The following is a 103,891-nucleotide window of genomic DNA, read 5'->3' on the forward strand; positions in this document are numbered from 1 at the left end:
TTATCTTCTTTTATGTGCATTCATGCTTCATATAAATAGATCATCAATCCTCAAAATATGAACTCAAATTCTTCTCTTGAATCAAGTTCCTTTAGGATTGCCTCTTCCTATGGCTCGAACTATACTTTGATACTACTTGTTAGGCTAAATGGCTCAAATCTAATCATACCAGCGAAAGCGAAATCAAATAATTAATCAATCACACACAAGACAACAATTGAACATGATTCAATCCAATTGATCTACGTCCATGAATGAGAAACAAGATCCACTAGTTATAAAGAATTACAAACATATATCAAATCAATCTCACTAAAAAATCAATACTTATAGGCTTTCTCAATCTTTTTTAGTCCTATAGATTATTTTCAACCTAAACAAACATATACTCATGTGTACCTTTTTAACACAAATAAACACATACTTATATATACTTATTCATCATACTTGCGTGGATCCTCTAATCTACTCTCATGCATCGTGTCTATGTAGACTCTTTCAGTCTCTTCTAGTCCATTCAAATATATACACCCATAAGGATATTAAATCCTCAATAGTCTTATGGGTGTCTATCCCATAAAACTCTACAACTCTTTTACATCTTTTGCTCATACCTAATCCTATAAAAACTTTAGCTATTTATAAGCATACAAACTTATCTATTAAGAATCAATTTTTCCTTATAATTCTTTTTTTACAAGTCAAATTTATCTATTAAAAATTTATTTTTCTCTTAAAATTCTTCTTATTAAGTTTTCTTATCCATCAAGTAATATTTAACAAATCTCAAATAAATCAATTAGAATTTGAGTCATTATTTTTAACATTTTAAACTATAATACGAAAAGGCAAAAAATGTAACATGATAAAACCACATTACATATAAGCTATTCTGAGCAGAAACAAAGATAAAATGAAAACCACCTAAGTTTAAATACTCAAAAGTCAAAATCAATGAATTGTTTCCAACAACTGTGCTTTAGATGAAGCCTCAAAGTGCCAAAAAAGAACCAGCCATAGACATATTTGAAACTGGCCAAGATGAAAATAATAATATTGAAAACTAAAGAGAATCATGAAGTGATTTTACAGCTTTGGATCATAAACTAGTTCATTTCTTTGGCTTCTTGTAATTTCACAACTAAAATCCCAATGCGCCCAATACTTGCTATGAATCCAAAACGCCCCAATCAATAACAAGCATAGGGGCTATCAGCAGTCCAAGCAACATGAAAATAAGAAACGAAAAGGAAAAAAAAGGGGGGGGGGGGTTTAGGGCGACCTATGCTTCTGGAAATATATGCCATTAATAGCTGATGGCAGCCCAATTGATGGGATATGCTTTAAACAAAACATCCTTCACCAGTGGAGGGCATGAAGAGAAAGCAAAAAACTACTCAGTATCTCTAGTTCATCTTGGCAAGATATTACCTTTTGCACCAGATAAAATTAAATATTTAGGATCAATGCAACTTGATCATGATTTGTCAAAAATCTTGGCAAAGCAAGAACGAATTGGAGTGAACAGCACACCAATAAAACCACATTTATATGCTAAGAAAAAAATAATGACAATTCAAGAGCGAAGCCATTATGTCAAAACAGAAATCACACAGCATGCTAAAATGACTTATTCAAACCTTGTTAAGCCTTTTGGCAAAACCCCCTGCCAACTTGTATGCCTCGGGCAACTTCCACCATCTCGTCATGGCTACAAAAAAAAAAAAAAAAACCCTTCCCAGTGAACTCTTTATAAAAGATGGATAATCATCACAACAAATAAATAAATATATAAAAATGGATAGCGGCAAATCAACACCTCAATACAGTTATAACCTTCTTTACTGAAAACAAGCTCAGCACTTGATTAACATGGCTTAGTTTCTCATTCGAGTGGGTCACCCTTCCTCATTCAATAGGTCCGGTTAATTTACATGAGACTAAATACCCAGTTTAACATCTCTGATCATCTGCTGTTTCAAACTACAGACAATATACAACAATATACTTCAGATAAAACCAAATCGATAAAAATACTCCAAAAGACACATCTTAAAATATGCAAGTGATGTGTATTAAAAAAATAATAAACAAACATGGAATGAGATCATACATCTTGGACCATCTGCTGCTTCAATACTTCAGATAAAACCAAATGGACAAACATACAACTGAAGACACATAAAAATATAACCAAAGTGATGTGTATTAAAAAATAATTAAACAAGGAGTGAGATCATAGTTTCTACTTTCTACTTCTTCTTTGAACTACAATAGCAAAAGCGATAAGTACAATTTCACAAGACCATAGTAGTCTGGTGTCTGCAATCATCTAGCTCTTTGAACTGACGCAAATGACACAATGTAAACAATCAACTTTTCAGTAATCAAACATCATTGCTTATTAAAAAGCTTTAGACAAAGCCTAAAGGAAGAAAAGGGGGAAAAATTCAACAACATACTCTAGATCATAATGCGGGTGTAAATAAATCCCTTTAAACCATGATAGTAAAAACTGAAAAATACAACTTGATACAAACACATCATATGCTAATCTAAATAGCGACAAGGATGCAATGGAAACCACCAAAGTTAAAATACTCAAAACCAATGAACTTTTAAGTATTTAACAATTGATAGATGAAGCCTCGAGTGCAAAAAAGAACCCAATAGACATAGGTGAAACTGCCTAAGATGAAGTAAACAACAAAATAAAATCTACAGTAAAAAGGAAAAAAAATTTAGCAAACTGAAATTGTAAACTTTATATTGTCTCGAATCATGATTGTTACATGTACCATGTCTTCAAAGAAAAAGGAAAAAAGAACACCCCCCCCCCCCCCAAGAAAATAAACAGAATTTATTTTTGTTGTTTCTGTGGTCTAAGCTATTCCTTGCCTATCCTAGTTGTGAGGCAACAATTACATTTGTTTTCTTTTTTTTTTTTCTTTTCAATGGGATAAGCAAATGAAATCAGTAACAGTTCAACACTTCCAAATCATCCAGAAGCATTAATTTCCTCAATAGCACATTTCAGAGCCTTTTCCCCAGCAACCAGTTGTAACCTCCTTGAAAAATCTTTTTTGGTCATCATTCCAGCCTGTGGCAACAATTGGAAATATAAAATTTGTTTATAGTTTAAAGGTAACTTTCATTATAAGCAGCAAGAAACATGTTCATCTAATAGACATGCAGCCTCCTTACCTTGTATGCGTTAAATGAAATCGATATTTCCTGGAGTTTGGCAGGTGGAAGAGAGCGATTAAGTTTTGAAAGCAATGCTCCCACAGCTATTAGTTGCCCTGGTTGACCTACAAGAAAACGTCTAAATTATTAACTTCCAAAATATATAAAAGAAAAAATGGATACCAAGAAGGGTAGAAAAGTTTACCTTGCATGTTACCAGAAGGACTGAAACTCACAACAAACTCAGGAAGAACACGCATGGTAGCGTTAGTTGACCATACCACATACCACTTTGGGTTCTTAGGATCATCAGAACCAGTGTCGAAATCAACACTAGATGGATGACACTGTTTAGATCCAGCTTCCACTTTCTCAACATTCCCCAATATAACCCGGCACAGAATAAGATGTTTTACACCATTATCATCAGAATCTGCCAGCCTTGCACTGCAACAATTAATTCGACATAAAACACAGATCAAAAGAACAGTATAAAAGTTAAATTTACCGAAAAAAGAAAAACTACGTATTAAAGAGTAATTAAACTTATGAAGGCGAATTGATCAAGACTAGGCTGTTTGTTCATCCTGTTGTAAATATGACATAAACATATGATACTAAATTACTACTAGACTGAGCTCCAGAACTGCACAAACCAAAAATTAGCATTGTAAGAACTTGACTTGAATTAATTCTAAAGCTAACTTGATCAAATCTCGAACTTACAGGTAACTGAGCCAATACAGCCTTATCCACTGTGGGAAAAACCCTTAGTATTATTGTGTGTTTTATGTTTTATATTTTATGTTTTTAAAAATTTTGTTTTCTTTTATTTTTAATTTATTGAATTTAAAAACATGTTTGGATAAAATGTCTTTATTTTAAAAAATGTGAAAACAAAACATGCAAGAGAAAGTGGTTAAAAATTTTAAGCTTCATTTGTTATTAATAATATTTATTAATATAATATTACTTATTTATTAATATATTATTATTTATTTATTATATATTATATTATTTATTACTATATTATATTAATATTATGTTATTAATCTAAAATATTATTTGTTAATATATTATTAATATAATATTTATTAATAAAAATATTATTTTATTAATATAATAATTGTAACTCACTATAGTGGTTAATTGTATTTTCTGTAAATAGTTTGTGTGTAATAGTGCCAAAATTTTTTAAAAAAGCTAAACCTATCAAATATGTTTTTGTTTTCAATTTATAAAAAAAAAGAGGAAAACAAAAATCGGAGACATTACCATAAGTAACAAACTGGACAATAAACAAAAGGAGTAAAGAATTACCTCAAGTGTGGCAGCCCAAACGGAGACAAATAAACGCCAATCCCATAAAGATCAGTCAAGGGAACCCTACTAAGGAATCCAAACCCATGAACCAAAATACTATCCACAACCTTGGCAGACACTCCATACCATGCAAAAACCATATTTGTAGTGCCTCTTGCAGCCCTAGTAATCTCAATCTGCTTCTGAAAAACCTCGAGCCGAGCCTTAGCAAAATGCCCTTCCCCCTTATACTGATGAATTGAAGTAAGCCTAACCCCAGCATCAACTTTCCTTATTCCGTTCAAGAAATGATCCTTAACAAGCAAATAATCTCTCATTACTTCACTCAACAGCTTCGTATTAGGCCATTTAGGAGCTCCTCCCTCCAAAAGAGGATGTTTAGGAGCTCCTCCCGCGGCTTTGTTAGTGCAACTCACTTCAGCCTCCTCCTCTCGCTTTCTCTTCGATGAACTTGGATCAATCTTAATTTCAATCTCAATCTTAGGATAGCGATTATTATTCTTAGTTTTGTAATTGCAGATAATATTATCATCCTTTTCGTTTTCATATTCGGATTCCATAAAGTCTTCTTCGCTGAAAACCTCTTTAGGAAAAAAGCACTCGTCATTTTCATCGATCCAAGAAATTGACCTGCAATTTCCTGTCAGGTAATCAGTCTGAATCATTTTCTTGAAATCAAAAATATACTTTGCTCCGTCGACCGATGCTTCGGTAATTGGTTTCCGCTCCACGAAACAGGTTTTCAGTGTTTCTACAACATCGGCCGAGAAATTCATCCACGAACCATTGCGATAGTACATGAGCCGCGACGGAACCGTGCTTCGTCCGAAGTTCGCGTTGTTCTGATTGAAAACTCGTTTCAAGGTACTAGATTGGACGCCGCATCCGCCAACGATGCATTTTTCTTGATTTTTCGGTGAGGAGGAAGATGACGATAGAGGGGGAACCGTGATCCTAACGGACCCCTCCGGGCTCTTCGTCGATGCCGCCTTTGTTGCTCCTTGTTGAGCCATTTGACCTCCTTGGAACTATAAAAACAAAATGTCTTAAAAATTCTGAAAAAATAAACAGCAGAGGTTGTAGGAATAGTAGTAAAAGTAAAAAAAGAACCCACGCTATTTGAAGGCGCTGAAAACATTGCGTGTAGAATTTGGACTTGGTTTACAGATAAAATTACAAAATTAGGTCTCCTTTCCATGACAGTTAAGGCAAGTGGAAGGAATTGAATAAGGGTATTTTTTTGATAACGTAAAAAATTTGTGACGGTTATGGATTTCTGGACAGAGAAGAATGTCTTGCGGGCTACGTAGCTGTTTTTTTCATTTACTTAGTTGTGCCACGTCGGATTTTGCTCACTCGCCAATTTGTTCTTTCTTCGGCCCAAAGAAAATTTAATTAGAAAAAAAGGGTTAACCAAAAAATCTTCCTACTTTTGACTTTCCATTTGTAATCGGGCTGTTTCAAATCGCCGTCATTAGCCATCAAATAAAATTTTACTAAAGCACCCATTTTTTAAAAAATAGCAGAGTAATTTGACATATATTAATATTTTTATTATAAAATATCATATTAATCAATGATATTGGATATTCATTAACATTTTTATTATAAAATATAATTTTAATCGGTCATTAGATGCCAATTAACATTTTTTTATTAAAAAAATGATTTTACTAAATAGTGTTTTAATTAGAAATTTGAAAAGCAGTTAATATTATTTTTAAAATACAGTTAAAAAGTGCTTAATTATAGATACCAATTAAAAATATTTAAATAATTATTTGATAAATAATGTGTTGAAAATAAGCTATATAAGGATTATTGGATTACGGTTAGTAGGATTTATTGCTTATTATGTTAACTTGAAGCTACAATTTTATCTTTAAAAAAAAAAAAAACATTTTAACAAGAAAAATGACTTTCAACACACAAAACGACTTTTACTTATAAAGCCAAGTTAGATAATGATCATTGGATTCTGGTTATTAGGATATATTGTAATGTTAAATAGATTACGATTACTATGAAATATTATTTGCATGATAACCTTTGAGATTTAAAGTCATTATTTTGTGATTTAAGAAAATGCATCCCAACAGGAGAAATGCGACATTTGTTTAAACAACCACAATCCTCACCCTTGGAAAATAAAAATAAAAAAATTTAATATGACTTTGAAAATCATTGTTGATAATAATATTGTTGTTAAAAATAAAATAATATATATTTCTTTCCTTTATATATAACTAGATGAATATCTGCGCATTATTATGAGTCAAAATTTTTTATTTTATTATTTTTATTAATCATTTTTTTGTAAATTATTTCAAATAAAAAAATGAGAGGTAAAAAAAAAAAACAAATTAGGGTGACATGTGCATACTTCCATTAATTTCATTTGCTTATAGAATTTATCTAATAAAAAAACCAAACTCTTAAGAAAAAAAAAATGAAAAGGGCAAAAATGAAAAAAAAAATTAATATGAATTTGAAAATCATTTTTGATAATAATATTGTTACTAAAAAATAAGATATATATAACTAGATGAATATCCACGCATTATTGCAGGTCAAAATTTTTTTATTTTGTTATTACTATTAATTATTTTTTTTTGTAAAATTTATCAAATTAAAAAAAAATGAAAGGTAAAAAAAAAACTAGGGTGACATGTGGATAATTCCGTTAACTTAATTTTCTCAAAATTTATCTATTAAAAAAACCAAACTCTCAAGAAAATTTTAAAAAAAAAGTGAAAAGGGGAAAAACGAAAAAAAAACTCATAAAAAGGTGTTGTGTGGACAATTCTAATGAATTTAAATTATTAATTTCTTATTATAAAATAATTTACTAAAAAGCGTCTTAATTAAAAATTTAAAAGTAGTTAATATTAATTTTTAAATCCTGTTAACAAGTGCTTATAAATACCAATGGAAAATAGTTAAATTACTATTTCTTAAATAATGTGTTATAAATAAGTTACATAAAAATTTTTTAGATTACGCTTATTAGGATATATTATTTGTTATGATAACTTGAAGGTTTACCCACGCTTTTATCTTTTGAAAAATAAGGCATTTCAAAAAGAAAAACGATTTTTATTTGTAAAGTCACCATTCAATTATTGACTATCAAATGTGAGATTTTTTTTTAAATACTAGCTTAGTTAATAGTGTAAATTTTGTATTTTTTTAGCATGTTATGACTTTCTATAGATAGTGTCATTATTGATAGAATGGACCGACATTATTAATTTAAGAATTGTTGAATTGTATCCATTATGAGATATTATTTGCCTCTTGAAATTTACACTTACTATTTTTTTCATTTAAGAAAATGCCCCTTAACAGAAGAAATGTGACATTTGCTTAAAAAGCCGTAATATACACCCTTGAAAAATTAAAAGGTAAAATTTTAATATGATTTTGAAAATCATTGTTGATAATAATATTGTTGTTTAAAAATAAGATAATATATATTTCTCTTTTTTCAACGATACGAATATTTGCACATTATTGCAGGTCAAATTTTTTATTTTATTATTTCTATTAATCATTTTTTTTATAAATTTTACCAATTAAAAAAATAAAAGTAAAAAAAAATTGAGTTGACATATAGACACTTTCATTGATTTCATTTTCTCATATAATTTATCTAATAAAAAAAAAACCAAAATCTTAAAAAAAATTTAAAAAAATAAAAAGGGAAAAATGAAAAAAAAAACTCATAAAAGGTATTACATGAATAATTCTAATGAGTTTAATATATTAATTTTTTATTATAAAATTATTTTACTAAAAAATATCTTAATTAGAAATTTAAAAGTAATTAATGTTATTTTTAGAATATCGTTAACAAGTACTTATAAGTACCAATTAAAATAGTTAAATTACTATTTATAAAATAATGTGTTACAAATAAGTTAGGCAAAGATTTTTGAAATACACTTATCAGGAAATTGTTTTAGATATATTTAAAATAAAAAGATGATATATCATTACTAATTTATTTTTTATTATGTCATGAAATTTTACCTCAACGAAACGTTTTATAGGACTAACCTTTCTAAAAAAGTATAGGTAAAAAGTAAATAGGTTTGACCCAAATGCCCAATGTTCAAAAAAGGAACAGAGAAGACCAAAATTTGAGGCCCAAAGTAATTGAAATTTTCTCGTGTCAGTGAATTGTAGTACAAAGGTAAATGAAAAAGTGAGAAAGGAAAAAAGGATAGCGCATGTGATCCGAAAGGAAAGACGCCCGTTTCATTGACTCTCAGTGTCTCACCCTCCCTATTGTTTTTTTATGTAACCGAAAGCAAGGAAGAAAACGACCGGACAAAGAGGGAGCAAACCCAAGCCGAAAGAAAAAATGCCAATAATTTCCATTACTTCAGCTACCAAAATCACCTTTCTTCCCAACTCCATCCCCTCTGTACCTTCATTTAAAACAAAATCTAATGGTGGGTTAGTGGTAGAATGTTCATCGAGGCCACAGAAGAAGGCAACGAAGCATCACATGAAGACAAGGCCACGCAAGACGCAGCCATGGGACATAAGGAGGAAACCCACCGTTTACGCTCCTTTGCCTCCACTCCCTCCTGATTGGACCCTGGTTTCGAGCGGTGATGCTGATGATGGTGACGATGTTGTCGCTGGTGTTAATGAGGTTGGTCTCGCTGGCTCTGCTCTACAGGCACCTGTTTCAAGTGGGTAGTTTCTTGTTTATCATTATGTCGGTTGTGTCGTATTTGTTTGAGGTTTTTTGTTTGGTTCTCTGGGTTTTTGTGCTTACTTATTGGCTTAATGTTTAAATGACATGAAATTGAAATTGAAACTGAAACTGAATGCACCCTGATAAATATGTAAGTTTTTAACCTCTCTTAAATTTCGAGGTGGATTTGCCTATGTTTATTTTAGTTCCAGTTTCTGTAAGAAATTACAATTCTTTTATAGATCGGATTTTATCGCTGAAAATAAAAATTCAGCACGCCTTCATTCTGCACTCTATTATCGGTAGATGTTGGTCGATTGCACCAAATGCTCTCCTGTTACCATGTTACCTGTAACAGCAAAAGGGTAATTACAGAGTAAGAACAAAAAAATGGAGCAGCACAAGTTGATTTCCATAGATCTGTTTACATCATAAACTATTTAGTAGGGACAATCCTACCAGCCTGATGTAATTACAGAATTTGGAGGTTGGGATCTTTTGTGCTTTGAAATGCACCCTCCTCCAGCCCCTAGCAGGAATTACATGGTGCTCTATGCAAGGTAACGAAACAAGCACTGAGACATCATCAACTTGCAGATGATTGTTGAGACCATCTGATGGTTTGGAGTTTGGAACAGTATGCCATCTTTTAACATCCTGATTCCTGAAGGTTTTAGAGAGTTACTAGTATTATCTTTTCTTGCATCGACTCTGCACAAGGCTCAAGAGAATGTCTGTTAATGTATGTTCATTCCCTGGCATTTTCCCATGTCCTGCAATATTTCACAAACAATTGCTGAGCAAATCAGTATAAAAATGAAGTTTATTAAACAATTACACAAACCTGGAAAATTGATGGATGATTTTTTTTTTTTTTTTTAGACTTAATAAATATTTTATTTTAAAAATAATTATGTGAATGAATTAAATTAAACTTTAAATTCAAGAGCTATCATCATATAAAAATCATAAAGGACCACTTAATTGTGTTATTCCCTATTACGGAAATATAACCCATTCTAAGTAGTTTTGCCTTGTTAATTTTTGTTTAAATAAATTTTATTACTCCAGAGAAATTATATATATTTTGTTTGACTGATCTTTGGGGAATTGAGGTACTTTAAATTATCGCAGCAAAGTTGCCACGAATTGGGAGGGACTTTGATGTTTTTGTCATGCAATCCTTTGTTCTTTAATCTTAGGAAGGTTCAATGAAGAATGCTGTTGTCTGTTGTTCTCTTGCGTTGCCACAATTTATGGTGGTGCCAACTTTTTCATGATCCTGCTGAGAATCATTTGAAGGTATTTTCTATTTTGGTTGTATTCTAACATTTAAAACTTTCAATTTGAAAGGTTTCTCTCAATAGCGGATGGGTATTGCTTTGCTTGCTAGTAATTCACAACTCCAACTTTGGACTTTGGATTGGTGCATATCATAATGAAAGCAGGCCATCATGCCCGTGGGTCCATGATTTGATATCTCAGTGCACTTCACTGCATGCTTTTAGATCCTAACCTTAATCTGTCCAGAGCAAAAGTTCTTTAACATCATATTCATAAGATAAGTTTTGTAAATATACGAAAAATAGAACTTCATTAGGGTAGACACCTCAATATGTCCGGGTCTATTATATTTGAATTTTGTAATAAAAAATAAATAAAAAACAAAAAATAAAAAAAAAGAGAAAATAGGTAGTTGAGTTTGAATTTGGATTAAATTTAAGATTTCTATCTGGATTAGGATTCTTTGGATTAAAACCTTATAAATATAGACCCTAATTGAGGAATTATGGACATACAAAAAATAGAGACATACAGAAGCATAGAGATCAAAAAAAGCATGCGAAAGCAATCAAAAATTTGTTTGGAGATTTTTGGGTTTTAAAAAAAAGATTTTTGCCTAGAAATTTTCTAGAAATTTTCATATTTCGGTGGGATTTTTTTGGCGAGTTTGAATTTTTCAGTGAGATTCTAGTAAGATTTCTAGATTCCGGCTTGTTCCTCAGTTTTTGGCGATAGATTTTCAAAAATCGGTAAACTTCTGGCCAACTTTCGACAAACTAATCCAGATTTTGACATAATTTCCATAATCTGACGAAGGATTTAACCAGAGTTCTTGAATCCTAGAGAGAAATAGAGGGGAAAAAGAAAGAAGAGAGAGAGTGAAAAGAGGAGGTTTGATGAAAAAACCAAAACTTGGGGCTTTTATATCCTCAGGAAACGGTGTCGTTTTGGAGCATAACAAACTGCAGGATCCGCATGTTTTCTAGCGGGCGACTCGACCCACACGTCAATCCGTTTTTTCGACCCATGTACCATCCGAGCCTTCCAACCGAGTCGAGCCATATACCGAGCCTCCAAGCCATCTTCTGAGCCTAAAGTCGAGTTGCACTGAAGCCGTTGAAAGTGAGTCGATCTTATTTTACTATTTTTTTATTTTACTTTATTTATTTACTTTTAAAGTTTTTTTTTTGCATGATTAAAATTTAGAAAAAATATAAACAATATAAAACAAAATAAAGTATTTTTTTTTTTAGAATAAATATTAATTATCCAATGATGAAATTTATAGAAATTTCAAATGGTAAATTTTTATAAAATTCATAAGTGAGAAATTTCTCTAAATTTATCTTAAATGGTAGAATAATTTAGATAAAGTTTCAATAACAATAATTAGTATTTATTTTAAAAAAAAAAAAGAAAATAATAAAAATAAAAAATAAAAAATTTGAAATTAAATACAAATTACTTAATGATGAGATTCTTAGAAATTTCAAATGATAAATTTTTTAAGAAATCTCTAAGTGAGAAATTTCTCTAAATTTGTTCTAAATGGTGAAATAATTTAAAGGGAATCTCAATAAAAGTAATTGTAATATTTTTCAAATAAAAATTTTGATTAAAAATATTTGACAGTTATCCAATAATGAGACTCTTAGAAATTTCAAATGGTAAATTTTCTAAGAAATCTCTAGGTGAGAAATTTCTTTAAATTTATCACAAATGGTGAAAAAATTTAAATAAAATTTTAAGAAAAATAATTGTCATATTATTTTTTTTCCAAAAAAAAAATTTCTAAATAAGCCCAAATAGTGGAGAATTTAGAAATTCAAAAAAAAAAAAAAAGAAAAAAAGAAAAGATATTTCTAATATGGCCAAAATGGTAAAATAATTGGATATATTTTCGACAAAAATAAAAAATAAAAATCTTCTAACGATGGAGCTTTTTTAAGAAAATAAATGGGATTCTTGGATACTTTTGAGATGAGAAAATATTTTTAAAAATTTTGTCAGATTGATGGAAAATCTTAAGAATTATTTCTAATATTCAACATTAGAGATTAAAACCATTAGAATCGAGACCTTAGGATAAATTTAAAATAAAATGGTACCATCCTTTGGATGGGCATGTGGAGGTGCTATAACTTTTCTAAAATGTAATTGAACTCTCGAACCTTATTCTGGTTAGTAGACCCAAACCTATTCTTTTAGGGACCCTCAGTCAAGTTTAAGAGCTTCTTAAGAGGACAGTTTCTTAAGGTGGTTAATCACACCTAGTTAAAAAAGATTGGTGGTGACTCTTTTTGTTAAGTCTGGCTATAGATTTACAGATCTATATGTTATGACAGTTTGGTGACTTCATCGAGGATGCTATAGAGAGTCAGGCCATAACATTTTAAATATATCCTATCCTTTGATCTAATGGTTTTACATTGTAATTATTTGTTTACTAACGTTTTTCTTTTATTGTTTCTTGTTTGATTTATGGGGTTGACAATTATATGTTCCTTCACACACATTGTCACATGCATTTGCATGATATGAGCTCTATACCCGAGCTCTGTCCTTCTTAGGAGAGAGTAAAGTACTTACGCTCTTGTGAGATGATAATTTTCGTAATGGCTGTGAAATACTCCCACTCAAATTGAATTCTTTTCGTTGGTAGCTTGTAGTGGGTGAGGATTAGATTGCCTTACTAGTCTATGATGGACAATGATATAAGAAATAATTTGGGAACCTTTAGTGGTCAAAGTCACCTAACTCTGCATATAGTTTACACTTAAGAAGTTAGCCTTAAGATAGAGCCCTTCCTACCCATTGATATATGTATCTCGAAATTAGGACACAAGAAAGAATAACTTGTAATTGTTTATCTAACTATTTTGTTTGTTTGATTTTATGCACCTGCATCATTTTCATATTATTTAATTCTATGCATGATTTTCATGCTCATGTTTTAACATTGTCATTTGCATCATTCTCACATATGGAATATTTACCATATATCAATTATTGATAAATCATATCTCACACTTACATCCATGAAAAGCCAGATGCAATCAAAGTCTACATCAGTTCGTTGTGAATCTCCTCATCAATTAAAAATTAAGTAAAAAAAAAGTAAAAAAAAAAAATTGCTTGCTTGAGGATTTTGTTTCATTATTGCTATAGAGAGTTAATCTCGATCTCTAACAAAATGACCTGACTGACTTAAATAATGTTTGGGGATGCATTAATAGAATAAGTCAAAAGGCATTTGAGAATAAATATAGAGACATAGCTTCACTGCTCCAAATGGATGTAAACAATAATTTGATTAGAGCCATCATTCAGTTTAGGATCTTTTTTATAGTTGTTTCATCTTCAATAAGTAGACATGATGCCTACAATTAAAGAGTATATGGTCTTACTTCATTTTGATTTGCCAAACTCAGACAAGATTTATTAGTCAAATAAGGTGGGTTATCATAAAAGGTTGGTGCAAATGCTAGGAATTAGCTTGCCTCAAGTTGATGCATGTGTCAAGATAAAAGGTGAAAGTAAGGCTATCCCATTGAATTTTCTATGAAACTTCATCCAGGGGTATTTGGATGATGATCAGGGGATGGTGGTAATGGCCATAGCTCTATATAGATTAGTAATCTTTTCAAAAGTCATTGGACATGTTGATGTCACAGTGATAGACTTTGTTGATCAGTTAGCATACAAAGTTAATGCAGCATCAACTATTTTAGTAGAAACCATTTATTCCTTGAATTTCTGTCATAGAAATGGTAAAGGTCGATTTAATGGGTACTTACAATTGCTTTATGTATGGATGAAGAGTCACATTAAGTGTGAAGAAAGCTAGTTTCATAAACTATATCTTCATTCCAGTGTTTCAATCAAGGAGTTTTGTTGCAGCACATGACCTAAAGCAAAGTCAAAAGAAGAATGGATTTCTTATTTTTATGTGTTGGATAGCCAAAAGATAATTTAGAGAGCACCTTCGATGCGTTATGACACTGTGTTATATAGTTATGGGAATCAATCTTGGGTGTTCTTATTGGGTCTATGGGGTGCTGTTACATATGCCCCAACTTTGGTAATAAGATAATCCGGATGTGAGCAATTCATTCTAGAAACCTATGAACTTAATCAGTGAAAATTTTTTTTCACTGAAAAATAGGCATATGGAATGATCGAAATGATAGAAAAGGCATGGAAACAAACCATCAGGGTTAGCCAGGAGAGGCTTACTTATGATGTCACCTCGAAATATATTGTGTGGCATATAAGGAGGGGCAAGGATATTATGCTTCCTAAAGAATAAATAATGGACCATTCCTCAAAGTTGATTTTTCAAGATCTTTTACTCAAAGTGGAAACGGCAAAAAAAAAACTCCAAAATAAGAAAGATGAGCTAAAACAGAAAAATAAGCGATTAAAGTTAGAAATGAAAGAGAGTTTAAGGCTTTAAGAATAGAAAATTCAAAGCCTCATGAAGCAAAAAGATTAATAAAAAGCTCTATTCAATGATCTAGACATGACACATTTGTCAGTCATACCCGAGCTTACTTGACTCTTAAAAGAAAATGAACTATTAAAAGCAAGGGTGAAAGATGTACAAAAAGCTACTGCTAGGGCACACTGACATAACTAGATGTTACAAAGAATAATGGATCAGTACATAACACACGTAAAAGCCTTGTTTAATGAATGCAAAAGACAAGCTAAACAGAGTGAGTTATAGAAAGACATGTACATAAAAAAATAAAAACATCTAAGGCATTTGTTCGATTAGCTATGCATTGTTGCAAACAAAACATCAGAAATGAAAGAAGAAGTAAAAGATTTAAAGGCTATTATGCAACCAGTGGGAGCTCATGGGTGGCAATTGCTTGACTTTCTAGATGAGGCATAAAATCATTATCAACGAGCTTTAAAATTTATAAGAAAGCATTAGGATAATGTTAGGAAATAAAAGATGATGTTTAAGATTTAGGATAATGTAGTTTTAAAATTTGGTCAAATAAAGTTTCAAATTGAGATTTTTTATCAATAATGGTGATGTGGCAAATATTAGGACATTTCATGCATGCATTTACATATCAAACATAGAGCATATAATTTTTAATAATCATATAATTATGGTACTCAAAGTTTAAGGATAGCTTCACCAAGCAAAAACTCCACTCATTGATACAACACAAGGGCCTGAGCTAGACAAATAGAGTTAAAAAACTTTCATCATCTTAAGAAGATATAAAAAGCTCAGGAAAAACTTGAAAACAAATTGAGTAAAATTTTGAATGCTCTAAAAAAGTTAAACAAGGGAAAAAGGATAGAAAAAAATACCAGCCAATAGAATCATCTATCACAAAAGGTGGCTAACCCCCTATATTCATCTAGTTTTGGTCCACTTCAAGCTCAGTCTACATAAGAGGTACCACCATAATAGTTCACCTACCTTACATATCCCGAAATACCATCAGCTTCGAACCTAAGGCATTACCATAGCTATGTAATTCTTATTTGTAATGAAAAAATAATGGAACCAATTCAAGTTCTCGATCTTGATGATTTAAAGGAAAAAAATAGAGAGAAAGCAAAAGTGATTGAATCTCTAAAAGAATTGAAGATTAGTATGCTGAAAGAGAGGTTATGGATAGTGGAAGAAATTGGGTTTTATGGTTTTATCGATGTTGCTGGGCTTTGTTTAGTTTCAGATGTGGTTATTCCTCTGAAGTTTAAAGTATTGAAGTTTAAGAAATATGATGGTACAAGATATCTAAAGACCCATATTACCATGTACTGTCGAAAGATGACAGCCTATACCCATAATGAAAAGCTATTGATGCATGTATTCTAAGATAGCCTTACTGGCTTCGTTGCTAAATGGTATGTCTAGTTTGACAGAACCCGCATACGTTCTTGAAATGATATGGCTCGTGACTTAATCAGTCAATATCGACATATCATAGATTTGGCCCTTGATCGTTTATCTTTGTAGAATATGAAGAAAATGGTAAATAAGTCATTCAAAAAATATGTCTAGAGGTGAAAAGATATAGCTTTTCAAGTGCAACCTTCTTTAACTAAAAAAGAAACCACAGTATTATTCGTCAACATTTTGAAATCTCTCTATATAAAAAGATGATAAGAAATGCAATAAAAAATTTAACTAATGTGGTGATCTTAGGTGAAATCATCGAGAATGCCATCAAGAATAACAAGTTAAAAGAAAGGAAAGCATCCACTAAGAAAACCCTAAAGAAAAAAAAGACTAAAGCTCAGGCTGTGAGCTTTGATAGACAACAGTTCAAGGATTATCAATCTTACAAACCACAATGCTACTCTCTATATTACCCTACTATGAATAATGCCTCTCATTACCAGTACCACATAATCCCACAACTGTCTTACTCTTTGACCTATCAACCTCATTTCAGACTTCAAACTACCATATATAGGCCAATATTCAACCTTTCTCAAGACCTCAGACCCGTCCGGCTAGCCCAATAAGTAGTACATGAGAGTAACAAACTACTCACGAAAATCTCGTATTCGATCCAATCCTTATGACATATGTAGAGTTATATTGAGAGCTCTATAACAATCATCTAATTGCTCTTAGTCGATTAGAACCATTAAAGCCACCTTATCCCAAATGGTATAATCCTATAGCCCATTGTGACTATCACTATGAGATTGTTGGTCATTTCATTGATAATCGTACTACTTTGAAGCACCAAACGTTAGTAGCAATCTTTTGCCTAATCACAATATTAATGCTCTGAGTGAGGAATAAGAGCATCACCTGAAAAAGAGAGTGACAGAAATAAAAACACCTCTCAGTCAGCTATTTGATGCTTTATAGAAAGTTGACATGATATAGCCAGTAAGTCCATACAGTTATCATAAAAAGTATGTATCAAATAGCAATTACAAGTATCATAGTGGGGCATCTGGCTACTCTATCAAAACCTCTGAGTAGTTTTACCAGGAGATACAAAAGCTCATTGATTTTTATCAGATTCGATTTTATGAAAAAAAGAAAGATTTAAAAAATGTTGAAGTGTCTATGATCGACAAGCCATCATATCTATTTTCATGGTCGATAACAATTTACTGTGGGATAGGCCAAAGTCGACTATAGACAAGCTCGTTCCCAGGTTGATAATTTTTAAAGTCCCTATTCTATTCCTTTACAATGACAATAAAGTTGTGTCTTGAAAATATGACTGTGACATGATAGTCTAAGTGCAATAGGAGAATGCATTTAAGTCTGATGCTGTCAATATAACTGGTGTAGGGGGCATTACTCGAGTGAAAGATGCTACACTCCAAAAATGCTAAAAAGGGTTAAAAAAGAAAAAGCAAAGGAAAGAGAAGAACAAAATGATCTGAAAGTAGTGCTTGATGAAGAATATCAAAAGTTGATGTAAAAAAAAGAGGCTTGTGAATTCTTAAAGTTAGTAAAATACAATGAATATTTTATGGTTAAACAATTGAATAAGATGTCAGCGTAAATCTAATTGTTATCATTGTTATTGAATTCGAAACCATACCTAAATACCTTGCTGAAAGTGCTGAACTAAGTATATGTAGCATATAATATGTCTGTTTAGTATGTAAACCATTTAGCTGAAAACTTGATCATGCCAAATTACATAGCATTTAGTGATGATAAGATTCTTTCAAAAGAAAGGGGAAATATCAAGGCTCTATATATCACTATTAAGTGTAAGAGCCATATTATAGCCAAAGTCCTTATCGATAATGGTTCTGCTATTAATGTCATGCCTATGTCAATTTTGGCAAGGTTATCTATTGATTGCTCACATATGAAAAGTAACCATATGGTCCTTTAAGCTTTCGATGAGACCAAGCATGAAGTTATGACAGATATAAAAATATCTTTACAAATTAAGTCGTGCACATTTAATGTAAAATTTCAAGTGATGGATATCTTTTCATCTTATAGCTGCTTATTATGAAAGCCATGGATTCACATGGTAAGTGCTATTCTTTTTACCCTACACTAAAAGATCAAGTTTAATATGAAAGGTCAATTGGTGGTAATGTTTGGAGAGAAAGATATACTGGTGACTCAGCCATTAAATACCTCATATGTGAAGGCTGTTGAAAATGCACTAGAATGTTCTTATTAGTCTTTTAAACTGGTTAACTCTGTGGACGAAAGACCTATAAGCCAACAATTTTTAAATATAGTGGTGAGTTAGATTATCAACAAAGGTTAGTATCTTAGAGCAGGATTATGAAGAAATTTGTAAGGGATAAAAAAATTCTCGATGATAATGGACAACAGTGAAGGGCTGGGCTTAGGCTATCAAGTAGAAAAATGGAAGATAAAAAGAAGACAAGCAAATAAAAGGGAAAAAATCATAGTAAGGTTAATAGTCATCCCGCACTTTTATGATACCTTCAAGCTTGGAGAATTTATGTACCCAGATACAAATGAAGATTTTAGATTGAGCATGAAAAAGGCTTTCATTGAGTTATCTATCTATATGATTGGAGATGAAAATGGGTATGAGTAAGAAATATGGGTATGCCCTTGTTTGCCAGACTAAAAGCTGGATAATTAAAGCATCATCAAAATGCCTACTATATTTGAGACTAATTCAATGTAATTGCACATCCTAATAGCTTATACCTAAAGGCATTAGGGTGATCTTTCTTGTTTTGGCCATTTATCTATTATTATTTTAATAAAAATTAAGAAGGATGCATTTTCATTCATTTCTTCTAGTGCTTTCATTTTTTCATTTTCTAAACACATTTTGACAATATATCCCATTTCATTTAATTTCAAATCCTTAAATGAATAGGAAGATAATCATGATAACAATCAAAAGGTTAATTTTAAGAATTCAATTAACACTGATGAACTTGATAACAAAGATGATTTTAAAGAATATGTTATCCTTCCAAACCTAATGAGATTAAATGAGCAAGAAAGTAAACCAATTGAGCCTCATTAGGAGATAACTGAATTGGTGAATTTAAGAAATGAGAAGAATAAGAAAAAGATTAGAATTGGTACTTCACTTTCATCAAAAGATATGTTATAATTAAAAAATCTACTTCGAGAATTTATAGATATGTTTGCTTGGTCTTATTAGGATATGCCTAGGCTTAGTACAAAAATAATGAAATATAAATTACCCCTAAAGCCAGAATGTAAACCAGTCCAACAGAAATTAAGGTAAATGAAACCCAAAATGTTGCTAAAGATTAAAGAAGAGGTAAAAAAATAGTTTGATGCAGGTTTCTTACAAGTGGCCAAAAATCTAGAATTGGTAGCCAACATAGTATCAGTCTCTAAAAAAAATGAAAATGTGTGAATTTGCGTAGATTATCATGATTTGAATAAGGCTAGCCTAAAGGATAACTTTTTTTTGCCTCATATTAACACATTGGTAGATAATACTTCTAGGCATTCGATGTTCTCCTTTATGGATGGGTTCTCAAGGTATAACCAGATAAAGATAGCTGCAGACTCTATGGAAAAAACCACTTTCATGACTATATAGGGGACATTTTGCTACAAAATTATGTCATTTGTTTTAAAAAATATTAGTGACATGATCTTCTCATTTTTGAGACTTCATAATCATATCATCCACATATATTTCTATCTCTTTATGCATCATGTCATGAAAGAGTATCACCATAGCTCTTTGATATGTTGCTCTTAAAAGGTTGAGAAAACTCTAACTCAAGTTGAACTTAGCTAAGTGCACCTTTGAAGTAAGGTCAGAGAAGTTGCTAGGCTTTATGATCAGTGAAAGAGGAATTGAAGTCGATCCAGATAAAATACAAGCCATTCAAAATTTGTCACCTCCAAGCACACTAAAAGAGGTTCAAGGTTTTCTAAGAAGACTGAACTACATTTCTCGGTTCATTTTTCACTTACCCTATAAGTGTGATCCTATTTTTAAACTTTTATGTAAGAATAATCCTGAAGAATGGAATGAGAAATGCCAAATAGCTTTTAATAAAATTAAGCAATACTTGTCTAATCTTTAATGTTGGTACTGCCTATTCCAGGAAAACTTTTGGTTTTATACCTAATAGTGTACGAAAGTTCAATGGGATGTGTGTTGGTGCAGTAAGATGAATCTAGCTGAAAAGAGAGAGCTATTTACTATCTGAGTAAAAAATTCATAAAATATGAGTCCAAGTATTCTTCTTTGAAAAAAATATGTTGTGCATTAGCTTGGACTACTAAAAGACTCAGACAACACATGCTCTATCATACCACCTGGCTTATAACAAAATAAGATCTAATTAAATACATCTTTGAAAAACCCTCTTTGTCTAAAAGAATTGTTAGATGGCAAGTAATGCTCTCAGAGTATGATATTATATATGTAAGCCAGAAGGTAATAAAAAAAGTGCTATAGCTAATTTTTTCGAAGATGATGTTATTGAAGATTATGAGCCAATGAGATTAGAATTTTTTGATAAAAATTTGATGGTTATTTCTCAACTGAAGGAAAAAGGGCATAAAGAGAAGTGTTGGAAAATATATTTTGATGGAGCTACCAATACTTTAAGACATAGAATTGGGGCAATTTTGATTTCTCCATAGGAACAATACTATCATACAATAGCGAGGTTGAATTTTAATTGCACAAATAACATTACTGAATATGATGCATGCATCATGGGTTTACAAGCTGTTAGAGATAGAAAAGTTAGAGCATTGAAAGTATTTAAAGACTTAGCTCTAGTTATATATCAATTGAAAAGAAAATGGGAGACAAGAGATTCGAAACTCATTCTATATCACAAGTATATCCTAGAGCTAATTAAACGGTTTAAAGATATTTAGTTTGATCATTTACCTCAGAAAGAGAATTTGATTGTTGATGCCTTGGCTACTTTGGCAATAATGATTTAAGTTAGTGATAATACCAATATTCAACCCCATTAAGCTAGATGTTAAGGATATGCCAACTTATTGCTCTAATGTAAAAGAGGAAGAAGATGGAAAGCCTTAGTATTATGATATCTTGCAGTACATTAAGAATCGACAATACCCTTTTTAATGATAAAAGGGTCATCCGAAGACTAGCTATGAGTTTCTTCCTAGATAAGGATGTTTTGTACAAAAAAAATCATGATCAAGTATTATTGAGATGCGTAAATAAGGTTGAAGCAAAGAAAATCATTAAAGAGATGTATGATGAAATATGTGAAGCACATATAAATTGATATATGATGATAAGACAAATCATAAGAGCATGGTACTGTTGGTTAACAATTGAAAGTGATTGTATTGATTATACTAAAAAATATCATAAGTACTAGATCTATGCTAATAAGATTCATGCTTTGCTGTTTGTTTTACATGTTTTGATAGTACCCTAGCCATTCTCTATGTGAGGTATGGATATCATTGGTCCTATAACCTCAAAGGTTTCTAATGGGCATAGGTTCATTTTTGTAATAATAAATTATTTCACGAAATGGGTGAAATAGCTTCATTTAAAAGTGTGACACGATCTGTGATCTGTAAGTTCATAAAGAAAGAGATTATTTATAGATATAGACTTCTAGAAATAATCATTTCAGATAATGCCAAGAATTTAAACAGTAAGATGATGCAAAAAATATATGCTCAGTATAAGATCAAGCATCATAATTTAACACCATACCATAAAAAATGAATGGAGCAGTTGAGGAGGTAAATAAAAATATATATAAAAAATTCTTGAAAAGATTATCGAAACCTATAAAGATTAGTATGAAAAGTTACCATTTGCGCTACATGCTTATCAAACATCAATGCATACCTCTACTGAGGCAACATTATTTTTCTTAGTTTATAAGATAAAAGTTGTATTACCAGTGAAAGTGGAAATCGCTTCCTTAAGGGTTTTAAAGAAAATTAGGCTGAAAGAGGCTGAATGGATTTGAGAGCACAGTAAGCAGTTAAATTTCATTAAAGAAAAGAGATTAACAGCATTGTGTCATGGTTAACTAGATAAAAAAAAATGATGAGGGCTCATGATAAAAAGGTTCGACCTTATTGTTTTTTAGAAGAAGAATTAGTCTTAAAAAAAATTCTCCCAAACTAACACGATAATAGAAGAAAGTGGACTTTGAATTGAGAATGGCCATATGTTGTGAAACGAGCTTTTTGAGGTGAAGCATTGATATTAACTGAGATGGATAGATATGATTTGCCTCATCTTATAAATTTTGATACTGTAAAAAAGTACTAAGCTTGAAAAAAAATAAAGAAAAATAAAAAAATAAAAAAAATAAAATGAAAAAAAATGAAAAAGAAATACTCAAGTCAAAAACCTAAAAAGACAGTTTGAGTCAAAAGGAGTTTATCTAAGTTGAACACCTAAAAATGTAGCTTAGATAATGACAATACAATATTAAATTTAAAAATTCACCAGCATGGAAGCTAGCATATTCGAGTGAGTTTTAAGTTGTTAAAGCAATCGGGTAGTTGAATTTTTCCAAAAAACTTCAAGATATGTTATCATGATTGTCTGACGGTTTATTTTGGGCGTTGTTACCTCATACCCATCTTTATAACTTTTTTTTCCTTTTTTACTCTGTTCAATGGCCAAAGTTGTGCTACCATTTGTTTTAATAAGAGATACTTCACTTTATCCCTTGTTTCTCTCTTTTATTGATTATTTTTCATTTATTTCCCAACCATTCCTATTCTTTTCTCTCTAGTACCTTATAATGAAAGAAATGTATGATTGCATTTTTACTTTTTAAAATTGAAATAATGATTGATAAATGAATAACAACATGAAAGATTTTTACATTACCTTGGAGAGGTTGAGAGTGATAAAGACAAATGTGAAATGTTCAGTTTCGTGAATTTGGAAAAAAAAAATACTTCTTTAAGAAGAGAAGATGGAAGTTAAATGAGAAGGATGATTGATAATTGCATTGGTTTGGTCTTAGTGCCTGAAGATTGAAAGGTTCATGGCCCAAGAAGAAAGCTTGAGAAACTTAAGTACCACAATTGAAGAAAAATTAATTAATCAACATTGGCATAGCATGCATTGCATTTCTGAATGATTAGTGCATTGCATGTAAAAATGTCCAGTGCATGAAGCAGGGATATTTCGAGATTCCCCATGGAGAAAATAAATATGAAAACTTTCCAATAAAAGAATTTCAACTTCTTATTTGAAAAAGAATACCTTTGAGGTAAGATTTTAATATTTAAAAAATGGTACTTTTTAGTATTAGAAACAATTTATAAGACCTCTGGGTATAATCTCTTAAAATTTTTTCAGACATGATTTATGACTCTTCTGGACATTATTGTCAAGACGCCTTATATTATTTTTCAAAGTTGTTGAAGCATTATTTAATTTTTCAAAGTTGTTGAACCTTTGCTTAGAGGAGCCTCTACTTAAAGGAGCCTTATTTTATTTTTTAAAGTTATTGATTCTCTGTTTAGAGAAACTTTATTTTATTTTTTAAAATTGTTGAGCCTCTACTTAGATGAACGTTATTTTATTTTTTAAAGATTTTGAGCTTCTGTTTAAAGGAGCATTTATTTTTACAAAGTTATAGAGCCTCTGTTTAGAGGAGTTTTTAGAAAGTATGAGTATACTTAAAAAAAGAGAAAAAGGTGTCGAATTGAGTTGATTGGATTGTCTACGTTTTCACATAATTCTTATTTCACAAAAAATATGTAAAGATGGACAGCTATAGACACCTTAATCTATCTGGGGTTTACTAGATTTTGATTTTGTTAATAAAAATAAAAAAGGAAAAATGAGAAAATAGGCGGTTCTTTGATGGTTAGTTACATAACATCTGTGTTAAAAGGGATAATAATTTGCCTGTAAGGTATACCATATGTAATATTATTGGGGAAATCAGGATTGAACAAAATAATATTGAATGATATAATTTGGAAGTGATCACAGTAAATGAATTGTTATTTCGATTGATATAAAGAAATTAATGATCGATTAAATCGTTATTATTTTCATTTTTTATTTAATTTACGATTTATAACAAAGAATGTTGAGTATTTTTTAACATTATTTCTGTAATGTTTTTTCAACTATTTGATATAAACAATTATCTTATGATCATTTTTTGGGATATCTTAATTACAATTTTCAACAATTATTTTACTCTTAATTTTTCCTTAAATTATATTATTAATTTTGTTAAACGATTTGTTTGTAATTATTTTTTGTTTCAACAAATTTTTATTATTTTTTTGTAAGGTTTAGGTGGTAAGTTTATATTGATAAAATTATCCCTTTAGTTTTTTTAATATTAATTTGGATACAAAGATGGTAGATGATTGTAATTTTATATTTTTAATTCTTTTTTATTTATAAAAAAACTACATTTTGGTTTTTTTTTTTAAAGATAGTGAATCATTTCATGTATGCTTTATTGACTTTGACTTGCCACATGGTAGTCTCCCAACATGAATATTTTTATATCAACCATGTTTATAATATGGATAACATAGCAAATAATGTAATTTAAAAAAAATATTTATGGTGATTAAAAGTTTAGCATTTGGTTATAAACACTGCATTTATTAATTGGAAAACGTCTTTAATGATTGTCCAAAATCAAGTTTTTTTTTCTTTTGCTTTGAAACATGTTTAAAAAAGAATCAAAAAAAGGTTTGATATAAGAATTGCTTTTATTCTATTCATTATGTTAGAAATGAGGTATTCAAAGAATTTAATAGCACGTTTATACCACAAGAAATGTTGTGGTAAAAAAAATGTAAACTATTGATGTTATTTTTAGGAACATAGGATTTTTCTTTGGGAGTGCTATGTGGTTGTTTAGTGTTACTCCTTTGTTTTTTGCTTTTTCTTTTATTTTCTAATGTGCAACATGGTTGTTTCATTGTTTTCCTTTCTTTTTTTACTTTTTGGGGGTTTTTTTTTTGTATTTTATAAAAAAGATCTGAGTAAAAAAGAAGGGTAGTTATTTATTAATTTAACTAAAGTGACAATTTGGAGGGGTTGGTAAAAGGTTTAGGTGGTAAATCTATATTGATAAAATTATTTCCTATCATTTTGAACACTGGTTTGGGTACAAACGTGGTGAATGAATGTAATTCTACATTTTTATTATTCTTTTTATTTAAAAAAATAACGTTTTCATTTTTTAAAATGCAGTGGATCATTTGATCCACGTTTTGTTGAGTTTGATTTATCATGTGGTAGTATCCAAATATAAATGATTTTAATATTAATAATGTCTATAATGTGGATAACGTAGCAATTAATATTATTTTTTAAAAAATAATGATACTTGTAATTGTAGGGTTTGGCTGCAAATACCATGTTTATTAATTCCAAAACATCTTTGCTGATACTCTAAGAGCAATTTTTTTATTTATTTCAAAACATGGTTGATAATGAATAAAAAGTAGGAATTATTTTTACTCCATTTTGAATATTAAAAACGTGGTGTTCAAACAATAAATATCATGTTTATTGATTTATAAACGTAGAGGCTAGAATTTTACAATCATAGAAATCGAAATATAGGATTCTTACTTCCTATCATAACATCATGATGTAACTAGTTAAAATCTATTAAAATAAAGCCGATCTGAACATCTGATATCTCTATTTAGAGAATCTTAACAAATATTTTTTAATCACTTTAAAATTATATTCTCTGCATACAAACACTTATTTGCTTGCACTAAAAAGGTAAACATGCATCAAATTTCACCAATGGAGAACCTAAAGAATATTGATCATGCACCAGAATTTTATCTCCTTTTGTTTCAAAAGCACATCTCTTGAGATTTTTTTGGTAAATAAATGATCGATATAGTTTTTTTTTTTTGTATTTGATATCTATTATTTTTTGTTTTGTTCTTCAATGTTACAAGATCTATATGTATTTAAGTTTTTCATTACATGATTTATTTTCATTTTTATCTTTTTCTTTTCTTCTAATTGTAAATCTGTGTTTTTTGCTGCTATTTTTTAGATAGATTTATAATTTTCTATTGATAGATATATTGGTAATTGTATAAAACTTAATAATAATAATAATAATAATAATAATAATAATAATAATAATATTTTTACAATTGATGGAATTTGTTGTTAAATATGGTTGAATCAATTCTATTACAACAAAATTTCTTGAAAAGTAACCCTTATTTTTCTCATTGATGCAATTATTAAATTTTGATATATAAATTTATAGTTATATATATTATTTTTCACTTTTAATAGATTTCTCTATTATTCAAATTTATATAGGCAAATTGCAAATATATATTTCTTTTATTTTTATTTTCAAAAATAACCTTTATTCTTTTTTTATTCGTTTATATACTTATATTCCAATGGAATCTACAGTATTATACTCATGTATACATAGAGATAAAAAAAATAGAGTTTTTACCCCTGTTTTTACATTTTTCATAATTCAAAATCGAATTATAAATCAAATATGCAAAATGTATTTCATTTATATTTTAACATTATACATAAAAATTTTATGTGATTTCAAAAAATTTCTAAAAAGTATGCCCAAAAGCATTTGATGAAAGTTCAAACTCCAAATACTTTGTACCTTAGGGGTTGTTTCTAAATGCATTCAAAGTGGAATTACATCAAATTGACAATCGTTTATGCTTCAAAAATGGATGGAAGAGGTTTGTTAATGCACATTGTTTGAATATGGTGATTTGTTAACTTTCAAATACAACAAAAACAACACTTTTGATGTCTATGTGTATGTTGCATCCAACTCCATAATTATAGTAAATGACTTTCAAAAGAGAAAAGGCCCTATATATATTTCAATTGTGGTATATTTATTACAAATGAATTCAATTAATATTAAATTTTATAACTTTTTATAGCTAAAAAAGATTGAAGAGATAGAGAAAGTTCTTCATAGAGTCAATAAAGGAACGCCAGTGAAATCATTGATATACATGATTAATCCTCTTATTCTGATAATGAGAATGACATTGATCTTGATGACAAGGATGATGAGGATGCAGATGATATTCAATTTTTATCTTCCTATGTATTATGACAAAAGCAAATGTTAAATCATTATACCTCTTAGTAATAAATAGTCCATTGTTAGTTTTATACTTTACTGTATTTTAAGAATTGATGTATTCAAAATATTATATCTAGATGATTATGATTTGCTATTTTGGCAAACTAGATTTACAACATTAAATGATTATTTCATATAATATATCTTTACTTTATTTTGTGAACAATATCTACTAGACCATGATGTGGATATCATATTAAAGATTTATGGTATCAACACAATTTGGACTGTGCGATTCAAATCAAATGATAAAAATAAAATTTTCTTTGCTGGATGGAAGAAATTCACAACAAACAACAATTTAAAGATTGATGATATCCGCATTTCTCATATGGTTAATGAAAGCTTCTTCAATATTACAATCCACCGTAAATATATGCCATAATCTGAGCTTTCTTTAGTTAAGTTTTACTTTATATATTATGTTATTTAAACATTTTGAACTTATGCTTATTTTCTAGCTTTGAAATTTATCTATATTAACAATGCTAATAAGGTTGCACATGTTAAAGATTTTGATGTACCTTTTACTGTAACTGTGCTTTATTAATCGCATTATTATTATAATTATTGATTACCTTTGAGCTTAAATTCTTTTATCAATGTTTTCCGTTTACATAAAACAAGTTTATTTTACACATTACTTTACTTTTCACCTTTATCATTAACAACATCAGAATGGATATTCTTGATTTCCTTTATTAACTAAAAAATATTGCTAAATTCAACCAATAATAAATTTTTAAAATTTATTTTATATTAACATTAATCAAAATAACATTTAAAGTTTCATTTATTTTAATACTGATTGTTTCCCCACTAAACATCACTTTTGAATATATAGAGAAAAATATACATGCATCAATTGAATATTTTTAAAACCTAATAAACTTCATTTCATTCAATCTATTATGAATATTCATTGTTTTAGGTAAAATCAATTTATTGTGATAAATATAATATCCCAAATTTTAATAAATGAAATTTTGTTGTATTTATAAATATTCTTAAAAAATTCTATATATGAATCAGCAAATAATTATTGATACCTAAAAAAAGAACACTTGAATTATTCAATAAATATTTAATCTAATTTTAAATGATTATATATATATATATATACACACACACACACACCTATTCTTTTTTTCCAATAGAGAATATTATATTTAAATTCTTTTTAAAATTATTAAATTTCAATTTGGCAATCTTTTAATTCCAAATCTTATCATTCTTCTAAATTATTCCAAACAAAATTAAAAATAAAATAAACATCATAAAAATTAATTGCACACCTAATTTATATCGACCTTTTTATTCCAACTTTTACTATTGGTTAAAATTTGGCTATGAAAATTGAAATAAACATTAAATTCATGTAAATCAATCACCAGTTAACTTATCTAAATAATTTTTAATAAATTAAGTATATATTAAATGCAATCTAAACTTCTCATAAAACCTTTAACATTCCACTATCAACCTTATTAATATATATGTCAAAATCAAATTCATATATAAGAACTAAATAACTTCCTTGCATTATTCAAAATAGCACACCCTATCCTTTTTTATTATAGTTAAACCACAAAAAAAAAAAGAAGGAAATCCCTTTCTCTCAACAAAGATGGCCAACCATCGTTTTAATAAACGTTGGACTATCAATGAAATCCCTCAATTCTTTATCATCTTGGTTGAAGAGGATATTATTCAAAATGTTGTGGTAAAAGTCACCTAAACACAATATTTTCTTTATTTTTTATTCCCTTTTTAATCATATTATATAATAAAATAGATTTACTTTTAATGTACAATTTATGTTATAAACTTATTTTAACCCATTTTTGTTACAACTATAATTTTATATGGAATTTTGTATGAAGATGTATCTTTTTTTAGAGTCTCTTATAATTACCATGAATTTGGAGTCTTTTATAAATAGTTGAACTACAATATGATTATAAACAATGAACTTTTTTCCAAACAGATAAATTCTTTAATACTTTATTAACAGTTTATTAACCATAATGTCATGTTTGATTTTCACCTATTTTGTAACTATGATGGTTCTAATATTATTTTCATATTTGTTAATCTGTTATTGGTAATGAATAAATCATTTATTTATACGTCATTTTGGAATCTACAAAATAATTAATTTGTGATTAATTGAATTTATTGCTATGAAAATTGAAATAGATATGCTATTTTATACCTATTGTAACTTTAGATGTACCTAAAGGATTTATAGATATATCTATTGTTATTTTTTTAATTATTTTTTTCTAATAAATTTTGACAAAATTGTATTTTAGAAACTTCCTAAAGGATTTAATAGCACAAACTTATTAATCATTGAAAGTCCATCATTTGTCTATCTCAAGGATTCTACTTCAAATTTATTCTAAATGTAACTAACCAAAATTGAAGGCCAACTATACTTACAAAATGGAGGGAAACACTTTGTAGATGTTCATTCTCTCAAACCCGGAGATTTATTGAATTTCAAATATAATGAGAGTATGATTCTTGAGATTTTCCTTCTTATTAGACTAGTTATTTTCATAGCATCAAACAAATAGTTAACAAATTGAAACCATTATTGTTTCGTATATTTGTATTATTTATCTTTTCTTTTTTGTTATAATGAATCAAAATTAAATCAATGACGCAAGTTCTTTTTTGGTTAATCGACCAAATTCTATTCAACCATTGATGCTGAAGATTCAAATAATGAATCAAATAACCAATATCAAAGTTATCATCATGACGTATTTAGATAAAATGAATCCATTGATAATGATACTCCAATGTTCTATTGCTTAATGAAAAAGATAAATGTTCAAAGATCTTACATTTTGGTAATAAACCACATATTCACTCTTTTCATACACTATTCTACTATTTCATTATTATAATAGACAACTTATAAGTAACTATGTAACAATACATTTCATTAAATTTTTTTTTTGTAAACTTCACTGATAACTTTTGCAATAATTTTTTTTTATAATAGGAAATTCCATCAAATACCACTACTATCTGACCAAACGCACATCTATGACTTTATTGGCTCTTTCATCGAACAAAATTTGGACTATGTGATGCAAACGCAATAATAGGAACAAAACACTCACAAAGAAATGGAAAAAATTTGTTGTTAATAATGTCTTGAAATCTGATGACTTTTATCTTTTTGAAATTATCAGCCAAATTATTTTTGAAGTTATTATTTATCTTAATTGTGAATGAACACCTATAACAATCCAAGTTTGTAAACAATTGATCTGTTATGTTTGTTATTTTGTTCTTGCGATTATTAATCCAATTTCAACTTTATCTTTATATTATAATTTTCATTTTAATATGTAGATAGATATTTAATTTATAAAATCTTATGATTTCTATTACTTTATCATTTTGACATAATGTATTTTTATTCTTGATCTTTTTTCGTTCTGCTTTTGCATTTAGAATTCCATGAAGCACAAGATACACTTTGATATTTTCATTAACATTCTCAAATGTATATTCAACTAAACATCATATACATCACTTAGTAAGACCTATGAAAAATTCATTCCCAACATTAAATATGAAACGTAAATATTAACAAAAAGAAAATCTAAAATTATGAATTGAAATTGATGATATTCAATATTTAATATGCTGCAATACCTTTCATGATAATAAAAAAGTAAGCATCAAAATCTCTAATTCACAAGATTTGATAATTCTTGCTACTTCATCATTTTAACAGAATGTGAAAGCAGGTAATCTAAATGAAATTCATCTATGTGATACATTTGTTGTTAATCGTATTAGAATTTAATATGCTTATAAGTATCAATTTAAAATATTTAAATTACTATTTCATAAATAATGTATTGCAAATAAGTTAGGTAAAGATTTATGGATTACATTTATTAGGATACATTGTTTGTTATGATAGTTTGAAAGTTTGCCTATGATTTTATCTTTTGAAAAGAAGGTATTTCACAAGGGAAAATGAATTTTATTTATAAAGCCACCGTTCAATTATTGACTATTAAATGTGAGATTATCTTTCCTTAATACTAGCTTCGATTGTTAAATGTGTGAATTTGTGTTCGTTTAGGACGATGATAAGGCTTTCTATAGACAATGTCATTATTGACACAGCGGATCAACATTAATTTAAAAATTATTAAACTGTATCCATTATGAAATATTATCTATTACATGAGTCTTGAGATTTACACTCACTATTTTGTCATTTAAGAAAATGCCTCTCAACTGAAGAAATGTGACATTTGCTTAAAAAGCCACGATCCAAATTCTTGAAAAAAAAAAAAAGATTAATATGATTTTGAAAATCATTCTTGATAATAATATTGTTGTTAAAAAATAAGATAATATATATTTATCTCTTTTATATATAACTTATATGGATATTTGCGCATTACCATGGGTCAAAATTTTTTTATTTTTTATTTTTATTAATCATTTTTTTTGCAAAATTTACCAAATTAAAAAAAAGAAAAAAAAAAACAAATTGGGGTGACATGTGAATACTTCCATTGACTTTATGTTGTCACAAAATTTATCTAATAAAAAAAATCAAAATCTCAAAAAAAATTGAAAAGGAAAAAAAAGAAAAAAAAAAAAAAGCTCATAAAAGGTGCTACATGGACAATTCTAATGAGTTTAAAATATTGGTTTCTTTTTATAAAATAATTTTACTAAAAAATGTCTTAATTAGAAATTTAAAAGTAGTTAATATTATTTTTAGAATCCCGTTAACATGTGCTTATAAATACCAATTAAAAATAGTTAAATTACTATTTTATAAATAATGTGTTACAAATAAGTTAGGTAAAAATCTTTGAACTATGCTCATTAGTATATATTATCTATTATGACAGCTTGAAGATTTGCTCACAATTTTATCTTTTGAAAAAGAAGGCATTTCAATAGGAAAAATGACTTTATTTATAAACTCACAGTTTAATTATTGACTATTATATGTTATATTGTTTTTCCTGAATACTAGTTTCCATAGTTAAAGGTATGAATTTTGTGTTCATTTAAAATGATATGGCTTTCCATATATAGTGTCATTATCATTTGTATCAAAGCTATCTCAAGAGTAAGAATTATCCAATTGATGTGGATCCAAATGATTGGCAATGGTTATTCACCAATAAATGGACTACAAATAAATTTAAGATAGTTTGCTTATTCAATAAATTTAACTATATTTTGTTATTTATGTTATAAAAAAAAAATTTTTACCATAATGTAGGCTCAAAATGAATGAAACACAACTAATAGGGGAAATCAATAAATAGGATCCATTGTCGACACAAAGTCAATTGTTTAGAAGACATATGAGATGATAAAATCAATTTTAAGATACTATAAAACATCAAATTCATCCTTATTTTAGATCATTTTTTTTATTAATAGCTTATACTTGGTTTTTTTTTTTTATACTTCAGAAATATAAATATTATGAAAAATAGCCAGATGTTGTGATATTTTGGAAGGCAACATGAATGAGACCGAATGGAATTTGGTTTGTTCCAAATAGGGAAGAAATAATGGTATAGAAATTATTTAAAATTTTATTTATGATTTAATACTAAGTTTATTAATTTGAAATTTTTTAATTATTATTTATACCATATAGAACAAACTTCAAGAAGAGAGTGAGAAAATTCAAGAAAAGATTTCATCTACATTGATACCACGAGTGGAGCATTTTGCCCTTGTTTGGGGAACAAAGTCAAATTACTTGTGTGGTGTAGATGTTGGAGAGATCACATTTATCTTTTAAGAAAAAAGTCATATCATTGCTGAAGTTGAGGCTGCAAAGAAACATACAAAAAAAAAGTTGAAAGGCTTACTGAAATCACAAAAAAAAGAAAAAAAGATGAGGACAACATCGAACTTAAAAAAAATATGGAAGCTCAATGTGAAAAACTTATGGCTCAAGGTAAGGCTATTCAGAAACAAACTATGGAATTAAAACAAGTGAAAGATATATTTGCATGTTTAGTAGGTAAAGGATTAATTCCTAGTGCATTTTTACTTCATCATTATTGTCATCATTTTCTTTTATTTTTAAAATAGATAAGGTAATTACATTTTGATGTCACTATAATCATATTTTATTTTGAAATAACTTTTTAGTGACTATTATTTAATAATTGCAAATGCAATTTTTTATGACAATTTATTTATTATAGTCACTAATGATAGTTTTTTTTTTTTTTTTTATAAATTGACAAATTTTATTATCATAATAACTAATTTATTAGTGACAATAGTTATTGTTAGAAATTAGTTTAATATTTGTAACATTAATCATTTGATACTATTTTGATGAATATTAGTGAGAAAAAATTTGTCACTAATAAAAATAATTTGAGTGACGATAATTTTGTATCTATTGCAATAGTTTTAGTATCAATATTATCGTCACAAGAAAACCATGCTATTATGGCAATGTTTTCATCATTATTTTAGTATTTTTAGAGTCGAAAAAAGTATCACAATAAATTGAGCTATTGTGACAATTTATTTTAATCAAATATTCTAATACTTTTATTGTTAAAGTTTGTGTTAAAAACAAAAAACTATTATGATGACTTAATAAAAATCGTCACTAATGCAATAGTGATGTTTATTTGCAACGACAAACAACGAATTTAAAAGTTGATCACCGTAAATGTGGGTGACTAAATTTTATACTGACAATTTTTTTTTCCATAAAAAATACTGTCCAGAAGCATTAATTTCCTGAATGGCAGATCTCAGAACCTCTTCCCCAGCAACAAGTCGTAACTTCCTTGAAAAAGCTTCCTTGGTCATCGTTCCAGCCTGTGGCAACAATTGGAAATATAAATTTTGTTTAAAGTTTAAAGGTAACTTTCATTATAAGCAGCGAGAAACATGTTCATCTACTAGACATGCAGCCTCCTTACCTTGAATGTGTTATATGAAATCAATAGTTCCTGGAGTTTGCAGGTGGAAGAGAGTCCTTAATTTTTTAAAACAATGCTTCCATACCTACTCGTGGCCTCGGTTGACCTACAAGAAAACGTCTAAAATATTAACTTCCAAAATATATAAAGAAAAAAAGGATATCAAGGAGAGTAGAAAGTTTACCTTGCATGTTACCAGAAGGCCTGAAACTCACAACAAACTCAGGAAGAATATGCGTTTTAGCATTAGTTGACCACACCACATACCACTTTGGGTTCTTAGGATCATCAGAACCAGTGTCGAAATTAACACTAGATGGACGATACTGTCGAAATCCAGCTTCCACTTTCTCAACATTCCCCAATATAACCCGGCACAGAATAAGATGTTTTACACCATTATCATCAGAATCTACTAGCTTTGCGCTACAACAATTAATTCGATATAAAACACAGATCAAAATAACAGTATAAAAGTTAAAATTACCAAAAAACAAAGAAAAACTACGTATTAAAAAGTAATTAAACTTATGAAGGCGAATTGATCAAGACTAGGCTGTTTGTTCATCCTGTTGTAAATATGACATGAATATATGATACGAAATTACTACTAGACTGAGCTCCAGAGCTGCACAAACCAAAAATTAGCATTGTACGAACATGACTTAAATTAATTCTGAAGCTAACTTGATCAAATCTCAAACTCACTGGTAACTGAGCCAATGCAGCCTTATCCACTGTGCGAAAGCTAAGTAAAGAACTGGACAATAAACAAAAGAAGTAAAGAATTACCTCAAGTGTGGCAGCCCAAAAGTAGACAAATAAACGCCAATCCCATAAGCATTATAGAGCAATCCAAACCCATGAACCAAAATACTCTCCACAACCTTGGCAGACACTCCATACCATGCATAAGCCATATTTGAAGTGCCTCTTGCAGCCCTAGTAATCTCAATCTGCTTCCGAAAAGCCTCGAGACAAGCCTTATCAAAATGACCTTCCAGCTTATACTGATGAATCGAAGTAAGCCTAGCCCCTAGATCTACTTTCCTTATTCCGTTCAAGAAATGACCCCTAACAAGCAAATAATCTCTCGCTGCTTCACTCAACGGTTTCGTATTAGGCCATTTAGGAGCTCCTCCCTCCTCCAAAAGAGGATGTTTAGGAGCTCCTCCCACGGCTATGTTAGTGGAACTCACTTCAGCCTCCTCCTCTCGCTTTCTCTTCGATGAAGTTGGATGAATCTTAACTTCAATCTCAATCTTAGGATAGCAATTATTATTCTTAGTTTTGTAATAGCAGATAATATTATCATCCTTTTCGTTTTCATATTCGGATTCCATAAAGTCTTCTTCGCTGAAAACCTCTTTAGGAAAAAAACACTTGTCATTTTCATCGATCCAAGAAATTGACCTGCAATTTCCTGTCAGGTAATCAGTCTGAACCATTTTCTTGAAATCAAAAATATACTTTGCACCGTCGACCAATGCTTCGGTAATTGGTTTCCGCTCCACGAAACAGGTTTTCAGTGTTTCTACAACATCGGCCGAGAAGTTCTTCCACGAACCATTGCGATAGTACATGAGCCGCGACGGAACCGTGCTTCGTCCGAAGTTCGCGTTGTTCTGATAGAAAACTCGTTTCAAGACACTGGATTGGACGCCGCATCCGCCGCCGATGCATTTTTCTTGATTTTTCGGTAAGGAGGAAGATGGCGGTGGAGGGGGAACGGCAACCCCAACGGACTCCACTGGGCTTTTTGTCGACGCTTCCTTTGTTGCTTGTTGAGCCATTTGACCTCCTTGGAACTATAAAAACAAAATGTCTTAAAAATTCTGAAATAAAAAACAGCAGAGCTTGTAAGAATTATAGTGAAGGAAACAAAAGAACCCACGCTATTTAAAGGCGCCGAAAACATTCCGTATCGAATTTGGATTTGGTTTACGGAATAAAATTACAAAATTAGTTCCCTTTCCATGACAGTTAAGGCAAGTGGAACTAAATGAAAAAGGGTATTTTTGATAACGTAAAAATTTGTAACCGTTATGAATTTCTGGAGAGAGAATAACACTTGTTGGCTACGTACCTCTTTTTTGTTCACTTATTTGTGCCACGTCGGATTTTGCTTACTCGCCAGTTTTGTTCTTTCAAAAAAATCTTGACTTTCCTTATTTATAATCGAGCTGACCAACAATTTGCTTTCAAATCGCTGTCATTAGCCATCAAATAATATTTTACCAAATCACCCATTTTTAAAAAAATATAAGTGTAATTTGATATATTAATATTTTTATTATAAAATATCATATTAATCAATGATATTGGATATTCATTAACATTTTTTATTATAAAATATAATTTTAATCAATTTCATTGGATGCCAATTAACATTTTCTTATTATAAAATAATTTTACTAAATAGTGTCTTAATAAGAAATTTGAAAAGTAATTAATATTATTTTAAAAATACTGTTAACAAGTGCTTATAGATGCCAATTAAAAATATTTAAATAACTACTTCATAAATAATGTGTTAAAAATAAGTTAGATAAGGATTATTGGATTTCGGTTATTAGGATGTATTGTTCATTATGATAACTTAAAGATACAATTTTATCTTTTGAAAAAAATACATTTAAACAGGAAAAACAACTTTCAAAGGGAAAAATGAATTTTACTTATAAACCCACACTTCAATTATTCATTATCAAATGTGAGATTGTTTTTCCTTAGTGCTAGATTCCATAGTTAATGGTGTGAATTTTGTGTTCATTTAGGATGATACGACTTTTCATAGATAATGTCATTATTGATACAAAGGATCAACATTATTAATTTAAAAATTATTGAATTATATTTATTATAAGATATTATCCGCTTTGTGACTCTTGAGATTTATAGTCACTATTTTGTGATTTAAGAAAATGCCCTTCAATAGGAGAAATGTGACATTTTTGAAACAACAACAATCCACACCCTTGAAAATTTTTAAAAAAATTAATATGATTTAGAAAATTATTGTTGATAATAGTATTGTTGCTAAAAATAAGATAATATATATTTCGCTCCTTTATATATAAATAGATGAATATTCACGCATTACTATGGGTCAATTTTTTTTTTATTTTATCATTCCTATTAATTATATTTTTTTTTTGTAAATTTTACCAAATAAAAAAAAAGGTAAAAAAACCAAATTAGGGTGACATGTGGATACTTCCATTAACTTTATTTTCTCATAGAATTTATCTAATAAAAAAACCAAATTCTCAAGAAAATAAAAAAAAAGTGAAAAGGGAAAAAACAAAAAAAAAAAACCACTCGTAAAAGGTGCTATGTAAAAATTCTAATGAATTTAAATTATTAAATTCTTATTATAAAATGATTTTACTAAAAAGTACGTTAATGAGAAATTTAAAAGTAGTTAATATTATTTTTAAAATCCGGTTAACAAATGCTTATAAGTACTAATTAAAAATAGTTAAATTAATATTTCATAAATAATATATTACAAATAAGTTAGGTAAAGATTTTTGGATTATGCTTATTAAGATATATTGTTTGTTATGATAGCTTAAAGGTTTGCCCATGATTTTATCATTTGAAAAAGAAGACATTTCAATAGGAAAAACGACTTTTATTTATAAAGCCACTTTTCAATTATTGACTATTAAATGTGAGATTATCTTTCCTTAATACTAGCTTCCATTGTTAAAGGTGTGAATTTTATATTCGTTTAGTACGATACTGCTTTCCATAGACAATGTCATTACTGACACAACGGATCAACAATATCCATTATGAAAATTTATCCATTATATGAGCCTTGAGATTTACACTCACAATTTTGTCCTTTTAGAAAATGCCCTTCAACTGAAGAAATGTGACATTTGCTTAAAAAGACACATTCCATATTCTTGAAAAAAAAAAAAAAGTAATATGATTTTGAAAATCATTATTGATATTAATATTGTTTTAAAAAAATAAGATAATATATATTTCTCTCTTTTATGTATAATTATATGGATATTTGCGCATTATCATGGGTCAAATTTTTTTATTTTTTTATTTTATTAATAATTTTTTTTACAAAATTTACCGAATTAAAAATGACGAAAGTTAAAAAAAAAAACACAAATTAGGGTGACATGTGGATACTTCCATTGACTTCATATTCTCACAGAATTTATCTAATAAAAGCCTAAAATCTCAAAAAAAAAAAAAAGTGAAAAGGAAAAAAAACTCATAAAAGTTGCTACATGGACAATTATAATGAATTTAAAATATTAATTTTTTCTTACAAAATTATTTTACTAAAAAGTGTCTTAATTAGAAATTTAAAAGTAGTTAATATTATTTTTAGAATCCCGTTAACAAGTGCTTATAAATACCAATTAAAAATAGTTAATTACTATTTCATAAATAATGTGTTACAAATAAGTTAGGTAAAGATTTTTAAGTTATGCTTATTAGGATATATTGTTTGTTATGATAGCTTGAAGGTTTGCTCATAATTTTATCTTTTGAAAAAAAAGGCATTTTAATAGGAAAAATGACTTTTATTTATAAAGTCATAGTTTAATTATTGATTATTAAATGTTATATTGTTTTTCCTTAATTCTAGCTTCCATAGTTAAGGGTTTGAATTTTGTATTTGTTTAAGACGATACGGTTTTCCATAGTCAGTGTCATTACCATTTATACCAAAGTTATCTCAAGAGCAAGAATTGTCCAATTAATATGGATCCAAATAATTGGCAATGGCTATTCGTTAATAAATGGACTATAAATAAATTTAAAGTAGTTTGCTTATTCAATAAATTTAATTATATTTTGTTATTTATGTTATAAAAATATTTTTTTACCATAACATAGGCTCAAAGTGAACAAAACACAACTAATTGGGGAAATCAACAAATAGGATCCATTGTCAGCACAAAGTCAATTGTTCGGAAAGCATATGAGATAGTAAAATTAATTTTACAAAAAGTCAAATTCACGCTCATTTTAGATCATTTTTTTAATTAGTTATGCTTATACTTGGTTTTTTTTTTTTTTTGGTACTTAAGAAAGATGAAGATTTCAAAGAATAGCCAGATGCTATGACACTTTGGAAGGCAATATAAATGAGATTTAATGGAACTTGGTTTGTTCTATATGCAGAGGAAATAATGGTATAGAAATTATTTAAAATTTTGTTTGCGATTTAACACTAAATTTATTAATTTAAAAAATTTTAATTATTATTCATACCATGTGAAACAAACTTCAAGAAGAGGGTAAGAAAAATAAAAAAAAACATTTCATCTGCACTGATATCACTAGTGGAGCATTTTGCTCTTGTTTTGGGAACAAAGTCAAATTACTTGTGTGGTGTAGGTGTTATAGGGATCACATCTATCTCTCAAGAAAAAAGTCGCATTATTGCTAAAGTTGAAGGTATAAAGAAAGAGGTTGAAAAGTTTACTGAAATCACAAAAAAAAATAAAAAAGGCCAACATCCAACTTCAAAAAAATATGGAAGCTCAACATGAAGAACTTATGGCTCAAGGTAAGGCTATTGAGAAACAAACCATGAAATTGAGTGAAAGATGTATTTGCATGTTTAGCAGGTGATGGATTAATTTCTAGTCTATTATCCAATGCATCTACATCAAATTCTCCAAGTAATGATGTAAGTATAATAGTTAAATAATTAATGTCATTTATTAATATTATAATAACAATTATATAAGACAATTGTTTACTATTCATTTTTTTTCTTATTTTTGTTTGTTTTGTAAGAAAATAATGAAGAGTAAATTTTACTAGGATCAACTATGGACTTATAGTTTGAATTTCCACTTGAACGTGATCATATTGTTGACTAAAACTTTTTATAGTAATTATTTAGTTTTTGGGTGGAAAAATCCTAGTATGATTTTATTTATAATTGTATTTTATGTATTACTTTTGAGATTAGATTTAAGAAATTAAAAACATTATATATATAGGTATGTTATTTATAATAATTGTCATCATTTTCTTTTATTTTTAAAATAGATGTGTTGACTACATTTTTGTATCACTATAATCATATTTTATTTTGAAACAACTTTTTAGTAACTATTATTTTATAATTGCAGGTGCAATTTTTTGTGACAATTTTTTTTTATAGTCACTAATGATTTTTTTTTTTATGAATTGATAAATTTTATTGTCACAATAACTAATTTATTAGTGACAATAATTATTCTTAGAAATAATTTTAATATTTGTGACATAATTCATTCGGCACTATTTTGATAAATACTAGTGAGAAAAAATTTGTCACTAGTAAAAATAACATGAGTGATGATAAGTTTGTAACTATTGTAATACTTTTACTATTGATATTACTGTCACAAGAAAACCATGTTATTGTAATAACCTTTTTTTTATCATTATTTTAATTTTTTTAGAGTAAAAAAAAGTGTTACAATAAATTGAGCTATTGTGACAACTTATTTTAGACACATATTCTAATATTTTTAGTGTCAAAATTTGTGTAAAAAAAAAAAAAACAACTATTGTGGTGACTTAATAAATTCCATCACCACTATAATAGTGACAGAATTATTTGTGAGGACAAGTGACAACTTTAACATTGGTCATTGTAAATTTGAGTAACTAAAATTTACACTTTTAATGACAAATTTTTTTCCAAAAAAATATTATTTCTTGTAGTGTCCAGAAGCATTAATCTCTTGAATAGCAGATCTCAGAACCTCTTCCTTGGCAACCAATCGTAACTTCCTTGAAAAAGCATTTGTAGACACTCAATTTGGTTCAGGCCCGGATCAATTGAGCTTGGTCCAAATGGGTAGGCCCGTTTTATTTTTTTTATTCTGGTATTTTTGTTTTTTGTATCTTAGTTAGTTATTATTTATTATTACTATCTATTAATATATATATTTTACTTTCATTTTTATTATTTATCTGTTGATATACATATTATTATTATTATTATTATTATTATTATTATTATTATTATTATTTATCTATTAATAGTTTTATTTATCTAATTATTTTTTTTGGTTATCTATTAATATATTTATCTTTTTATTTTGATTAATTTTTGGTTAAGATTAGGATAAAAAATTTGGAATGAATTTGGCTGTGATTTGAGAATTGATAGAGTTGGGATTAGATTCAAAGATTGAATCCAAATCCCAGAAAGAGTTGGGATTGATCAGAAACTCTTCTGATCAATCCCTATAAATAGGTGCTGGAAGAACAGAAGAAAAAACATAGAAAAAAAGTAGACACAAAGAAGAAACAGAAGCTAAAAAAGGGTTTTGGTGTGTTAGAATCTCGAGCCGAGTCTTCGAGCTATTTTTTTTCCTTAAGCCAAGCCGAGCCATTCCCAGGTTTTTTTTTGTTTTATTTATTTATTATTATTATATTAGGATTGTTTTTTTATTTTTATTTTTATTTTTTTATTTTCGTTTTTTATTTTTTATTTTTATTTATTTTATTTTCTTTAAATAAAGTTAAAAAAAATATTTTTCCTTAAAAATAAATTTTCAAAAAAAAAGGTTTTGACGAAAAGTTGAAAGTATCAATTTTTCTCGAAATTAAAAGTTTCCAAAAAATATTTTTGAGAAAAAGTTGAAAGTATCAATTTTTCTTAAAAATAAATTTTCAAAAAAGGTTTTTTTTGAGGAAAAGTTGAAAGTATCAATTTTTCTCGAAATTAAAGTTTTCAAAAAATATTTTTGAGGGAAAAGTTGAAAGTATCAATTTTTCTTAAAAATAAATTTTCAAAAAAAAGATTTTGAGGAAAAGTTGAAAGTATCAATTTTTCTCGAAATTAAAGTTTTCAAAAAATATTTTAGGAGAAAAGTTGAAAGTATCAATTTTCCTTAAAAATAAGCTTTCCACAAAAAAATATTTTTGGAGAAAAAGTTGAAAGTATCAATTTTCCTTAAAAATAAGTTTTCAAAAATGAATTTTTGAGGAAAAGTTGAAAGTATCAATTTTCCTTGAAATTAAAGTTTTAAAAGAATATTTTTGAGAAAAAATTGAAAGTATCAATTTTCCCTGCACAAAAACAATCATTTTTTTCTTTTTATTTTTTTTAATGTTAAATAATCCGACGATGGAGTCCCTACAAGTAAAACAGTAGTTTTCTTGCATACTCTTGAGGTGAGGAGATTTTCTTAATTGTTTGCTAAAAGTATTAGAGTCAATTGTGAATAGTTTCCAATAACTAATTACTTGGTAAATTTTTAAGGCTTATTGGATAACACAAAATTAAGCTGGTACCATCTTTTGATGGGCGTTGTGAGGGTGCTATAACCTTCCTCACACGTAATCGAACTCCCAAACCCTGTTCTGGTTAGTAGACCTGAACCTATTCTTTTAAGGACCCTTAAATTTAGGTGTTTCTTGAAAGAACAGATTCTTTAGGTGACCAATCACACCTAGATAAAAAAGACTGGTGACGACTCCCTTAAGTCAATGTCTAGCGATAGATCCTCGGATCTAGACGTTATGACAGCTTGACAACTCAACTAGGGACTTTGAGAGTTAGGCTAGCAAATAATTTGTGTTATCCAAAAGCCTAATAAAATTGAACCTTTTTGTATATATGTGTTATTATTCATTCATGTTTATTTACTTTATTAATTATGTCATTCATGTGCATGTGCATAACATGAGCTTTATACTCGAGCTCCGTCCCTCTATGAGGTAGTAAAGTACCTATTGCTTTCGTGAGGTCTAATGCCTCCGCAGTGGCTAGCGAAATACTCTCACTCAAATTGAACATTTTTCGCTTGTAGCCTGTAATGGGTGAGGATTAGGGTGCTTTACTAGTCTGTGATGGACAAAGATGTAAGGAGCAATTTGGGAACCTTTAGACTTTGACCTTAAACCACATATAGTGAACCTTAAGAGTGCCTAAACCTAGGATAGAGCCCTTTCTACCCAATGATAGATATACCCTAAAATTAAGACACAAAAAGGGTGTTTATCTAATCATTTTGATTATTTAACTTTGTGCATCATTTTTATTATCATATGCAACATTATGCATCAGCATCACTTTCATTTCATCCATGGAACTAACTATGTTGTTTGTCTGATTGTATGCATTTACATTACTTTCATGATCATATTTTAACACAATCATTTGCATCCATTTCATATTAGATTTCATTCAAGAAAATATACATTTCATTCGTGCATCAAAGCATCATATATAAAGCATAGCATGACATTTTTAATCATAATTATGGTGCTAAAGGTTCAAGAATAGCTCCATCTAGCGAGAACCCTGTCCATCGATACAACACAAAATCCAAAACCAGACAAATGGAGCAAAAAAATTCTCACAGATTTGAAAAGATAGAAAAAGCTCAAAAAAAGATTAAAAATGAGTTGAACAAGATTCTAGTTGTTCTCAATAAAATGAATAAAAGAAAAAAAGTTGAAGAAAATACAAGCCAACAAGTTTTCCCATTGCAAGAAGTGGCTGATCTTTTGTATCCTCTAGGTTTTGGCCCACCTTAAGCTCAGTCTACACAAGAGGTTCCACCACAACACTTCGCATATCCAACATATCCTGGAATGCCATCAGCTTTTAACCCAGGGCATTATCATAAATATGTAAATCCTATCTTTACTGAAAAGGCAGTAGAACCAATTTTTAACCTAGATGATTTGAAAGAGAAGAAGAAAGAAAAGATAAGAGTGAAAACTCAAGAAAGCTCCAAGATTAGTATGCTAGAACAAAGGCTACAGACTGTGAAAGGATTTGATTTTTATGATTCAGTTGATGCTGCTGGGCTTTGCTTAGTCCCTGATGTGGTCATTCTTCATAAGTTCAAAGTATCAAAATTCAAAAAATATGATGGCACGAAGTGCCCCAAAACCCACATCACCATGTATTATCGAAAAATGGTAGCTCATGCTCATGATGAAAAACTCTTGATGCATATCTTTCAGGATAGCCTTACAGGCTCAGCGACCAGGTGGTATGTTTAGCTGGACAGAACCCGCATTCGCTCTTGAAGTGATATGGCTCATGATTTTATCATTCAATATCGACATATCATGGATTTGACCTCTGATCATTTATCTTTACAAAACTTGGAGAAAAAAGCCAATGAAACTTTTAAAGAGCATGCCCAGAGGTTGAGGGATATTGCTTCTCAAGTACAGCCTCCTCTGACTGAGAAAAAAATTACTGTGTTGTTTGTCAGCACTTTAAAATCTCCCTATTATGAAAAGATGATAGGAAATGCAACAAAAAATTTCACCGACATGGTGATCTCTAGAGAAATTATTGAAAGTGACATAAAAAATGGTAAGTTAAAAGGAGTAGAAACCAAGAAGGCATCAGAAAAGAAAGAAGTTCAAGCTCAAGCTGTGAGCTTTGATAGACAATAATTCAGAGGTTATCAACTCTATCCACCCCAAGATTACTTTCCAAACTATTCTGCTGTGAATAATGCCTCATTCTACCTATACCAGCTAACTCCACAATCACCTTATTCATCCACATACCGATCAATTTTTAGCCCTCAAGATCTTACATATAGCCTTAACATTTAAGCTCCTGCAAGAACTCAAATTCGCCCTACTAACCAAGCAAGTGGTTCGCGAGAACAACGGACTACTTGAAAAAAACTTGTATTTGATCAAATCTCCATGACTTATATGGAGTTATATTGAGAACTTTATAATAGCCATTTGATTGTCCCCAGCCATGTGGAGCCACTTAAGCCACCCTATCCTAAGTGGTATAATCCTACAGCCCACTGTGACTACCACTATGGAATTACTGGCCATTCTACTGAAAATTATATTGCTTTAAAGCATAAGATGTAATGGTTGATCAATGATGGAATGGTAAGTTTTGATCAAGAAAAAGCAACAACACCTAATGTTAGCGCTCTAAGTGAAAGTCAAGAACAGAAAGGGTCCAAAGAGTCATAATGAATTGAGAGACAAGATATCAATAGAGATTCTTCACTTGATTGCATATGGGGATAATTTTGAAGAATGGAGATAAAGCTGGTTGAAGGTTTTTTTTGTCATTTTAGGATTTCTTTTCGAGTAATGTTAGATTTCTTTTTGTAATATGATTTCACTTGTTATCATCTTAATAAAGGTAAGTTAATGCATTTCATTACATTTTCTCTTTCACTCGACTATTATTTCATGCTCCGTTACCTTTTATAACTTTACATTCTCATTTTCAAATTTCAGATAATGAATATTTAGATAATGACAACAATAATTTTAGGATTTAATTTTGAGAACTCATTCACATTAATATAAGGATATAATTTGAGCAAAAAAGTAAGCTATTATCAGGGGTGAAATAGATATGTCTTGAAAATGTGTAATCTTTTATACAGGTTCATAAGCTTTGTTCAATAGATGACGTTCAAGAAAAGTATTCATAATTGAGATGAAAAATGGCCATCTTTTTTTTACCACTCGAAAAACCATTCATTGCTACCCCTTTGAGCCTATTATGATTACTTTTTCTAAATAACCTCAACCAATGATCACCCTCTACACTGGAAGGTAATTCAAAAAAAAATCACAAAAGCTCTCAAAGATGGAAGAGAAAGAAAAGTAAAAGAAAAAAATAAATGTCACACATGATTTAGGGTAAAATAATGAGAATCTTTTGTGTGAGAAAAAAAAAGTAGTGAAATGATGTGAGGTAAAATGCCAAGTTGCATCAAATGATCCTTGGTTTTGAACCATTTTAATACATGTTTTGAGCCTATTATGTCCATTTCTTTTATAATCCTTCACTTTGACCTATATTACAATCTTGAAAAGTCTATTTGGATCAAGTGTGAATGCTCAAATTGAATGATCGTATATTGGGCAAAGACATGCTCATGATGAAACAATGAAATCATGCTACATTGCTCTAAAGTTTGATATATGAAAGATATCAACAATAGATGAAAAATAAAAAATAAAAGAAGATGATGAAAAGAAAAATAAAAAATGAGAAAAAATGAGAAAATGAAAAAAGATAGTCAAATTAAAAACCTGAAAGGGTGATTTTGGTATAAAAAGATTCAGGTCAAATGGTTCACATGAATGAAAGATCAAAGACATTTGAAGACCCCTCAAAGACTGAGACAAAGTTCGTCAAGCTCAAAATGACTCTAACAGTAAATAGAATAAGTTTTTAAAAAAGAATCATAGATTAATGTTGAGAATTATCTGAATATTCATCATTTGGATATACCATTCATCCCAATGAATGTATCCAATTTATTTTTTTTTCCATTTATTTTGTACCAAAATAGATCTTCATTGATTATCTTTATCATAATTCACCTTGTGTTCTCTTATTGTTACACCCTTAGAATGAATTGAGAAAATGCTTGATTGCATTATGTTTGTCAAGAATTGAAATGATAATGAATAAATGAATATGTGTTTAAAAGAGTCTTGCATTCATTTGAAAATAAATCTAAGATGATGGTGGTAACAAAATGAAAAAATGGTAGAAACCTAAAAGAGATGATGTGAAAGGACATATAATGTGACCAAATAAAGAATATGATGATGGATTGGACAATAAAATGAATATGAGGTAAATCTTGAAAAGTGGTATAATCAAGTGATGAATATGGGGATGTATTGGTCGATATAACATATGAGTTATGATTAAGTGATGAAAATGATATGGGGCAATAGACGAAACTGGTGCTAAGAAGCTTATGAACGATGACCAAGTGACAGATGATGAAATTTGTTTTGAAATGGCTAGTATTAAGAAGCTTATGAACGATGACCAAGTGATAGAAGATGAAATTTATTTTGAAATGGTTAGTGTTGATAAGCCTGGCATATAGGGTAATAGGTAAAATTTTTTAGTGCTGAGAAACCTTCGGATGGTGATCAAGTAATGGAAACAATAATGATCAATTGATGAAGCTTGTTCTAAAATGTTGAGAAGCTAAATAAGGGGAGAGTGTGAGATGGTAGGGTCTTAAGGATCACATACCATAATTATCTTAGAATTTTGTGACATAGACGTCTGCATTACATGCATCATGAGGGCATTATTGCTTGAAAAATACATGCACATGATTTCATGAATTAAACTTTGTTTGGACATGCATGGCACTATAAGAATATAGGTTGCCGCATTTGCATCATTAAGAAGGCATTTGCATCTTTAGTCATGACATTCATTCATGCAAATTTTTTAGTCACTTAAAAAAATTGTGAATATTTTGATGAGAAGTTTTGAGAACTCTAATGAGAATCTTTGAGTTTTAAAATAAAAATTTTTGAGGAGTGAAACCCTAAAGTTTGTCGAATGTGAATCTTTGAACAAATGAAAAGTTTTAAACTTTTGGATGTGAATCTCCAAAATACAAAGCTTCAATTTTTTGGATGTGAATTTCTAATGTTTCAAATGAGAACCTTTGAACTTAGATGAAAAACTCTAAGTTTTATTGCATGTGAGCCTTTGAACTCAAATGAGAAGCTTTGAATTTTTAGATGTGAATCTCCAAAATTCAAATGAAAAGCTTTAGATTTTTGGATATGAATTCCAAGTTTGCCAAATGAGAACCTTTGAAAAGCCTTGAACTTTTGGATGTGAATTTTCAAAATTCAAATGAGGATCTTTAAGGCGAGTCTTGTAAGTTGCAAATGCAAATCTTGAAATCTTGCAAATTTGAACAAAACTAAAATTTTAAGAATCAAATTTCAGTAAATTCTTACGAAGTTGAAAGATTCTTGCGAATCTGAACCTCTGAATGTTGAACTTAAATTGTGAATCTTTGAGTTCCCATTACAAAATTCTTTCAATCACGATCCATAATTCCTTTGGACATGATTGTCAATAAGCAATTTATTTTTCAAAGTCGTGGTGCCTCTGTTTAGAGGAGCAATTTATTTTTCAAAGTTTTGATGCCTCTGTTTAGAGGAGCAATTTACTTTTAAAAGTCGTGGTGCTTCTATTTAGAAGAGCAATTTACTTTCTAAAGTCGCGGTGCCTCTATTTAAAGGAGCAATTTACTTTTCAAAGTCGGGGTGCCTCTGTTTAGAGGAGCAATTTACTTTCTAAAGTTTCGTTGCCTCTGTTTAGAGGAGCAATTTACTTTTCAAAGTCATGGTGCCTCTATTTAGAGGAACAATTTACTTTTCAAAGTCGTGGTGCCTCTATTTAGAGGAGTAATTTATTTTTCAAAGTTTCGTTACCTCTGTTTAGAGGAGCAATTTACTTTTCAAAGTCGTGGTGCCTCTATTTAGATGAGCAATTTACTTTTCAAAGTCGTGGTCCCTCTGTTTAGAGGAACAATTTTCATTGCCTCTGTTTAGATGAGCAATTTACTTTTCAAAGTCATGGTGCCTCTGTTTAGAGGAGCAATTTATTTTCCAAAGTCGTGGTTGCCTCTATTTAGAGAAGCAATTTACTTTTCAAAGTTGTGGTGCCTCTGTTTAGAAGAACATTTATTTTTAAAGTCATGGTGTTTCTGCTTAGAGAATTTGTTTTTTTTTTCAAGTCGTTGAGCCTCTGCTTAGAGGAGCTTTGATCATTTTTTTAAAAAAAAAAACAAAAAAAAAAAATTTTGCCTCTGATTAGAGCAGCCTTTTATTTTTCAAAAGTCGTTGAGCCTCTGATTAGAGGAGCCATTTATTTTTCAAAAAGTCGTTGAGCATTTGATTAGAGGAGTTTTGTTTATTTTTCAAAAGTATTTGAGCCTCTGATTAGAGAAGTTTTGTTTATGTTCTTCAAAGTCATTAAACCTCTGCTTAGAAGAGTTTTGATTAAATTTTAACAAAAAAAAATGAAAAAAAGAGGTCGAGTGGAGCCTTGAATGGGTATCTACATCTTTGCACAATTTCTGTTTCACAGAAAATGTGCAAAAAGAGGCAGCTGTCGACACCCAATTTGATCCAAGCCCGAATCAATTGAGCTTGGTCCAAATGGGTAGGCCCATTTTATTTTTTTTTATTCTAGTATTTTTGTTTTTTGTATCTTAGTTACTTATTATTTATTATTACTATCTATTAATATATATATTTTTTATTTTCATTTTTATTATTTATCTGTTGATATACATATTATTATTTATCTATTATTATTATTATTTATCTATTAATAGTTTTATTTATCTAATTATTTTTTTTGGTTATCTATTAATATATTTATCTTTTTATTTGGATTAATTTTTGGTTAAGATTAGGATAAAAAATTTGGAATGAATTTGACTGTGATTTGGGAATTGACAGAGTTGGGATTGGATTCAAAGATTGAATCCAAATCCCAAAAAGAGTTGAGATTGATCAGAAACTCTTCTGATCAATCCCTATAAATAGGTGCTGAAAGAATAGAAGAAAACACACAGAAAAATAGCAGACACAGAGAAGAAACAGAAGCTAAAAAAGGATTTTGGTGTGTTAGAATCTCGAACCGAGTCTCCGAGCTGTTTTTCTTCCTTAAGTCGAGCCGAGCCGTTCCGAAGTTTTTTTTTCATTTTTTTATTTATTATTATTATATTAGGACTGTTTAATATTTTTATTTTTATTTATTTTATTTTCTTTAAATAAAGTTAAAAAAAATATTTTTCCTTAAAAATAAATTTTCAAAAAAAAAGGTTTTGAGGAAAAGTTGAAAGTATCAATTTTTTTCGAAATTAAAAGTTTCCAAAAAATATTTTTGGGAAAAAGTTGAAAGTATCAATTTTTCTTAACAATAAATTTTCAAAAAAAGTTTTTTTTGAGAAAAAGTTGAAAGTATCAATTTTCCTCGAAATTAAAGTTTTCAAAAAATATTTTTGAGGGAAAAGTTGAATGTATCAATTTTTCTCAAAATTAAAAGTTTTCAAAAAATATTTTTGGGAAAAAGTTGAAAGTATCAATTTTCTTTAAAAATAAATTTTCAAAAAAAAAAGATTTTGAGGAAAAGTTGAAAGTATCAATTTTCTTCGAAATTAAAGTTTTCAAAAAATATTTTTGGGAAAAAGTTAAAAGTATCAATTTTTCTTAAAGATAAATTTTCAAAGGAATTTTTGAGGAAAAGTTGAAAGTATCAATTTTTCTTGAAAATAAGCTTTTCACAAAAAAATATTTTTGGGAAAAAAGTTGAAAGTATCAATTTTCCTTAAAAATAAGTTTTCAAAAATCAATTTTTGAGGAAAAGTTGAAAGTATCAATTTTTCTCGAAATTAAAGTTTCAAAAGAATATTTTTGGGGAAAAGTTGAAAGTATCAATTTTTCCTGCACAAAAACAATCATTTTTTCTTTTTATTTTTTTTTAATGTTAAATAATCCGACGATGGAGCCTCTGCAAGTAAAACAGTAGTTTTTTTGCATACTCTTGAGGTGAGGGGATTTTCTCAATTTTTTGCTAAAAGTATTAGAGTAAATTGAGAATAGTTTCTAATAACTAATTACTTGGTAAATTTTAAGGCTTATTGGATAATAAAAAATTAAGCTGGTACCATCTTTTGATGGGCGTTGTGAGGGTGCTATAACCTTTCTCACATGTAACCAAACTCTCGAACCATGTTCTGGTTAGTAGACCTGATCTTATTCTTTTAAGGACCCTTAAATTTAGGTGTTCTCTGAAATGACAGATTCTTTAGGTGGCCAATCACACCTAGATAAAAAAGATTGGTGACGACTCCCTTAAGTCAATGTCTAACGATAGATCCCCGGATCTAGATGTTATGACAGCATCTTTTATCATCATTCCAGCCTATGGCAAAAATTGGAAATATAAAATTTGTTTATAGTTTAAAGGTAACTTTCATTATAAGCAGCAAGAAACATGTTCATCTAATAAACATGCAGCCTCCTTACCTTGAATGTGTTATATGAAATCAATAGTTCCTGGAGTTTGGCAGGTGGAAGAGAGTCTTTAATTTTTGAAAACTATACTTCCACACCTACTCGTGGCCTTGGTTAACCTATAAGAAAACGTCTAAAATATTAACTTAAAAAATATATAAAGAAAAAAAGGATACCAAAGAGTGTAGAAAAGTTTACCTTGCATGTTACCAGAAGGCCTGAAACTCACAACAAACTCAGGAAGAATATGCATGTTAGCATTAGTTGACCATACCACATACCACTTTGGGTTCTTGGGATCATCAGAACCAGTGTCGAAATTAACACTAGATGAAAGACACTGTCGAGATCTAGCTTCCATTTTCTCAATATTCCCCAATATAACCTGACACAGAATAAGATGTTTTACACCATTATCATCTGAATCTGCCAGTTTGGCATTACAACAATTAATTCGACATAAAACACAGATCAAAATAATAGTACAAAAATTAAAATTAGCAGAAAAAAGAAAAACTACGTATTAAAAAGTAATAAAACTTATGAAGGCGAATTGATCAAAACTAGGTTGTTTGTTCACCCTGTAAATATGACATAAATATATTATACTAAATTACTACTAGACTGAGCTCCAGAACTGCACAAACCAAAAATTAGCATTGTACGAACACGATTTGAATTAATTCTGAAGCTAACTGGATCAAATCTCAAACTCACTGGTAACTGAGCCAATACAGCCTTATCCACTGTTGGAAAACTAAGTAACTAACTAGAAAATAAACAAAAGGAATAAAGAATTACCTCAAGGGTGGCAGCCCAAATGGAGACACACTACAACAAATTTGGTCATTAGTGGCACATATAAAAATCTCACTAAATATTTATTTTTCGTCACGCTATATATTCTATGACAAAAAATTAAATGTCACGACATTCATCACGTATGCACCATCGCTAAAGGTCTAATATGACGATAGTAAAATATCGTCACCTATGGTGAATCTACAGTGACAATAAAATAAAACGTCACCCTATGCCTTTTTTTTTGTGATGTTAGTTTTCGTCAGCTATTTATGAAAAAGAAGTCATCGAAGGCTATATTCGTCACAAAAAATGAGAAAATATCATATATATTAGTGATGAAAAGTAAATCGTTGCAGTATTAGTGACAAAATTATCATCACCAATGATTATAAGATAATGTCTACTGTGACAATAAAATCAAACGTCACTTTATGTGTTAATTTTTGTGACATTAGTTTTCGTCAGCTATTTATAAACTAAAACGTAATTAAAGGCTATAATCATCACTAAATAAATGATAAAATCTTATATATTAGTGACAAAAAGTAAATCGTCACAATATTGATAACACTATTATCGTCACAAATAATTATAAGATAATATCAAACATGACAATAAAATCAAATGTCACCTTATGCTTTTTTTTATATGACGTTAATTTTTGTCAACTATTTATAAAGAAAAACATCAGTGAAAGTTATAATTGTCACAAATAGTCAGTATTGATAACATAAATATAGTCATAAATAGTTATAAGATAACGTCAAACGTGACAATAAAATCAAACGTCACATTATACCTTTTTTTAGGTGACGTTAGTTTTCATTAGCTATTTATGAAAAAATATCATTAAACGCTATAATCGTCACAAAATAAATAATTAAATATGATATATTAGTGACGAAAGATAAATCATCAGAGTATTGGTAATATAATTAATGTTATTAAATCCTATATATAAAAATATTTTTGTGGAATAATCTAATGTAATGTTCTTGCAAATCCACCAAATATTTAAATTGGTTTTTAAATGTATTATATTCTTTAAAGTCTACCTTAAAATCATATAGAAATAATATTGTATAAAAAACAAAGAGTCATAACTATGAAATATGTAGTCATCGAAATATTGTCTTGAAGCTCTCAATCCAAATCTTGTATCGAGGGTGATTGTATTGATGGTGACTTTGTATTACTTGAAGTTGCAATAAATAAATAATAACAAATATTAAAACAAACCACAATACACTCAATAAGATCAAAACTAATATAAAAAACAAACTAATCCATTTTATACATATGAAATTTTTAAATAAGGCCTTACCCTATATTAAAGAATATAACTTGTCAAAAAATTGACAAGTAAACTTCTCAATCTGCAATGTTGATACTAATCATAGAAAATAGACAAAAGATGAGTGGTTCATGTTTAAACAAGTAATCACTATTACCTGAAGCCTATTTTTTAATCAATTTGGATAAATCATAGGAAAATTACAATTGCACCTGCTTTTAAAGAGCCTATGTCATTATCATACTTTAATATATCTTCTATCACAGGAATGACATTTTCTCATCCAAATCAAGACAGAGAGGCAAAAGTTGTAATAATAACTTAAACTAAGATATAAACATGCAAGCAAATAAATCATAAACATAAAGATCTAGCATAGGCAGCCACATCAAATCAAGAATCACAATAATCGAGCAAGGACCCTTTGTTAGAGAATTTAGAGATGAAGTTTCCCTTTTATAGATATAGTTGTAACTTGTTAGAAGGTGAAATTTGTAATAGGATTATGAGAGTTTTTGTAACCTTGAAATTGACAAGCAAACTTTATAAAGACTTAGCCAAAAAAAGAAAAATCAAATGATTTTTAAAAACTGAGTGATAAAAAAAGTACCAATTCTCACTTTTGAATTAGGTATAAAAAAAAGCCTAAATAAATAATACTTGTAGCATCATAACCATAACAGAATAAATGTACCAAAAAGCACCACCAGCTAGATATATAATGCTTGCAACATCACAACCACAACAAAATCAAGTATATACCTAGAAATTAGGGGATGGACACTTGGATTCCAGCAGCTGCTAAAGCATTTGTCATAGCTTCAATTTGAGCTTGAAAAAATCCAAAAGTTGACTTATATTGTTGAAATTCTTCTTATGTCTTTTTAAGACTTTTTTCCAAGTTTGCAACACTTGCAGATGAGGTTTTAGCATTAGGTTTAGGCTCGTATCCAAGTCTTTTAATGTATCCCGACCTAGTACCAAGCACTCCATCCACTATAGCATCAATAGTTTTAGGTTCTGTTCTTTCTTCAGTAGGAACTGATTGTAACTCCATAATTTTTTCCTAGCATTTAATTGGAATCTTGGTTAACTCAAAGAACCATACTACAACAATAAAATAATAACTCTTAATTTGAAATTTCTTACATAAGTTGCTTGAGCTTCAGGTGTTGACCATCATTTATTTTCTGAGTAATGAGTCGCCTTAAAAAATTCCATCTTATTAGGTTCTTCATCATCCTTACGCTACAAAATAGTATATACAATAAAAGTGTTTGTGATAAAAAAAAAGTATTTAAATAGAAAACAATGGTGTTGAACAATATTTTTTAACTTAAAAATTTACCATAGAATAATGACTAGCCACAAAGGACCTCGATCTTTGGTTATGGGTTAACTTGACATTTTTTCTAACTCTTGCATTTGTCTCCCACCTCCTCTTCATTTCAAAAAGAACAAAAGAATATCAATTTATTGATGTTTAATATTTGAGCAAAATTAATAATTGTTATATAATTGCCTTAAATAGTTAAACATAATTGCTAATCTAATATCAAAGCATGAAAAGTTAAGAAAATAATAAGAAAAAGCAAGCTTTCATTTGGTTGTTGCTTCGTTTGAATAATTGTTATATATTGATGTTAAGCATGAAAACTTAAGAAAATAATAAAAAAAAGATTATCATATGTCAATTAAACATAAAAGTGAATAAAAAAATAACTCGGTATTCAGGATCACTAAACAAATCACAAAGCTCTTCCCAATTTTCTTGAGTCAAGTTATACTTCGATGAGTTGTTTTGGCGTGCTACTTCAACATTTGAAAACTTTTTAAAGTGCAAGTGGAGCTTGTATTATTGATTTCTTGATAATTTTGATAAAATTGACAAGACAAACGTCTTAATATAGTCATCATCCAATTTAATCTGAAACTTTGTCTAAAATAAAAAATAAATTAATTGATATATTCAAAGAACATAAATTCAAAACTAACCAATAATAAACTTCGTAATAGTATTTTACACTTACATTAAGTCTTTCAAAGGCATGCAACTTGTCTGTATCCTTCATAGCTTTTCATTTTGTTGGGATCGGGATGAATTGTCGAGTAATGACTCCAATTTCAAAAGATTATTTAGCCAATTGAACTTCACAAACAGGTCTACCCTTAGTTGTTGGAACGTCTATTACTAGTTTGTTTTTCCCTTTGATGAGTTTTTCTAGTCTCATCCCTTGAGTTGGGCCTTGTACCTTTTTAGATGGCATAGAAGCTATATCTATAAAATCAATACATTAAACTAGCATGATGAATTGAAGCTTTTAAATTTGAAGAACCAATACAATCCATAAAGTAGTGTCTCAAATGTAAATAATATCCTGCTTCTTTAATTCATGAACAAAACTAGCCTACACTTCACAGCAGATTCAGCAAAATTGGTTTTCCTTTTTTTTTTCCAACTTTGGCAAGCTATGGGTTACTAAGGTCGGTTTATACTAGCCAAATATAATATATTTCTAAGTGCTCAAACTCAAACCACTGCTTATGTGCTTAACATTTTGTTTCCTGAGAGTTTATTAATTTTGCAAATGTTGAAGTCCCAGCTGCTTGTGGCATACTGATATTCCTGTTCACCCTCTAACATTACGGGACCAAATAACATGGCTTTTATACATCAGTGCAATTGGGGTTATAATATTTTTTATTGGAATCCATATGTCTACCAAGCACTCTTTCCATATTACATGTATAAGTTTTTGAACCAGACAAAAAATTTCACTGGCTGGGATCCTGCTTTTAATAACAGGTACAACAGTGTGCAAACTATACTATCTCTTTTGGCATTAACTAGACAGTCATTTGTTTCCTTGTTTTAATGTTTCTCTTCTCATTGTTTAAGGCTCAAAAGCTATGTTTGCTGATTTTGGACATTTTTCACAGTTGTCTATCAAGGAATTTGCTCCTATTCTGCATAAATACATAATTTCATCGCATAAATACATTATTGATCGACAACTTTTAGGTTAAGGATGAAGAATAGAATCTACTTCCTAAACATTCAATCTTTGCATATATGGGGCAAGCTGGTTATCTTTCTAAGCATCATATAACTAAAACAGAAAACTGGATTGAATTTTATATGTATGTGCCTGGTAGGTGCTTCATTGATGAAACTGATCTCCTTTGATATTCAAAACTGTTGTTTGCTAAGTCTAGGCATCATCGTTATTTCAGAGAAAATAAGATGGCATGTTCTAGTTATAGCCATGCAAGCCATCATTACTAGAACATTTTTCATTATCAAACAATGATATATTTGGCAGAACTATGGCAGACAGGTTTAATGGTTGGGATATTCCTTGCCCCTGTTAGTTACTGAATTTCTTGTGGCTAGCTAGTTTCTTACAATTTCGTTGGTTTCAATGTTTAATTATGTTCGAGATGTGAAGGCTGAAAATTTGTTGAATCTGACTTTTCATGTTTTCCTATTTTGGCCGTAGGATTCTTTCAATATATTTTAGATATGCTTTGCAATCAATTCATGCATTAACACTATTAGTGTTTTATTTGCTATTGAATTTTATATGTTTTGATCATTGAGATGCTTGTGCTTGGATTCATTATTAGAAAACATGGGCAGGTTTCAAAATACATGGCAAAAGTAACCGGAATGATTTGACACGTAAACTTAGTAGTTTGGCTCGTGTGAAGTTTATTTTGTGTCTTATCAACATTATTTACTAGATTTCCAATATATGGTATCTGAAAAATTAGAAAGCTTTGCCTGGACTGATTCCAGTGCATCTACCTTGTCTATATGGATTGCTTTTAACTATTCGGTCTATCACTTTCCTATCAGAGAGTTGAGATTTAAGAAACCTAGTTTATCTGTGTAATTAATTTGGTTGGACATAAAATAAATATTGATTTCCTTAATTTGGTAAGCCAAACAGAATAGAACATAATAGAACAACCAAGAGACCAAACAGAATAGAACAAAATAGAACAAAAAAGAGACCAAATAAAATAGAATAGAATAAGTGAAGACAAACTTGGGCGTGCTTCTAGTCGATCAACAATGGCTGAATTTGCTACCGGTCGACAGTGGGGAAAGCAGAGGAGAGTGGCCTGTCAAGGGTTAGTCATAATTAGATAATGGGTTAGCCAGCCCTGCTATAGACAGGATTACAACCAAATAGAATAGAACAAAATAGAGAACAGAAAAGAGACCAAAAGGACTAGAACAAAATAAAATGGAAAAAAGACCAAACATAATAGAATAGAATAGATGAGGACAAACCTGGGCGCGTTTCTAGTCAATCAGTGATGGTTGAATTTGCTACTGATCGACAGTGGGAAAAGTAGAGGAGAGTGGCCTGTCAAGGGTTAGGCATAATTAGATAATGGCTTAACCAGCCCTGCTATAGACCATATTACGGCAAAAAATAATAGAACAGAATAGAGAACAGAAAAGAGACCAAATGGAATAGAACAAAATAGAACAGAAAATAGACCAAACAGAATAGAATAGAATAGAATAGATGAAGACAAACCTGGATGCACTTTTAGTCGACCAGCGATGGCTGAATTTGCTACCGGTTGACAATGGCTTGCGGAGAGTAGAGGAAAGAAGAGATGTGTTTGGCAAAACGACAATACATGAGATTGTTAGCATGATTTTGGAGGGAGAGTGAAAAACCTAATAAAATATCTAAAATGGTGTAGTTTAGAAGTTTAGGGAAACTTGAATTAAAATTAATTTTTATATAAAAGTTACAATTTGTGGTCAAAAGTCATATGCCAAGGAAATATTTAATTTCTTAAAATTTTTTATATAAAAATTACAATTTATCATATTTGATTTCAAGGAAGTATTTGATTTACTTTCGTTTCTTAAAAGTTTTATATATCAAGGAAGTATTTGATTTCCTTCTAGTCAAACCAAAAATCAAGGTGATCAAATTATAACTACATTTGATTAAATAAAATTAAGCATTTTCAAAGCAAAAGATAATAAAAAGACATTAGCTTAGTAATTAATCTACAATTAAATCTATATTGATTCAACCTATGATCCCATTATTACAACCTTGTTAGTGGCAATAAGAATAAAATAATCGATTATCATCTTATATACACTCTAGTGTGTTGAAGTTTAAAAATTTCAGTTATGATAAAGTTTTTATGTTAATATTACCTAAATTAATTATACATTATAAAATTATGAACTTGTTTATTGACAAAATTTAATCTCAATAGCATCAATGTCTAAGTAAGGATATTACTGGGTAAAATATGGATGAGTAGAGTATCATCCATTCTTAAAGGTGGTACCTCCAAAAGTATTTTGAAAAAATTTTAATACATATATATTTAAAAATAATTTTTTTATTTAAAAATTTTCCTTTAACAAAAAATTTAAATTGATGTGATGAAATTGTAATGTCATTAATAATTAACTAAAATATTCAATCTGTGACAAAAATTAATAACATCACCTAAATTTTATCAAAAAATATTGTCACAGATAAAATTTTAAACTAGTGATACATTTAGAAAGTCACTTAAAATAAAAAAAAATGTCACAAAAAAATTTTTTGCCAAATAAAATTGATAGTAAAAGTTTATAACATTTACATTATCGTCATATAATACCATAAAATACAGGTGACGAAATTGCAACGTCATTAATAGTTAACTAAAATGTTTCATTTATGATAAAAATTGATAACATCACCTAAAATTTATTAGAAAAATTCGTCACAGATAAATTTTCAAATTAGTGACAAAATTTAAACATCACCTAAAATAAAAAAACGTCACAAAAAAATTTCTCACCAATTAAATTTGACGGTAAAAATTTGTGATATTTACATTATCGTCATATACCACCATACATTGACATAACGAAATTGTAATGTTGTTAATAGTTAACTAAAGTGCTCAATTTATGACAAAAATTAATAACGTCACTAAAATCTATCAAAAAAATTGTCATAGATAAAATTTTAAATTGATTACAAAATTATAATGTCACCTAAAATAAAAAAACGTTACAAAAATATTTTCCACCAATTAAATTTGACAGGAAAAATTTGTGACATTTATATTATCGTCATATACCACCATACATTGACATGAAGAAATTGTAATGTCGTTAATAGTTAATTAAAGTGCTCAATTTATGATAAAAATTAATAATGTCACCTAAAATATATCAAAAAAATTTCGTCACAGATAAAATTTTAAATTGGTGACAAAATTATAATGTCACCTAAAATAAAAAAACGTCACAAATATTTTCCACCAATTAAATTTAGCAGTAAAAATTTGTGACATTTATATTATCGTCATATACCACCATACATTGACATGACGAAATTATAATGTCATTAATAGTTAACTAAAGTGCTCAATTTATGACAAAAATTAATAATGTCACCTAAAATCTATCAGAAAAATCTTGTCATAGATAAAATTTTAAATTGGTGGCAAAATTATAATGTCACCTAAAATAAAAAACGTCACAAAAATATTTTCTCGACGGCAAGATTTTGGTGACATTATCATGTGACAATTTTATATCTCGTCATATAAAATATCAAAATAATATAAAATAGCAACGAAATATATTTTTTGTCATCTATTACATACTTTGCGTGACAAAATATAATGTGTCACTTAGAAAAAATGTCACAAATTGCTAGATTTGTTATAGTGACAAATAAACGCCAATCCCGTAAATATCACTCAAGGGAACCCTACTGAGCAATCCAAACCCATGAACTAAATACTCTCCACAACTTTGGCAGACGCTCCATACCATGCAGAAACCATATTTGAAGTGCCTCTTGCAGCCCTAGTAATCTCAATCTGCTTCCGAAAAACCTCGAGACGAGCCTTATCAAAATGACCTTCCCCCTTATACTGATGAATAACCCCAATATCAACTTTCCTTATTCCGTTCAAGAAGTGATCCTTAACAAGCAAATAATCTCTCACTACTTCACTCAACAGCTTCGTATTAGGCCATTTAGGAGCTCCGCCCTCCTCCAAAAGAGGATGATTAGGAGCTCCTACCACGGCATTGTTAGTGGAAGTCACTTCAACCTCCTCCTCTCGCTTTCTTTTCGATGAAGATGGATCAATCTTAACTTCAATCTCAATCTTAGGATAGCAATTATTATTCTTAGTTTTGTAATGGCAGATAATATTATCATCCTTTTCGTTTTCATATTCGGATTCCATAAAGTCTTCTTCGCTGAAAACCTCTTTAGGAAAAAAACACTCGTCATTTTCATCAATCCAAGAAATTGACCTGCAATTTCCTGTCAGGTAATCAGTCTGAACCAGTTTATTGAAACAAAAATATACTTTGCAGCGTCGACCGATGCTTCGGAAATTGGTTTCCGCTCCACGAAACAGGTTTTCAGTGTTTCTACAACATCGGCGGAGAAATTCATCCGCGAACCATTGCGATTGTACATGAGCCGCGACGGAACCGTGCTTCGTCCGAAGTTCGCATTGTTCTGATAGACAACTCGTTTCAAGACACTAGATAGGACGCCGCATCCACCGCCGATGCATTTTTCTTGATTTTTCGGTGAGGAGGAAGATGGCAGTAGAGGGGGAACCGTAACCCTAACGGACTCCACCGGGCTCTTCGTCGACGCCGCCTTTGTTGCTCCTTGTTGAGCCATTTGACCTCCTTGGAACTATAAAAAAAAAAATGTCTTAAAACTTCTGAAACAAAAAACAGCGGAGCTTGTAGGAATAGTAGTGAATCAAAATTCAAATAGCGGTCGGATAGTGGTGTCGCGGCTGCTATCTAGCGGTCGCGTCACTATTTGCCACTGCTATTGGAGAAAAAACAAGGGAGAATTTGAATATTGTCTATAGCGAATGAATCGTGATCATAAATTTACGGTATAACGGTGAATAACGGCAATAGCGGTCCGCTATTACCGCTATTGCCGCTATTCCTATTTTCATTCAAAAATTAAAAAAAAATCATTTTATTTTCTTTAAAAACTTAAAATAAAAACAATAAAAAAAGAAAATAAACATCAATTTACAAATTCAAAAAAAAAAAAAAAAACCCACAAAACTTAAACTTTCAAAAAAATCAATTCTCTCAAGTTCAACTTCAATCAAAATCAAGTATATGCAATTTAAAGTAAACAATTAATTCAACACTTAAATTATCTTTTTTTTTTAATTTTCAAATTTGCCATGATTTTGTGTATTTGGGATTAGATTGGACTATGTTACATTGATAGAAGGAGGCAAGAGTTGCTGAGACTTGAAATAAGAAACAAGAGATGAGAATGAAACTTGAGATTTACAGAAACAAGCAGATAGCACATACCAAATAAAAAGAGAACTGAGAGATAGGGATAAGGATAAAGGTTTGGAGAAAAAAATTATTGAATGCAAGATGAAGGGATGAGAAGTTGTGTGATCTGTGCAATTTAGTCAAGAGACAGGGGAAGTAGACTTGAAGTTATTATTGTTAAAAACTGCCCTTAACATAAAGGTTGTCAAGTTTGATTTATTATAAGTTCATAAAAAGTAATTCTTTTGAATACCTAATCACTTATTATTTGATTTATGAATAATATAGTTCGGTAATAATTTGATGAATACGATAATTAAACAATTAAATATATTATTCATTATGATTATTTATTTTTCACATATTTATTTATCTTTTTTTATTTTTTAATTATCATATAAATAATTTTTTAAATATGAATATTTTACTATAAATATTTTTTCTTAAATAAATAAAACACATGATATGATATAAATTACTTTAAAAATTATAAAATAAGAGGTTGTATGATTAATAATTAAAATTATTATATTTTATAGCAAGTTGAACAAAATTTTAAAAAATTTACGATCGTAATAATCGTAATAATCGCAATAACCGTTAAAATTTTCGTTATATTCGTAATCATGATAAATATGATGCGATCGAAAACGTGATCGTTACTGTAATTTAAATCCATGATAGTGAATGCAAAAAAGAACCCACGCTATTTAATGGCTCTGTCCATGTAGAATTTGGACTTGGTTTAAGGATTAAAATTACAAAATTAGGTCTCCTTTCCATAACAGTTAAGGCAAGTGGAAGGAAATGATTAAGGGTATTTTGGATAACGTAAAAATTTATGACCGTTACGAATTGCTGGAGAGAGATTTTTTTTTTTGTTGAATAATTGTGCCAGGTCGGATTGCGAATTTGTTCTTTCTTCGGCCCAAAGAAAAAAAAAAGGGTTAACCAAGCAATCTTGACTGTCCATTTTCATTCCATTTAAAATCGAGCTGACCATCAACTTGCTTTCAAATGGCCGCATTAGCCATCAAATAATATTTTACTAAAGCACCCATTTTTTTAAAAAAATAGAAGTGTAATTTGACATATATTGATATTTTTATTATAAAATATCATATTAATCAATGATATTGGATAGTCATTAATATTTTTTATTATAAAATATAATTTTAATCAATGTCATTAGATGCCAATTAACATTTTCTTATTATAAACTGATTTTATTAAATAGTATCTTAATTATAAATTTAAAAAGTAGTTAATATTAATTTAAAAATACCGTTAACAAGTGCTTATAGATACAAATTAAAAATATTTAAATAATTACTTCATAAATAATGTGTTAGAAACAAACTAGACAAGGATTATTGGATTACGGTTATTAGGATATATTGTTCGTTATAATAACTTAAAGGTATAATTTTTTCTTTTGAAAAAAAGACATTTCAACAAGAAAAATGACTTTTACTTATAAATCCAAGGTAGATAAGGATTATTGGATTACAATTATTATTTGTTATGATAACTTGGAGGTACAATTTTATCTTTTGAAAAAAAGATATTTCAATAGGAAAAATATCTTTCAACGAGAGAAACGATTTTTTTTTTCACTTCAATTATTGACTATTCAATTATTGACCTGAGGTTTTACTGTTATTATTTTGTGATTTAAGAAAATGCCTCTCAATAGGAGAAATGTGACATTTGTTTAAAAAACTACAAGCCACACCCTTGAAAAGTAAATAATAATAATAATAATAAAATTTTAAATATGATTTTAAAAATCATTGTTGATAATAATATTATTGTTAAAAAATAAGATAATATATATTTTTCTCTCCTATATATGTTAAGTATCTAATCTAAAATCAATTAGCAATAAGTAAAGGGGTTCAACCTGAATATAAGATTATAAAAAATTAAATATTTATTAAATGTAAGATAATACCACTTTAATAGATCTCCATCACGTATAGACAAAGATAAAAAAAACTTATCACGTAACAGATTTGAAAAATAGTAACAAAAAAGAAATCTTGATATTAATATCATATTAAGCATCCAAATTAAAATAAATTAGTAGTAAGTAGAGGGATCTAACCTAAATATAAAATTATAATAAATTATATATTTATTAGATGAGAGATAATACCACTCTAACAATATATAAGTAGATGAATAGCTATCCAATATTACTTTGAGAATTTTGTGCAGTTAAAAGTGTGAATTTTGTGTTTGTTTAGAATGATACCGCTTTCCATAGATAGTGTTATTATTGATACAATGAATCAACATTATTAATTTCAAAATTGTTGAATTGTATCCATTATGAGATATTATCTACTTTACGAGCCTTGAGATTTACATTCACTATTTTATCATTTAAGAAAATGCCTTCCAACAGTAAAAATGTAACATTTGCTTAAAAAACAATAATCCAAACCTTTGAAAAATAAAAAAAAAAAATTTTTTTAATATGATTTTGAAAATCATTGTTGATAATAATATTATTGTTAAAAAAATAAGATAAATACACTTTTGTCTTTTGTATATAACTAGATGGATATCTGCGCATTACCGCAGGACAAAATTTCTTTTATTTTATTATTTCTATTAATCATATTTTTACAAGTTTTATCCAATTAAAAAACAAGAAAGGTAAAAACAAAAAACAAATTGAGGTGACATGTAAATACTTCCATTAACTTTATTTTCTCGTAAAATTTATTTAATAAAAAAATCAAAATATCAAAAAAATAAAGAGTTTAAAATATTAATTTTTTATTATAAAATGATTTTACTAAACAGTATCTTAATTAGAAAGTACTTAATATTATTTTTAGAATCCTGTTAACAAGTGCTTATAAGTACTAATTAGAAATAGTAAAATTACTATTTCATAAATAACGTGTTACAAATAAGTTAGGCATTAGATTATATTTTTGTTATGATAGCTCGAAGGTTTGCCTATGATTTTATCTTTTGAAAAAAGACTGTTTCAACAACAAAAAAAAAAAATTACTTATAAAGCCACAATTCAATTATTGACTATTAAATGTGAATTGTTTTTCTTTAATACTAGCTTCCATAGCCAAAGGTGTACATTTTGTATTTGTTTAGAACAATAAGACTTTTCATAAATAGTTTTTGACACAACAAATTAACATTGTTAATTTAAGAATTGTTGAACTATATCCATTATGAAATGTTATCTGCTTTATGATAATAATATTGTTGTTAAAAAATAAGATAATATATATTACTCTCTTTTATAGGTAATTAGATGGATATCGGTGTATTATTTCGGGTCAAAATTTTTTATGCATAAATTTGAAGGTTTTATTTGAAATAATGTGATTGGATATATAATCTACAAATACTTTAACTTAGCAAGTTAATATATTATTGCATGTTTTAGGGTTTAATGTACATATATTAATACATTATCTCATAATTATGTTGATTTTTATTTGTGCTTTTAATGCTAATAGAACCGCGACACAGCGTGAGTATAAACCCTAATAAAAGGTAAAGGTCAATCATGACTAACTACTTAAACATTAAGTTCCAACAAAATTTAAGGTGGATTTTTTTTTTTTTTTTGTAAAAATCTCCATCTTGATGTCACAATCTTTCATTTACTTTGCTATATAATCACACAAATTATTGGCTAAAATGTTAGAAGAAAGTCTTAAATTATTACTTTTTTTAAAAAATAAATTTTTATATTTCTGTTATTTCCAAATAAATTTTAATATTTTGATTTATATCTAAATAGATTTTTATTTCGAATGAAATAACTATTTATGTTAAGAGCTTATTTATGCACAAATTAAAATTTTAATAGTTTACTTGAATACAAATTAAAGGTTATGAGTTTATTTAGATGTAAATTAAAAATTAAAAATTTATTTGAATGTAATAAAAGTATAAGAACTTATCTAAATAAAATTATAAAGTTTAAGGTTTTTTTTATTATTTTAGCCTAAATTATTTTGTTATTAACTTTGACAATTTTTTTCTTGGTAAACATTTTTATTTTTTATTTTTTACAAAAAAAAAATTTTTTAAAAGGAAAATCAAAATCAAAAGTATGTATCAAACGAGACCTTTTGTGACTTATTTTTCAAAACTAACTTCTTTTAACCGGTCAAACATCTAATGTTTCCAATGTTTAATTACTTAATCAAGTGTTAATTTATGTAATGACGTGAACTTTAATTCAATGATAGATGTATTGTCTGAATTTCCTTTCTTAAATACAAAGAATGACTATGGTTTAAGATCCAAAATAATTATAAATTTTTTAATCCAAATAAGAAAACATGTGTTTCTAATTGAAATATCTATACAAATAGATTAAAGCTATCCTTACTTAAAATTAAAGCCAAATTCATGCCGACTCATATTTGTTTTAAATTATAATTTGAGGGTTAGATTGAGTTTACTATTATAATAAATTTAAAATTATTATGATAATTTAAGAACAAAATGATTTTATTAGGTTAATAATTATTTTAAAAATTTAAAATCATTGTTTTGTGTTTACTTAAAATCAAATCTATACCCTATTATTATTTAGGGTTTAGGAGAAATGAGAGGACTTTTGATAAATTAAAGTACTTAATTGAATGACATATGTCCTTAATTGTAATATTTTGATTAGGTTAAGTTGAATGAATTGTAAGAGATTTTATGATTTTTAATTAATTAAATTTAAATACTATTCACTAATGTTATTATTTTTTTATTTTAAATTACATAAATTTAAATATTCATAAATTTAACTATTCAATCACTTAGATACTATTTTATAAAATATCTATTAGTTTTTTATATTGAATAAATTTATAACCTGAGTGAGGGTAAATTTTTCTAATAAAATATAAAATCAAAATACCAATTACCCTATAAAAAAAGATATTTAAGTTCATCAAAATTTTGAATTTATAATTTAAATTGATTAATTTATACAATCATATTTAAAATGTAATATTCAATAACTCATTCTTTATTTCAAGACTACAATTTTCTCTAAAAAAAAGCTATTAAGAAATTAAAAGATTTTGAATTTATGTATTAATGGTGTCCAAATTGATGCATAACGAAAATTAAAAAACAACCTCCACTAATAAAGTCATTCAAATATAATTTTTAAAAATTATAATGGTTGTTATTCAATATTTAAATCATACATTTACTTGAAAAAAAAAAAAAAAAGGGATCCATGAGAGAAAACCTTCAATAAAATGGACACAAGCCTTTAAGATTCATTGACATGGGATGGCCTAAGTGAGCCCATCTCATCCTGTAAACCAGAAGCCCATAACCATGATTAGAATAGTCCACCCAAACCCGGCCCATCCAACATCGAACATCACACCCCACAAAAACAGTACTACAGAAACCTAGTCCTAAGATTCTAAGAAGCCCTTGTCTCAATCTTTTTTGTTCTCAATCCTTATTATCCCCAAAGCTTTCAGTAAATTGATTTTCTTTTTGGGTTTTGCATTATTGGAATTCTCGAATAAAAGGTGAGTTCTTTTCGTTCTTCAAATATCTCAATACTCTCGTTTTCTTTTATTTATTATTACGAACTTTAGTCTATGTTTGAATGGGAGCTCCATGAATTTTAAGTTTTGAATTCTGTGTTAAATGGTACCAAAGCTTCAATTCCCAGTTATTTTAAAGCTTTAACTTTATCTGGAGTTAACTGTTTAGCCCCAGAGTGTGGAACTTGAAGAATTGTGGGAATAGGAGTAATCCATGGTTTTGAAGGCTGTGAATTTGTCTTTACCATTTGATGTAGTTTGTTCGAGATTCATGGCAATTTAGGTAATTTAAGTTTCAATAAAAGGGTTTTGTGTGAGGGACTTGATCTTCCAGCTCATGCTTGTCGGTTTAAAACTGTTACCCTTGTTCCAAACAATGGCCCCTAATTGCTCCTTAGCATTAAAAAAGGAAGAATGTAGTGTTGAAGAAAGATTGTTTAGCTTAGCAGCGAAGCATGATATAGCACATTATAGGTTGCATTCTCGAATTAGAAATGACAATTGTAAATAGGCCTTGTTCTTTAGCTACGTTAATGGTTCTTTAGCTACGTTAATGGGCTACTAATTTAGAAGCTTTAATTCTTTGTTTGTTCCTAAAAGTTGGGCATTTAAGATTATAAATGTTTGATTGCATTTTTATGTGGAAAATATTGGAGATTGCTGGTTAGTATAAATTGGCATTTTCTTTTATTCCACATTTTGATTTTTTTAACAGTTCAGGGGCAGTCTAATGTGCAAGACATTTCAAGGGGTCAAATTTTTTGGAATTAGGTAATTTTATTACACCATTTTGTCAACTAATGGGAAAAATAAAAAGATTTGTGACCTTTTTCTTGGTCATGTTCATTTTCCCATTTTTCCTTCTGTCAAATAACCTCATGGATCTAAAATGAGAAATTGAGGAATTTGATATATTTGACGAATGGATGATTTTGTAACTTCGGTCTTCTTCTTTTTTTTTTTTGTACTTTCCAATTTTGTTTAATGGAATCCTTATTTGCATATGAAAGAAACAGGCATTTGAATATACCTGTCAACCATGTCTACTCCATTGACGCCTTCAAAGAGACCACATGATAGGAGCCCTTCAGAGCCGAATGGGAAAAGAAATTTACAAAAGTCAGACCAATCAAAAATTTTGCCTGGTGGTATTGTTTTCCGTGTGCTATGTCCTGCCTCTAAAACTGGTAGTGTCATTGGCAAAGGTGGCACCATAATATCACAAATTCGTCAAGAAACCGGTGCAAAGGTCAAAGTTGAGGAAGCAGTCCCCGGTTGTGATGAGAGAGTAGTTGTCATCATGGGTTCTGAATCTTCTGATAAAGAGACTGAAGTTGGTACTGAGCAGAGGAAGGAGGATGTTGGTGAAGAGGCTACTGCAGCCAATCACAGTGATGAAGAAAAGGAAAATGGTGAAAACAATGATGATAAGTTTTCTGATCCTGTGAAAGATTTAAAATCTGTAAAAGAAACTTCGAATGTGCAGAAGGCATTGTTGCTTGTTTTTGAAAGAATAATGGAAGGGCCTGATTCAGATGGAGTTGACGGGGAAACTGTTAAGTCTTTCATGATGGTTTTAAGGTTACTTGTTCTTTCTAGTCAAGTTGGCTGCCTTTTCGGGAAAGGTGGCAGTGTAATTAAGCAAATGTCTGCCGAGAGTGGTGCACAAATTCGAATTCTTCCTAGAGACAAACTTCCTTCATGTGCTTCAGCTTCTGATGAACTAGTTCAGGTACCTTAGGTTCTACTCTTATATGTTACCCTTATTAATAACAAATATGTTAAATAGTTTGATGAATGTAAATTGAAGTGAATGTTAGTTTAATAATCATCTCTTTGTTTTGTCAACAATTATTTGAGACTTGAACTTTATTACAGTGCTGTTGTTAGCTTTAAATTTTTTATCATTTGATTCCCTATGTGAATTAGGTATCGTTTATAACTTGTTATTGACTTTTATTTTGACTTTATATTTTGTGGTTATGCTGCAGATTACGGGAGAGGTTGATGCAGTTAGGAAAGCTCTTCAATCTGTTTCTCAACAGCTTATAGAAAATCCACCTCGGGATCATGACTCTTTCACTCTCAACACAACAGGACAGTCATCCCATTCATTTGGTCCTAGGCCTGAAGTCTACCCACCACCAAACCATTTTTTTAGTTCTCAAGGAGCACCCTTTGCTGCTGGGCCTCGGGATGTTGAGATTCATTCACCTCTTCCCCCTCATATCCCTGGCAGAATGATGCCTTCTCTGGAAATGCTAACATTCCGGTTATTGTGTCCTGATGAAAAGGTAGGTGGTGTCATTGGAAAGGGAGGAGCAATAATTAAGACTCTTCAGCAAGAGGCAGGTTGTGAGATCAAAGTTCTGGAAGCTATTCCTGATTCAGAAGACCGCATAATTGTCATTTCTGGTCCAGTGGTATGATTTGCTCTTTGAATTTGTTTCAATATGACTAAATTTTGAAAGTTTGATCCTCTATTGCTTGATTGTTTAAGTTGTTGGTATATTACATTGGTTTCCGATAAGACTGATGGTAAATAATAAATTCAGCACCCAGATGATAGGATATCAGCCGCACAAGATGCAGTTCTCCGTGTGCTTAGCAGGATAAATAGGGCTATACCTGATAGCAAGGACAAGACTATGATGGCTAGGCTTCTTGTATCATCTAATCAAATTGGTTGTCTCCTTGGCAAGGGTGGTGCCATCATAGCTGAAATGAGGAAGTCATCTGGGGCTCATATTCGTATATTGGGAAAGGATCAGGTTCCAAAGTGTGCTTCAGAAGGTGAAGAAGTTGTTCAGGTTCGCTTATGTGTTTCTTATAAAATGTATACCTTTCGAAATTTTAGTGCTTTTGTCATTGTTATTTTTCAAAGTTGGTAATGATATCTTTTTATTGATTGCAATGAAGTATTTGCGCATGTTACCTACTTATAATGAAAAATATCATTAGTTTCTTTCTGGTCCAGCATAGTTTAGTTTTGGATTGAGGTTGTCTTACTCTCTTTGATTCTTTCTTTTGTTATGGCAGATTAATGGAGAACAGGACACTGTTCGAGATGCTCTTTTGCAAATAACAACTAGGCTGCGGCATCATTTCTTTCGTGATGCATTTCCTTCTATTTACCATCCTCCGAATCCTGCCTTCCTGGATCAGGTACCACCATTCCCTTCATTTAGGGGAAGGAGGGAATTTTCACCTCCAGGAGTAGGTCCATTTCACCATTTTGATGCTTTTGGTGGCCCACCTCCACATGGCGGTTTTCATCCCAATGATGATCCTCTTTTTATGCGGAATATTCACCGACCGGGCATGCCTCCTCATATATCTGAACGAAAACCATGGGGCCCTCAGGTATTGGGGTGATATAACTGACTTGCAAGGCGAAGTTATTCTTTACATGTATAGCTAAGCTAAGCAACATGAATCTCTCTTGAGTTTTTTTCTAGTTGCCATGAGACTTTGCAACATTTAATGTTGGTTTACTTCTTTGTATCTGGCTATCTGAATTATATGAGAAAATGTCGGTGACTGCTCTAAAATTGAAATGGGAGAAACGAGTTATAAGGCAGTAGGCTGATAGACAAAAATAAATTCTTTGATGATTTTATTTCAGATGTGAATTTATTTAGTGTTTCCTTTGTTTGGTTATAGGGATTTATAGGCATGCCAGATTTTGCTGGACCTCCCCACCGAAGAATTTCTGGCTTTGGAGGGTAAATGAATTGAAATTAGGCTGTTAGAAATTGTATTAGTTTATAAGTTACCTCTAATGGCAATATCTCAGTTGGTTTGTTGTTTTCTTTAATCTATGGATGTGTAGAGGAAGCCAACCAGCTATTATTACAAGCACCACCGTTGAAGTTGTTGTTCCTCGTTCCCTTGTTCCTATAATTTATGGAGAAGATGGTGCATGTTTAAAACAGATACGTCAGGTATGTTAATGAATCTGGTACTTCATTTTTACTTATCATTCTTACCTTCTTTTATGCGGTAAAGGAAGGTTATTTAGTTAAAAGGATAGGAACTCAGTTGATATAAATAGGGGCAATGGGCCCATACATGTCCATAATTGTGTTTTTTTACGCTTGTCATCATAAAGAAATTGGTGAGCAAGGGGGGGTCTAGGTCTATTTACATTGGATGTTATACTTGTATGTTTTCACCTTTTTAAGGCCATAGATCTTGCTGTCATTTAAGAGTATGTCCTTGAGTACATATATCCCTACAATCCTCGCAGCTGTTTATTTAGTTATATTTACAGGATAACTCCCTTATAATAATATTTTTTGTGCATTACTCCAAAACAAAACTATATTAAACAATAGCTTTATCAAATTTCAAAAATATATATATCATTGTTGCAGATTTCTGATGCAAAAATAACAATTACTGAACCCCAGCCTGCCGCAACTGAAACTGCAATTATAATATCTGGAACACCAGAACAAACGCATGCGGCACAATCTCTGATTCAGGCGTTTGTGATGAGTGAGACAGAATCTGCTTGAACTGTAATAAGGTAATAATCTGTAACTTCTTTTATATGGCCATTGGAACTGGGCATATGCTTGGTACAATTCTATTTGATGTATTTGTAACAAGTTGTTTTATAACTGATTTTTCTAATTATTATTTCAAGTTTTTTGAAGGAACTGATTTTATTTATGGTCCTTGTTCAGCTGCTAAAACTCATCACACGATCTAAAGATGTGCAGATTGCCAGGATTCTAATTTAACAGTTTTGTGAGCATGTGGAAACTTATTGGAAGTTAGCTAGGGAATGATATCATACTTTGCAGATTAATTAGTCCTTTATCTAAAGCATTCCTCTTCGATCTCACATGAGGAATTTTACTAGTAATCAATTTGTACTTCGGCCTTTGACAGTTGAGAAGAAAAGAAGCTATTTTTGATTTACATAAACATTTGGATTCGATGAGTTTTCGACACTGTGAACACTGGCTATTTGTATATTTGTCTCAATAGATTGCGGACACTGGCAATTTGTATATTTGTGTGTTTGTTTCAGTAGAAGGAGACAAAACAAGCGACAATGCTTGATGACGTGTGAGAATGTTACTAAAAATGTTTATATGTTCACACAGGACGTGAGTACACGAATTGTAAGTCAATTTAGAACTGCTTTTGTTATCAAAAGCATGGCAGCACCAATAGTAGGAATTTTGTCTAAACATCCTCTTTCAGGGAAACACAATACAAGCAGATTTGCATTTGGAATACATAAGAAAAGAGAATAAATTACGGTTTCCACAAATTCATTCTTATTCAACAGTGTTACATATTTCAGAGAATTAAGCTGTAGGTAAGGATCATTACTGAGTCTGAAATGGTTTGTATGCCTTGAGGCTTTGAATCAGTCCTTGAACAGATCCAGCAGCAGCAATGAGTGATACTATCAAGCAAACCCAGCTGAGTATTTTCAGCCACGTCCACCTGAGCGAGTACTTGGGAATATGGGTTCGTGCAATGTGCATCTCTATTGGAAAGTAGACTGTTAATGGCCAAAAGGAGCCTGCTCCAATAAGACCCAAGAAATCGTTGAAGAAAGGAAATATCATGGCTACCACGGCTGTCACAATAACGTATGCTGTCCTCCATACCAACCTGAAGAAGTTGACATAGTAGACACCGTAGCATGGAACAACAACAGCATGTTCACGTGTAATGAACTTGCTATCAGGCCAACTTCTGGAGCACCAGCCCTCGACGAACCCGAATAACGGTTGGGCGAAAACCTGGACATATGATTAATCATGATAGGCCCAGGTGGTCAATGGAATTGAACTTGTTTCATGCTGCATAATACATATTTCTCAGGATTTGAGGTTTTACCTGATATGCACCAATAAGATGGATGGCAATGCAGATGTTGGCAAAGTCAATCATCCAAAAGGGTTCATAGAAACCGAAGCCGGTGAGGAAATTTCCTGGTGCATCGTTTCCGAATGCTGCATAACCAACAAGGCCGCAAAGTACATAAAATAAAGTGGTTGTTGAAACACCAATGCTAGTTGCTCTCTTCATAGATTTGTTCTCTGGTGGGCTCGATTTGATCGTGTCCTGAAATCATATTAAAAAAAATGACTTTCAAATACTCCATATTTCCATTTTTCACCGTTGTGTACACCAGCTTGTCTTTACCATCTACTTTTGAAGTAGTTCCGATCTATTGCGACGAATCGAGTTGGATGTCACAATTGGTTGCTAATAGGTTCATGATAATTGCTAACAAACATTAAAAAAGAAAACAGTAAATAAAAGACGGTGGATAGAGAAAGATCGCATTGGAACGAGTACAAATTGGGCTTTCACTTCTTTCTTTTTGGAAAAAGCCAATAAATCAGTGGCCCAAATTCAGAAACATCATGGTCCACCAGATTTATGGTCCATAGGAATCTTTGTAACTCGTCATCCTACAGTAATCCCACAAAACCAAACTATTCCTCTTCCTCTCGAACTTCTTTGATTTATTAAATTCAATGATTAATAATTTCTCCAGGCCTCGATCTTTGAAAATTCAAGCTGAACCACTGGCCTAGTGGCCCCCACATCTCAGGACCGCCACCGAGCGGCTGATTCAAGTTTTTGTCCTTTCTTTATTATTTCTTTTTAAGATTCTTTCACGTATAATTTCACACGATACGCATCACAGCATATAAATCTAAATCAAAATACCTAACAAAGTAACAATGATTATTAAAGGGTTTTCTTTACGTGTAAGAATCTGAAAAATGAGAGCCAACCGGCCAAGAATTATTTCAACTTCAATGCATTCGTCACGTGATCATGTTCTATTCCATTTTTTTAAGTATATACCTATGATAATAATACCAGCACAAGTAACTCTTATACATGCAAAAATACATTTACAATTAATACGTGTATATATATACATACATACATGTAAGCTATACTTGCCTGAATCTCAATGAGGACGGTGGAGTAAGCATAGGCAAAGGCGATGTCCCCGATAGCCTGGAATGTCCTCCAAACTTTTTCAGATCCTGACACATCCACCCCTACTGTCACTCCAGTTAAGCTTGTCCTCACTTGTGCCCCACCTTGATGTTAATTCAAGGGAAAGTTTAGATTCAGATGAAATTGTAGCCACTCAATCAAGTATAAATAAAACAGAGAGGAAATTAATTAATGATTTGTTTGTTCTTTCACGTGGATATGCGAGCTTTTCTGTGTTTCTGATAAGCTGTTTGTTACCTGCAACTTTGGCTACGGAGAGTCCAAGGCCAATGGAAGAATAAGCGAAAGACATGATGGCTGCAAGAATTGAGAGCCATGAAAGTTTGTGGAAGTTTGGGATTTGGCTGAGAACGATCTGGATGCAAGCAAAGATGACCATGAAAGGGTAGTTTGATGTTTGGCACTTCACATTATGGCCATGCTTGTGGAAGCAATTTGACCTTTTGACGGCCCTGATTTTCAAGGGAAATAGCAGACAACAAAAGAACAATTAATAAAATCGTTGTCACTACAAATTTCAATGCTTTAGTCAAAAAGAGTAGTTTCTTAAGTAAGAGAATTTCAAAGTTTCAAAATTTGTTCTATTGACTATACTTACACCATGCTTATTGATGCTGTGATAGTGTAACCAATGGTTACTCCAATAAGATTTCCATACTGAGCCAATCCACAGAGCTGGACTTTTCTTCCTCCTGGAAAAAGAAAAGAAAAGTAAGAAGGAGCATTGAATTTGATGTTTCATTAATCATCCTGACAAATTAAAACCCAGTTGGATTTTGGGATTTAATTGAAACATCTACATGGGGAAATGATTTCTCTCGGAAATATATTTCTTGGAACCCTAAACAGGTTAAAGAGGTAGCAGTAAAAATCAAACACGGTAAAGATTCACTTATTTATAGTATTAATGTGAAGATTAACTGGTGATGCAAGTACCTAAGTAAGCTCTAACAACATCCATGTAGGTGTAGTTTCTCTTTCCATGGACTGGATCAGGAGCCCTGTAGCAATCAGCAAGAAGGGTGGAGGTGAAGTAGGTGATGATGGAGAAAACCATAAGAATAGCTGGTCCAGCCACCCATCCCAACTGGGCAATAGCCCATGCAAGAGATAGCACTCCAGAGCCAATCACAGCAGTAATAATATGAGCACTTGCGGTAAGCCAAGTCCCTTCAAATCAAAAGCCAAAGCCGCATCAAAAGAAATTTACATAATGTTTGAAAGACAAAGCATGCAAATAAGGATAATAAGCATTTAAGAAGGGGGGGGGGGGGGGGGGAGAATAAATAACTACCGGTTCTTTTGGCTCGACCATCATCGTCCAAGCTCTCGCTGATATCCCCATTCTCATAGTCTCCAGGGTTTTGCTCAATGAACATGCTGGTCTTTTGCATCTCTGGGGCCATCTCTGCCTTTCTTTTCTCAAGTTCTCTGAACTGTTCAAGCTAATATGGTTAATGAACAGAAGATTATTAAAAGTGAGTAGGAAGAGGAAGTGGGGCAGTAATAAAGAAAGTGGGAAATTGAAGCAAAGGTCAAACGGCAGGGTTGGTTTGTGGCAAGTGTCCAAACAGGGTAGTATCCGACATAAATGTGGCTCTATGGTCTCTAGGACGGGAGAGGAAAGAAAAATAAAAACTGGCTTTAGCCCTATAGGAAATGACAAGGAGTTTAGAGAGAAAGCGATCATATATAGGCTTGGTTAGAGACCTGCGAGTGGACTTGTATAGTGGCAGGGTTTTGGCCACAATCGATGGTCGTCGTTTCTGCTTTATGGGTCATCTCATTCGGGTCCCCACACTTTTTTGGGAAATACGTATTTCATTGTAAGTTTGTAGCCATCCATTAAGTTATGTCAAAGGTAACCACAACCATTCTGGTTTTGACTATACCACTGTCTGGTCTTTTTTTTTCTTTCCTAAGTTGGTTCCCTGACGTTGGCTTTTGGTTACTAGCAACTTTTCCCCAAGACACTGAGGAACACACGTAATTAGAAATTTGATCGACCCCTTCACATGCGATGGTGATGAGTACCAGATGCAGGCAAAGATCATTTTTTATGCGTTAAGTGCTCAAAGCAGTGGTCCTAGCGGATGCTTTGATGAGGGTTTTTGGTGAATCAGGCCACACTTCAACTAAGTGATTGTGGCTTAAACTAAGTGATTCTGAGTGCATCCATCATTATTATACAAGAGTCTGCCCCAAAGTTGGAGGGAGTAATCGATGTTTTCTTTTCGTATATCTTGGATCCAATAGAGCTTCTTGATTTATTTTATTTTAATTTATTTTGTCTCTTTTCCAACTATGCTACTATATATAATTACGTATCCGAACATTTTATTCCCATAGCCATGGAATTTGGCAACCTTTTTAGCAGAACCGCAAACCGTGCTTATAATAGGGGCCTCTCGATAATTATAAGTTCCATGACTTTGTTCTTAGATACTGATGGCTAGCTTTTACATTTCATAGGTGACAACGCATCAAAGAGTGTGGCCTGGCCTTACATCCACTACAGTGATGTCCTGACTTTCTTATATTCAACGCCAGGTTTACAGATCACGGCCCCTTTTCTGGTATATCTTGGTAAAAACAGTCTTTAACTCTTATCTGGCTAAATTCCTTGATCCCTATTTCACCTACATTTTTTTACTATAATTTTGTAATTATCTAATTATAATAAAAATTACGTAAGAGTTCATCATTTTGTAATAAATATGGACCGCACTTGATTTTTTTTATGAATCTTATAAAATTTAATATTACAATTGATTGATTGTAATATAATAATTATAGTGATATGTCTCTTTCTTATACCCGATAATTTTTACTATGAAAGAAAAAATAAAAAAGCTCTATAGTTAGCTCTGATTTAGCTTTGAAATTTTTGTTAAGTTGAGAGATGATGTATATATTGAATGGAAATCCTAGCCAATAATCTGATCAAGTAAGGCAATAAAGTCAAGAAACTTTCATAATCTGGTGACTTGGTTGGCAATTTCAACATTCTTTTAATTACTTGGGGTATAGTTGTTCTAGATAATCAAAGCTGATGAAATAAACAAATGATGCAAGAGAAGAGACATCCCTATCAAAATAACCAGGACAAAGCCACATTAAAAACCATACGCTAGAATTGTAGGTGAGATGTTATAGATATCAAATATTCTGCAAAGTAACAATGTTTTGAAACCAAAACAGTTAAAATATGATTCGAAATCAATCAGAAAATGAAATTTTGTTCTATTGGTTGAAATATATTACGTGTAGCCGCGTCTTGCTTGCTGCTAAGCGGACGGCCATTTTCAGAGTTGGCCTTGGTCAATATCTCAGAAAACAGAGCTCTTCTTTTGTTTGTCATCCCATTTTTTTTTCCTTTCTCATTTTTTTTTCTTGGTGTTCACACGTGAGCAACGACTCCTTTAATTGTTGCATACGTGATGAGCATGGATTAATTTGAAGCTCAATTATTGAGAGCAAAGCAGTTTTTGAATGATAATATAAGTGGAATTTGGATTCACGAGGCTGAAATGGGTTGACTTCAATGATCAGCGATTGAGTGCTATGAAACGTTCAGTTTATCTTCAAGTCATGAGAAGTTGGACTTTGATTTTCAATATTGACAGCTCTCTAAATTGCAAGAATTTGACTTTTTGTTTAAAGGTCTCAACAATAAAACCTGATGAAGAAACTTATAAGGGATCCTGAAAAGCAATGAAGAGATAGATGATCGTGGGTGGTTGTAAAAGATTAGACGACGAAGAACAATAATTGAGCTTAAAAGGACGCCATGTGTATAACTTGTTGGCCGAAGCAGACCACGAGTAATGTTGCTTATACGGTAACCTAACTCGTTTTTGATAGGTTTTGATTCGACTTTCAAAGATCAAAAATTTTTTTTTAAATCAAATTTTAGGTCAAATTGAATTCAATTTTTAAATAAATTTGATTCGATCTTATATTTATATAAATATTTATATAATTATATATTTAAATATTTATATTTAAAAAATAATATTTTATTAATTTCAGATATAATTAATATCGAATATAAAAAAATAAAAAAAATTTAAGTCAAATAACATTCAAATTTGATGAATAAAAAGTTAAATCACAAACAAAATTCCATTCCGATTTAGACCCGTTGTCAATCCTAAGTATACCTTATCACCAGCAGAATATGGCTTCTTGCATAAAAGAATGGCAACAAAAAAAGCTGGGTCCCCTTCACCGAGACGTGCCATTCTTGGATTGTGCGCTTGTTTTTCTGACCCATTAGGCACCCCCTTTCCGACCACGATTCTGCCAAGCAAAATTTTTTTTTGGCACTAGCATTGAAAAAAAAAAAAAAAAAAACCTTGTGGGCAATATAAATTTATTGAATTGCCAAAAAGTGATTTAAAGATTAAATTAACCGATTAACATTTGTACCATTAAGTGATTAAGGCTTCATTCAGTGTGATGGGAAAGCGCCAAATCCAATGATATTTTGACCTTAAACATGGCTCAAGAGCGGTCATAATGAATCCTCACCTCATGGAGCATTCATTCATCCAATGAACTGTAAACACTGTTATGCGGTTGAAAGAGATTCCCTGGAACCCTAAAATGACACTGTAGATTTTTTTTTTTTTTTTGTGCACAAAAGTTTAAGATGGGGAAACTTCTCCATTTCAGGGGTAAGGCAGACAGCATACTTCAAAGAATACTTATACTGGATTTACTCTATAGATCATTTTTCTCGTGTACTGATCTGCTCATCCACACTGGAAAAAAGCTGAAGAGTTAAAAGTGAGTGAATTATGTGTTCATCTATGAACAAAAGAGGAAACTAAAGTTTCCATGGATAGCTACTCAGAACATTAACTATTTTTATGTCAATAATATAAGCAATGGACCATGTTTGGAATGACATGTCTCAATTCTGTTATCAATTTTTTTTTTCTTTTAGTTCACATCTACTTTATGTCAATCTGAGTACCAATCTAATCCACTCAGGTCAGTTCAATGGATTGCTACTCAGAACATTAAGTATTTTTTTGTCAATAATATAAGCAATGGACCATGTTTGGAATGGCATATCTCAATTCTGTTATCAATTTTTTTTTTTTTTCTTTTAGTTCACATCTACTTTATGTCAATCGAAGTACCAATCTAATCCACTCAAGTAAAACAGGCTGTTTCCTGGATATGCATAGTAGCATTCTCAGTTTGCGTGGTTAATTAAACTTTTGCTTTTAGATGGGGGAATGTGAATAATGAGGGAAGAGAAAGATGCCAAAAGCCTTATGGTTCTTCTGCATAAGCTCATTAATATCGACATTTTAATCCCCCAAAATTGAAGATTGATGCATTGTCCTTACAAAGGAGAATGTAGAAGAACAAATTCACATGTCAGGATCGTTAAGACTGAACACTATCGATTAAGAATCTTTATGCTTATAATCATTCACTTGAATTTGGATGACAAGTTCGAAATGATATTGTACTATAAATTTTATTAGTCTGGGAATAAGATGAAACCCAATTATTAAGATGCTTTTGCTTCGTTTTCCTTTTTTTTTTTTTTAGCATGGGTTGTGCCTAAATTATTTTATTACATCTCATTTAAGTTGGATGCTTCTGCTTCTAGGTATGATCCTGGATCCCATTGGCATCTGTCTTTTTTTTTTTATGTTATTTATATGATTCTTCAAGAGAGTTTGTGCCAATCAGTTCGAACCTAATTTTAGACCAATCTGAAAAATTCTTTCTGAATGCTAGGTATTTTAATATTGATGTAACTTTTGGTGACATGGTTAAAAAACTTATTAGTGATTAAGAACCATAACGCATTTCAATCCTTGAATCAATAAAATACAAAAAAAAAAAAGAAATGTAAGAGAACAAAAAATACTTAGAGAACATATAGAATTGTGTTGTGAATACAATACTTATTTGATTTAACCTCACTTTTTATACTTCAAGAATGATGACGTGATTGATTGAATAATTATATATAATTTTTGATGATGTAGTAGTCAGAAATTGTTACTATCATTAAAGTATAACACTGAGCTAATACCATAACCTAACCTGGTAACAAAAATTCTGTTTTAAACGTGAAGCTGACAATCACGGAGATGCACATGTTACAAATGAGAAAAAAAAAAGCATAGTGTTTTTCTAGAGCACACCTACCAGTGCCAGGCCCATGGCATCTTCACAAAGGGTCCATGGGGACAAAAAAGAATGGCCTCCATTCTCAGAGCTGTAATGCCTTTGAGCCCACCATTTTTCAAAATAAACCCCAGCCCAGAATTTGAATAATTGAGAGTTATAAGTCAGGCACTTTTTTTGGTGAACTTTCCCCCCCGCAGAGGCTACAGAGAGAAATTCCCATAGCGGACCGCTATTGCCCCTGCATTATTATCATTATGTATTTTTTTAAGTTTCAACTAACAAAGTTTGAGATTGGACCCACCCTAGAGCCTTAGCCAATATTGGTCCAAAATGGGCAGTCATACTTTTTTGACAATAATACCTTCGAAATGTTCCCTAGGTTGTTACATAAATTCATGTGACTCTAATAATAATCTTTCGTTTTTTGTCTCATAAATTTTTTCTTGGACTAGCCTTTGTTTTATGGCCTTTCCTTCAATCATCACCAAATTTAATGCCTTGATTTCCTCCCTTCTCTTTTGACTAAAAACAACAATATACTCTACATTTATTAACATTTTCAAAAGTTAAATTTAGATTCAATTAGCTATTAAATTTATTATTAAAATATTAAAATTTTAACCTATAAATTTCCAAGATTAAAGATCTTGGTTAGATGTAAGAGTTGTATCTAACCAATATGAGCTAGACTTGCAGGCTTTACGATCCACGTAACCCATGAACATATTTATGTCATAAATGTTGCAAAAACTTAGGTCGGTTTGTTTTGAACAAACCCAACAAAAATCTTAAATATTATTACTCTACATTTATTTATTTAACGAATAAAAACTTAGGTCACTTGATGAATACATCAAGTTTAAATTTAAGATTACTAGTTGTTAAGATTGTCCAAATACTAATAATTCATTTAAATACAATTCTAAAATTATAAGATAAGATAAATTTTTGTGCAAAAAAAAATTATAATTCTAATTAAGATGTTTTTTGCCAATAATTGAAGTTATGATAAATAAATAAATAATAAATCGTGAAATCTGAACATAAAATTTAATCCAAATAATTCAATAATTAAAAAAAAATCCCTAAAAGTTAATTTAATCCAGTTATTTACAAGTTTCAACTTTCTTGTAAAGAAAAAGTTCACATCTTTGGGCCTAAGCATCATAACTCATAAGTTGAGAAGGCGCGGGTAACTAGACGAAGGGAAGACTCGAACCAAGACCGAAGTTTGACGGGCGAGGGCCGAATTAATAATGGTTGTCCGCTCTGGTTCGACAGATTTTGGCGAAAAAACAAGACAGCCTCGAAGGTATTTACTTCAACTCCAAAACAACACGCTAAAACAGGACATCGGAGTTAAATTTTACCAACAGAAACCACTAAAAAATTTATTATTATTTTTTTAACGCAGGAAACAAAGATACAATCACAGTATTCCACGATATGTCTATAATTAATTTCCATTTTTTAATTTAATAATCTTTTTTTTTTTGTAGCTATAACACCAAAAAAGCTGCAAACCCTAGCTTCGGTTTTTTGGTTGCACAAAAAGAAAAAAAATGCAGATCCAAGCCCAGGTTTGTTCTTCTTCTGTTTCTTTCTCGTACATTTTTTCCCTCAAATTGGTTTTTTTTTTCATTATTTTCATTTATCTTAATTTAATCATCAATTTCATGCCCTTTTTGGTTAATTTTGTTTTATTTTTTGAGGTGTATATTAACTTCATAATTTAATTATGAAAAAACCTAGTTCCATACCGTTAATAATCTGAAAATGTCTTCTTTTTTTTTCTATTCTTTTTGTATATATATATATATATATATATATATATATAATTACCTAGGTTTGAACAGCAATGTTGTTATAAAATAGCTGCCTTTAATGCAAAGTAATTAAGTGTTTTATTAGCGTTATCATTTTTTAATTCTACTTTGAAGTGCTGAAAAAACTATGCTCTTGCTAATTTTGGATTGATTAGTATTATTATTATTTTTAAAATTTTGTTTATTATAATTCCTTCTTAGCAGCTGTTGGCATTTATTTTGAACAAGGAGAATTAGAGAGCGCATACCATTTAGAGAGCTTTTAGAGTCTTCTTTTATGTGTAGTTTCTTTGTTCTTTGATGATTCTATGAGAGTCTGATGAATGCGGTTTTGAGGAGGACGCTGGATATTGTTACTTCAGACTGAAAAATAAAGAGGGATGCGAGATTTGTGGATACTTGATTACATATGTTACGCCGTCTTGGGTGGTTAATTGGTTTGAATAATAAAGGAGGACAAGCAAAGAGGTTACCAGATGCAAAGCCACCCCCGGCTAAAGTACAGCCGGTGGTCATGTTGGATACTCGCCAGGAGATTGCAATTTACATTCATAGGTTTCATAACCTGGATCTTTTCCAGCAAGGGTACAGGGCTTTTTATTTTTTGGTATTTTCTGTTTATTTTGAATTGTGCATATCATCATTCTTATGTTTCTTGTGTGCTTAGATGGTATCAACTTAAGATTACTATGAGATGGGACAATGATGAGCATGCTTCCGTAGGAATGCCTGCGAGAGTCATGCAATATGAAGGTAATTTGTTGAAATTATAGTGGCCTTTTCTTCTAATGCTCATTATCCATTGCCTCTGTTCATTTCTAAAAATGTAATAATTGTCTTAAGGTTACAAATCAAGTAAAGGAAATTTGTTATTTGTTATTCTAGTCAAAATATTATATTATTAACTTTTAAAATTTTGAAACGTAGCTACATTCTGGCATTTTGTGTTGAAACTGGTCCCCCTAGAGATCTAAACAGAAACCTTGCAGTTTGCAAAATTGGGAAGTGCCACTGCTGATAGAAGAATATGCTACATTAGTCGATTGATTGATCAAAATATTTTGATGTAGTTGAAGCTAACAAATTTAATGTCCTTTATATACTTAACTAAAATTCGACCATTGTTTTTGTCATGTTCGATAGTGAATATATTAGGAATTATTTGGTGTTTTCTCCTACTTATTGAATGAGTTTATATACTATACTCTCAAAGTTTAATGCCATAGTCTTTTCAAGCAGCATTTTTTTCTTAATAAGACTAGAAAAAATGTTGCAGCTCCAAATCTTGGTTCAGATGACGGATATGGAGTATGGAGGATCGATGATTCAGACAGCAGCTTTGCAACACAGCCTTTTCGAATCAAATATGCAAGACAGGATGTTCTTTTATCTGTCATGGTTGCATTTGATCTACCTCTTATTGAAAATGAGGTTGGCGATCTCTCTTTTTTTCTCTTTGCACATATTTGCACACGCATAAAAGAACTCCTTTTAGCTGAAGAGTAAACCACATACATTGCCAGAACTTAAACGGCTCTATCCTCCAGTACCATTGAATTCACGTATTCATTAGTAAATATATCACTTAATGTTAGTCTATGAGAGGTTTGAATGCTTTGCTCTTTTTATGCTAGTAGATGCTAAAATCTCTACTGCAATCATCTGAAAATAGAAATGAAATTAGGTTTTCCTGAAAGTTATGACTTTCACCAGTATTTTCTTTTCATTTGATTTTGGTATTCAAAATGGACATGCATAGAATCTTTCCTACTTTGATTGGTTTGGTATTGTCAAGTCATTAAAGGTCAATACCTTTTATATCTTATTATGGTGCTGATGTAGCACTATCTGACAGGGTCCTCCCTCATCAGCTGTCATTTTGAAGTTTGAGCTACTGTATGCTCCTGTATTGGAGAATGAGTAAGTTGAGAAGTCCTGCTTTCATATGATGGTTCGAATAAATTTAAAGTTGTACTTGTATTCCTTGTGTGCGGGTATGTGCATGCGTGTTTTATTTCTCTCATTATTTTCTTTTTTTCAAGTAAAAAGAGCCCATAATCGTTCGGAATGCACTGCATTCAGTTCTGAGTTTCAGGCTTCTCCAGATGGTTGCCCTGCTGCGATTCATGAATTCCGGATCCCTTCTAAAGCTCTTTTAGGACTGCATTCGTATTGCCCTGTTTATTTTGATGCATTTCATGCTGTTCTTGTGGATGTAAGTGTTCATATCAGTCTGCTAAAAGCTGGTTCTCGCAAGGCCTCAGAGAAGGTACCCAGGTTTGTCACACAGATTCTAGAACAACAATGGCTAACCTTCTCAACTGTGATATTCCTTTCATCTCCCCTTTTGAACCTTCTTTTCGGGTGGGGCTTGGCAATGGTTCTTAATGAAAATGAGATAAAGGGAGAGGTGTGGTTTCATTTATAAAGTAAATTGAGCTCTGTTGATATGTTGAAGTAACTTGACCTTTTGAATTATTTCAGCAGTCCTTACGCTATCACTGATGATGTTGCTGCTGAAAGTATCGATGGATCTACTCAGGTTTGTTCTAAACATTGAATATTTGTATAGAATAACCCATCCCTAATCGCAGCTTTGTCTATTTGTGCATCTGCTTGATTTTGGCTATACATTCAATACACTTTTGGCGGCACTAGTGGCAAAAAAAGGATGTGGCATGGCGAATATAGCACATATAAATGTTTTATGGCTACAAAATAGTTTCAGAATCTAGTGTGCAAGGCCTATGCATCACATGAGACCAAAATTTATGTCATAAAGTTAATTAAAATAATAATAAAAAAATTAAGTGTTTATTGTGGGGGTTAGTTTATTCATTGAATTGGTGGATATTGTGGGTGTAATACAGTGATTGGATTTATGAATATCATGAGGCTTGATTATTTAAGATAAGAAAGTTTGTTATTGACTTTTTTGAGTCTTAATTTTAAGTTTTATGGGTTTAATAAAATTTTTTATTTTGGGGGATAAAATCATTAGAATTTCTTGAGGATTTACTTGAGCAACAGTGGAAATGCATTTTATTTCTTTAATATGGCTCCATGTTATCCTGGATAATCAATATTTTATGTATTGATAGTTCAATTATGTGATTGACCAGGCACTGGATCAAGTGGCTTCTACTGACCTGAAACAGGTCATGCTTGTTAAGGCATTGCTAGATGCTCGTGACATGCTGCTTGTAGAGCTACAAAAACTTGGCAATGCTATTAACCAAGCCATTGATTTGACTGAATTTACATCGACAATGAACAATATAAAGTTATTTGATTCCTTTCTGCAAGCAAATCAGGTTACTGCTGCTGCTGAAGTTTCAGGACAAGGCAAGCCACAAAATGGTCTTGAGGTCCTTGCTTTGTTTTATCCAGCAGCGTTCTCTTATTCCTACTTTTCCTTTTTATGGTTTTATACTTTTTTATTTTAGATTAAAATTATAATACCTTACTTTCTTTAACAGAGAGTAAATGACAGATTAGATTATCGAAGCGATAGATTGTTGCTCCAGAACTTATCCAAGGATGATGTAATTAAAATTTTTAATCTATCGGGTGATCAAGTGTTATATTTATGGAACACTTTTCTGAATTTCCACAGGTTAGCTTATGCATTTTTGCTTCCAGTTGTTGCTATAGTTAGCGGATATTTTCTCCCCAATATTGTAGGGTTGTTATGCTCAGTATCCCTCTCATTAACACTTAAGTCTTTTATATCATCTTAATAAATTACTTTTAGCCTCCTATGTTTTGTAACTTTCAATTTGTTACACTTTTATGTCTGAAATACTGAATATTTTAAATTCCATGCAGTAGTAGTAGTAGAGCAATTAAAACGTTGCCAGTCGGGTTCAGCTCACATGGTAAGGGTGGGGTAGTGTTTTGGTAGAAGTCTTAGGTTTGAACTGTAGTGTTCTCCCTTGTATGAAAAAAAAAACAGTTGTAACGGTGATAGATTCTTTTGAAAAGCCTTCAAGTTGAAATTGAAAGAAGGATTTTCTTATATTAATGAATTCAGAGGTCCCCTGGAATTGTAATTTATCTCAAAGCTAATTCTTTTTATGGACGTTTGATATTCCTGGTTGACTTGCACATGGGCATGTTATGCTTGAACTGTTTTTTGAGTGCTTATGTTGTTGAATATTTTGGGGGATGTGATCTGTTTGATGCCGTGCCTTGACATATCTCAAGCAATATGAAGCATCAGGGTGTTTATTGTGACCCTGTGATGTTGTTGGGATTATCAACTTGATAATTAAGGATGCAGTGTATTGAGGTATGGTTAAACTCAAAGTAATTTTTCTGGATAACCTAAGGAAACAATGTCATTCATTTTATTTTGCCTTTAAATATTTGCTTGGACCTCCATTTATTAGGACTTTATTAATGGTTTCATCCTTATGAGTAACTAATAATCAACAGAAAAGATGAGTCGAGGCCCTTAATGTAGCTTTCTCAATATATGTGTTTATTTTAGGTGTTGAAATTGCTTTTCATTCCAGGGATAATAAAACACAGATATTGGAATTCCTTCGTGATGGTTGGGCTAAGGATCGAAGGGCTGAATGGTCCATATGGATGGTGTACTCTAAGGTTGAAATGCCTCATCATTATATAAATGGCGGTTTTGATGAGTCTTCACACCGTTTTGTGCATAAGAGGGGTTCAAGTTTGTGGAAGTTAACTGATGATGTAAATACTAATTTATGTTTTCATTGTGTAAATATGTTGCTCTTGGCTTACATTATTCAGTGATTAGCAACAATAGTTTTTTTTTCACTTGTTAGTTTCTTATTTTAGAAAATTGATCTTTTATAATGCAGCCTGCGCAGATAGCAGCTATGCGGGCTGAGCTTCATCGGCGAAGTATTGCACAAATGAGGGTAAGTTCTTGTATTTAATGCTTGTTGTCCTTATTTCCATGTACATTAGTTTACCAGCAAGGATTGTTTGCACACAGATTAACAATCGATCAATCCAAGACATGCAAATATTTGGAGATCCTTCAGGAATTCCTATTGTAATTATAGAACGTGTTATGAATGCACCTCGTCGTACTTTTAGTGATAACTCATACTTGAGGAATTTGGACATAATGGGTTCAGCTACCTCACGCACTGTTCTTAGTTCTGAAGCTGGGAAAAAGCTGTCAAGTACAAGTGCTGCAGAAAATGGGCGTGACTTGAAGATTGTTGTCTTTGTGCATGGGTTTCAGGCAAGTATTGCTCTACCACACTAGTGTCTGTGGTTGTAGTTTGTCTATTCTCAACGAATCATTTGACTGTGAGCATGTTTCAATAAACACCTGAAGTAATTTTTATGCACCTCGAATGGCACATATAATTATGACTTCTCTAAATAGAAGATATGGGTTTCTACCTATCAGTTCAGTATGCAAAGCTTATTCTGTCTTTTCCTTGTTAGGTTCAGCATTTTTGTATGAGAGGCAGATTGGAAAGTGAATTAATATGTCTAATCCCAACTTGAATATAATAGGGGCATCATCTGGATTTGCGGCTTGTTCGGAACCAATGGCTTTTGATAGATTCCAAGATAGAGTTTCTTATGTCAGAGGTAAATGAAGAGAAAACATCTGGAGATTTCAGAGAAATGGGACTAAGGCTAGCGCATGAAGTGATTTCTTTTGTTAAAAAGAAAATGGATAAAGCTTCAAGATCTGGACGCTTAAGAGATATCAAACTTAGTTTTGTTGGGCACTCTATTGGAAACATCATAATAAGAACAGCATTAGCAGGTAGATGATCTTGTCTAAAGTTGTGTTTCCCACTCTTTACTATTTTGAAGTGTCAGCTAGATATGTGCGTTTCTTTCTCCAGAGAATGTTATGGAGCCTTACCTGAGATACCTCCATACATACGTGTCTCTATCTGGTCCACACTTGGGATATCTATACAGTTCAAATTCTTTATTCAATTCTGGGCTGTGGCTTTTGAAGAAGCTCAAGGGGACACAATGCATTCATCAGCTCACTTTCACAGATGACCCTGATATCCGTAAAACTTTCTTCTACAAACTTTGTAAGGTATTGAGAACAAACTTGTGGTTTGAGTTTGGTATTCTTCTTTTTCATTACCCCCTATTGTCTTGATTGAGAATTTTGCTCTAGACATATGTTAGAAAAATATGATTGTTTTTAAAGTGAAGTTCTGAGAGGGATTTTTCCTTCTTTCAGCAAAAAACTCTGGATAATTTCAAGCACGTAATCCTCCTTTCTTCACCCCAGGTATTCCATGTCTCTTGCGGATTATTTTTCTTGAACTTGTTACAATCATCAGGCTGTTTGTGAGTTTGACGAAAACTGAATGGTTCAACTGACAATATAATAACTGTATAATTGAAAGTTTTAGATGTTATACATATTTTCCCTTCTACCTGTAAGTAAGGTGATTGACTGATGAATGTCTCTCAGGATGGTTATGTTCCATATCATTCTGCCAGAATTGAGTCATGCCGCGCAGCATCAATGGACTACTCCAAAAAGGGGAAAGCATTTTTGGAGATGTTGAATGACTGCTTGGACCAGATACGGGCTCCTACTACTGAGAATCGGGTGTTTATCCGTTGTGATGTCAACTTTAATACATCCTCTTATGGCAAGAATTTAAACACATTCATTGGACGAGCTGCTCATATTGAGTTTTTGGAGTCGGATATTTTTGCTCGGTTCATAATGTGGTCATTTCCACATCTATTTCAATAAATTATTATGGGAGTCCGTGATTTCTGTTTGTTCACCGTCTCAAACCTCGTATCCATCCAGATCACCGATTTCTATTTGCTGAGCCTGTGGTCTCTGTTTCTAGTTTTCGAGCATCCTAGAAGAGAAACATTGGCAGCCACTTTCTCGCACATTGGACAGGTGGTTAGATGCATTGAGATGGTTAGCCGCTGTAAATTTTTTGGGTCGCTGGAATTTTTTTCCCCTTACATCAGTGTAGTTGGCTCAGCATATTTATATAATTGCGAGGTAGAATGGCCAAGCGTTTTGCGGTAGATATTGTCTATAAAATTAGCACTGTAAATCCAGCAGTGGGTTAGATTCTTGATTTTGTGACTCGGTGGTTTCCGTCAGTGCAGAGCTATATGTTTAGCTTGGTATGAATCTTCTATTTTTGTCAATATTTCTGCTGACATATTCGCCTCTACAGCTGGTTTTCTACTAATGAATAACAAGTACTGTTTCGATGCATAAAAACTCCAAGACATTTCAATATGATGAGAACCTAGATAATCTCACAAAAAAAGTTTTATGAGATTCAACCACCAAATCTGCTGTCATACATCCAAAGCAACAAGAAAAAAAAAATCATAGTAGCAAGCATATAAGGGTACTCCTTCCCTCATCACTCATCCCCTTAATCTCCTTCAGCAGACTCCGCTCCTACTTCCTCGTAATCTTTTTAAAGCGCGACAAGATCCTGGCAAGCCTCTGATAACTTTCCTTTCTCCATGCCCTCACCAACATACCAGTGCACGAAGGCACGCTTGGCAGGCATGAGATCAAATTTGTGGTCGACGCGAGGAAACGCTTGTGCAACACTCGTTGAGTTGGAGATCATGCATAAAGCCATCTGCACCTTGGCAAGGTCTCCTCCTGGAACAACAGTCGGCGGCTGGTAGTTGATACCACGCTTAAATCCAGTAGGACCATTGGATTGTGCGCTTGGTCTTGATGGTAGCCACAGCTACATACACATCTTTGGGCACGTCACCTCGGTACATCAGCCCAAGGCAGCAAAGCCATGTACTTTCCATCATGGGTTAGTATAGTGGGTGGCAGCAAGCCATGTACAAGGGTTAGTTAACTCTGGTTAATGATGCCAGCGTGGCTTTCTCTAACCACCTTTAATTAACCATGCTTAATCTAATTTGATTCTTGATTTTGGAATAAGGAAAGAGGGCTCGGGACTTGTTGAAATTGCACAAGTGGGTGGATTTTTGTGAGATGGATATCGTTCAGGAGAAGAGTGTTTTTGTCATTTGGATATCAGATTGTCGTAAATGCAACTATAGAAACGGGCGAATAGTGGTGAGTCGGTGGGTGAGAATGGATTTTACGTTTCTTCCATGGGCCCATTTGGCCATATCTGACGCAATTGGCTAATGGCTTTGAACCCATTTGGCCCATTAGGATGTCTTCCCTATCAAATTATCTAACTAGAGGTGACAATTGAGCTGCACTTAGGGTTATTTGGGATGAAAGAAAATTTAAATCATTTAGATTATACTCTGATAAATAAATTTGAATCATGAAATTCATATCAATTCAAATTATTAAATTTTAAAATTAAATTAATTTAAATTCAAATATTTTCATTATTTTTTATATTGATTTTGACATATTATGTTAGTACATTAAACCATACCATTGGATAAATCATATAGGAGTTGAAGCAAAGATGCGAGAGAACGGTCCTCCATTGCGGGCAGTTACAGTAATTATATAATCTTTGGCTTCGAGAGAATGTAGGTAGAGGGATACGATCAGCCCCAATAATTTGACTGCTCATATGTCACATACAGTTTTCTGACAATTTCAATTTGGTCCCTATACAGAAGGCAGGCCAAGGTCACTCCATAAACAAACGACAGACAACATCATTTCTTCAAAGTTTTTTGCCACCTTCTCCAAAGGACATATATGTCCTACATATGAAAATGTTATCCAACTGGCCAAAAGCTAAGCATCTAATCCGGCACACACATCCTAATTACATGTGTTATGGCTGACACACTTTCTGAGCGTGAAACTACATTATCATTAATGGTGGAAAGCTATGCATTTGAATAACAAGCTACAAAACTAAGCTTCAAGACAATACGCATGGCATTACAAAGACTCCAAACATGTCAAGACTGAATTGATGTATGAATGAAAATGATAACAGTCGGTAGAAAAAAAAAATGCCATGTTGCTGAAAGTAATCAGAGTATAGGAACTTAAACAGTATAAACTTCCCCAGGGAAAAATTTTAAGGATAAAACTAGGCATCATTTGATGGTATAGCAGTAACTAAACTTGGCAAAGATGATCAAAAGATGGGAAAAGAAGTTTTGACAAAGTCCCAGGAGTGGGGGATCTACAGACTACAGAATCACATCGGTGCACTTGGACTTAGACTTGATATAGCAGGATATCATACTTCCAGCAAAAAGCCACTTAGGCACATTTAACTGAGGTTTAATTCTACAAGAATGATATCAGTGCAAACTACATGAGAAAAAATCCATTATGATTTCAAGCTGGATATAAAACAAGGAAAGAAGTAGAATTGGCTTGTAATTGACAAAGTAATCACCAGTAATTGCATCGGGAAAATATACTGTGGTATCAAACTGTGAACATACAGAATCGGCAAAAAGATACTTAAGCATAATACTTCATAACTTCCAACTTCATCCAGTTTGAAATCTAACTCCCTATCAAAATGCATGTGCCTAATATGCCACAGAAATGAGAACCCTAGTCCCTAGACATGGTCATGCAACTGAAAGCTGCAAAAGAAACAATATCAGCAGAAGTTGAAACCAATAAAATACTATAGGAGCAAATTACTTCTCAAAGTGAAAGAATTACAAGTTTGGATGCTACCATGTTTGGCACACAGATTAACCCATAGGTGGTTAGATGCGGAGATATAGAAAGGTACATGCACCAGTATGTCTTAATTCTTATCTCAACATAACTCAGGGAACCATCGTGTAATGAGCAAACAGAAGATATTCATTATAGAAAGGACAAAGGCAAACGTATATTGAGTTAATAATTACAATGGAAAGGGGATTTTTCAATGGGAACTACTGTAGCTTTACTTTGATTAGTTAGACAGGAAACATACACACGTCTTTTGATTAGTAAGAAACAATTGCAATCATGATTTAACATAAAGTTGCATAAGGACACAAATTTAATCAAACTTTCCTCCATCTGCAAACATGGTTTTTTGTCATTAGATCTTCGTCTAAGCCAGCGAGAGAAATTGCTCTAATGAAGCATTGTTGCACATGTTTGTATAAGAATACAGTAGTTTGGAAAGAGTTCCAACCCATAGTACAGACATATCTAAAAAAAAATTGAATCATGAACAAGGAAAACATTCAGTTATTGCAATGTATTGACTTTTTCTCAGGATTTTCAGGAAGCCTAGGTAAGTTGGTTTCATATCCAAACGTCCAAGAACATGCATGTTGCACAGTTTGAAAGTAAGAGATGGTATTCAAACCAATGACATACAGCATACAGAGCTGCAAATGCAATGTTTGATTCAATATAACAAGCATAGCCAAATATGAAAGCATACACAACTTGAGAATATTGATAATATTCACTCATATCATTTGCAGAAATCAACCAATCCAAATCTTATCTCAGCATTATTTTCTTAAGATGCTAACATGCATTAGAACGAATTTGAACTTGCATATCTCTTAAACTTTTCTTGACCAAAAACCTCAGGAATCTATTATATAAGAGTATAGAAAGGTGAAAAGAAATAAAATGTGACGGGAGCTGGGACGCCCGCTTCACCATTGTTATCACTTATCAAATCATATTGCAATGTAAAACCACAAGGAAAGCACTCAAATTTCAAATCTCAATAATGCATAACATAAAATAACCACATAAAAGTCAGTCAAAATAGTATATCTAAACCTCAGAATTAAACAAAGTAATCGCTAATAAAGAATCCAACATGAAGACATACCAAATAGTATTCATATCAAAGAGCAAAAGAAATGGTTAAAAATACTGGCCTATTACATGCATGGACCACATATAAATGAAATGATTCCCTTCCAGTCCCCCCGCCCCCCCGGCCAAAAAAAATTCTTCTGTAAATGGTTTTCCATGGAGTCATGGACCAATGAAATACTGATAGAATGAAGTCAAATGCAGCAATGAAACTAAAAGATACAAAAAAAAGTTTCTAAATGCCATCAAAGGCAAAATGGAATCATTCCATCCTCAAGTGGCTTCTGCATTTCGAAGACCCTTAAACATTTTTCCTCACTAAATATCCACAAAAGCATATCGTAATCACCTACATTTCCCATATATTTCATCTAGCAAGTAAATATTGAAAAATAAAATATAAAATGCATGAAATAGAACTGAAAAACAAAATAAAATGTGAGCATAATCAGAAATAGAGCAACTATATCTCTATATTTATAGAAGCAAAGTCAATCTATGGAAAATTGGGAAAACCATACATCATCACCATCATGGCCATTAAATACATTAAAACAAAGTAAGATTTCACATACATGTGAAAATAATAATAATAACAATATCATGAAAAATGCTTCTCAATCCCACCGTCTTCTTCCTCTGCATTTCAATGTATGATAATGAATATCCATGATTGATGATGAACCGTATGCTCCTCCACCTCTAAAATCTCGTTAGAAAAAAAAGAGAAAAAACCCAAAAAAAAACACTAAAAAAGGGGTGAGATTTTCCTTAAGCAAGAAAGAAACTGTATATAAAAATATTTATAATTATATTTATATTTGCCTGGCTCCATCCTGTCTGCCTTTTTGCACGCAATAAGGGAAAGGAGTCGTTTTACACAGGGAGAAACAGAGCTACATTGTACTCTCTCTCATCTGTGAATGCACGAAAATGACCTTCGATTTACAAAGGTCTGTAGAGAGGGTATCTTTTGAAGACCAAGGGTAGCTTCATCATTGAAGCTCTCATCAGCCATTACGGTAACAGGTTAAAAGTTCTGCTGTTGGGTGTAAGTCAAGCCTCCGAGGGAAAAGAAACAGCTCTTTCGTCTCTTTGAGGTTGTCTGGTTTTTGTTTTTAAGAGAGAAAGGAAGAGGAAGATAATAGGAAGGAAAATAGAGGGGCGTTCATGTCTAAAATGGGAATTTCAACGGACATAAAAAAAAAGAGGTCGGTGAAATGCCATTTTCAACTTTATCTTTGTTCCTCTTCTAGTAGGACTCACCGTTTTGTCTCTCAATCTTTTTTTTTTTCTCTTTCTTATGTAATATTAACCATTTTTCATAAAAAAAAACAAGAAAAATCTTCGAAACCCATTTTTATAAAATTCATGAAAAAAGAACAAAAAATGAAAAATGTGAAGAAATGCTAAGCTACAGGGGTTGATTGGTGCCTGCGGATGACGCGTGCAGTGTCCGGGGCGTAAGGGGGATGATGGTGATAAACATGAGCGAAGCCAAGCATCAGTGAGTCACAGCCCCTCGCAGAGCAGGCACAGGGCAGAGGGCACAGGGCAAGGCAGCAGCAGCTGTTGTTTTTTCACTTCAAACTGACGTAAGATCTTTTTGTCGCCATTTGTTTTGACCAAAACTGCTCCTCTGTTTTTTGTATTTACATCCGACGGCCAGTAGAGTTGCATCTCCAATCCTGCATAGAATTGGCAATTTGGCATCAACCCTTCAGCCAAAAATCAATTCCCATTTTTCAATACTATAGTAATACTACTCTTTTGTGTTCTTACCGGGCTTGAGGTTTTTGTTTTTTCCACTTTTATTACACTACTATTGTCTTAAACATTTAGACTTAGAAAGCCAAATTAAAAGGCATTAATTTTGAAGAGTGTAGGAATTTAAAACACCGGCTGCAAGCCTGCAACTGTGGCCTAATAATAATCAGCTTCCTGCACTGGCTGGCAAACAGACATAAATAAAGAAAGGACTGAATTCTTCAAATGCAAGGGAACAGAAGACTTAAAAACCTAGTGTTTCAAAAATCTCAGGTCAGAATTATAATCCACTGTTTTGTATGCCCTTGAACTTGTCGGTAAGCATCAGTTTTTGTTGGCAAAGCTAATAAAAAATGATAATAATGCAATAGAAAATCACCAAATTATTATGATGTGATATCTTTTTCAGATCGAGCTTTGGATGTTCAGGTCATTTTCCTCTCCTTTTTTCAGATGTTAGTATTTTGTGTTGAAAAAAGAATAGAAGCCATACCCTATTATTCTTTATAGGGTTACAGAAAAATTAGGTCTATTCGGCCTTTAACTTATTGTCTTCCTGACCTTCATTTACGTTGCATCTGCAAAAACAAATTAAAAGCAGTGATGAAACTTTGTGCCCCTGTATGTCTTTATTTTCATTTTTCTACAAAGAGGGGCCAAAAAAGTAATAGAAACTATTACTAGCCATGGAATGCATCATTGAGTAGTAAAAGTAGGAAAAACGTGTGGGGGCCATCAAAGATCCCTTACAGAATAGTTGTCCAAAGGTGCAGATTGGTCTGTATTTAGATTTGTCTCGAGCGTTAAGCCTAGCTGGGACATGAAAAGGCTATCTGTCAGAAAAAAAAATATTTTTGTCACCAAAACTAATGCAAAAACAACACGAAGAAACAATGGATGGGAAAGTGGAAGCAGATGAGATAAGAGGAGTTTAATTTAAGTGTGAAATTAAAAAAAAAAAAAAAAAGGTGAAGTAATTGTTGGGCAGTGAGTGGTGAGGTAGCCGCCCTGATTGAAAGAGAAAGAGAGGAGTGGAAGAAAGGCGAAGGAAAAGGATAGGAAAAGCTGTTGTGCTTTAACGTCACTGATATTTTCTTTTCTCCTTTCTTTTCCCATCAGAAGCGGGGATGGATGCCTTCCCCGATCAACCAAAAAGGACACGCTACTTTTTCTAGATATATCCCAATTCCCAACGGTTTAAGGCTTCGAAAAGGATGGAAGCATTTAATCCGACAAATGAATTCCCTGTGTGCCCAAGCTTTTTACCTTCAAATTTTGTATTAATTAGGAGATTTTAATTATTTCATTTCTATATATATCTCCTTTTCTTATTTTTTTTAACTGGCTGTGGTTTTGGACGTGGCCCATAAACTCTTTTATTCAATGTGGGAAAAAGGATAGTTCAACTTTCATGGGTTTTTTTTTTTTCTTGGGCCAACTCTAGTGAAGTCTCAGATAAAAAAAAAAAGATGGGAGTTTATCCACAAGAATCCGGTTAGAAAAAAAAAAAAAAAAAAACTGAATCTCAAAAAACAAATCGAATAATTAATTTTTTATCCGAAAATTTCAGCAAGAGTTTAGAAAAACAACAAAAGAATCGAAAAAGACGTAATTTTCATCTTACAATTTTCACAAAAAAATCCGAAAAAATATAAACATACATTTTAAAATCGTTTTTTCACTTAAAAACACATAAAAAAAACATAAAATCCAGCAGCAGCACAACCCATGGAAAAACCAATAAAGAAAATCCTAGATCTAAGATTCAAACGGTGAAACTCCAAGAAACTAAATAAATCAAAACGAAAAAGAGATATACGAATTGGGGAGGGGGGGAGAAGCAGTTTCGGTTTTTGGTGTTTTTGTGAGAAAAAAGTCTCCGAAGAAAACAAATAGGTCGAAAGATAGCAAAGAGAGAGAGGGGAAGAGGAGGGGTTGCGGGCGGTGGTCGGCGGTGGAAGAAGGGAAGGCCGAGGAAAAAAAGAAAAGAGAGGGGAGGAGCAGCTGTGAAGAAAAGAAAAAAAAATGGAATTTATATTCCTTTCTTAAACTACGTAGTTTGTAAGAAAAGGGGAAAATTTAAAAAAAAAGAAGCGGGTCGGATCAGCCCAAATATGACCTTTAATTGGGTTAAATTTGTGCTGGCCCAATGTTACAAGCCCAAAGCTTTTAAAAGAGGAGAGTTGACCCATTTAGCATAAATTTCAATCTATTTATTTTATTTGTTTATTGACTTTTTATTCTATTTTTATTTATAAAATATTTTAAATTAATTTAGCAAGAATAATTTTTAAAATTTTATGAAATAAAGATTTAATTAAATATTTTAAAAATGTTATAAGTGATAATTTTTTTTTAAGTTTTATAAGTGAATCATAGTATACATACATTCATTTAATGTAAATGTCATTATGTCAATCTTTATCTTTTTTTTTTTTCATGGAAAACATTGTAAAGTGGCAGCCCTCGTAAGCCACTTCAACAGGGCTGAGCCACCATTTCTACACCATGGATCACATTACACAACTAGCACATCAAGTTTTCTATATATAATTAGTGGCTTTTTTGTTTTGCAAATTGCAATCAGTCATTTTCATCATCATCTACCCTTTTTTTTTCTTTTCCTTCTGTCAAATTTTTAGTCCACATTTACCAATTTACTAATGCTACTCTATCATTTCAGGCAGAGTGGCAACTCAGCTCAGCAATCCATCATTGTGAAAACAGGCATTGTCTCCTACGGCTGCTATTCTTTTGGGAAGAATTCATGTAGTTTTGACTTCAATGGCCATTGATATGAATGAATATGTACTGTTTTCTGTGGCTGGCGTTTGTCTTTTGCTTCCTGTACCGTACTTAAGGACAGAACATCCCAGTCCTGGAAAGCAGTTTCTTATATCATGGCCAAGCTTTGCTTCCTTTTTATTGGAATGACCAATTAAGCTTGCTTTGATACCTGTCTTTTTGGTGAGAACAATTCCATCGATCATAATTCATGATAGCTTTCCACTTTTTTATATGGACTCTCCACCATGCCCAAAAGAAAATATTTTTCTCCAATGAATCTCAATATTCTCCTTTTGGGGACCCCCAAACCACTCACAAAGTTGAGACAACCCAAACTCAATTGCCTAGTATATGCACACTCTTGTTTGTGTTCATTGATGCAAATAACTTAATGATGTCTAGAACATGATCTAGTTATCATAGCAGTTTACTATTACTTTCATGATGTTTCTTTAGCTGATTTTGTTTGTGTGGAGGGATAATTTGTACTTCAGAAGTTAGATCTTCTGCTTTGAATGTAGAGGTATGATTATCTATTGGGATATGCCAGCCTGAATCACAACATTCATGAATTTTTAGAAAGTGATTTTCAAACTAAAGACAAGAACCCTTATTTTTCTTTAGGCAAATGGATTGATGCATGTTATACAAGAATAAAAACAATTTCTTTTTTCTTTCTGAGAGAATATTGATGATTTATTATTTGTTGAAACTTGAATCTAAAGCTTTCTAGCAGTTGAAAACTTGTCATTAAAATATTTAGATGAACTTTCTTATACAAATGGAGGAATCCCGTTTCTCCCTCAAAATACCTTTGATAAATAAAGGGTGATCCAACTTGTGATTGGATTTCCATGGCTCACTATTTACAGTGAAACAAGCTTGGAGCCCTTGAATCCTTTATGCCTTGTACTTCAACCATATAATGCAAGCTTGCGAGGAAAATGAAATTAAAGAGGCATCTGAAACAGGAAAGAGTAAATATATATATATATATATATATATATATTTATATATATAAGGGCTTCTGGTTTCTTGTCTGTCCTTAACTTACATGTAGAGGCAAAGATGCTTCTCAATCAATCAAGCTAGTTCATCTTCTCTCAATGGATAGGTTGGATGAAGTGGACCTGACCATGGGAATCATGCCTCCATTTTTATAATCAGAATCAGGAACCCCACCTCAGTGCAAAAAAAAAAAAAAAACTCTTACAAATAATATCTTCCCACCCTTCACATTGTGCCTTTTCCTTTGAAGTGTTCTCTTTTCTAGATCACTCTCATGAAAGTGAAAAACCAAGGATAAAGAAGAGAGCAATGATTTCATATAGATGCTGTGCGTTACCATAAAGCAGTTATAGCGATTAAATTCCTTAGGTTCTGACAAGAGCTAAAAACAAAATAAAAAAGAAAAATGAGAGGGGGAGAATCTACAAGCCATTTATCAGCAAAATTTAAGAAAACAAAGAGAAGCTATGGAAGCTATGATTGGTCTCTCACTATTTTAGGAGACGCTACTGTCCTATAGAAGCTATTTTACTTCACCTAAAACTCCATCATATAACACTGATCTGATGCATGCTTCTGATTGGTTCTTTAATTATTTTGTGACATTTGATGCTTCTTTGGTCTTACTTGACAACATGCAAGAGTCTAATCGGCAAGGGTCTGCCTCAATTAGCAGCTGAACAACCTCATTCATTGTTGGACGTTGAGATGGATTCCTGCATGTACAACGCATTGCAATTCTGAGAACCTGAATCATCTCATCCCTAAATGACCTCGACAGCTGTTTGTCTAAGACCTCCATAGCCCCTTCCTTTGTATCCGGCTGTGTTGAAACCCAATATACAATATTCTTATTCTCTCCAAAATCTGCCTCCACTGGTTTCTTCCCAGTTATTAGTTCCATCAACACCACTCCAAAACTATAGACATCACACTTGGTTGTTGCTTTATTTGAATATGCATATTCTGTCAAAGGCATCAATTAAATTTAGTTAAAAGTTTTGATTAAACAAAAAACTAGATTTATATGAATTAACACGATGAACATGATAGCTTATGTGTTTTCTATTATGTATATGATTATTTACTGTGATCCTTGATGATTATTAATATATAGGTTCTTTACCGGATAATTTATTAGCAGCAACCCTATAGTAAGGAAATTAATATGATAATTTAGGACTAATATACATTAAACTACAGACCTAAACTGTCATATACAACTCATATTGGTCCTAACAAAGAGCAGTAACGTAATCAAAACCTAAATTCAAAGTGAAAACAGAAAAAAGCTATAAAGAAGAGTGTTTGTGTAGTAATGAAAATATCTTAATTGAAATCAAGTTGAATCAGAATATTACCAGGGGCCAAATAACCATAGGTGCCTGCTATGACGGTAGTGGTAGAATCTTTTCCTCCTCTAGCTTGCAAAACCTTGGCTATTCCAAAATCTGCAACTTTGGGTTGGTAATTGACATCGAGTAGGATGTTGGTTGACTTAATGTCTCTGTGAATAATAGGTGGCAACAGATCATGGTGAAGGTATGCTAAGCCCTGTGCCACCCCAAGTGCAATTTGATGTCGAGTTGGCCAATCCAGATGGAGCCATCCTACATGAAGAGCATCCCAAAGGTTTCCATTCGCCATGTACTCGTAAACCAACAGGCTAAAATTGAAGTTTGAGAAGTAGCTATATAGCTTGACTATGTTTTTATGCCTAATGCTTCCAAGAGTCTCAACCTCAGTCTTCAAGCCTTTGTCCAGAATCAACTGGTCTTCTGAAGCAGAATCTTTTGCTGTTCTACTCCACAGCTTCTTCACTGCGACAACCTCTCCACTTTGCAATTCAATTCTATACACTGTGCCAGATCCTCCATGGCCCACAATGTTCTTATCAACCATTGCTTCAAGGATCTCATGTTGGTCAAAACATATTCTATGGAAGCTCTTCATATCATATGAACGGAATGAAGAAGACAAGGTCTCATTATGTTCCATTACAGCTCTTTGTTTACTAAAACGACGTTTCAGAAACAGGAGAGCTGCAATAGTAATGACAATGACCGAAATTATGATTGCCCACATAGAATTTAGCTTCTTTTTGTTGTAAGTGTGTGGACAAATGGGGAAATTTTGAACATGGACTGGAACACAAAGACCTGGATTGCCTGAAAAACTTTCCACCAACCCCCCTTTAATCAATGAGAGAGGAATTGTGCCAGAAAGCTCATTGTTTGAAAAGTTGATGGAGTTAGGCAACAGTTCACTGAGACTCTCTGGGATATTCCCAGTCAAGAGATTGTTGGAAAGATCGAGAACATTGAGAGATTTCAGCAAAGAAAGTGAGCTGGGGATAGAAGAACTGAGCTTGTTACCTTGCAACAGCAGTAAATTTAGATTCTTTAGATCTCCGATTTCTGAAGGTATTGAACCAGATAGGAGATTGTTACTGAGATCAATCTTCACCAGATTGATACCTCGAGAGATTTCAGGAGGTAGAACACCTGATATCTTATTGTTCTGCATGAACAGCTCGGATAAGTTCCTAGCATTTCCAATTGAATTTGGAAAAGGACCCGTAAAATTATTGTCAGCCAAGTCAATGATTGAAGCATGAGGGAGACCTAGAACTCCTTCTGGTATTGAGCCCTCCAAATAATTATTACTAACTCGAAACCGTAAAAGAGACTTGCAGTTTGCATAACTATCAGGTAACTTTCCAGAAAACTTGTTATCTAAGAGAAGCAAGTACAGCAGTTTACCTCCTCGACAAACCTCTGTTGGCAATGGACCTGATATATCGTTCTCTGACAGGTCCAGAACAATCATAGGTGATGAATGGCCCAGATTTTGTGGAAGTTGTCCCGATAGGAAATTTCCATAGAGTGAGAGCATGGTCAAAGTTGTTGAGTCTGCAAGTACACCTGGGATTTCTCCTATAAGACTGTTGTTGTAAAGCTGCAGGACTCGAAGTTTAGGAAGTTGACATATAGACACTGGAATGCTTCCGCTCAACCGATTGACTGACATGTCCAAGTCAATGAGCTCTGTCAGATTCCCCAGTTCCTCAGGTATTGTGCCGGATAAATGCTGGTTGTAGTATAGCTCAAGCTGCTGCAAGTTTTTTAGCAACCCAAGCTCCTTGGGAATCTGACCTGAAAGAAAATTTCCACTCAATTCAAGATCAACAAGCGATGACATGTTTCCTATTGATGCTGGGATCCGACCATACAACATGCAAGTCGTGAAGATCATAACTCTAAGCTTTCTGAGCCTGGAAATGTTCTCCGGAAGTTGCCATAAGTTTAATTCACCATTTTCATTGAAGTAGAGCACCTCAAGATTGGTAAGATTGATTAATGACATGGGGAAGTGACCTGTAAAGAGGTTGTATGACAAGTCAAGTACACGTAAAGATGTCATTTTTGAGAAATCCGGAAGTGCTGCTCCTAGGTATATAGAACTCATATTGAACTTTTCCAAGAGAGAGCAGTTAACAATGCCGTTGAGAAAATTGCCATGGAGATTGTTGCGGCTGATATCAAGAACACGCAACTCTGGTAGATAAGAACACACATCATCTGGAAAATTACCGGAGAGTGACCAGCCTGAGAAGTTAATAGTTTCAACATACCCTTGATCGTTGCAGCTAACTCCTGTGAAATTGCAATAAGTTTTCTCTCCATTCACATCCCAATCAGACAAGGCCTTTCCTGATAGAGAGGTTTTCAATAGGTTGAAGAACTGCGTCTGATCATGTCTTATAGCTAGAGAAGAATAAAGCACAAAACTAAGCAACACTAGAACGAGAAATATAGCTTTTGGTGCCATTTCATAGAAAGGAAAGATACAACTTGAAGAATAAAAGGAAAAAAAGAGGTGGTTGTTAAGGAGGTTGTTGCAGAGAAGAAGGTGGAGAAGAGAGTATATAAATGAGCTGATTGTGGGGATCTTTGAGTGCACCAGTAATAAGCCTCGATGATGAAAAAAAAGCAGGTTCTCGCTGTAGTACTGAGAGAGATGGAAAGAGGTCTGTGTTGTGCATATCTTTTGCATAAAGAGGCTTTTTTCTATGTTCATACCCCACTAACTCATGTAGAGGAATAACATCAATGTTATTACTTTATACAGATTAGATGTTAGAATAATCTGCAATCGCATGTCCTCTCGATCAGGACTCTCTTGATGTGATCAGTCCTGCTTTCTCTTGGATGGCCAGAGCCCAAAGTTCTACAAGCTGGAGGTATGTCACCAATATTGTCACTTGTATCAATATACTAATTTTGTTTAAGCATACCATGTGTACAATGTTTCTGATGTATTTTATGCAATCAAAAGCAAACGCATTTCAGGCATTACATGACAGATATTACTATTCGCCTATGCTGTACGCGGTGCACTAATATACAAACACAAATTATTTTATGGGGTCTTATATATTTGCTGTTTGCTTGCGGAAGATAATGCTAAATGTCATAGTTTCATTTCATGGCACAACAGGTATTTGCTCTCACGTGTGAGATATATATATATATATATATATATAGAGAGAGAGAGAGAGAGAGAGAGAGCCAACAAACAGGACAACCACAAAATATGTTTGAAACTAAGCTGATCAGGATTCGTCATCAGCAGCATTATCTGAACTGGACTTGCATTTGAATCTGGTTTTTCCTCCAATACCTTGTGTATGTTCTAGCTGTACTTTCTTCATTTACTTGTAGACTTCCACCTCATGATACAACTGAATTCCGATGAATAAAATGATCTCGACTGTTTTCATGTATCCCTGGTTCTTTTTGGTTTCTGACCTAACTATGACACAAGTTGACGCATATCCAATTGGTCAAGCAACCTCATTTTCTTCTCTGAACCAACGCTAGCTTTCAAACAAGTACACTTCGTATCTTAATTGCACTAAACTCATCAACTGTACCATGGTTGAGTGCCAATTTTCACCAACCAGATTATCCAGGTTTGTACATGAAGAAAACCACACCAAGAATCATTTAGCAGTGTTCGTTTGGACTCTTGGCATCCAAGTTTGGACTCAAACTTTCCACCACGTGTATCTAAATATTTTATATTTTACTCATTTCCCTATTGTTTCTTCCTCCTGGTAAAAGCCACAGTGCATTAGAAAATTCCTTTCCAGGATAAAGGTTGGATAAGTTGGGGAATAATATATTCTATTATATAATCTTGTTGGGGAATTTGCATTATTCAGCCGGGACCATGTTGGAAATATTA

At 31.2% G+C, this 103,891-nt stretch overlaps 7 protein-coding genes, 1 long non-coding RNA gene and 2 pseudogenes across 29 annotated transcripts; 3 read left to right on the forward strand and 7 right to left on the reverse strand.

Moving 5' to 3' along the window:
* Positions 1–2,748: 2,748 nt before the first annotated feature.
* LOC111314905 (putative inactive poly [ADP-ribose] polymerase SRO3) lies at positions 2,749–5,587 on the reverse strand. The gene is made up of 4 exons (XM_022916521.2): positions 4,507–5,587; positions 3,392–3,633; positions 3,205–3,311; positions 2,749–3,100 (listed from the first exon to the last, which is right to left on the reverse strand). Exons 1-4 carry the CDS (start codon positions 5,520–5,522, stop codon positions 2,999–3,001), a joined length of 1,467 nt encoding a protein of 488 aa, XP_022772256.2. The 5' UTR covers positions 5,523–5,587; the 3' UTR covers positions 2,749–2,998.
* A 3,217-nt stretch (positions 5,588–8,804) lies between these two features.
* Positions 8,805–9,411, forward strand: LOC111315103 (large ribosomal subunit protein cL38-like). Its single transcript, XM_089749443.1, has one exon. It carries the CDS (start codon positions 8,876–8,878, stop codon positions 9,218–9,220), a length of 345 nt encoding a protein of 114 aa, XP_089605569.1. The 5' UTR covers positions 8,805–8,875; the 3' UTR covers positions 9,221–9,411.
* Positions 9,412–34,209: 24,798 nt separating this feature from the next.
* On the reverse strand, positions 34,210–36,434 carry LOC111315104 (inactive poly [ADP-ribose] polymerase RCD1-like). The gene is made up of 4 exons (XM_089749538.1): positions 35,341–36,434; positions 34,733–34,974; positions 34,549–34,654; positions 34,210–34,444 (listed from the first exon to the last, which is right to left on the reverse strand). Exons 1-3 carry the CDS (start codon positions 36,339–36,341, stop codon positions 34,614–34,616), a joined length of 1,284 nt encoding a protein of 427 aa, XP_089605664.1. The 5' UTR covers positions 36,342–36,434; the 3' UTR covers positions 34,210–34,444; positions 34,549–34,613.
* Positions 36,435–41,154: 4,720 nt separating this feature from the next.
* On the reverse strand, positions 41,155–61,158 carry LOC111315107 (putative inactive poly [ADP-ribose] polymerase SRO3; annotated as a pseudogene).
* Positions 61,159–67,234: 6,076 nt separating this feature from the next.
* Positions 67,235–72,372, forward strand: LOC111315488 (RNA-binding KH domain-containing protein RCF3-like). 12 transcript variants are annotated; one of them, XM_089749243.1, is made up of 10 exons: positions 67,235–67,333; positions 68,067–68,122; positions 68,362–69,083; positions 69,343–69,774; positions 69,907–70,161; positions 70,391–70,714; positions 71,015–71,076; positions 71,184–71,295; positions 71,728–71,882; positions 72,043–72,372. In XM_089749243.1, the coding sequence occupies exons 3-9, from the start codon at positions 68,391–68,393 to the stop codon at positions 71,869–71,871; spliced, it is 2,022 nt and encodes a 673-aa protein (XP_089605369.1). In that variant the 5' UTR covers positions 67,235–67,333; positions 68,067–68,122; positions 68,362–68,390; the 3' UTR covers positions 71,872–71,882; positions 72,043–72,372. The 12 variants fall into 12 exon arrangements, with proteins under 12 accessions (XP_089605369.1, XP_089605377.1, XP_089605370.1 ...); XM_089749251.1 differs by having other exon boundaries at positions 71,764–71,882; XM_089749244.1 differs by having other exon boundaries at positions 68,368–69,083.
* A 163-nt stretch (positions 72,373–72,535) lies between these two features.
* On the reverse strand, positions 72,536–76,026 carry LOC111315489 (amino acid permease 6-like). Its single transcript, XM_022917233.2, has 7 exons — positions 75,657–76,026; positions 75,299–75,532; positions 74,961–75,054; positions 74,600–74,814; positions 74,303–74,445; positions 73,217–73,444; positions 72,536–73,119 (listed from the first exon to the last, which is right to left on the reverse strand). Exons 1-7 carry the CDS (start codon positions 75,766–75,768, stop codon positions 72,697–72,699), a joined length of 1,449 nt encoding a protein of 482 aa, XP_022772968.2. The 5' UTR covers positions 75,769–76,026; the 3' UTR covers positions 72,536–72,696.
* A 5,777-nt stretch (positions 76,027–81,803) lies between these two features.
* On the forward strand, positions 81,804–89,505 carry LOC111315490 (uncharacterized). 11 transcript variants are annotated; one of them, XM_022917234.2, is made up of 17 exons: positions 81,804–81,836; positions 82,024–82,104; positions 82,555–82,935; positions 83,018–83,103; positions 83,627–83,781; positions 84,206–84,270; positions 84,433–84,627; positions 84,835–84,892; positions 85,473–85,718; positions 85,830–85,966; positions 86,868–87,057; positions 87,189–87,248; positions 87,326–87,580; positions 87,862–88,120; positions 88,203–88,408; positions 88,559–88,609; positions 88,796–89,505. In XM_022917234.2, exons 3-17 carry the CDS (start codon positions 82,760–82,762, stop codon positions 89,084–89,086), a joined length of 2,430 nt encoding a protein of 809 aa, XP_022772969.2. In that variant the 5' UTR covers positions 81,804–81,836; positions 82,024–82,104; positions 82,555–82,759; the 3' UTR covers positions 89,087–89,505. The 11 variants fall into 11 exon arrangements, with proteins under 11 accessions (XP_022772969.2, XP_022772975.2, XP_022772973.2 ...); XM_022917240.2 differs by having other exon boundaries at positions 85,473–85,664; XM_022917238.2 differs by having other exon boundaries at positions 84,838–84,892.
* A 44-nt stretch (positions 89,506–89,549) lies between these two features.
* LOC111315492 (uncharacterized) lies at positions 89,550–90,290 on the reverse strand (annotated as a pseudogene).
* Positions 90,291–94,423: 4,133 nt separating this feature from the next.
* On the reverse strand, positions 94,424–96,845 carry LOC149513054 (uncharacterized). The gene is made up of 3 exons (XR_016330755.1): positions 95,597–96,845; positions 95,340–95,424; positions 94,424–94,767 (listed from the first exon to the last, which is right to left on the reverse strand). It is a non-coding gene; the product is annotated as an uncharacterized LOC149513054 (long non-coding RNA).
* A 2,091-nt stretch (positions 96,846–98,936) lies between these two features.
* On the reverse strand, positions 98,937–102,772 carry LOC111314911 (receptor protein-tyrosine kinase CEPR1-like). Its single transcript, XM_022916527.2, has 2 exons — positions 100,003–102,772; positions 98,937–99,607 (listed from the first exon to the last, which is right to left on the reverse strand). The coding sequence occupies exons 1-2, from the start codon at positions 102,719–102,721 to the stop codon at positions 99,234–99,236; spliced, it is 3,093 nt and encodes a 1,030-aa protein (XP_022772262.2). The 5' UTR covers positions 102,722–102,772; the 3' UTR covers positions 98,937–99,233.
* Between the last annotated feature and the right edge of the window lie 1,119 nt (positions 102,773–103,891).

This window comes from Durio zibethinus, chromosome 20, assembly GCF_047325235.1.
Source record: "Durio zibethinus cultivar Kanyao isolate XHJ-2024 chromosome 20, ASM4732523v1, whole genome shotgun sequence".
Taxonomy (NCBI): domain Eukaryota; kingdom Viridiplantae; phylum Streptophyta; class Magnoliopsida; order Malvales; family Malvaceae; genus Durio; species Durio zibethinus.

What these genes read in the sequence shown, in the direction of transcription:
- LOC111315489 (XM_022917233.2), bottom strand. Translation starts at nt 75,768, where the DNA reads ATGGCCCCAGAGATGCAAAAGACCAGCATGTTCATTGAGCAAAACCCT. An exon ending in ACAGCATCAATAAGCATGGT is followed by an intron (nt 74,815 to 74,960) that starts GTAAGTATAGTC and finishes CTTGAAAATCAG; the next exon opens with GGCCGTCAAAAGGTCAAATT. An exon ending in ATCTTATTGGTGCATATCAG is followed by an intron (nt 73,120 to 73,216) that starts GTAAAACCTCAA and finishes TCATATGTCCAG; the next exon opens with GTTTTCGCCCAACCGTTATT.
- LOC111314905 (XM_022916521.2), bottom strand. Translation starts at nt 5,522, where the DNA reads ATGGCTCAACAAGGAGCAACAAAGGCGGCATCGACGAAGAGCCCGGAG. An exon ending in TCCTTCTGGTAACATGCAAG is followed by an intron (nt 3,312 to 3,391) that starts GTAAACTTTTCT and finishes GTTTTCTTGTAG; the next exon opens with GTCAACCAGGGCAACTAATA. An exon ending in TTTCATTTAACGCATACAAG is followed by an intron (nt 3,101 to 3,204) that starts GTAAGGAGGCTG and finishes TTGTTGCCACAG; the next exon opens with GCTGGAATGATGACCAAAAA.
- LOC111315490 (XM_089749252.1), top strand. Translation starts at nt 82,760, where the DNA reads ATGTTACGCCGTCTTGGGTGGTTAATTGGTTTGAATAATAAAGGAGGA. An exon ending in GCTCCTGTATTGGAGAATGA is followed by an intron (nt 84,271 to 84,432) that starts GTAAGTTGAGAA and finishes CACTGCATTCAG; the next exon opens with TTCTGAGTTTCAGGCTTCTC. An exon ending in TCTTCTACAAACTTTGTAAG is followed by an intron (nt 88,409 to 88,558) that starts GTATTGAGAACA and finishes TCCTTCTTTCAG; the next exon opens with CAAAAAACTCTGGATAATTT.
- LOC111315104 (XM_089749538.1), bottom strand. Translation starts at nt 36,341, where the DNA reads ATGGCTCAACAAGCAACAAAGGAAGCGTCGACAAAAAGCCCAGTGGAG. An exon ending in TTTGGGCTGCCACACTTGAG is followed by an intron (nt 34,975 to 35,340) that starts GTAATTCTTTAC and finishes TAATTGTTGTAG; the next exon opens with CGCAAAGCTAGTAGATTCTG. An exon ending in GCCTTCTGGTAACATGCAAG is followed by an intron (nt 34,655 to 34,732) that starts GTAAACTTTCTA and finishes GTTTTCTTGTAG; the next exon opens with GTCAACCGAGGCCACGAGTA.
- LOC111315103 (XM_089749443.1), top strand. Translation starts at nt 8,876, where the DNA reads ATGCCAATAATTTCCATTACTTCAGCTACCAAAATCACCTTTCTTCCC.
- LOC111314911 (XM_022916527.2), bottom strand. Translation starts at nt 102,721, where the DNA reads ATGAACATAGAAAAAAGCCTCTTTATGCAAAAGATATGCACAACACAG. An exon ending in CTATGGTTATTTGGCCCCTG is followed by an intron (nt 99,608 to 100,002) that starts GTAATATTCTGA and finishes TGCCTTTGACAG; the next exon opens with AATATGCATATTCAAATAAA.
- LOC111315488 (XM_089749243.1), top strand. Translation starts at nt 68,391, where the DNA reads ATGTCTACTCCATTGACGCCTTCAAAGAGACCACATGATAGGAGCCCT. An exon ending in TTGTCATTTCTGGTCCAGTG is followed by an intron (nt 69,775 to 69,906) that starts GTATGATTTGCT and finishes TAATAAATTCAG; the next exon opens with CACCCAGATGATAGGATATC. An exon ending in AGAATTTCTGGCTTTGGAGG is followed by an intron (nt 71,077 to 71,183) that starts GTAAATGAATTG and finishes ATGGATGTGTAG; the next exon opens with AGGAAGCCAACCAGCTATTA.